The sequence below is a fragment of the Hyaena hyaena genome, unplaced genomic scaffold (assembly GCF_003009895.1).
Source record: "Hyaena hyaena isolate Hyena2069 unplaced genomic scaffold, ASM300989v1 scaffold_90, whole genome shotgun sequence".
Taxonomy (NCBI): Eukaryota; Metazoa; Chordata; class Mammalia; order Carnivora; family Hyaenidae; genus Hyaena; species Hyaena hyaena.
In genome coordinates this window covers 1,415,665-1,559,843 of record NW_024080722.1, presented here as the reverse complement: position 1 = coordinate 1,559,843, position 144,179 = coordinate 1,415,665, and the positions used below count along the sequence as shown (strand labels likewise).

The 144,179-nt window shown below is 40.8% G+C and overlaps 2 protein-coding genes across 10 annotated transcripts in view; both read right to left on the bottom strand.

Moving 5' to 3' along the window:
• CDK5RAP2 (CDK5 regulatory subunit associated protein 2) overlaps nucleotides 1-8,422 on the bottom strand; it is a 168,210-nt gene extending 159,788 nt beyond the window's left edge. For 3 of the 9 annotated variants that reach the window (XM_039234620.1, XM_039234621.1, XM_039234622.1), the window contains exon 1: nucleotides 8,241-8,419. In XM_039234620.1, coding sequence (XP_039090551.1) covers nucleotides 8,241-8,299 — 59 coding nt within the window. In that variant the 5' untranslated portion in view covers nucleotides 8,300-8,419. Of the gene's footprint in view, nucleotides 1-8,240 lie in introns of all 9 variants that reach the window. The other 6 variants (XM_039234625.1, XM_039234626.1, XM_039234627.1 and 3 more) reach the window with 4 other exon arrangements.
• A 21,431-nt stretch (nucleotides 8,423-29,853) lies between these two features.
• MEGF9 (multiple EGF like domains 9) lies at nucleotides 29,854-113,538 on the bottom strand. Its single transcript, XM_039234652.1, has 6 exons — nucleotides 112,805-113,538; nucleotides 70,404-70,605; nucleotides 45,491-45,630; nucleotides 35,449-35,592; nucleotides 34,641-34,910; nucleotides 29,854-32,838 (listed from the first exon to the last, which is right to left on the bottom strand). The coding sequence occupies exons 1-6, from the start codon at nucleotides 113,394-113,396 to the stop codon at nucleotides 32,387-32,389; spliced, it is 1,800 nt and encodes a 599-aa protein (XP_039090583.1). The 5' UTR covers nucleotides 113,397-113,538; the 3' UTR covers nucleotides 29,854-32,386.
• Nucleotides 113,539-144,179: the final 30,641 nt, after the last annotated feature.

Genomic DNA, 144,179 nt, shown 5'->3' with positions numbered 1-144,179 from the left:
AGGCTGAAGGTTGAAACCAAAACTATGCAAGCGAAAGCAGAGGGCTTAGGTACAATCTTATCATGGTATGGATGGCGGAGACTAAGGCGCAGAACGGGGAAGGAACCTCTTTGCTCAAAATCACAAGTAAAGCAGAGACCAAAATCCAGAATTCTTAGTGTTCGTGTCACCGCTAACCTGTGCCCGGGCCGCCCAAGGCTCCCACATGAACATGGCACCCAGTCAGTGCCGGCCTCCTCACGTGCCAGGTAACCCACTTGCAGGGGTACCCACAGCAAACGAGCACCCCCTTGGGACAGGCAGCCTCCTGCTGAAGCCTCACATGGCCCTTCTACAGCAAGTAGCAGTTTTTTTTTTTTAATGTTTTATTTTATTTTTAGGAGAGAGAGAGAGAGAGAGACGGCGTGAGCAGGGGAGGGTCAGAGAGAGGGAGTCACAGACTGAAAGAGGCTCCAGGCTCTGAGCTGGCAGTCAGCACAGAGCCCGACGCGGGGCTCGAACCCACAAACCGTGAGATCATGACCCAAGCGAAAGTTGGACGCTTAACCGACTAAGCCACCCAGGCGCCCCAGCAAGTAGCAGTTTTAAGTGCTGCCACTTTTTCAAATGAGGAAAACAGAAACTCAGAAAAGTCAGTCAGCTGAGAGACCCAAGCTGGCCTGATTTCAAAGCCCGTGCTCTTAACCCCGACACCGCCCTGGCGCCCCTTACGCCTTCCTCAAGGGGGACATGGCGCGTTCCAAATGAACGCAGGCAGAGGATTTCCGGTGATGGGCACAGGGCACGGTCACCAGGGCTGCTTTTCATGGGCTCTCCGTTGCAAATGAAGAGACGCTCTCCCCTGCTTCAGCACCTCACCCTCCCATCCGGCTCCACCACCACCCAAGAGGCACAGTCAGTCCCTTTCTGTGCCGTGAGCGGCAGCGGCCACCATCCATTCACACCGCAAGACCCAACGAGGCCTAGAGGGCTAAGCGTCTCATGGATAAAGTGCTGGGAGAGCTGAGAATAGAACCGGGCATGACATTCAGAAAATAATTACACCAGGTGCACCTCTGTCTGTCTCTTAACAACTCACTTCTCCCTGTTCTATGTATCCTTAATTAGAGAAGAAATATATAATTACAGAAAATACAGACAAAAGAAGACACCCAGATGGCCAACAGGCCCACAAAAAGATGCTCCTCGTCACTCACCGTGGGGGGAGGTGCAAATCAAAACCGCAGTGTGGTATCACCTCCCACCCGTCAGAATGGCTACAATCAAAGAGAAAAGCAGTAAGAGTTGGCGAGGATGTGGAGGAATAGGAACCCTCATGCACCGCTGGTGGGAACGCAAACTGGTACGGACACCGTGAAAAGCAGTATGGAGGCTCCTCAAACAATTAAAACTAGAGGGGGCGCCTGGGTGGCTCAGTCGGTTAAGTGTCAGGCTTCAGCTCAGGTCATGATCTCACGGTTGGTGAGTTTGAGCCCTGAGTTGGGCGTGGTGCTGGCAGCTCAGAACCTGGCGCCTGCTTGGGATTCTGTGTCTCCCTTGCTCTCTGCCCCTCCCCCACTCAGGCTCTGTCTCCTCTCTCTCTCTCAAAAATAAACATTAAAAAAAAAATTTAAATTAAAGCTAGAATTGCTATATGATCCAGTAATTCCATTACTGGGCATGTACCCAAAGAAAATGGAAACACTAATTTGAAAAGATGCACCCCGTGTTTACTGCAGAATTGTTTACAATAGCCAAGATACGGCAGCAGCCCAAGTGCCCATCAAAAGATGGATAAAGAAGATAAGGTCTATAAATACAATGGAAAATTACTCCGCCGTATAAAAGGATGAGATCTTGGCACTGTAAGGTATTAAGAACAAATAATACCTAGAGGGTATTATGCTAGGTGAAGTAAGGCAAAGAAAGACAGACACCATACCATTTCACTTATATGTAGACTCTAAAAAACAAAACAAACAAAAAAGTAGAAACAGATTCATAAACACAGAGAACAATCTGGTGGTTGCCAGAGAAAGGGTAGGAGGAAGGGGCATATGGGTGAAGGGAGTGGAAGGAAAAAAAAAATACAGACAAGGCTAAAGTTCTGGACTAGTCCTCTAAGCAGCCCCCTCCTAAGAGGTCACCACCCCCCATCTTAGCCCCGTCCCCCCCGAGAGGTAACTACTGTTGCCAGCAAGACCCGTTTCCTTCCAGGCCTTTTTCTATGTATTTGCAAACATAAGGACATAGTTTTATTTTGTGGCTTAAAAACAAAACAAATGCACTCAAGCTGTATATCTTACTCTGCACCATCTTTTCTTTCCTTAATGTGTCCTGAAGATGTTCTCCTGACTGTAAAGATAGATCTACCTTCATGCTTTTAACTCCCACAAAGCATTGCACAGCCGTGTTTTTCAAACTTCACTGACCATGACCCATGGACGGAAGTATTATTACCCTTAATTCTTGAAGTGCTTTCCATTCTGTACTGTTCTGTTCTGGGTTTTTTTGGGGTTTTTTTTGTTTTTGTTTTTTTAATTCTGGTTACAACCTACTAAATTGAATTTCATGAGCTGCCAATGGGTCACACTTTGATATACACTTTGGAAAGGATGTGTATTTACCGGATCCCCTGATGGTAATTCAATTTATTTCCAACTTGTTTCTTTTACAAACAATGCTTTATGAATATCCTCGTACAGGTCTCCCTGTGCACATGCATGAGAATTTCTCTAAGGTAAAAAGGAGTGGAAATTCTGGGTCAAAATATATTCACATATTTTGAATGGCCAAAGGATTTGAAGACACAGTGGACCCTTGAACAACATGAGAGGCACTGCACAGGTCCCCCTAAACGTGGATTTTTTTCAATAAATACGGAATAAGTATCATAAGTGTATTTTCTCCTCATCGTGGTTTTAATAACATTTTCTTTTCTTTAACTTACTTTACTGTAACAATACAGTATATAATACATATAATACACAAAATGCGTGTCAATCGGCTGTATATGTTATGACTAAGACTTCCAGTTAACAATAGGCCATTAGTAGTTAATTTTGGGGAGGAATCAAAAGTTACAAGTGTGTTATCCACTGCGTGGGACATTGTACCCCTAACCCCCGTGTTGTTCAAGGGTGAACTGTATACAAGGGGCTAAAGAACACGTAAGAAAAGATGTCCAGCATCATTAGTCATTAGGGAAATGCAAACGAATACCACAATGAGATACCGTGTCACGCCCCCAAGGATGGCCACCATCAAATCAGACAATGACACATGTTGACAAGGTTGTGAAGACAGATGAACCGTCATACACTGCCAGTGGGAGTATTAAAAGGGACAGCCACTTTGGAATAGTGTTGGGCAGTCCCTCAAAATGTCAAACATACACAGAGTTAACATATGACCCAAAAATTCTACCTCCAGATATATACCCAAGAGAAATGACAACACAGGCTCACATAAAATCTTGCACACAAATGTTAATAGCAACAGTATTCATAATAGCCAAAAAAGCAGAAACCACCAACAACCAATGAATGAATGAGCAAAACGTGGTCCGTGCATACAATGGAGTATGGCTCGGCCATAAAAAGGAACACGGTCCTAGTGCACGCGACAACATGGGTGAACCCCGCAAATGACCACATATTGTAAGATTCCATTTATATGAAACGTGCAGAATAGGCAAATCGATGGACAAAAAGTAGACTGTGGTTGCCTGGGGCTAAGAGGAGTATTAGCTAGTGTTATGAGTTAAATGTTTGTGTCCCTCCCCAAATTGAAACCCTACCCCCACCCCAAATGATGGTATGAGGAGGGGGGGTCTTTGGGAGGTATAATTAAGACTAGATGAGGGCAGGGGCGCCTGGGTGGCTTAGTCGTTTAAGCGTCCGACTTTCGCTTAGGTCATGATCTCGAGGTTCGTGGGTTCGAGCCCCGCGTCGGGCTCTGTGCTGACTGCCAGCTCAGAGCCTGGAGCCTGTTTCAGAGTCTGTCACTCCCTCTTTCTCTGACCCTCCCCTGCTCACGCTGTCTCTCTCTCTCTCCTAGAAATAAATTTAAAAAAGAATTTAAAAAAAAGACTAGATGAGGGCAGGAGTGGGGGCGACCCCATGAATGGGATCCGTGCCCTCACAAGGGTTCCAGAAGATCCTCTTCCTCTCTCTGCTCTCCACCACGTGAGGAGACAGAGAGAAGCCAGCGGTCTGGAACCAGCAACCCAACCATGCTGGCGCTTGGACCCTGGGACTTTCCAGTCTCAGAAACTGGAGGAATAAATTCTGTTGTCCATACATCAGCCAGTCTATGGCATTACTGTTACAGCCCAAGATAAGATCGGGAGTGACTGCTAACGGACACAGGGTTTCTTTTTCAGATGATGAAAGTATTCTGTCTGAAATGAGATTATGGAGATGACTGCACAACTCTGTAAATATACTAAAAATCACTGAACGGAGTATTTTAAATGGCTGAACTTTACAGCATACAAACTATATTTCAATACAGTGGTTTTTAAAAAAACACACACGGGCACATTTTTGACACCAAACTGTTCCAGAAAGACCGTACGAGCGGACACACCGTGTGTGCGCTTTTTCACAGCTACTACAAAGGAGCGTTTCACTACTAAATATGGAGCCTGGGTTCACGTGGTATTTGTCTTTTTAGAGACTGAACAAAACTGACTCATTCAACAGATCTCCTATGCGTCACACATGGTTCTGGGTCTGAAGACACACGCTCCCTGCCCCGACCAACCTTCTACCGGTGACTGGGAACATGTTCCTCAAACTGGGGACACGAGCCAAGGCCAGACTTGGATCAAGCCTTCCAACCTTCACCAGAAGTTCATGCCACCCTCTTCCTTCTCAACCTCTTTCTGCAAAAGTCCATGAAGACATTCTTTGCCTGACGAAGTGCAACTGTGCACAGACTTACAGGAAAGCGTTTCCTCTCGGTCGGCCCCTAACCAGACAGCACGCGCTTAATGGCCATGCACTGACGGAGCCCACAGTTGAACCAGCCTGGGCCCAGGCCTCAGGAAGCTCACCGTTAGAGAGAGGAAGAACCCTTGGCATAATAACAAAGGGACAAATCCAGGGTGATGGGCACTGAGGATTCTTGTCCAGGAAACAGTGCGATGCCGTACCAGTCAAACAAAAACAGTTAACATTTACTGCACTTCCGGTGGGTCTGACACATAACGCACACAATCTAGCTTCATCCACATGGTCACCCAAAAAACAGATATTACCACTGAAGGGAAACTGAGGCTCAGAAGGGTTACGTGAACTGCGAAAGCTACTCCGCTAGTAACTTGGGGAAGCAGGATTCAAAACTAGTCATCCCAGGCACAAAGCCCAGTTTCCTTCGACCTGGGCAGGACTTCATAAAGGGCCGTAGCTTGGGCGGGGTGCCCGGGCCCGGGATCGGAGCCTGCCTCCCACGGGGCTGGAGGGCTCTGGGGCACCCACAGGTGATCAGGTTTGGAGAGAATGACACACCCTGACCTGATTCGACAGAAGTCTGAGCACAAACTGGACTTCGGTTTTGTCTCTAAAACTGGGGCTTGGAAATTACCAAGCGGAAGGGTACTCAGATTAGAATAAAAAGAGAGGATTCTATTCCAGGGATTTTTCTCTTGCACCATGACTGTCTAAGGGAGACCCTCTCTCTCTCTCAGGACACTTCTGCCACTCAGGGCCAGTTCAAGTGCCAGCAGCTCCCTAAAGTCCTCCCAGAGTACCCTCAGAACTGGTTCAGAGAACTAACCAGAAGGCAGGACAGACACTGAGAGCCAGGCTCTGGAGTCAGTAAGCCTGGATTTAAATGGTCTCGATCATGTACTTTTTTTGTGGGACCCCAGACCACCCACGTCACCTCTCTGAGCCTCAGTGTGCCCACCGTGAAAAGAGGATAAAACTTCCACCTCCCACTTGCGCGCCTGACACCAGGTGAGGAAGTGGAGTCACAGAGATGAACAAAACCCAGCCCCGGCTCTCAGACAGGCCAGAGTCTAGTCAGCGGGACAGACAAGCCACAGTCGCCATCCAGCGCGGCCACCAGCCACAGGGACCTGCTGCACAACTTGAAATGCGGTTAATCCAAACCAAGAAGTGCTCTAAGTGTAACCTGCATGCCGGATTTCAAAGACTTTGTAAAATAAAAAAAGAATGTAAAATATCCCATTAGTAATTTTTTATTGTTTGCGAGTTAGAATAGTAATACATGGACATATTGGGTTAAATAAAATCTAGTGTCAAAATTAATTTCACTTGTTCCTCTTTTACTTTTTCATTGCGGCTGCTGGTAAAGTTTAAGTTATATACGTGACTCACGATATGTTTCTACGGAGCAGGGTCAGTCAATAAAACTCAGTGAGGCCAATGAGGGCTGGGATGCTGTCAGCGATGGGGGGGGTGCAGGTGGGGGTGGGGGCGTGGCACTGAAATCTCACTGTAAAATAAGAGGCATTGCTAAGGCAAAGGGGAGCAGGAAAGGCACCCCTGGCGGCAGGAAGAGTGAGTTCACGGGCCCAACAGTAAGAAAGAACAAGTCCAGAGTTGGCAGCCAAGTGTTTGGGGAGGAGACAGGGAGGGACAGAAAGGACAAAGGAGGTAGTGAGGTAAATGGGGCCAGGCTTACGGGGAGATGATTTGTTCCTTGCTGAGTTACTACTCTGTGTCAGACACTGGCCCAAACCCTTTCAGGGTCACCCATTTCACAGATGATGAAAACGGAGGCTCACCAAGGGTGAGTGACTTGCCCAAGATCACAGCGCTGTTGTTAAACACAGAATTGGGACTGAAACCCACCAAGGTCTGGGTGAACTCACGCTGAGATAAGAAGAGCTGAGAAAAGTAATGGACTTTCAGTGGCGAAGAGAAGCAGTAAACATACAAAGCAGCAGACTGACCATCAGATTCACGTTTTTAAAAGGCTCTCAAACCGTAGTGGCAAGGACAATCCAGGTGAGAGGTCTTCCCCAAGTCAGACTGGGACAGTGGTCATAAGATGAAGAGAGAGAGACTTGATGAACTAGCACAGGATCCAATCAGGCAGAAGCTGCCAAGGCCTCGCTCTGCGCCTGATACATTGCAGGTTCTCACACGGAGCAACCGTCCGTCCAGGCTGACCCAAGACAGGCCCGGTTTATGGCTGCTGTCTAGGCACAAATCCTAATTGTGCCCTTTTCACTCTTAAAACTGTCCCGGGTTGCACACTCAGTAACAAGGGCACCCTTTCAGTGAGGGTCTGTTGACTAAAACCAGCAGCCCATCCCTAGCAGGGCTGGATGAACACTGCAGATTCTGAGTCGGGGCTCCCCTCCACATCCTTCCCCCACGCTCCACCAGGCGACACAGAAAACCAAACAGCCCCAGCCCTGGAACAGTCTCAGGCTCTGTCAGGCCTTCCTACCAAAAGGAAAGCCACCAGGCCCCACCAGCAATGTGGGCTCCAACAGCCTCTCGGGACAGGTCCATTGGGAGGCCACCCTCAGCCATTATTCCTCAATCTGTAGTGATGATGATGATGATGATGGCGTAAGGATAACACAGGATCATTTTTTTAAGCACTGATTATGTGCCAAGCCCTGGGAAGGCATCTTCCCTTCTAATCCTCCTCCCATCTCTGTTGGGTAGGTATTACTACTAGTCCCATTTTACAGACGGGAAAACAGGTTAAATCATTTTACTAAAGCCACACAACTAGTTAGTTTCAAGGGTCGGATCGAAATCCAATTCTGTCCAACTCCAGCCAACGTTCTTAACCACTGCGCTTCACTGCCTCGGTCGTGGAGGCCGCTGTGTGATCCGGTGAGCAAAGTCTGGACAAACCAACTACCTCCCCATAATGCAAGCAAACCCCCAAATCAGAATGAACCCCAAGTGCGCCCAAGGTCGCTGTCCCTCAACCTGCCCCTACTGAAGGTACACTCCAACAGGTCCCCCTCGTCCCCCTCTTTCAGAAAACCCCTCACCTGACCCTCACACCCGCTTCAAAGTCTGTCTCGAAATACCTGAGGCAGGTGTGATGCGGGTCAGGACCCCTGCCCCCCACGCCCGACCCCACACTCAGAATCAGCTGCTCCGTGCTCGAGACACCTCCCTCAGGACCCCACCCCACACACCGCCCCTGTCCCGAAGCCCTCAAACATCCTCAAGGGCAAACCCCGAGTCCCCATCAGGGTGCACCCCCATCAGCGGGAACCCCGGCCGCGTCACGGCGCCCCTGCAAAGCCCGGGCCGCACCTGCAGCCGCTGAGCGTCCCGGGGAGGGTGACGTCTTCTTCCAACACCGAGTCCATCATGGACACAGAGGAGGTGGTGGCGTCGGTGTCCGGAGCGGCTGCGCCAACTGGTTTCCCCCGCTACAGCGACCCGCAGGCTCCCCGGGTCCCCGCCCCCTCCACTCCGGCTCTCGTTGGGACTCTGGCGGCGCCGCTGGAATTCAAACCGCAGCCGCCGCCATCTTTCCCGGCGCTTCTTCCTACGGAAACGAGGCGGGGTCATCGAGGCGCGCGCGGTGAAGCCGAACAGCAGGGCCCGGAGGCAGGGCAGGGAAGCGCCGGCGGGCGCCATCTTGGCTAAGGGCAAGAGCTTGCGCGCGTGTCCAGCCAGACTAAGGAAAGAAAGGCAGGCCGCCATTTTTTGTGAGGGCACTCAGGCCGAGGCCGGGGCATGCGCCATGTTTATTGAGGGCGAAGCCGGGCCTTGGTACGTTAATTTAAGCGGGAGATGGGAACCCAACCCGTCACCGACCCTCAGAGTTCCTGACCCACTGTGTGCTTCTGTAGAATAATGACCCCTAACCTTAGGGGTCTGTGTATCCGAAAGGCTTCCGCCTTGAGCTGAAATTCAGATAAACCAGGGATGCGTCACGTGAGAAGAATCCTTCCTGCGGAATCCCACCTCAAGCAGTAATTTGCACACTTAGTTTGAACCAAATAAGCTCGTCCTTTTGAGCCAGTGGCCTGAAACACTCCTCCAATGTCTCACCAGGGATCCTTTATTACTTTTAGGGCTCAAACGCACCTGAGATCAGTAAACTGAGGCCCAGAAAGAGGAAATGAATCTCCCAAAGTCTTGCACGGTAAGTCTGTGGACAGGAGCCTTAGCCACGCTCCTGCTACTAGATCAGGGCTCTCCACGACCCTGGCTGCCTTTGCTGATGCACAGCGCAAGCACCAAACAGATAATTTTGGCAGAGCTGGGCCGGTTAAGTCAACCTTTCTGTCCGCATCTCAGTTATTGCTGCCTTCCTCTCCAGGCGGTCAGAAGAATCCTGGATGAAAATAACTTGAAAAGATGGATGAGTAGGTAGATGGTGACTTTGCCTGTAATCATGTACAAGTCCTCCTTCGGCCTCTGTTTCCTTCCGCCTCAGTGTAAGCGTACTTTCCAAAAGAGGCCTTCTCTAATCTCCTAACGTTAATCAAGCCCTTTCTTGTATTCTTAGCAACCCATATTTTTCTTTTGTGGCACTTAATCACATTTTGCAATTATATATTTCTGTGGGTTTTTTTTTTTAAAAAGTCTTCCTTTTGGGGCGCTTGGGTGGCTCAGTCGGTTAAGTGTCTAACTCTTAGTTTCAGCTCAGGTCATGATCTCAGGGTTAGTGAGTTCAAGCCCCGTATCCAGCTATGAGGCTGCGCGCTGACAGCACAGAACCTGCTTGGGATTCTGTCTCCCTCCCTCTCTCTGCCCCTCCCCCACTTGCTCTCTATCTCTTTCTCAAAAATAAATGTTTAAAAAAATAACAAACTTAAAAAAAAATCTTCCTTTTGTTCTATACTGGAAATTCCACGAGGGCAGATATCGTGTCCTGAATTGTTCGCTGCTATATCCCCAGTACTGTGCCTGCCCCCCCCAAAGGTGTTTTAAAATAGATGTTGAATGAATGATCCAATCAATCTGGAGAAAGGGGCTAATACCTATCCTGCAAGGTTGTTGCGAGGCTGTGAGGACGATCTGAGATACTCTAGTAGCTCAATCGATGGTAAACCCGGAAATCCCTCATCCCAATTCTGTAAATCCCTCGTCCCACTCCTTTATTACCTTCCGTGAAGACTACAAAACCCATGGTCCTTTCCCTGTCCCTCTTCTTTGACCCCCCTCTGCACCCACCCCTGAATCAGCGACCCCTGAAACAACAGCTTAAAAGAGAGAGTGGGCACGAGCTAGCCTGCCCCGACCCAGAGAAGGGTCAGGCCTTGATGCCTGGAACGGCGCTAAGTTCAACCAAAGAGATGGGTGTATCCGAAAGCAGGGCAGCTGGAGGTGTCAGGATGCCTGCCCTGGTCCCGCCACTGACTCTCCGTGACCTTTGCAGACCACTCTTCCGGCCCTTGTTGTTACTACATCTCTGAAAGAAGATTGGACCGCATGGATGTCTCAGGACCTCACTGCTCTTCATGTTTATTTCGAAGCTACAGCCACACCACCCGTTCTGTTCGTTCTGTGCCCCGTGAGGGAGGCTGAGTTACTAATCATCACCTCCCAAATGAAGGAACTAACTTTCCATCCAGCAGATGCCAAGCGCTTGAGGAAAGAAACGAGAAAGAGGACTTACACGTTTTGAGCGTCTGTTACGGATTCCTTGTGTCCAGCATATCACAGACACCACCTCGCTGACAGCCCACGGCAGAGTCGTCTGGAATAGGTGCAACCTTTATCACCATTTTACCCACAGATGAGAAGACTGAGACCTCTTTAAAAATAACTCACTCCCAGTCTCACTGCTGGTCAATTGCAGAGCTGGGACAGGAGCCCAGGTCCCTCTAAATTCCAGTGCCCTGATTATTTCCGGCAGCCCATCTTTCCTGCATGTTTTTCTCCGCTTTGAAATTTAGGAGTGGGGTACCTGGGTGGCTCAGTCGGTTAAGCGCCCGACTTCGGCTCAGGTCATGATCTCGCGGTTCATGGGTTCGAGCCCCGCATCAGGCTCTGTGCTGACAGCCCCTTCAGAGCCTGGAGCCTGTTTCAGAGTCTGTGTCTCCCTCTCCCTCTGACCCTTCCCTGCTCACGCGGTCTCTCTCTCTCTCAGAAATACATAAAACATTAAAAAAAATTTTTTTTAAGGAATTTAGGAGTAAGAGGTGAGGTCTACATCCAGAAAACAGTATTGCAGTGATGTGTCCACCAGACTCTACTCCTTGGGCCACTGCTTCCTTGGGCCACTGGCCACGAGGTATATCAAGTGTGGACAGTGTGGTTGCAGGGCTGGAAGTCAGGGCACCTGGATTCTGACTCTGGAAAGTCCTCCAAGTTTTCCCATGACTGGGGTCCCTTCCCCTTGCTCCTTCTTGGTTTTCCCATGTATAAAACGGGGCAGACGGTGCTGGGCTCACATGGTTGCATTATCTAATTGGATACATTGGAAACTATAAAGAAGAAAGAGCCTGTGAGGAGCTCTCCTCACGATGAATACATTCCCCTGTCCAGCAAATGACTGTGTTCCTGGATGGTGTGCTAAACCCTCTAGTGAACCTGGAAACTGAAAATAGAATCAATTGACAACGGATAGCCTATTTGGGAAGTTGTTTTTCCCATTTTCATGGTCATGGACGAAACCCTTTGCCCCGTCTCTGTCTCATCCTGGCCTTTCTTTCTGCCAAGCCTGGAGATGACATCACTACCACCAGCTGTTTGTGCTATCCGACTCCATCTCCTTGACAACAGCCACCCAGCCACAAAGCTGGCATTATTATTCTTTGGGCAAGGTCACGGCGAATGGCTGGGAGGAAGTCGCTTTCAGCCAGATGTTTCTCATTAGGGTAGAACCCTCCTGAAGTAGCAGTTCAAGCATCTCATCGAGACACATGAGCTGCCATTACAGCAAGAATAACTTTGTAGCATCAATACATACACATTGCTGCTTTGCGCTATTTCATTTTATCTTCACCCCACTGTGAAGCAGGTTGGAGTGAGTGCCCTACTCTACAGATGAGGAAGCTAAGGCTCGGGGAAGGAAAGAGACTTGCCAAAGACATTCTTTTCTTTCTCTTTCTTTCTTCCTTTCTTCCTTCCTGTCTTTCCCTCTCTTTTTCTCTCTTTCTCTCTCTCTCTTTCTTCCCTCCCTCCCTCCCCCTTTCTTCCTTCCTCCCCTCCTTCCTTCCATTTTTCTTAGTTTTTCCTTAGAAATAATTTCAGACTTAGAAAAAAGTTTCAAAACTAGTACAAAGAATTCCCCGGGTAGCCTTCACCCAGCTTTCTACTACATCAACCTTACATACCCATAGCATAATTGTCAAAAATAAGAAATTACATTGATACAACACTATTTACTACAGACCTTATTTAAATTCAATCCGTTTTCCCATGAATGCCCTTCTTCTGGCCCAGGAGCCAATCCAGGATTCCATACTGCATTTGCTTATTACGCCTCCAGTCTGTGATAGTTCCTCTGTCTTTGGATTTTATGACATTGACACTTGCAGAAAGTTCTTGTCAGTTACTTGATAGAACGTTCCTCAGTTTGGGTTCATGTGGTGTTTCCTCATGATTAAATTGAGAGGTTATGCACTTTTGTTAAAAATAACCCCAAAAGGGATGTTGTACCTTTCTCAGGGTATCAGGGAACAGACTTTGATGTGTCTCAGTGATCGGTGATGTTAACTCTGATCCTTGCTAAGGTGGTATCTGTCAAGATTCTCCATGATAAAATTATTTTTCTTCTTCTTCTTCTTTTTGTAGTTAATAAGAATCTCGTGAGGGGATATTTGAGACTATGCAAATATCCTGTGTTTCATCAAACTTTCACCCACTAATTTTAGCATCCATTAATAATTTCTTCCTAAAATAATTATGACAGTGGTGGTTTACTATTTTCATCTTTCTTTGTGTATTTTTTAATTTTTTAAATTTTATTTTAGAGAAAGAGAGAGTGTGTGAGTGAGGGAGAGGGGCAGATGGAGAGAAAGAGAGAGAGAGAGAAAGTTCCAAGCAGGCTCCATGCTGAGGCAGGGGCTTAATCCCACGACCCTGGAATCATGATCCAAGCCGAATCTTGACTCAGACGCTCAACCAAGTGAGTCACCAAGTGGCCCCCCCTTCTATATATTTTAAAGTATTTTACTTTTAAGTATTTTCTCCTCCTTCCCCAATGTGGGGCTCAAACTTGCAACCCTGAGATCAGGGGTCTCATGATCCACCGACCAAGGCAGCCAGGTGCCCCTCCTTCTGTATTTTTAAATTGGAATTCTACTGTAAGAAAGAGCTTTCTCTTCTCCCTCCTTCATCTAGTTGTTTATTTAAACCCATACAGACGTGTGGGTGTTTGCTCTATTTGATGGGTTATAATCCATCACTATCATCATTTCTTTACCCAAGCCGCCCTTCTGATACATAGGCATGCCAAGTTTCAGACACGGGTCTGACTGGTCCCAAGGCCAGCAGTATTTCTGGCATGTCACCCTGGCCCCTTGCTCTCAGGATCTCTTCCCAGTCGGCCCTCCCCATCAGCAGTCCATGACCAATCCTAGTTGGTACCCAGTGTCTTCTCCGTAGTATGCTAGGTTACTAAGCTAGGACGGATGCCATCTGGGCCCAACTCACCCCATGCTGTGCACGTAGTAGGTGCTCACTGCCAGTTTGTCAAATTAACTTCAAGTCCTGACTTTTTCTCAAGATGGAAAGAGGAATGAGAAACACTCCATAGCAAGGGAACAACCTGTAAAGAAGATAACACCCTCCCACAGTATATGGCCACACACCTGCCAGTCCAACTCAGTGCATCAGGCTGCAACATCAAGGGCCCCTTGGGCTCTGACAGTCCATGAATGACTGATATTAGCTACCATGTATTGATGAGCTCTTTCTACGTGCCAGACACTGCATCAGTAACCTTATATTCAGTCCTTACATTAACCTCATGAAACAGGGACCGATGACGCTCCAGTTTTACCGTTGACAAAACTGAGGCTCAGAGAGAAGAGAGATTTGCCTGACCACGCAGCAGTGAGGTGGGGGAGATGGAAGTTTAGCCCAGATGAACCCAAGACTGCATTCGAAAGCCCATGCTCCTAATCACAAAACATCAATGCCTCTCACTGAATTACTGGTAGCCCTGCCACCAAAGCTCATTAAAAGGTATGGAAGTAATTAAAAATCAAAGTAAAACATCCTCAGTACTTTGCCTTTACGCGAAAACTAACAGTGAGATTCTGGGGCACCATGGGGGGCGGTGCTTCACAAGCAAGGCCCCTTCCCTGCAAGAGAAAATACAAACTCGCGCCGCCACGCGTGCACTGGCTCCTCGCTTTGGAAGGCCAGTGGAAATAAAATAAAATCACTGTTTAATGCAACACTGTTTACAAATCCCACGTCACACTCTCCATCCCTCGATGCCGTCTCACAATTCAGAGGCAAGTTTGCTATCATTCAGGGATAAGGAAACAGGCGCAAGATGTGAACCAGTTTTCACAAAGTCACACAACAGAGAAAGGAACTTGGACCTCAATCTCCCAACCCCCAAAAGCCAATGCTTCTGAGCTCTTTGGAAACTTACAAACGCCACGGATACACCTCACATCTAAACCTTCCGGCCTAAACTGATCATTCTCAGTAACACACATCCCCCTGTGTCTAAACCCAGAGGCTGGCTATTAGAGTCAAAGGCTATGGGAAAATTATCCAGCACTGTTCCCAGCTGCGCATCTGAATATGTAAAACAGCGATAGCTGTAGGCAAAAAACAGACAATTGAATTAATCAATTGTCTGGACATTTTGCAGCTTAAAAGATGCACTTAATGGGCACCGGCGTGGCTCAGTCAGTTAAGCTTCTGACTCTGGATTTCTGCTCAGGTCATGATCTCACGGTTTGTGAGTTCGAGCCCGTGTTGGGCTCTGTCTGCAATGATGGTGTGAAGCCTGCTTTGGATTCTCTCTCTGCCCCTCCCCTGCTTGTTTTCTCTCTCTTTCTTTCAATAAATAAAATAAACTTTTTTAAATAAATAAATAAAAGATGCACTTAATGTCTTAATTGTAACTTGCAAGAGGTGCTGACAAACTGTGGCCTCTCCCTTAAATGCAGTGACTTTCTATTGAGAGAGCAGGTCAGGACCAGGGAAGGAAGGCCACAGCACCTACTTCCTCAAAGGGATGGATGTAAGGCCCTTGGCCATTGCAAATGCCTTCTCTCCTATCCGGCAGGCCACCAGGTACACAGCATAGGTTGTGCCCTGCTTGAGGACACCCAGCCAAAGGACCAGTGGTGGTTGAACTCTAACCCCTGCTCTGTTTGCCAAGCTGTGGGTTCTGTTCCCCAAGATGAACTCATTCCAAAGAAGGGGCATCTTTTTCTGGCTTGCCCAAATGAACTCATTGTCCACATGGGTGGGTATTGAACACTGGAAATATGGTTATGTGAACGAGGAACTGAATTTTTATTTACTTAAAAAAAATTACTAATGTTTATTATTTATTTTTGAAAGAGAGAGAGAGAGAAAGAAATGGAGAGTGGGCAGGGGAGGGGCAGAGAGAGAGAGGGAGACACAGAATCTGAAGCAGGCTCTAGGCTCCAAGCTGTCACCACAAAGCCCGACATGGGGCTTGAACTCATGAACTGTGAGATCGTGACCTGAGCTGAAGTCAGACTCTCAAGTTGACTGAGCCACCCAGGAACCCTGAGGATCTGCATTTTTAAAAATTTTATCTTACTTAAGTTTAAACAGCCACAGTAGCTGCTGGCTACTATATCCACATAGATAATAAAACATTTCCAGTGTCCCCAAAAATTCTCTCGTGATGCAGTCAATCTCCCTTCCACCTCAGGAAAAACCACAGATCTACTTTTCTGTCATTAAAGACTGGTCTTTTCTAGACTTTCATATACCTAGAACCCTACAGTATGTACTCTGGCTTTTCTTGATAGCAGAGACTTTTAATTCTGTATCCTGGGGTCTATCATAGCACCCAGCAGATAATAGGTGAGAGAATGAATAAATCTTAATTGGAATTAATGATCTTATCCCCAAAACTTTTCTCCCCGCCTGATAGAATACAAGAGCAAGAAGGGCACTCACAGAGAACATTTAACTAAATCCCTTGGATGTACCAATGGATAAACTAAGCCCCAGATGGGGTCAGTGGCCTGCCCCCGTTCACCCTGTAAATTTATAACAGAGCCTGGATTACAAACTAAACATGCAGCCTCCAAAGCTTGTACCCTCCTCGTTGGGCAGTGCTCACCTCCCACCCATTCTGGTGGGCCAACATGGCAACTCATAAATCCCTGGGGGACCACAGGGAGGCCAAGAATGGGCCCCGCTGCCTGCTTCAGCCTCCTGTGAATGCCACCCCGGCCCCAAGACTCCCTACTGAAAACACGGAAACAGCAGCAATTTCAAGTTAGAAAAAGTATTTTGTTTCATTCCAAATAAACCTAAAACCTAGGCGTGACCTTACTCCAATATGGGGTTGGTATTCAGAAAACTCAGAAACAAGGCACCTGGTCCCTGATCCAGTTCCCCACTCATCAGAGAAAGAGTGGCACTCACTGGTTTTTGTGGGGGAAGAAGGGATAAGGTTTGTATTGAAGATCTCTTAGACTAAAGGGAGGGAGGGAGAATCTATCGTTCATCGTACACATAGCATGTGCACGGAGGCTTCACACATATGGTTTACTTCAATGTCAGTGCAACCCGAAGGTCAGTATCATTCCTTTCACAGAGAAGGACAGAAGGACTAAGAGCCATTATTAACTTCCCCCAACGTCCTACGGTTGTGAAGTCTGCCCTGGAACCCATATCGCTCTGCTTACTGCTGCTACCCGTTGTTTTTTAGAATTCCGCTAACTGGATTTTTCTGTTGATGTTCCAGTATGCATCCTTTAATTAGGTAGCAATAGCTAAGTAATAGATGTTGTTGGTTGCTGAGAAGCTCAGCGAAATTTGGGCGTCAATCGCTAATGTAGCCTTTGGCCTAGGTTTGCTGGCATACTTCCACTTCTCTCTGAAACCCTTAATGGATACTTCAACACCTTAATTTAATAGTGCGATGATCTCTGTCTTTTCAGACAAAAAAAGGTGAGGTACATATTATAAGGAAATAAAGTTAATTCTTTACCCAGGCCCCATACCTGTTAACATTGCTACCTTTTCATTTTAATTAACGAAATTCAAAATATAACTATCATCAAATTCTGATTCTTGCTCCGGAGTATAAAGACCCTCTCCATTTCAGACAATTCCCTTGGAGATTAATGGTCCGTTGGAGCCTATACAATTTGCTTAATTACCCCAAAATTATTATCTCAACTAAAACAGAATCTTAATAGACAACATTAATGTCTTTATCCTTGTCTGGAAGAATCTCATCTCTTGGCAAAAAGAGCTTCTTCAAAGGAAACTGGATAATCCCCTAGCATGGTGATTAAAGATAACAATGGCTCATTTAGAAAATGTTTGGAGGAAATTAAAAAGCTGAGCGATAGCCTGTTGGCTCTGCAAGCTACTAAAAATAAAGGCAGGAAGGGGAGGGCACCCAAAGCATCCATATATCAGATGGAGTTTGCTTCCTACACAGTCAGCACATGCCCAAATGTTTGAGACTCTGCAATCCAGTCTGTGGGCGAGATCTCTGCCCTGAAGGAATGAGCTTGATCAGCACCATCCCACAGAAGCGTACCTTGTGCTGTTTATTTCCAGGGTCACCCTCCAAAAAACCCAAAAAACATTCCTCCTTGAAAGTGCCTTGGTGCTGCCCCATATAACAGTCAGTTTGGGTTTGGGTTCAGAATTACATTCATCCGAAACCTACAAACCGAAGAATACTCCTGTGTCTCCACCATGTTTACCAGGGTAAAAACTGTAATACAGCTGATTCAGTCATTCATTTACTGTTTTTATTGAGCTTCTGGGGGGACCAGGGCCTGTGCCTGGCAGTGGGATTAAATAGATGATGACAGTCCAGCCACTGAGTTGAACTGATACCTTGATAGCAGAAAAGTATCATCACCATCTTCCTCTTCATCATCTTTATCACAGATCAGTGAGGGACTTGGTCAAATGCTTTTTCCGTATCTGTTGGGATGATCATCATATAATTTTCTTTCAGTCTGTGTGAATTACACTGATTGACTTTCAAATATTGTACCAAGCCTTGCTTGCATTCATGGGATAAATCCCAGTCATGAAGTTCTATCTTTTTAATATACTGTTGTATTTACTTTGCTTAAATTTTCTTAGAAATATTTATGTCTGTGCTCATGAGGGACCTTGGTCTGTAGTTTTCTTGTGATATCTTTGTCTGCTTTTGGTATCAGGGTAATGCTAGTCTCATAGAGCGACTTGGGTTGTCTCGTTTTTAATTTTTCTGGAAGAGTTTGTGTAGAATTAGTATTCTTTCTCTTTAAATGTTTCATAGAATTTAGCAGTGACGCTCTATGAACCTGGAAGTCTTTTGTTTGGTTTGGTTTGATTTGGTTTGGTAGGAGGTTGGTAGTACAAATTCTATTCCTTTAATAGATATAGGGCTATTAAAATATAGAGCTATTATCTATTGCTTTGTGAGAGATCTTTGATAGTCTGTGTCTATCAAGGAATCTGTATGTTTCACCTAAACCATCAAATTTAGAGATGCAAATTTGGAGAGCAAGATGGAGTCACTTTTCAAGGAGGGGCCCATGTCAAGCAGTGATGCAAGCAGCCAAGGGTATTGTTGCTAAGACCAGATATCTCCGAGAACAGCATCAGCTGATGACACACTCAACTGGTAACTAGCAGAAGCAGAGGAGGTCTGCAAAGGCCCAAGGCTCATCAAATCCCCTTAAAAAGGGGGGATTTTTGGGGAGACTGGGTGGCTTAGTCGGTTAAGCGTCCGACTTTCACTTAGGTCATGATCTCGCGGTTCGTGGGTTTGAGCCCCGTGTCGGGCTCTGTGCTGACTGCCAGCTCGGAGCCTGGAGCCAATTTCAGAGTCTGTATCTCCCTCTCTCTCTGACCCTCCCCTGCTCATGCTGTCTCTCTCTCTCTCTCTCCTAGAAATAAATAAAAAATATTTAAAAAAAAAAAAGGGGGGGAGGATTTTTGCAGCAAACTGTCAAGACTCCTCAGACATTGACCCTTCTATGTCTGACCACTTCAAAAAGTGGCTGCCACTGACGCTTCTGCCCAACTGATCCCCCAGAAAGAACTGAGATTCTTCCCTACTCGAACATTATATGCAGTAAGTGCCAAGAGCAGATGCTGACGGGACCAGAGGCCTTATTTCAAATGAACACCCATAGACTGACTTTTGCATTTGGTTTGTTCAGCTTCCTACCCCCTTTTGTATCTTGTTTGTTGTGTGATGTGTAAGAAGCCAAGTTAAACACAGGCTGAAATGTCACTGAGTTTGGAATCCTGAACCTCCTTTATAATTATGTTCATCTTGCTTTACGACTGAATAAAGCAGACGCCGAGGAAAAGACACAACTTATGTGTGTACCTTCAGAGCACACTTACAACAGTAAACTTCCCTTATTATCCTTTTAATGTCCGTAGGATCTGTAGTGATATCTCCTCTCTCATTCCTGATACTCATTTTGTGTGTGTCTTCTTCCTCTCTTTTTACAATTTTCCTGACCATTCTGGTAGAAAGTTCATCAATCTCATTGAATTTCTTGAAGAACGAACTTTTAGTTCTATAGATTTTCTCTATTGTTTCCTTTCATATTTATTTTTGCCCTTATCTTTATTATATCTTATCTTCTGCTTCTTTGGGGTTTATTTTGCTCTTCCTTTTCTAGTCTTTTTTAAGGATAGAAACTTGGACTATTGATTTGAAGTCTTTTTTCTTTTCTAATATAAACATTCAGTGCTCCTAATTTCCCTCCAAGCACTGCTTCAGTTGCATCCCGCAAATTTGAAATGTCGTGTTTTCATTTTAATGCAGTTTAAAATACTTTCTTTTCTCACTTTTTTCTTTGACCTATGAGTTATTTAGAAGTATGTTAGTTTTGGGGCCCATGGGTGGCTCAGTCGGTCAAGCATCTTAGGGTTGTGGGTACAAGCCCCACATTGGGCTCTGCACTGGGCATGAAATCTGCTTAAAACAAGAGAGAGAGAGAGAGAGAGAGAGAGATGTTAGTTTTAAAAGACTGCAGAATTTTCCAGCTATATTTCTGTTACTAATTTCTAATTTAATTTCATTGAGGTCAAAGAACATATTTTGTATTATTTGATTTTTGTCTGTTTTTTATTTGTAAGGCATATTGGAGGACACCTGGCTGGCTCAGTTGATGGAGTATGTGACTTGATCTCAGGGTTGTGGGTTCAAGCCCCATATTGGATGTGGAGCCCACTTAAAAAATTTTTTTAATTAAAAAAATCTTTTTAAAAATTTGTTAAGACTTATTTTATGGCTCAGTGTATGGTGCATCTTGGTAAATGTTCCATGTGCAGTTGAAAAGAATATATATTGTGCTATGTTGAGTGAGTCTGTGTCAATTAAGGTCAAGTTGGTGATAGTGTTGTTCAAGTGTTCTATATCCTTACTAGTTTTCTGAGTACTTGTTCTAGGCATTGATAGAGTGGTTGCAATCTCCAATGATAAGTGTGATTTTGACTATTTCTCCCTTCAGTACTATCAGCTTTTGCTTCGTATATTCTGAAGCTCTGTTATTAAGTGCCTATAAATGAAGCTCTGTCATTTAGGAAGACCTGATGATTTGTTCTTTTACCATTAAGAAATAAAATGTTGTAGGGGCGCCTGGGTGGCTCAGTCCTTTAAGCGGCCGACTTTGGCTCAGGTCATGATCTCTCAGTCCATGGGTTCGAGCTCTGCCTCAGGCTCTGTGCTGACAGCTCAGAGCCTGGAGCTTGTTTCAGATTCTTTGTCTCCCTTTCTCTCTGCCCCTCCCCTGCTCACGCTGTCTCTCTCTGTCTCAAAAATTAAAAAAACAAATAAATGTTTAAAAAAATTTTTAAAAAAGAAATAAAATGTTGATTTGCTTTTTTTTAAAAAATCACTTTGTTTGTCCTGACCATTGGGATATTTATACACTTCCAGACCTCTAACACTTGCTTTTGTTTTGTTTAAGCTTTTCAACTAAAAAAAGTTCACAAATTTCTCCTACCCCTTCACCTCTTAAAACCACCAGACTGTTCTCTGTTTCTGTGAGTTTGGTTATTTTTATTTTTTTAGACTCCACATATAAACGAGATCATAGGATGCTTGTCTTTCTTTGTCTGACTTATTTCACTTAACACAACACCCTTGAGGTCCATCCGTGTTGTGGCAAATGGCGAGATTTCACTTTTTATAGCTTAATAATATTCCATTGCATATATATGCCACAATTTTTTTGTCCATTCATCCATCAATGGATACTTAGGTTGTTTCCATACCTTGGCTGTTGTAAATAATGCTATAATGAACATGAGAGTGCAGATAACTTTCTGAGTTAGTGTTTTCATTTTCTTCAGGTAAATACTCAGAAGTGGAGTTGCTGGATCATATGGTAATTCTACTTTTAATTTTTTTCAGGAAACTCTGTACTGTTTTCCATAGTGGCTGCACCAATTTACCTTCTCACCAATGGTATACAAGGGTTCCCCTATTTCCACATCCCTGTCAACACTTGTTATTTCTTGTCTTTTTGATACTAGCCATTCTGACAGGTGTGAGGTGACACCTCATTGTGGTTTTGGTTTGCATTTCCCTGCTGATTAATGATGTTGAGCATCTTTTCATGTATCTGATGGCTTTTTGGAAAATGGCTATTCAGATCTTCTGCCCATTTTTTAATGATCTTTTTTTGTTGTTGTTCTTGGTATATTTTGGATTTTAGTACCTTACATATATATATATATGATTTGCAATTATTTTCTCCCATTCAGTAGGTTGCCCTTTCCTTTTAGTTGGTGGCTTCCTTTGCTGTGCAGAAACTTTTTTAGTTTGGTGTAGTCCCACTTATTTTTGCTCTTGTTGTCTTTGCTTTTAAAGGCAGATTCAAAAAGTCATCATCAAGACCTTACTGCCTATGTTTTCTTCTAGTATTATGTTTTCAGGTCTTACATTCAAGTCTTTAAATCATTTTGAGCCTACTTATGTATGTGGTATAAGATAATGGTCCAATTTCATTCTTTTGCATATGGCTATCCAGCTTTCTCAATACCGTTTATTGAAGAGACAGTCTCTTTCTTACCTCCTTTATTGCTGTAAAATGTATGTGTGGGTTTATTTGGGACTTTATAAGTCTGTTCTAGTGGTCTATGTGTCTGTTTTTATGTAAATACCATAACATTTTATTATTGTAGCTTTGTAATATAGTTCTAAATTGAGAAGCATGATGGCCCCAGCTTTTTCTTCTTTTCAAGATTGCTTTGGCTATTTGAGGTCTTTGTGATTTCATACAAATTTTGGGATTATTTGTTCTATATCCATGAAAAATACCATTGAAATTTCCATCAGGATGATATTGAATCTGTACATTGCTTCGAGTAATATGGACATGTTAATAATACTAATTTTTCCAATCCATGAATATGAAATATTTTTTCATTTATTTGTGTCTTCAGTTTTTTTTCATGAATGTCTTATAGTTTTCAATGTACAGGTCTTTCACCTCATTGATTAAATTTATTCCTGAGTATTTTATTCTTTTTGATGCAATTGTAAATGGGCTTGTTTTCTTAATTTCTCTCATAGTTCATTATTAGTGGAAAGAAATGCAACAGATTTCTGTGTATTGAGTTTGTATCCTGTAACTTTACCAAATATGTTTATTCATTCTAACAGTTTTTTTTTTAATGGAGTCTTTAGGGTTTTCTATATATAATATTGTGCCATCTGCAAATAGTGACTATTTTATTTCTCCCTTTCCAATTTGGATGTCTTCTATTTATTTTTCTTACATTATTGCTCTGGCCAGGATTTCCAATAACCTGTTAAATAATAGTGGAGAGTGGACATCCTAGTCTTATTCCTGATCTTGGGGAAAAAGTTTTCCACTTTTCACTATTGAGTATGATATTAAATGTGGATCTGTCATATACAGCCCTAATTATGTTGAGGTAGCTTCCGTCTATACCCACTTTGTTGAGTTTTTATTATAAATGGATGTTGAATTTTGTCAAATGATTGCTTCGCATCAATTGAGATGATCATATGACTTTTAATTTTTTTTATTTTTTAAGTAATCTCTACAACCAACGTGGGACTCAGACTCATGACCTCAAGATCAAGAGTTGTATGCTTTAGGGGCGCCTGGTTGGCTTAGTCGGTTAACCGTCCGACTTTCTCTTAGGTCATGATCTCGCGGTTCGTGGGTTCGAGCCCCGCGTCGGGCTCTGTGCTGACTGCCAGCTCAGAGCCTGGAGCCTTTTTCAGAGTCTGTATCTCCCTCTCTCTCTGACCCTCCCCTGCTCACGCTCTCTCTCTCTCTCCTAGAAATAAATAAAAATATTAAAAAAAAAAAAGAGTTGTATGCTTTACTGACTGAGCAAACCAGGCATTCCATTGACCATATGAGTTTTATACTTCATTTCATTTATATAGTCTATCCCATTGATTTGCAATCGTTGGAACCATCCTTGCATCCCTGAAATAAATCCCACTCAGTCATGGTGTATGATTCTTTCAATGTATTGTTGAATTCAGTTTGCTAATATTTTGTTGAGGATATTTGTATCTATCTTCATCAGGGATATTGGCCTGTAATTTTCTTTTCTTGTGGTATCCTTGTCTGGTTTTGATATCAAGGTAATGCTGACCTCATAACATGTGTTTGGAAGAGCTCCCCCCTCTACTATTTTTTGGAAGAGTTTGAGAAGGATTGGTATTAATTGTTATTTGAACGTTTGGCCAGGATTCACCTGGACTTCTGTTTGTTGGGAAGTTTTCAATTACTGATTCAATCTCTTTGCTAGTAATTGGGCTATTCAGATTTCCTATTTCATCATGATTCTGTCTTGGTAGATTGTATGTTTCTAGGAATTTGCCTGTTTCTGCTAGGTTGTACAAATTTGTTGTTCATAGTAATCTCTTAGAATCTTTTGTATTTCTGTGGTATCAGTTGTAACACTTTTATTTTTTTAGTACAGCTATCACAAGTTACAGTATTTCCTTCCAAACATTTTCTGTATTATTTTTTTCAACATAGTTGAAATCATGCTATACCCACCAGTATATATACTGAAAACTTTCACTGTGAAATGTCTCATGGATACCAGAATATGTGTGTATGCTTGTGTGGGTATATGCACACAGTGTTAAAAAAAAGAATACATTATGGGGAGCATGGGTGGCTCAGTTGGTTAAGCGTCCGACTTTGGCTCAGGTCATGATCTCACGGTTCGTGAGTTCAAGCCCTGCACTGGGCTCTGTGCTGACAGCTCAGAGCCTGGAGCCTGGAGCCTGCTTCAAATTCTGTGTCTTCCTGTCTCTTTGCCCCTGCCCTACTTACACCCTCTCTTTTCTCTCCAAAAAAATATTTTTTTTAAGAATTAAAAAAAAATAATTCAATAAAAATCCCATGTACACACATGCTTCTTAAACATTACTAGTACCTTTGAGGTCATCTCTGCATCCCTCCTCTCTTCCAAAGTTATCTTTACTTTTGTATTAATCATTCTGTTTTTCTTTATAGCTTTTTCATATTTTTATGTACATTTTTTAAAACAACATATTCTATTTCCCATTTTTGACCATTATATAAAAGAAATTACATTGTATATTTTCTCTATGGCTCCCTTTTTTTGCTTGATATTACATTTTGGAGATTCATCCATATTGATGTAGCTATAATTCATTCGTTTTTGACTACTGCATAAAATTCTGTTCAAAGTATTTGGATACACCACAATCCAAATCCAATCCATTCTTCCACTGAGAGACAGCTGGGGTATTTCCAATTATTTTGCTATAACAAATGATGCTGCAGTGAAGAATTTGAAATGTGTGTTGTGGTGCACATATGTAAGAGTTTCTCTTAACTGTAAACCAGAGGTGGAATTGCATGCACATCTGCAAAATACTCTGTTTTTCTTCACTAAACCTTAATTCTGTCTTTAATCATTCTTCCCTTCATTTTAATGATTGTATTTTATCTCAAGGAGTGTATGTACTAAGCCATATCTCCATTGTTGAACATCTAGAGTTTGTCCTCATTTTTTTAACTTTATACACAGCTCTGGGGGAAAAATTTTTTTGCACAGAATTCTCTGCTTTTTAGGTCATTTCCTTATGAGGAATTCCCAGAAGTGGATTTCTTAAATTAAGGCTGTATTGATTTCCATTCAGTGGAAAGGTTTTTACTGCTGAAATACACAAAATAATTGTCATCCAAGTAGTCGTTAATCCTTTTGGGACCATAGATCCTTTGGAGACTATGATTAAGGATATGGACCTGTCCTCCAGAAAACACATGTGCGTCCGCGCGCGCACACACACACACACACACAAATTATTTGTATTCACAAAAAAAGCAGAATGCAATTTCAAGAATTTCTCAGACTCTCTGAAGCCCATATGCTGATACCTCTATTAAATAAGATATACTGTGTTACGTACCACATATTTCTTATAATACTTCACCAAATAAGTTCACATACCAACTGCAGTATCTGTCAATTACCTTTTGTTTCAAACCACAATCTACTGAGCACCCACAATGTGCCAGCACCTATGCCAGATACTAGAAATAGAAGAATAAATGCTCCTGACTTCAAGGATTATAGAGCCTAATGGGGAAGACATAAAATAACACATATTTCAAAAAAAAAAATATGTGCAATAAGAGAGATATTCATTAGGCAAAACAGAGATAAAAATTAAGGATTAATGAACTGTCTTTTCCCAAGGGGTTGCAAAGAATGAATAAACATTCTCAAGGATGTTAGAAGAAATAGTGCCAGCAAAGGGAGAAAGACATCATATAACCTGGCATCTATAGGAAGTTATATATGAGTCAAATGTAGTTGGGTTCGAATGGCTAATGAATGTAAGGAAGGGTTAAGACTCTTCCTTATTTGAGAGCGAGATTAAGAAAACAGTATTGACAGGGGCGCCTGGGAGGCTCAGTCAGTTAAGCATCTGACTTTGACTGAGGTCATGATCATTTGTCAGGCTCCATGCTAACAGCTCAGAGCCTGGAGCCTGCTTCAGGCTCTCTCTTTGCTCTCTCTTTGCTCTCTCTTTGCTCCTTCCCCATTCATGCCCTGTCTCTCTCTGTCTCTCAAAAATAAACATTAAAAAAAAAAAAAAAGAAAAGAGTATTGGTATATAAGGCAGTTGGTATGACAACAGAAAGGAAACTACAAAAGATTTCCTCCCAAACACTTCCTTTATTACCCCAAACCTGCTCTTACTTAATACAAAGGAAAACATTTGCCTGTTTTTTTGTGCAACTGTCTGAAAGCTCAGTGCTCAACATACAAGGTTTAAAACCTACATATTAATACAAATAAGCAACACCTTTAACATTGTGGTATGGCTTTCATTTTGTAAGTGGAACTATTAGAAAGCCTGTACAAGAAGTACTACAATAATCTTTTCATAAAATTGCCTTGAAAAGCTTATTTCTATGTAAAAGAGTATCTTTTTAACATTCACTTTAAAAATCACTTTTCAGCCTGTTAGTTAACACTTCTAATATAATCATCTCATGAAAAACATTTTGTTTTTTTGAATCCAACTGAACTTTAGAAATGCAACTAGACATAATTGTTACTTGGAAGTTACTGGTTTAACTATAACAGAACATATGGAATTTCTGTAAAACATATGCATCTTATACTCCTATGGAAAATGAACATACCCAATTTTAATAAATTAATAAATATCTTTGATAGGCTTTCATCCAAAGTATGAATACAGTACTATGAAAGTAATATTTTTGGCAATATTTCCACTTGGTGTGATAAGATTGTACACATATTTCCTTTCTTTTGAAATTTTAACCTTAGTTATATTTCTGCCATGCTTATTCTGTTCCCTTAAAATAATACCCAAATTGTATACATTATAGAACTACATGTATAGAATCACATGTATAAATATATAAGGTGGGATTATAGAGCAATACAACTTGTTTCTTTTATGACTAGAAAAGAAAGGGAAAATAGGGTTTTAAAATTTAAATAGTAACCAACTGAAGGTGAATAAACCAACTGAAGCTTATAAACCTCTCAGCACAGGGGCTCCTGGGTGGCTCAATCTGTTAAGCATCCAACTCTGGATTTCAGCTCAGGTCATGATCTCCCAGTTTGTGAGTTCGAGCCCTGCATCAGGCTCTGCACTGGCAGCATGGAGCCTGCTTGGGATTCTGTCTCCCTCTCTCCCTCAAAAGTAAATAAACTTTAAAAATTAAAAAAAAATAATAAAGCTCTCAGCACAAAGAAATGCCTGACTTTCTTTTTTCTTCAAAGTGCCCCCTAGGGTCTCTAGATAGCATCCCATTAAATACCACTGACCTTTGTCAAAATACAGGATCTTCAAGGGGTCCTCAAAATAATAAAGAGATGTACTCTCATTGCTGGTTGTCTAAAACACATATAGAACATGGTTCCATTCAGATTTAAAGTGAAGAAATGAAAATTTTTATATGTATCAAAAATAAATTTAAAAGGAGCAAGTTTTTTCTTTAAAATTTTCATGGAAATCCCAATGAATCTCATAAGGTGCAAAAGTACAAATAAGAATATATGTTGATATATGCTTTTTCCCCTGTCAGGTTGTTTTGCTTTGTTCCAAGAGGGGGAATCTCATGAAATTTTTGTTCCTAAGTGGAAAGCATTACTTAAAGGAACTTAAAACAAAAAGCATAGTAAATCAATAAGGGTTCCAAGATTTTCATGAAGTGGTTTGAAAAACAGACGCTCTGTGACATATATCAAAAGACTGCCAACAACACTGACCACACGCAAAGAAAGTAAAATAACAAATCTACAATAGGTACAAATTATATACATTTATTTTTTAATAATTTTAAATAACACTCTTGTATAAATTCTTTCATATATTCAAATCATACACAAATTTAGAAATGCATCATGAAGCCTAGTACAGCATCTGTAGGAGACACGCTTTTAGAATTTGTGTTAGAATTTTAGTGACATACATAGGAGTTTAATGTTTCAGGAACATCCCCTAATCGCCCGGGCTAAGATGTAACCTATGGCAGAGTGCAGGTGCCTAGCACTAAAACTCGGCTCTGTCAATCACTGGGCTTTGGGCTCAGTTGGCTCCGACACCCTGAGCCCCCGTGCTCGCCACTGTCACAACTCTTGCCTGGGTATCAGTAACAAGTAACTGGGGTTCCCAACTGCCTTTGAAAAAGCATCATTCGACCGCTGCCATTTTAACCATGCATAGCCTTCGGTCCATTTGACGTGATCTCGAGTCTCTGGATGAATAGGTGTGTTCTTCCTGCTTTTTCCCTCGGCATGGTTACTGGCTTGGGGTTAAAGAGGAAAACTGTGCTAACCTTCCATCACTCCCCTGCACACACCAAACTCATGTCAGTTCCCAAACCCCATGCCGTCAAGATCATAACGGACCAAAGCTCTTCATGGATGAGGCCAGAAATGCGTTCCTTGCTCTAACAGGTTAGGCGGGGTTGCTTTGTACTTCTCTGAACTTTTTATCAGAGAGCTTTCTTTCCTTGAGATGCATAGATTCAACTCCTACCCACGTACGTCAAAGCATAAGAAGCATAAGGGAATGTTCGTTACAAGTGGTGTTATGCTTACCCTAGGACCATGGTGAGTGATCGAATAACTCCGTCCCAACTGAGGCTCTTAGGAAGACATTCTATTGCTTTAGCTCTCTGCCTTCAAAACAGCGCGAGAAGGGCTAAATTTCCAGAAGGCACTCTCTGACCAAAATGAACTAGTGGGGTAGTGAGTATTGCTTCAATGATCCGTTTTCTGGGGAATGTTAGGGTGAGAGAGTACCCATATAATCTGACCTCTCCCCCCAAATCTCTCTCCTCCCACGTCACATCTGCTCTGTTCTCTCTTAAAATGCAGGTTATCCCTAAGAGTGGTAACCCAGTAAATCCAGAGGACCTTAGTATAAATAAGCGTTAGTTTTTATTACCGTTTTTCTCTGTAACTGGAGAAATTCCATTCATCAGAGACGTCTGGGAGCTAGCCAGTGCAGGGAGGGAGGGGAAAATAAGGGAGGGCAGACGTATTTAACAACACTACCTAGGGCTTCTGTCAGAAATACCTCAGGGCTGGAGCGCCTGGGTGGCTTAGTCGGTTAAGTGTCCGACTTTCGCTTAGGTCATGATCTCACGTTCGGGGGTCCGAGCCCCGCGTCGGGCTCTGTGCTGACTGCCAGCTCAGAGCCTGGAGCCTGCTTCGGTCTGTGACTCCCTCTCTCTCTGACCCTCCCCTGCTCACGCTGTCTCTCTCTCTCCCTCTCTCCTAGAAATAAATAAAACATTTAAAAAAAAAAAAAAAAGAAATACCTCAGGGCTTATGAAAATGAATGAATGGAGATAAAATGATCACTTAATAGCAGTATCTGTCATTTATCAGTTAGGTCCACACTAGTCTTAATAAAAAATAAACACATTTCTAACCCTTATTCAAAAGGTCTTCCGATATTATCTTTCTAGAAGACTGACGGGATCCTGGTGTGAAGCGCCATGGCTCAGGGAGACCCTGCCTTCAGAGGAACGAATATTTTGCAATTCATTCCATAGTAGTTTCCTAGTCTGATTTTGCTGGTAGATCCCTTCACGACTGATTTGTATTCTTGAGCAAAATTATTTCCACCAGCAAAAAGCAAGCGACACTAAAGAACATCATTTCAAACAAGTTTTAAGACCTCACTGTTGTTGTTTTTTGTTTTTTGTTTTTTTTTACATTGGGAAAAATTAAGAACCTGACCTAGGAACTGTTACTGATTACTCAGAGGTTAACGTTCCTTGTGATTCAATGCTTACAATGCCTTTTTAAGATATCCTGCAAGCAATCTCTTTATGGCCAGAATCTGGACTATTCCGCTTTGGCTCTTAGACCCCGACAAACACTCACAGTTACTTCTGTGTAACCAGTGCTTATCTCTCACCATGCTCAACTCCTCAGCTTGAGGGGTGGCAGTCAGGGAGAGAGGCCCCCTCCCTCGGAGCTGCGCAGTGCTCAGTCTGTACATGTGTAGGTGGAGGCTGCTGGGGAAAACATGTTTCCCACTCAGCTCGTCAGGATTAGTTCTCTTTAAGGAAGCACAAAAACCGGTAGTTTTGTTTTCTTGTCACCAATCCTGGCTTCAGACAGTAATCTTCCAGTGTCCTTCCCACAAAACCCTTTCCAGCTGTATGGCCCTGGACTGTCCCTTGTACTTACGAAGTTAGAAACATTCACAGACAAGACGCTCCCTCCCGACCTCTCTGTCCGTGGCTAGCAGTTTCTACACTGGCCTAGAGTTGGAAGAATATGTGCTTCAGAGTTAGGAGGCCTGATTCCAAGCCTAATAATGACATATTGTACAGCCTTGAATGAGACAGTTAACCTCATCTATAAAATGGGGACAATAATTACTTCCTTAGGCGGCTATGGTAAGGAACAGAGGACACGTGTGGAAATGTGCTTTGTGAACTGCAAAGGGCTCTAGAAATACCCATTGATGTTTTAAATATAATGTAACGTAATGTATCCTCTCCTCTCAAGAGCCATGGCCAAATACTCAGAGCACCTCAGGTTACAGAAATGGATCATCTGTGTGTCCATCATCCAGAACACCATGTGTAAATCCTGAGAAAGCCGAGGGGTCTCTTACAGAGGGATGAATAAATTCCAGGCTTTTCTCTAGGGAAGGCAGGCAAGGTTGTCAACTTGGATTTTCTAGGTCTAATCTAACAAATCTTTACTTCTTTTCTCACCACTTGACAGTTTGCTGTTCCTCCTAATAAATATCTATATTTGACTTCTGGCTGCTTTTCCTGGCTTGCTTAACCCACAGCCTGTCAATACCTTACAGTGCAACAGTAGGTGCCTCCAGCGAAACCCTGTGTCTAAAAGCCAGGACTGACTGTACCCAGCCAGCTACGGAACCACCCTCACACAGCAGAGCGAGAGCCCTGCAGGAAGATGGCAGATACCTCACGGGTGATAAGCTATGTTCAAATGTGGAAGGTATTTTTTTTTTGAGCGGGGAGGAAGAGTATAACAAATATTTCACATGCATGGAAAACAGGGGATCCCAAGTGACATGATGGCTTTTCTTTTGGAACTAAAATATTTCTAATGCCTTTGGAAGACTGTCTTTTCCATTTAAAAACATTTTTCTTGTGAGGATCTGTTCTACATTGATCTATGTAAAATATATAGACCGGCTAATATCTAATCATCTGAGTACTTTAGAGAGTACAGCCTGTGTCCCAGCTTAACAATCACGGACTTAAAAATCTATTGCTTGAATGTCTAGTAAGTCAAAGGACATGTAACTCTACTTTGAGACTGAGAAAGGGAAAGAAAGTTTGGAAACATTCAACCTCTTATAAATTTCAACAGTGTCCAAAGAGGGACTAAAAATGACTGACGTTCACCAGAGTCCCAGCTCCAGCAGTACTGCCACCTATGTTACACTATTTTAACCAATCCCCGTATGTTCTTTTTACAATGCCATTAACTGCTGTACAAATAGTTTCTAGATGATAAAATATGACACGATTTTTTTTTTTTTTACAAATAGATACAAATAACAATGTTGACCAGATATGCTACATTCACTATATACACCTTATTTCTCTGGAGGCAGGAACAGTCCTTATTTTCGGACAATTCATCATTTACACTGAGACCCTATGGAGAACCATCAGCTTCCTGCTCCCAGAGGTCACCTTCCTGTGTCTACCATTAGAAGTTTATCCTGTGCTTGGATCCTACCATTGAGCAAGAATTTGGGAAGGAAAAATCAAGACTTTCTAATGACCCTCTTGAGACTTTTCTGCTCCTATTCTGGAAACAATCGAGATTGTTTATTGGGATACAGCCCAGACAGTAAGCTTTCCTGCGGTGCTGTCTTTTAGCACAGTAAAAGGAATATCATCCCTGACCCTCCTTTTAAAAAAGGTGTTTCAGGAATGGAGATGAGGTCTTCCTGGAGTCCGTCCCCTCCACTTCCATCATCGTGTTTCCGCTGGTTTGGTGAGCACTGCCCCAGGAGTCTATTTGGGGGTCAAAGTAGATGTGGGCTGCATTGTGGGGTTCAGCCTTTCTATACTCCCCTGTCTCTGGGTACAAAAATATACTTTACTACAAGTCCTTATTGACAGTGACTGCTTCAGATCGTCACGGGGAAGCCATGAGTGATAGGCTAAGTGCATTACACATTGGTACCTGAAACTTTCAGGTGCATACACGCCTCTGCGTTCTCAGCAAACTGCTCAGGCCGCGTCTGGCCCGGTCGATGCTGCCTTAGGAAGCAATGTGGTCTAATGATCCCGGATGACAGTTCCGGCTCCTCAGGCTTTGTAGTTATGGATGGGCGTCGTCAGGGTCAGTTGCCCATTGGGAGCCACTTCGTTGCCATCATCTTCTAACAACCCTGACACATCTGCATTGGGAATGCTGTCGTGGTAGCTGCTGAAACTGATATTGTCTTCTTTCAGCTCGATGGTCCAAAAAGGGGCATTGAGCTTCCGGGTTTGGTACTCCCGGTGCATATAGACGGCCCCCACAAATCCCATGAGCAGCACCACCACGATGATGATCACTGTCAAAATGATGATGTTAAACTGGGTCCATGAAACATCAGCTAAAGCTGACGTGCTGTTCTCAGCAGAGCTTACGGAAAAGATAGTCTGCAGGGTTGTGGGGGTAAGTGTACTATTTATAACAGGGGTGGGCACTGATGTGGTCAAAGAGGCATTGGAAACCAAAATGGTAGAACCTTCAGGTGTTGGAACAATAACTTCTGAAAATAAAAACAGAGAATGAAATGTAAAAGACAAAATTATCTAGTTTTGAGAAACAATAAAAGAAATACACATGGGAGTGGAAGTTGATGTGGGATGTGGACATGATAGTCTGCTTTAAGATAATGCAAGTTAAAAATAATTTTTAAAGAAATATAGCGAAAAGAATCAAGGTCTAGAAAGCTAGATTATGACATCCGTGGCTGTTCTCCAAAATGTATCATAAGAAAATCTTGGGGAAAATCCTAATGTTGAAGTTTCCTATCCTTCCTGACTCTTGGGTAGATTCATACAAATTCCTGCAAAGGCAGTAAATATCTCAGTACTGAGTCCTAGATCACTGGCTAAAAGTGACAGGAATAAAAAGACAATCATTTGAACTAAAATAAGTTCAACATGCCTGGTGGCACTTCATAAGGGCGAGATTCTCCTCAAAGGAAGCAAAAACAGAGTAAGAAAAATTGTATCTCTGGTTACTTCTGAAAGACAAAATTTAAATGTCCAAAGTTGATGTCAGCCAAGAGAAAAAAACATACAAACAAAAAAAAAACACAAAAAAAGTCTTCTTTTAATTGTGTGTGTGGTAACTGTCCGGTCACGGAGACTGTGGCCATCTTAGAATTAGAGTGCTAATGCGGCACTCGGTGTGGCACAGGCTTTGGAATCAGGTAGAACTGTGTGGCTACAGATAAGTAAGTGAATCTTTTTAACACCGAGGCTCCTCGTCTGTAAAATGGGAATGATAATAGCTACTTTGCAGAGTTTCTGGGGAGCGTTACGTGAGCTAGTTACCACATGTAATGCTCCCAGGGCTTGGTGCATCATAGACAGCTGATAAAATGACTGTTACCATCATTATAATTCATCACCACAGCCAGACACAGGAATCTATCCCGAGACGAGACATGTTTTACTTTACCTAGTGGCTACAAAGAAAAACCACCACGGTGCTGCCAGCTAAGTGTGGACAAAGCGTGCCTGAGAACGGGAAGGAGACCCTAGTAACAGGATCTCCAGGCTAGCGACCGCGTTCAGCCTCTTAGCCCTGATCACAACACAATAAGGTTATTAAGAAAATGGCAGAGGTGACAACACTTGCCACGGACCAACTGTCCTTCGGTCCAGTATTCAGCATCTGCCAGATTATCAGAGACTGGTTTCTAGAAGGGTATGGTAAAATCACTCTGTGACCTAATAAAGCCTGAATATGCCTAACTCATCCTGAATTTCCAATCATTGATTTTTGTCTAAACCTTTACTGACCTTTCCTGCAGGAAACTTTTTTTTTTTTTTTTGCCATATGAACAACTTTTTTCTTTTAAAAATCAAAAGGAATATAATTACTATTTCCTCCATCACACCTGGGAAAACTCAGGCCCTAAATTAGGACAGATGCTATGGTGGACTCTCTGTTTCTCAGCTGGAACGTCTAACCAGATTACAGATCCCTGCTTCCAAAGACCTTTGATGGTCGCTGGAAGTGACGAGAATATAGAAGCAAAGGATAAAAGACATGAGAGGACTTTTAAATTATTAACATATAAATGAAAATAGATGAAGAGAAAATGTGGGAACCCTGCAATGACTTTGTCGCGAGGCTCCGATTTCTGGAGTTGGCTTTGGAGCATCAGGAGAGCAGCAGGAATAGAAGGAGATCCCTTCAGGCAAATACCTATGAAAATCTATTTCCAGAAAATTCCTCTCGTGTGACTGGAAGATTTTATAAAGCTAAAGATAGCTGTCCTGAAATTTTCACTGCTAGGCTTAGATATTATATTTACCACCTTAGGTGAAGTTTTACCTTTCTTGATGCAATTTCCCTCGAGGTCTTGGACATAGCCTTCCAGGCAGTTCTCACACCAAAACCCAGTGGTGTTATGTAGGCAGTTGATGCATTCACCACTCTCGGGCTTGCAAATCTTTGGAGTTTTGATTGGGTCCACGTGGCCATGACATTGGCACTTGGTACAGATGCTGTCGGAATTGTAATAGCCATTTTCACATGTGTTGCAATTCTGGCCCGTGTAACCGTCTTTGCACTGGACACACGTAGGCTCCAAGTCATCCAGTTCTGAGAGAGAGAGGACGTCAACATAATTTAGTACCGTCTTGAGCTACAATTATGAATGCAAAGCAACTCCTGGTCTGCAAAAAGGTTTATGAACCCTCCCTACTGTCTGCTCTCAAACTTAAAGAGACTAAAGATCTACACCTTATTTCTTAAGTCTTAATTGTCCAGCTTATTGTGAAAACAATGCAGCCCTCCAGAGATTCTATTCAGGTAGAGAACAAAAGAAAGATGCTTACATTAGGGATATGAGCCATTATAATAACTAGACACTCTCATAACTTCTGCATTCCTTCTTTAGTCACGACAGATGGAATAAAATATGATCTTAACAAAAACTTCATCTCTCCCTCAAGTCTCATTTCACATATGTATTTGGATTTGGTTGCAAATGCCTAGAAAGAAAAACCTTTGCTATTTTTAAAACTCCCTTTCCCCTACAGCACCCTACAGAACTTCACTCATCAGTGCGCTTTACATCAATTGATAACTGACTGGCTGATTTTTCCTCTCAAAATGAAGATTTAGAGAAAGGCCTTACTTATGATACAGCTGCCTGTAGATGTCACTGCTGAACAAGGACAGCGAAGACATTCTTTTGTGGCATCAGGACTCTGATAAAATCCTTCTTTGCATTCTTCACAGTGATCCCCTTTGCTATTTTCCTGGCAGTTTAGACAAGCACCTAAGAGAAGCAAATTATTTTAGGAAGTTAAAGATTCACTCTGAAAGCACAATAACTTTAAATAAATCATACCTGCAACCAAGAGACCTTAAGAGTTAACCAGGAGAAGTTAGCCAATAGGAATTAATAGAGTTCAGTTTCCATCCCATCTTATTTCTACACTCATTTCTACAGACTTCCAGGTCTGTAAATTCTGTGCCCCCTACTTGATTGTGAACTCTAGGGAAAGGCTGGGTACATGAGTAGCAATAAGTCTGTGTTGATTGCTGACAACATATAGAAAGCAGATGAACGATTTTTTCAGAAAAAAATAAAACAGCCTAAAAATCTATTCAAAAATGAATGACCTGTACAATTTTCATAGTTAGGATACTGTAATTAGATAAATGAACTAGAACTATATGTATGAACATGCATGAACTTCAGAAACAAGGTTGGTTGAAAAAAGCAAACTGCAGGGGTGCCTGGGTGGCCCAGTCGGTTAAGCATCCGACTTCAGCTCGGGTCATGATCTCATCACTCATGGGTTCTAGCCCCGCATTGGGCTATGTGCTGACAGCTCAGGGCCTGGAGCCTCTTTCAGATTGTGTGTCTCCCTCTCTCCCTGCCCCTCCCCAGCTCGTGCTCTGTCTCTCTCTGTCTCAAAAATAAATAAACATTTAAAAAAATATTTTTTAAAAAGAAAAAAGCAAGCTGCAGAATGATAGAGAACAGATGGAGAGTACTTACTTATCTTGTAAAATTAAAAAAAAACTGTACTAAGCAATACTAAGCAAATGAATACAGAATACAGTAAGCAAATGGATATATACATATAATGGGTAATAAAAATCAGGTGTGGACTGAGAGAGTACAGTTGAATTTTATGCTTTGCTTGTCCTTGGGGAGGGAAGGAGGAAAATGAGTCTAGGGGAAAAAAACACAGAGGACTCCCAACTTTATTTGAAATTTTCTATTTCAAATATACAACTGTATATATATTAAGCAAAATACCAAAAGGTTAATATTTATTAATTCTAGGTGTAGGTACATGGGTATTGTCATATTATTTTCCACACATTTTTATATTCTAAAAATTCAAGATCAAAGGAAAAACAATGAATTAGTAGGGACACCTGGCTGCCTCAGTTGGTAGAGCATGTGATTCTTGATCTCAGGGTTGTGAGTTTGAGCCCCATGTTGGGTGTAGGGATCACCATAAATATATACATACATACATACATACTTAAGAATTTTTTTTACTGTTTATTTATTTATGAGAGAGACAGGGCACAAGGCGGGAGGGGTAGAGAGAGAGAGGGAGACAGAATCCAAAGCAGGCTGCAGGCTCTGAGCTCTCAGCACAGAGCCTGATGTGGGGCTCAAACTCACAAACCACAAGATCATGACCTTAGCCAAAGTCAGACGCTTAACCAACAGAGCCACCCAGGTGCCCTATAAATAAATACTTTAAAAAATACACAATTCATTAGTAGAGAAAATGAAAAAGAAGGAGGAAAGCCAAGTTATGTGTTTTGTAGTACTGTTCCTTTGCTACCCTGTTAGTGAACATATTCTATAGGCACTGAAGGAGCATAATATCTGAAAACAGAAAATGGAAAAGTGTGGTGTTATTTACACCTCCTTTTTTTTAAGTTTGTTTATGTTTTATTTATTTATAGAGAGCATGAGAGAGCGGGGTAGGGGTAGAGAGAGAAAGAAAGAATCCCAAGCAGGCTCCGCATTGTCAGCACAGAGCCCAACACGGGGCTCCAACTCATGAACCAGGAGATCATGATGAAATCAAGAGTCAGATGCTTAACCAACTGAGCCACTCAGGCGCCCCCATGTCCCTTCTTCAGGAGGCTGGGGAGACGCACGGGGCCTCTCTGCTATTACAGGAGTGAGAACATGTGACAGAAACCTGGGAAGACAATGAAGTTTTACCTGATAAGCTAAACACAGTTAAGTGCTCAGGCTATCCATGAACAGTTACATTTGATTTCTTTTCCTTACAAGTGAAATATTTATGACAAAGGGGAGAGAGACTGAGGTTGTGAAATAAAATGATCTGACACTAGGGCAAGGTTTGGAAAACCAAAATAGTGACAATGTTATTAACCCACATGGCACATCTCGATTCTTAAGTGATTACAGCAGAATTCCCCCAAACTTCAATGACTGATGGGAAAAGATAGCTTCAATAATTTATTATCTTAACACTGAACTTTGAACTAAATCAAATGTGCACAGAAATGTCAGTTTTAATCATAGAATTTCTTTTAAGATTTTATTTGTAAGCAATCTACTTATTCAACATGGAGCTTGAACCCACAGCCCCAAGATCAAAAGTCACACGCTCTACTGACTGGGCCAGCCAGATGTCCCTAATCATATAATTTTTTAAGGCCTGTTAGTGTTAATGACACTTCTCACACATATAACAAAGGAGCAGTATATCCTCATACAGTGATAAACACTTTGGTACTGATTTCTTTCTAGACCTTATATCCTGATCCCTCATTAGCTATGTATCTTTGTGACAATTAAAAAAGCTGGAAAAAAATACATACCAAGAAACTGCAGATTTGGGCCCTACAAATAAGTTAATCTTAAATGTCAAAGTGTTCTGCAGGTTGGAGAAGTCAAACCTGCATCCTGTGTAAACTCTGGCCATCTGCTCTCCCCCTAATAAAAATGTGCATGGAAATAATTTTTAAGAAAGCAAGTTCTGATAAAGTCCTGAACTTTAAAAATACCTCAAAAAAGTTAATAATTCTGTAACAGAATATGGATGCTTGGGGCAAGATGTGTTTCGATAATATGCCATTTGCATGTGACTAATGGAGCAAGAAAAGGTCACAGTGTTATTCTTTTTTTTTTAATTTTTTAACATTTATTTATTTTTGAGAGACAGAGGGAGACAGAGTGCAAGTGGGGGAGGGACAGAGAGAGAGGGAGACACAGAATCAGAAGCAGGCTCCAGGCTCTGAGCTGTCAGCACAGAGCCCAACTTGGGGCTCAAACCCATGAACTGTGAGATCACACCCTGAGCCAGTCGGATGCTCAACTGACTGAGCTACCCAGGCGCCCCCACAGTGCTATTCTTATTTAAAAATGGCAAATATATATGCTGCTAATACTTTGCTTCTACAACGGTATTGGGCCAACATGCTTAGTGCTTTGGGGCCTTTTACCATTTTAGAGAGGATCTCAAGCCTTTGTGTTTATCACAATATAATTGCATTCTCTTAAGCCATTTATATTAGAATATAGATGTCTTTATAAAATTATAACAATTAAAACATTTTTAGAGAAGAATTTATTTCTATTTGTTTTATGCCATACCTGGCAATGAGAAGTCAGTGAGGAAAAAAATAACCCTATGTGGCAAATAAGGTTGTTGTCTCAAATGAAAAGATGAAAACAAGTATAATAACATGCCTCATTACACTGCTTCGAAAATAGCATGCACCTGGAACAGAGCTACAGAGAAAGAAAAGTAATAAATTACAGACAGACAGACAGACACAGACACAGCAGAATGCTATCAAGAGCTGTGAGGGCAAGGGCAATAGTCCTTTGGGTGTTTCTCTCCTCCGATTTTCACATGTCTCTGGTATATATGTATCCCTTTTATTTTTACTGTCTTGATGTTTTTCTTTTTTTAAAAAAAAAGTTTCTGTATTTGTCTTGAGAGAGAGAGCACACATGCGCACTAGTTGGGGAGCACTAGAGACAGGGAGAGAATCCAAGCAGTCTCGGCGCCGTCAGTGCAGAGCCCAATGCGGGACTCGATCTTATGAACCATGAGATCATGCCTGGGCTGAAATCAAGAGTCAATGCTTAACTGCCCGAGCCACCCAGGAGCCCCTTGTCCTTTTGTTTTTTTCTGATAACAAGATTAATACATTATAAACTGTATCACATGTATATTATAAAAATATTTCAAGAACTTAAGCAAGTTTAAAACATCCCATGAGAAACTTGGAAGACATTCTTTTGTAATAACCGTAAAGATCATAACCTTTCAAATCCATATCCAGGAGGAACAGATAGTATGAATTTGCTTTTCTAACAGCTTATAACTCCTCTCTGGGAGGCAACAGAACATAAGAAAACTGGCACAGTATTTAATGTCAGATCTGAATTCCATTCCCAGTTGAACCTCTTCCCAGTTGTGTCACCTTCAGTAAAGAGCTTCTCTGAACCTCACTTTTCTGTAAAATGGGATAATTCTTGGGCTAATGACTTCATGTAATGGGAATATTTCAAAGGGCAAAAAACTACTCCATAAGACAAATGCTTTTTCTTTATGCTTCAATTTCCTCATCTATTAATTAAGAAATCTGTACTAGATGAAATCTAAGTTCCCTTTAAAATCTAAAAGTTGAGGATCTTTCTTTTATGATAAATGATATATAAAAAAATAAGCTGAAGTTTAACTTCATTATACTCTGCCTGGAACCTCCCAAAATATAACAATTCTGCCTTGAAATTCACATTCTCTTTGCTGAAAGATGGCCAAAGGAGTGCATTATCGTGGAAGGAAGGGAGGGAGGGAGGGAGGGAGGGAGGGAGGGAGGGAGGGAGGTAGGAAGGAAGGAAGGAAGGAAGGAAGGAAGGAAGGAAGGAAGGAAGGAAGGAAAGTTTCCTGAAGATGATCTCATGCTCGCTGGCTAGCCAGCAAACAAATCTAGTAGGGTAACCAAGAAAACAACCAGTCAAAGAAAAGAATGTGGGGCTCCTTTTCAACCAAATTCAGTGACAATGCTTTGAAAACATAAATCACCACCTGTAAAAAGCCTTGTCCTTATTTATTTTGACATCTCATAGTTTATATATATATTTATATATAAAGTTTATATATATATATATAAAGTTTATATATATATATAAACCTGTCAGAAATACAGCCATGTGCTTCATTGTGAGCTGAAATGCCCGATCCTCTCTATAGACAGAAGGCCAACTTCCACCTGTCCAAAAGAAAGAAGGTCAAGCCTAAGTGAGCAAGGGAGACTGACAGAAGATAAGGCCAGAGAGAAAGGCAGAGGCCCAAAAATGTAAAGTCATGGTAACCCTAGAAAGAAGTTTGAATTTGATTCCAGGAGGGAAGCCATTCCAGGATTTAAGCAGAGGAATGGCATGATCTGGTCTCACATTTTAAAAAGGTCATTCTGGTTGTTATGTGGTTGGGGTGAGGATCTGGGGTGAGAGGGCAAGAGAGGAGGCAGAGAGATAAGATGAGATCAGAGGATGTCACAGTAGTTCAGAGAGGTGACAGGGGCTTGCACAAGGATGACAATAACCAAGGTCATAGACAGTGGTCAGATCCACGGTGTATTTTGAATGTTGGGCTGATAGAACTTGCTGATGGATTTGACATTTGCTTTAAGGAGAAGGCAGGAACCAAATATGACTCTCAAGCTTCTGGAGTGAGCAACCAGCTAATGGTGTCAGTCGCCAAAATGGAGAACACTAGGGTAAGGCATGCTTGGCTTCCAGGACAGAAGAAAGAGTTGTTTGGACATCTCAGGGTCCTGAGGCCAATTAAGGCTTTCAAATGAAGATGTCAAGGGCGCTGTTGGATCTGTGAGTGTGAACGTGAAGGGGGAAATGTAAATCTGGTAGTCAGCGGGGATGTAGATGGCATTTAAATTAAATATAGGGGACTGAACGAGACCAGTTACAGAGACTGAACGAGACCAGTTACAGAGAGTACAAATGGAGGAGACAAACGCATCAAGGATTAAGCCCTAAGGCACTCCAGTGCTTTCCTTGAACAGAGGAGGATCCAGCAGAGCTGACTGAGAAGGAAAAAGCAAAGTAGGAAAGTGTGATATCCTAAAGGGAGGACAATTATCAAGGAGTGATGGAGTGCTCAACTCAGGCTGAGGTCAAATAGTTCACCATGGGACACTATGAGTCCATGAAAGTACCTTGAATTCTTAAAAGGTGCACTATTGGAATATAAAGTGCTAGTTTAAAAAATAATAGTCCTTCACTTCCATTTTAATGTAAAGATATGCTCAATAAAGAAAATCCAGAAAATACAGGAGAGTACAAAGAAGAAAAAAATCATAAGAAATCTGTCATTAGGATTTTGAATACTTTTGGGGCACCAGGGTGGCTCAGTTGGTTGAGCGTCTGACTTCAACTCAGGTCATAATCTCATGGTCCGTGGGTTTGAGCCCCGCGTCAGTCAGGTTCTGTGCCAACAGCTCAGAGCCTGGAGCCTGCTTTGGATCCTGTGTCTCCTCAATCTCTGCCCCTCCCCAGCTCATGCTCTGTTTCTCTGTCTCTTTCTCTCAAAACTAAATAAACATTAAAGAAATTTTTTAAAAAAGATTTTGAATACTTTTCCTCAAAATCTTTTTTTATGTATAGAAGTTTAACTTTTGCTTTTTAAACAGTCTAAATATGTGGCCATGTCATTTCATGCTCTGCTCTTATCAGTCTCTCATGTTGTTATACACCATTCTTTTTTAAAAAAATTTTTTTAATGTTTATTTTTGAAAGAGAGACAGAGAGTGTGTGGGGGAAGGGCAGAGAGAGAAGGAGACACAGGATATGAAGCAGGCTCTAGGCTCTGAGCTGTCTAGGCTCAAACCCCCAAACCATGGGATCATGACCTGAGCTGAAGTCAGACACTTAACCGGCTGAGCCACCCAGGTGCCCCTGTACTATTCTTTAAAACATTTTAATGACAACTTCATAGTTGCCTTTTATTGATTGCTTACAATGGGCCAGGCACTGTATTAAAGCCTCTAGAAATATATTGCACCAAATCATCACAACAACCCATAGACCTTTACTGTTATTATCCTGCATTTCTAGGAGAAAAAACAGCTAAGTAATTTGGCCAAGGTAAAGTCAAGATTGCATTTGCTGTGCTCTTAACCATGTATTGCTCAGAAGACATAATTTGCTTCATCCCTTGTTGATAGAAATGAGGTTGTCTAATTCTTTAGAATTATAACTACCACTTTAGTAAGTATCTTTGAACACATTTTTTTTTTATTAATTTAGAATTATTTCTTCAGAATAGACTTCTGGAAACAGAATTACTGGATTAGGGAAGTATTTTTAAGACTCTGACACATTGTGAAACTGTTTTCCCAAATGTCTTTCCCCAATATATTTCATCACTAAAAGGTTACTTTAAAATCTGCTTCATCTAAAACACAAGGTGTAGAAAAAGACTGCGGAGGGGAAAAGTAAGGTCTGTGAAAACATAGTAAGTGGCCACCAGAGGGCAGCCATGTCACAGCTCTGTTGAACCAAAATATCCTTTGAGACAAAAGGAAAGACTAGGTTAAGCTTGCAGTTTTAAATCAAGTATTTGCATCACTTCACGTTGAATTCCACTTTTGTTATATTTATAGACAGAGAAGCCATTTATTTCTCTTATTACTAACTGATTTTAGAAATCGCAATCATGGAATGGATTTCTTTTGCCTTAAATTATCTTGAGCAAGGACAGGTTGGGATTTACTTGACATTAAAGACAGCTATCTCATCGCTGCAAGGAAAACCAGAAGTGAGACCAGCAGTGTAGATTGCTTTCTTACCATACAAGACCTGGGCATGCTCAGTAGCAGGAAGCATTCCTGTTGTTAACCGGAATTGAAATGTTTCTTTCCCCTGTGTGTTTTTCCATTCATTTGTTCATTTACCCAACAAACATTTACTGAGCACTTACTACATGCCAAGCTCCATGCTAGAGACTGTGTACAATGATGGACAGAACTAGTATTGCCCCTACCCTCATGGAACTTACAATGGAGTAAGTAAGCCATATATGACTCATAAACACAAATAAACAAATATTTATAGACTATGATGAGTACTGAGACAAAAAACACAAGTGCACAGTTGGAACTGTCATTCAGCCTGGAGTGTCAGGAACTGCTTTCTGATGTAGTAAACTTTGATGGAAGGCCTGAAGGAAAAATATGATTTAATGAGGCAAAGGGGCCTGCAGTGGGAGAAAGACCATTCTAAGCAGAGAAAAGTCACGTATGAAAACTTTGGGAAAAGGGAACATAGATTGTTTTAGGAATAGAAGCCAGTATGACTGGATCACAGACAGCAGAGAAAAAGAACAGCACAAGAGAGAACCGGTAAGTAGCCAGGGACCAGATCATGGAACAGGAAAAAAGTAACACTATTTCCTCTAAATGAGTTTGTTTCACCATGGACCAGAGGTCTACAATTAAGAATAAACTTTCAATACAGGTTTTTCCAGAGTACTTTCAGTTTCAAATAGTCTGATAGCCCACTTTCATAAAAGCACTTCTACTTGTCTGACTGGTCTGTCCTGATTTTTCTGTTGGGGAGAAAAAGGTTTCCGAGGAAGTATTTCTAATCCTCACATTTAGAAAAACTGACCATTGGAAGAGTTAATTGTCTTTAGAGGTTTTTTTTTTTTTCTTCCTTAAATAGTTTATTGTCAGGTTGGTTTCCATATAACACCCAGTGCTCATCCCCACAAGTGCTCTCCTCCATGCCCATCACCCCCCTCCCCCTCTCTCCCACCCCCATCAGCCCTCAGTTTGTTCTCAGCATTCGAGTCTTTAGAGTTTAATAGTTGGCCTCAGTGTGGTTTTCTTTGCTTTCTACCGCCTGGGGTTTGCTGCGATTTCTGAATCCTGGGCTGACGTCTTTTACCAGTTTGGAAAATTCTTGGCTATTATCTCTTTAAATTTTGCTTCTGCCCCAATCTCTCTCCTTTCTTTCTGAATCTCCAATTACATTTTTGCTAGTCTTTGTGGCTATGTCCCACAAGTCTTTCTGCTCTGTTCTTTCCATTGCATTTTTTTCTCTGTGCTTCAGTTGGATATTATTAACCGAGCGGTATTCAACTCTACAAACCTTGTCTTCACTGTGAATAATCTTTTGTTGAACCCATGCGATGAGTTATTCATTTCAGATGTTGTATTTTTCAGTTCTAGATTGACCTTTTAATTTTTTAAATAGATACCAATTCTCTTGAAATTTGCCTCATTTTACCTATTTTCTGGGTTTTCCTCTATTTTCTTAAGCAATAACTTTTGTTATTTTAAAGGCATTCTCTGCTAACTCTAACATCTGGACCATCTGTGGGTCTGCTTCCATTGTTTATTTTTTCTCTTTATTTTTGGTCACATTTTCCCTCCTCAGCATCGTCAAATAGCCTTGATTTTACACCGATACAGTGTATAGAAGAGCCACAGATGACTCCCATTTTCTGTTAGGCAGATATAATGAGGGAATCTCCTCGATCCAATTAGAAATTGAGACAGGTTGAAGATGGACTGCAGTCGTAGTGTAAGCCAGCTCACCTACGGTTCATCACTGTTTGGTCATGGCCTAAGGCTGTTGACGTAGAGCCTAGCAGGCCTGAAGCCCCTCACACCTGAGAGACCCACAACAGATTCAGTACCACTCGGGTCTCCCTCCACGCACTTCAGAATCCGGCAATGTCCTGAGAGAGAGAGATGTTTGTATCTGGTAGCAGGGCCTCTTTTCCTAAAGGGATTTTGTCTCCATAGCACCATAAGACTGAGAGACTTCTTCATACCCTTTGGGTCAGCCTCTCGTCTCCTGAACAACCAGCAAATGTCCTGTGAGAAAACTGGCCTAGTCTTTATGGCTCCTCTAGTTTCCCATCCATCATATGAGTCGCAAACAACTGCCAAAAACTCTTCTTGCGCCTCTTTCCTCAAGAATTCCTCCTCCTTAGCCTACGACCAGAATCAGCAAATGTCCCCTGGGAATAAAATGGCTGATGATCATCCGCTTACTTAGGAAGAGTTCTACCCTTTCTGGACTTGTAGTTCATATAGTCTTCTTTGCTTCCCAACCAATATGATTTGTGAAATTTATGAAGAGAACAATGGACCAATTACATAACCAAGTTAAGGAAAGTGTGTACCTGTGAGGGCATCACAACTGGCAGACCGATTATTACATCGGCAGGGCAAGCAGCCACTCTTACTAAAGTCATAATATCCATCTTGGCATCGATCACATGTAGAGCCGGTGACGCCCACTTTGCACTGGCACCTCCCAGAACTGCAAGTAAAAGCAAAGACAATGAACAAAAGTAAATCAATTTGAAAGTTTTGTTGCCTAACATCCCAACACAGATGATCTTCATGTAGAAGTATTTCAACTAGATTCTAATTACTAGAATTATTGTATTTGTTTTTGTTTTAATTGGAAGTTGAGCAACTTCATGACTATATAAATTCAATTAGCATATTAACACTAATCATTTCTGACAATTTAATCCTCTGCACTTAGGCTAAAATAACGATAAAGGAGTCATGGGAACATACATCCCAAATGCTTATAAATCTTTGCTTAGTAAGCACTGGGGCGTAGAACAGTACCACTGCTACCTCTCATTCCTGGATCATTCTAAAGTCCCATTAGCATCTTCCCTTCCCAATATGGAGAAGAGAAGAAGCACCATTTGGTCTTCATCCAGCCTAGCTTCTGAATATGAAGACTAAGTTCTTAATGAATATGTCAGTCAGTATCCATTTAGATGCTAGAAATAATATAAGTTTCTACTTTAGGTTCAGGCTATCTTAAAATCATATTTCTGGTAACTAAATTGGAATCACAGTTAAGTAAATATGATGATAATGGAGACCTCCATTGCTTTCTGGATTAAATTCATATAAAAAATTCTAGATTGCCAACCCCCCAAAAAAGAAGAGTAGAATCTAAAGTAAGAAAAATAGGGGTGCCTGGCTGGCTCAACTGGTAGAGCATGTGACTCTTGATCTCAGGTTTATAGTTTGAGCCCCTCAAACTTGGGTATAGAAGTTACTTAAAAATAAGATCTTTGAAAATAAATAAGAAAAGTAAGAAAAATACCTTATTTCACAATGTGACTCTTCTTTACATTCTTATTCTGAACTTGAAATTTTTAGACTTTACCTGAGTATATTTTGGCACCAGTCACAATGGATGGGAGGCAATTTAAGATAAAACTGCTTTTCAATATAATATTTTTAGAGATTCAGCTCCTAACACTGAGCCCCCTGAGGGTTATTATTTTTAGTTCAAGAGCCCAGGCTAAAATTGTGAATACTTGCACAGCTCTTAGACATATCAGTTAAAGTAATCCCGTAATAAATCCCATATTCCCATTTCTATAATAAAACCAGAAGTTCCACATTTGAGAGTCCTGGAATTCTCAGCTGAACTTTGCAGAATGCAGGTAAAGCAACTTCCAACCATGTGAATTCTACTTGTAGTAGACAAACCTAAGGATTTTTTTTTTTTTTGAGATATGCCTCTCTCTTTCATCAGCATCCCCTGGGCTAAATAATGAAGCTTTCATCCTCCATCCCTAGAAAAACTCTCTTGAGCAGCTAGAGTCAAAGTTTACTTCTGTCTCCTACTTACAGTTCTCTGCACTGTCCCAGGCTATGCCAAAAAGGAGCAGAAAAGTAGAAAAACAGTTCTACATGGAACATTTTTAGGGCTTTACTCAAACAAAACCAGTCCAGAAGGGAAAGGAAGCCAGGCTTATGTAAATAATATATACTTTACATATTTTAAAGTCTTGTATCCTGAAAAGTCACCCATCAAACTCTGTATTCCTCTCTCAAAGCTGTCTAGTATTAGGTTATGCAATTGCTTGGCTAGCAAGTAATTTTACAGAAAATGTAAAATGGAGGCATCTGAAAGCAGGAGTCCTGCTGCTGAAGATGATGATAAAATAATGAGCATCGTTTGTTGATGGCAGATATCAGTAAACATATGTATGTTCTCTAATCCTCAAAATAACCCTACTAGGTGGAAGTCATAATCCTCATTTTATTACTGAGGGAAATCAGGAGAGGGGGGCAAAGTTATTGTCCACACCTATTAAGTCAGGCTGATTTGTACAAAGCCAGACTCTTCTTACTATACCATGCCACCTACCACTCCCTAAGCCTAAATCTAAATTTGTACAAGAAATTTGCCTGCCAAATAACTTGATACCTACTTGGGTATCAAGCTTCATTCTGTAGATTCCAAGCACCACAATTCATCATTTATGTAGGTTCTTACCCCAGTGAGCTGTTTCTGTCTTGCCCAGAATAAACTGTGGTCTTTTTTCTTACTGCCAGTAAATTTCAGGTCTTCCTTAACAAAAGCTAAGAGTTCTCACTGCTTGAAGAGAAATGGCAGCCTAACTAAGTCCAAGGTTCCCAGAGAGGCAAGCCCAAATATTTTTATGCTTAAAGCTTAAATGAAATGTATACTGATCATAGTGCAGAAGACAAGCCTTGATTTTAGACAAGCAAGAGAAATGTACATTACAGGGGCACTGGGTGGCTCAGTCAGTTAAGCATCCGACTTCAGCTCAGGTCATGATCTCATGGTCCGTGGGCTTGAGACCGGCATCAGGCTCTGTGCTGACAGCTCAGAGCCTGGAACCTACTTCAGATTCTGTGTCTCCCTCTCTCTCTTCTCTCCTGCTTGTGTTCTCTCTGTCTACCCAAAAATAAATAAACATTTTAAAAACAGAAAAAAAAGAAATGTACATTACCAAGCAATGTCTCTTAAGTAACTTCACAAAAAAAAGAAAACAAAAGAAAAAATCCCACACACATACGCTTAACAGTCTCACACAAGAATATCCCAAGGTACTTAAAGATCTATCAAAGTCAATCTGTAATCATCAAATATGAAGTGCAGGAATATCTTCTTACTCAACAAGAAGGAACTAGTCAATTTAAATCTCTCTCTACTGCAGAAAATTATGAAGGATATAATGTGCTTTTCAAAGAATCGCTAACAACAATTTATTAGCCAATTTCTAAGGCTTTTAGAATGTTAATCAAAATATGTTTGTTCCTCATTTCTCTACGTGCATTAGATTATTCAGTATATGGAAGAATAAACAGTTACTTTTAATGACAGTGTTTGCCAAACTCACCAACCTACAAGAAAATGATATTATCTTGGAATACCTAATCACTTTGTAATATCTCATAATCCTAACATAGCCAGTACTCTCAAAATAGTTGCTATTCCCATAAGTGGACTTTCCCATCATAATTCTGCTCTGCGCACTCAAAAGATCGATTTAAGCAGGTAGCTTTCTCCCTGGAGAATGTGCTCCTTAGTTGCTGATTAAAAACAAAAAATCCATGAGTGACTTTATGGATCCCGATAAAGTGGTTGCCTAGTATAGATACCATGCTTCACTTTTCCTGGGTAGATTTTAAAACAATGGGAAAGGAGATGTTTTTTCTCTCTCTCTTTTTAAATATAGAAGGGAGTGGGAAAGTTTGGTCATGAGATTACACTAGTAGTGCTTTCCATGTTACTCATGGCCCATCGCCAATTTCTGCATGTATAAGAATTAAATCACTCGGCAAATATAAAGCTCTCCCTGTGTGACTTCTTTTACAGAATAAAGCCTTTACAACACCCCCTTTCATGGTCTCCCTCTGTTAGAGACTGTTGAATGCTTTTTGAAGCAAAGGTCAATGATATAAATGCAATGAAATCAAAGACAGGGGGAAAAAAAAAGTCCTGTTAACAGACCACTTATGTGTATCCATAGATTTGAAATGAAAGGACCAAAGACTCATAGCTTCATATCTGGAAAATAAGGGCACAGAATTAGATTTTGAACAGAAGTCAGAAATCTACACTACTGAGATCAACTAACAAAGAATTTAAGATAGAATTTGTTCATCTGGCGTCTTTTACAACCATGAGTTAGTCACTAGTAGAGTACTAATACAGGATGGAGAATTATATCAGAAAGAAGAATATAGAGCTATTGGTAAAAGAAGCACAAGCACTGTGGAACCAAGCTGTACTACATAATAACTAAGTATATTCTATACATTTCCTAAATTATCCCAAGTAGAACTCTCAGATTTTCTTATGGCTGTCAAGTGCTTAGTAATAGAATTTATCACACTCATAAGCATAAACAACTATTACAAGACTTGAACACTGAAAAATGACCTCTTAAGGGGTGCTTCACTGGCTCAGTCAGAAGAGCATGCAATTCTTGATCTTGGGATCATGACTTTGAGCTCCACATTGGGTGTAGATTACTTAATTAAATAAAACTTTAAAAAATTATCTAGATGAGTAGATGGAAAGCCTCCAGAATTTCCATTGTTTTATAACAGCATTGACTAGCACGGGGCAGTTGGAACCTAAGAAGGGAAGTATCAGGACCTATGGAAAATTCATAGCCTGGGGACACCGAGAGCTTGGTTCATATTCTAGCTGTGCTGGTCTCTAGCTGGGACCAGGTGCATCTTCTGCCTTAGACTCAGTACTCTCATTTGTAAAATAGAGACAATTATACCAAACTTTGTAGGGTTACCGTGGGAATGAAAGATGGCATGTCCGGGGCACTCAGCACAGTATCTGGCATGTAACCAGTACTCTAGAATGAAACTAGGAAGATAAGGACGGGAATCCTGGGTCTTGATTTCTTCCTGAGAATTCTAAGGAAAATGGGCTGGAGTGTCTACATAAGGCTAAGTTATTTACTTATAAAATTCTGTTAACAAACCTGGAAAAACTGCCAGAATTTATGGGGTAACTGTTAGTATGGAGCAAAAAGGTGGCAAGAGGAAAAGAGAGGACATTGTGAAACAAAGCCTGGGAGAAATGGTTTGGGGAAAGAAAATTCTTTATATTGAGAAGGGAAAGGATCTGCAAAATCCTACATAAGGTGGGGCCAAAACCAGTGAGACCTGGCGAGTTTTTGTACACACCAGCTAACTGGTTTAATGTTTTTTCTAGTTGTCAAATGTCTTGGCATATTTTGTGCTGTCAAAAATATTGTCTATGTTCTTCCTAAGAGACATAAAATGTCAATTATATGTACATGGCATATCTTTAGATAACGTGATCGATTTGGACGCAAGCAGTCACAGAATAACTAAGAAAATACAGTTCTAATCGGAGAAAATTAATTTATTTGTGGTTTTCCACAAGGCTTGTTTTTCCTCCTTCCTTCCCCCTTAGCTCACATGTTGGCACTCTGGCATGAAAAGAACAAGAGACAGAAAAAAATAGATGATCAGAGGTATCAATTTTCCTCTATCTTTTCTTTAATAGCTCAAAACAATTTAGTACATGTAGAAGGAGACTGAAACTACTAGTTAAAACATAGTATGAAAGGAACAGAACATTGCTGACTATAAAGTCACTCAGTGTATTAAAAATAATATTAAAAAGAAGCTAGAGAAAGTTTTTCTAACTAGAAAAAGGCTTTACATGGGAAAACAAAGAAGATGAAAAGTTATTAGCATTTCTGAACTTCATGTTTGTGTCATGGTTTTGTAAAGGTAATAAAAAATTAGTTTCTCCTTTTGGTTATGAAAGAAACCCAATAATTGGGTATTTTGGCAAAAAACCATGTGCATTTAGTGTTCCTCTGTCTTTCCACAATCATGGAAAAGAACATTATGCAATGAGCAAAGCTCCTTTGCTGGAGAAAAAAAGATAGCTTTATTGTTGAAAACATTGAGCTATTATACTAAACATTCCTTGTATTTTTGAGGGCAAATAGTCTAAAATATTCTTAGAGGAAATTCATATTCAGACAGAAATTCTTAACACTCAAAAAGGGTATTGCTTAAGTGCAAAAATATTTTCTGATAGCTGATCTTAGCAAAATCAAATTTAAAAGCTTATTTGAAAAGTCAGAAGTAAAACTTAACGGCAAAAAAATAAAAAGTGTCATATTTCCAGAGCCATAACTTGGAAGGCTTAACTTAATTCAACTAGGAAAGTTCTTTCTCATTTCCTTCGCTTTTTTAAATGGAATAAATACAGCCCATAAGAATACTCAAGCCCACACAATTGCTCCATTATTTGAAAGAGATTTCTGAATTTTAAAAGTCATTTTGAAAAGAGAAAAATCATGAGGTTACAGTATCATCTTGAAAAGAAGATGCTTCTCAAATACATTAAGATTGTATTCTTTTGTAACCATTGTAAAAGATTTGCTCAATGAAAGGGTAATTTTTTTGAAAAAAAAATTTTTAATTTAAATTCCAGTCAGTTAACATACAGTATAATACTAGATTCAAGTATACAATATAGTGATTTAACACTTCCATACATCACCCTGTGCTCATCACTACATAAACCCATCACCTATTTAACCCACCCACCCCACTCACCTCCTCTCTGGTAACCATCAGTTTGTTCTCTGTAGTTAAGAGTCTGTTTCTTGGTTCGTTCTCTCTCTCTCTTCTCTCTCTCTCTCTCCCTCTCTCTCTCCTTCCCCGCTTTGTTCATTTGTTTTGTTTCTTAAATTCCACATATGAGCAAAATCGTATGGTATTTGTCTTTCTCTGACTGCCTTATTTCACTTAGCATTAATCTCTCTAGTTTCATCCATGTCATTCAAAATGGCAAAATTTCATTCTTTTTATGACTGACTAATATTCCATTGTATATATACACCACATCTTCCTTATCCATTAATCAATCAGTGGACATGAGGGCTCTTTCCATAATTTGGCTGCAGTAGATAATGCTGCTCTAAACATGGGGGTGCATGTATCATTTTGAATTAGTATTTTTGTATTGTCTGGGTAAATACTTAAGCAATTATTGGATCACAGGGTTGTTCTATTTTAACTTTTTGAGGGAACTCCATACGGTTCTCCAGAGCGGCTGTCCCAGTTTGCATTCCCACCAACAGTATAAAAGGTTTTCCTTTCTCCTTATCCTTGCCAACATCTGCTGTTTCTTGTGTTGTTGATTTTAGCCATTCTGACAGGTGTGAGGTGATATCTTACTGTAGTTTTGATTTGTGTTTCCCTGATGATGAGCGATGTTTGAGCATCTCTTCATGTGTCTGCTGGCCATCTTATGTCTTCTTTGAAAAAATGTCTATCTGTGTCTTCTGCCCATTTTTAATTGGATTATTTGTTTTTTGGGTGTGGTGTTTTATAAGTTCTTTACGTATTTTGGACACTAACCTGAAAAGGTAATTATCAATATTTGACTTGTGTACATGCTATGTTCCAAAAATTAACTTGTAGTACCTAGAATTTAGGACTCACAGAAATGACAGCATAAGTGGTGGCTGAGTTTCCAGATGAGCAAAACAAAAGCCTCTTTACCTCAAAAATATTGATATTGACAGTGCTAAGGACCAAGTCCTTTAAACCCAAGTCCTAAGCTTTTGAGTTCTAAACCCTATAGGGGATGAAGGAGTCAGAGGCAATATTAACATTGACAATATTAACATTCACACTGTGGGATTATAGATGAAGTGCACACCACAATATTTATATATGCATTAGTTATTTTTGTTCTTACAATAATTCTATGACATTCATGAGTTGCAATTTTGCCACTTTCTAACTGCTTGATTATTGAGCAAGTTTTTACATCTGAAAAATAAGAATAATAGTCCCTGTTTCAAAAGATTATGAAAAGAAGTTAAAATTACATATTTAAGCGCCGTCCAAATATTAGTAGCTCAATACATGGTCAAATATTAATATTCAACCTCCCAAATCAATAGAGTTTCAATGGCATGAACTGACTCAATTTTCAAGGTCACACACCCAGAGGGCAATCAGAATTAGAACTCGGGTTTTCTGCCTACTAATACCTGGTTTTTTCTCTCTTCTTTATGTTATAGATTACCTCTGTGTATTTAATGAAAGCAAGACAGAAGGATTTAATGTGCTCATATTAATAGACTTGCAACATTCCTAGAAAAAGTTTTTTTTATGTTAATCTTCTCCTGGTTCAACTGTCAGTTGTTTAAATAACTTCTCCCATGAATGGGATTTTATTTTATTTTATTTTATTTTATTATTTTTTTAATTTCTGAAACAGAGAGACAGCATGAGCAGAGGAAGGTAAGAGAGAGAGAAAACACAGAGAGAAAACTCCAGGCTCTGAGATAGCTGTCAGCACAGAGCCTGATACAGGGCTCAAACCCACGAACTGTGAGATCATCACCTGAGCCGAAGTCAGACGCTTAACCTACTGAGCTACCCAGGCGCCCCTAAATGGGATTTTAAAGTGACTGCCAAGGAAATGAGACGTGGCTTCTGATCTGTGTCAGTCCAGTCTCTGACTTGGGAGCACGAGTTTCCTACCCATAGCTAGCACTGTTCACAAATGCCCCTATGCTGGCCAGTTTCCTTGCAAAGCTCCTCACCCCTAACAGCTTTACTGATATAACCTTGCAGTGCTTTTTTAACCTTCATTTTTAAATTGTGAAATATATCATTCATTCAGAGGCAGAGAAATTGAAAGGCAATAGAATTTAAAGGAGAACAATAAACTTAACAATTTCATATCCACGAGACAAGACATTTGAAGCTCCTTGTGGGGTCCCCCTTCAGCTTAATTTCCTTTTCTTGACCAGAAGCAGCAAAGTTTTTTAGCCAGTTCAGCTCTGTTAGAGTTTTATCATTTCTATATGTTTTACTAAGTAATATATCTCAGGCACCTGGGTGGCTCAGTCAGTTAATTGTCCAACTTCGGCTCAGGTCATGATCTCACTGCTCGTGAGTTTGAGCCTCGCATCAGGCTCTGTGCTGACAGCTCACAGCTCAGCGCCTGGAGCCTGCTTCAGATTCTGTCTCCATCTCTCTGTCTCTTCCCCACTCGCTTTCTGTCTCTTTCTCTCTCAAATATAAATAAAACATTTTTTAAAAGTTTTAATAAGTAAATAAAATATCAGATTATTTTGCCTGCTCTTAAACTTTATATAATAAACCTCATGTATTCTTTGATTTACTTTGTCCCATACAGTATTATGGTTTATCGATTTATCAATGTACATTTGTATAGCTGTAGCCACTCTTTTTTCACTGCTGTCTTGTGTTTCATCATATGAATATAATCCTATTGTATTCATTCTTCTAGACGTTTGGGTTGTTTTCATTAGGTATAGATAATACCTGTCTTCTCAGTATCTGCATATATATTTTGCTTTTTAAAATGTTTTTATAGTTTTTATTTATTTTTGAGACAGAGAGAGACAGAGCATGAGCGGGGGAGGGGCAGAGAGAGAGGGAGATACAGAATCTGAAACAGGCTCCAGGCTCTGAGCTGTTAGCACAGAGCCCGACACAGGGCTCGAACCCACTAACTGCAAGATCGTGACCTGAGCTGAAGTCGGACGCTCAACCAACTGAGTCACCCAGGCACTCCTATATTTTGCTTTTATCTAGTACTCCCCTAGCCCCTTCTCCTGACTTCCATCACTTCAGCCATGCTCAACTTGCTGCTGTTTGGATGTGCTGTGCGTGCTCCTGCCATCAGACACCCTGCACTCACTGTCCTTTCTATTAGCAACAGCCTTCACCCAGGGGATCCATGTGACATACTCCCTTACTCCTTTTCGTTATTTACTCACATGTTATATTCTCAACAAGGCCTTGGCCAGCCACAGCATCTAAAATTATAATATCTCTTACTATATAATATAATCTATATTTCATTTCATTGCTCATTAAATCTCTCCCCATCTAGAATGTCAGCTCTATGAAATCAGAGGGTTTTATCTGGTTTTCTTTTTTCTCCACCATTATACAGCCAGGGCCTAGCATAACACCTGGCAAATGATAGACACTCAAAACTTTTTCATTTAATGATCATGTAATCTAGCTCCAAAATCTATGTATGCTTCCTTCATTAATCCATGATGCCTTCTGAGTACAATATTTGTCTTCAATTTAGTCCATTTAATATTTTCCAAGTATCTAATCCTCATACTTTATGTTCCATTTGTTTGTTTGCTTGTTTATAGATTGAGAGCATGAGTGGGGAAGGGGCAGAGGGAGAGAGAAAGAATCTTAAGCAGGCTCCATCAGAGCCTGATGCGGAGCTCGATCCTACAACCCTGGGATCGGGACCTGAGCCGAAATCAAGAGTCAGACTCTCAACTGACTAAGCCACCTAGGTGCCCCACTTTATGTTACATTTAAATAAACCTCTCAGAATCCTTGAAATAGGATATTTATTTTAGGTGAGCAAAATGAGACATTTAATGACTGGTACACGATGGGCCAGTCAACACTGTAAGACACTGATCTAGATCCCTTGGATTTGTCCTTTAAAGGACAAAGAAAAGCAGAAAGGAAAAAAAATAATTTACTAGCCCTCAGAGAAAAGTCTATTTTGCTTAACCCCAATATTCTATTACAACCCTCCTAAAAAAAAAAAGTCTCTTTAGCTTATATAATCCTCATATAAACAAAGAACAGAGACTGGAATGCCTCAAACAGCCTACTCATTATTAGTTCTGGTTCTTTTCTGGATAGAAGTTGACCTTAGGTTTTTGGGGGCAACATTGTCCACTAGATCAGTGGTTCTGATTGCTAGGCCCTAGCTCAGAATTTCAGATTGAATAGGTCTGGGGTTGGGCCCAAGAATTTGTACTTCTAACCAATTCCCAGGTTATGCTGAATAGTGTCCTGAGGACCACACCTGAAAAAACACTAGTAGACTAACTAGAAAAATATCATCATACTTGTGTCACTTTACATTTTCTATTCCTAGTCCCAACTGGTAAAGCTGCTTGATTTTCATCTCTGAGTTTAGTGCTTAACTCTTAATTTGGTGTTAGTTCTGACCCAAGAAGAGAGTACTTAAGGCAATCAACTCCAGTGAATTGTCATTAAGTCCCATTCACTACCGGTTCCTTTGACCTTAGTTCCCTATAGTCTCAATGGCAGAATTACAACTGTTGTCCCTAATTTCTCAATGCCTGGCTCCTGGTCCCAATGGTCCTGCGTTCCTGCTTCTGACCCCAATGACTAGGTTCACAACACTTGCTTCCAAATCTCCCATATATCAAATGCCTGCCATTTAAGCCCCAGCAAGTCAAGTAGACTCACTTTGATATTTATAATGTCCTAATTCCTGCCTTTCAAATGATTCCCTGTGGATGTTCTCAATACTTCATGTTGCCTTCTTCTATATGATATTTTTTTTCTTCTATACGATATTTAATTTCATTGTAGCCCAGCTCTGACTTCTAGACTTATGTCTCCATTGGCCACCCCTTTGGTTGATGAATCATGTACACCCATACCTGGACCTAAACTTACACTGAGACTCACAATGTCATATCTAATCTTCCCCATTCCATTTTAGGGTACAGTGGGGACAGTCTTGGAGTCAGATTAGACATGGGCTCAAATCTAAGCTCTACCATTTATTAATTGGTAACTAAGTAACTCAGTTTCTAAGAGCAAGACATCTAAGTTGTTCTATGAAGTTAGAGAGCTTATATGTGTAAAGCATCAAAAATAGAGATTTAACAGGGTTTATCAAATGTTAGTTTCCTTCTGCTCCTCCCGCTGCCTCTCCTGGATTATGCAGCTTCCTTAGGTGAACAGTTTAGTTGAAAAAAATAATATATTTTTCTGCAAAAACTTTACTTTCAAATATCTATGATATCTTTTACTGGGCATTTTATTCAACCATAGAACTCTTTTAAAAAAACCAATTCAGGATCAGCAAAAGTAAAACTTAATTAAGGAAATAGTCATATTGAATGTGTTAGGAATTGGTAGAAGAGGGGGAAGCGATTCTGTTATTGACAATATAAGCCATATTTTCATTACTGCTTTTGGCAGTGTGAGAAGAGTGTCTGTGTCCTTCCTGATAGTATTTAGAATAGAACTTCTTAAATCTGATGACATCTCAGATCTCTCTGAGAATCTAGTAAATATTATAGACCTTCTCCACAGAAAAAAGGACATATCCACCATTACATTTCATGTGCTTTTCTCCCTTAGGTTAAGAACTTGTGGCCTTGAGCATAGGGGCATATACTAGCCCAGAACTGAATGCCACGGGAGTTTAAGGTAACAGAAAGAATGCAGGATAAGGTGTCAGAAGACCTGGAGTAAACTGCTCTTGCTTGGGCCTATCATGTAACATTTCAATTATTACTTCTCATGTGTACTTTGGTAGAAAATCATCCTTACCTTACCTACAGGGTTGTTAATAGAATCAAATGACTAAATGTACAAGATAAGAGAATACTAATAATTGTAACTGACTTTATAGATATTAGTTATTAACATTACCTGGAAATCTACTGGATTTATAAACACAGGAGCAAGACTGAAATACCCAAATTGTTGAAACACACTGAATATATCATGCTAGAGAATTCATTTAATATATAAAGAACCACAATAATGAAACTGATATTTTTTAAACTAGTCCTGTACACTTTGAATATTAAAATAATCACAGCTAAATCAGTTGTGTCCCTTTTCATAGGAACTCTGGAGAAACTTCAAGTCAAGATCTCTCTCTGGGGTTGATAAATTTAGATATTTTGAGTGGAGCTCAAATCCAAGGAGAAAAAAGATGAAGAGTCCCATATTTCTCTCTACCCTCTAGGAAACATATTTCTTGCTATTAAAAAAAAAAATCTGAGATAGAACAAGTCATGCTGATTTAATTTTCTTTCAGGGGACACAGGGAAGACAAAGCCTTCTCTGTGGGAACAAGCATCCTTCTATTGCAGCCTAAGTCTACTAAGATAAGGTTTAGAAGCTCTTTTAAAACTTTAGAGAAAAAAAACAATATTAAAACAGGCTGTGAATTTGATTGTATATTCTAACCACAATGTCATGCATCTAAAATGGCATATCTTCATGCCAGCAAAATTATTTTATTTCCTTACCCTGATTCTTCTTCTATACCCAAGGCTAAGAATTATCAGTAGGACGAACTACACTGTCATCATAAAACTCTAATACCATCCATATTCCCTTGACTGACTGCCCTAACAATTCTGTTAACTTTCTATTTCTAAACAATATTGGATTTAAGGAAAAGTGTAAAGATAGTACAGGCAGTTCTTGTATACTAGTCACCCAAGTTTCCCTAAGGTTAACTTCTTACATAACTATGGTATATTCATCAAAGCTGAAAACTAACATTGCGATAGTGCTAGTAAACATAGACTTTATCAGATCTCCCTAATTTTTACACTAATGTCTTTTTTCTGTTCCAGGATCCAATCCCCGATATCACTTTATGTTTACTGATCATGTCTCCTCGGCCTCCTCCAATCTAAGTTTCTTGGTCTTTCCTTGTCTTTTATAACCTTGAAGTCTTTGAAGAGTACTGGTTAGTTGTTTCATAAAATGTTCCTCAATTTGGGTTTGTCTGGTGTCTTGTCATAATTAGACTGAGACTATGGGTTTTAGAGAAGACTATCGCAGAGGTAACATGATGTTCTCACTGCATCATAGCTGGAGGTACATGACACTACCACATGACTTATTACTGATGATGTTGTCTTGATCACGCAAATGATAAGTTTTCATGCTAGCAATCTGTCTGTGTGGTAGCTTAACTTATGATGGTGATCAGGCTTACTTAGAAAATAAGCAGAGAGCCAGCCACTCAGTTAATAAACCCTGGAGCCTATTAAAGGCAGTACAGTCAGACAGGTATTGGTTTGAGCCTGTTTCTGGCACTTAGTGTGTTGGAGCAAATTACTCAAGTGTCAGTTTCTTTACCTATAAAATGAGACTAACACCACTTCAGTCAGTTGTTATTTTATCCTTACAAGTTAGTACACATAAAGCATTTAGCCTGGCACATAGCAAACATTCAGTAAACATCATTGCTGTTCATTCTGGGGTTGGTGGTGAGAGTAATAACATTAATATTATTTGCCAACTTGTGTGGTATTTTCATCTGAGAGAGGAGTCAAACTTTGTATCAGAAAAACACTATATGTTTATAAGATTTTTAAACTTTTTAAGTATAGTAAAAGGTCCTATCCAAGAGATGCTTAACTAGAGATTAATCTGTGATTTCTTTCTTATTTAGCAAGAGGTACTTACAGTTGCTTTGCCACTTGGGCAGGTGTAGAAAATAGTCATGAAGCAAATTCTCCTGACTGGGTGAAGAATCACTTGCTTTTAGTTGTGTGAGTACAGAGTGAGCAGGCACCACTGCCCTGAGAGAAAGGTTTGGCAAGACCTGTTTTATTGGGGAGGGAGGGAGGGTGTTTTGAGGTTTGTAGGTGAAAGAGTCTACAAAATGTCCTCAACTGGTACTCTCTGAGCTGGCTTGCACACTGGAATAGGGCTGCACGGATAGACTGAAGGAGCTGATTGTTAAGATCCATGACTCTGGAGCCATAGTTGAGAGCATCCTGAAAGAACTTGGCACTGAGGAGTGGGCTCATCCTCCCTCAAAGACTTGTTGCTGCCTCTGCAAGGATCTAGGCCAGTTAAAGCATCACTGTAGCGGTGAGCGAGCACAGTCCGTCTCAGGTTGTTCAGGGCCAGGCTTAAACGCACTCGTCCCACACAGGAGTGAAAAACAGTAATGTCACTGACCTGTTCAGAATCCCATTCCCTTGACACTTAGTACTGGAGAAAGGCTGACCCCTAGAGATACTGGAAAATGAGAAATTAATTGTTGGAGAATGGGTTGCCTCCAAAGGAAAACGGGCTGCTACTGAGGCATATGAGTGTCAGAGTAATTAACTGGAAAAATAAGAGGTAATGCCTGTATTTGCACCTTGTTTGTGGAAAAGTTTGTCAATTATATAATCATTCAACTTACCTAATTTGTTATATTCGCTACCCCTACAGGGCTCTCTATAAAGACTTATAGTTTTTTAAAACTCTCAAAAAGGAAAGGGCCTTTGGGTTTATTTTTAGCACCAGAGAAAGAACATGGGTGTGGGGACCCTGCTGACACTCAGCAGCAAGGCTTCAGGGGGGATAAAACTCCCACGGGACACAGTGGGCAGCCACATCTGCTGAAGCGTGTAGGAAAGCAGATTCGATCCCTGTGGCCTGCAACAAAGGGAGAATGGGAACTTGGGGAGAGAGTACGGGCCTAAGAAGGAACCCTGGGACTGAACAGTCCCTTAAAATCAGCATAGAAATACAAACAACCTTTAGATTTCTGTGTAGAAGTCACAAATTTGGTAGAGTATTAGGCACCAAAACCGTGCTATCATGGGGGCATATCACCATTTTTGCTATTGTCCACAATTTATTCTCTCTGTTTTTTTTTTTTTAAAGTTCTTTATTTTTTTATTTCTAGGAGAGAGAGAGAGAGACAGCGTGAGCAGGGGAGGGTCAGAGAGAGAGGGAGTCACAGACTGAAACAGGCTCCAGGCTCTGAGCTGGCAGTCAGCACAGAGCCCGACGCGGGGCTCGAACCCACGAACCGCGAGATCATGACCTAAGCAAAAGTCGGACGCTTAACCGACTAAGCCACCCAGGCGCCCCTATTCTCTCTGTTTTATTTATTCTCTCGATTCATTTATTCTCTCTGTTCTTACTATTATTATCCTGATTTGGGCCCTCACTAGTTTTCATTCTGCCTCTAATCTCCCCTGACTTATATCCATCCATCCTACCACTGCATGGACACAGTGTTGACCTTTCTTCTGCATAAAGACTACTTCATGAATAAAATTCAAATCATTTGTCTGGCCCTTGAGGCCCTCTGTGACCTGACCCCAGCAGGACCTGCCAGATTTATCTCCTCTGCCCCCACTTCTTTCACACCTTACATCCTGTGTAAGCACATCTTTGAGTCATTAATCTTGATCTTTCCTATTCTGTAACATCCTTTCCCACCTTGTCTACTTCGTTATGCCTAATCCTTTTGTCTTCAAAACTGAGGTCAAAAGCTCTCTTCAGTGAAATCATCTCTGATTTTTTCAGCTATAAATGAGATCTCCCAGATTTCTTAATCCCCTTAACAATTTATCTTTTCAGTTTGTAATGTCAATTTTTACTTCATATTATAAGTATTTATATATTATTTTGTTGGTGTCCTTACTAAACTGGGAGCTCCTCTGGAGTAAGACTCACTGCCTGATTAATCTTTTATTTCCCACAAGGTCTATTAAAGTATCTTGCACATGATTTGTCAAATAAACACCTTGATGCCAAATACTGCATTTGTATGAACTTGATTACTTGTACTATTAGCACATATACATCTACATACTTGTGGGAGTCTTTCAGAAGAAGCAAAATAAATTACCATTTAATATTATCAATAACAAAACTTTAAAAAATCCCAAACTGGCCTAAAAGTGGGCTAATAAAATAAACAAGTAGGAGAGTCTGCAACATGGTTTAGGGAAAGTACCATGTTTGATCAACAGCCACTATATCAATTCAGTATGACATGTTTATGTTAATATTCTCAAAGGGCACCAATAGCTGTAAGAAAGATGTGGGTTTTTTTTTTCCATTTATTTGACTACAGTTGTTCTTCTAGTTAATAATTAGAAGATCAGGAGGGCAGAGCATGTCCTGTATTGAATGGAGGATATAAGATAGAAGTGTCCTGAAAAACACATAGAGCTATCTAAACCATAATAGACCTCCTACATTATTTACACTTAAACTCAAAGCACTCAGTGCCTTTTTCTGACTAAGCCCCTGTATGGGTATGGCCATGTATTAACATTTAAATTTTCGTCTAACTTGTTTTAGCATGAACTTAACATGATACTTGGTATAATGTGCCTAAAATATCTTCTACGACATAAACCATTGGCACTGTGCAAACATCTATTGAAGCAAATTAATTACAATAGGATTCAGGCTGAGATCGGTTACCTCCTTTTGACTAAGATGGTTACCTTTTAAAATTCTACTGTCAAAAAAAAATATAGAAGTGAACTTAAAAAAGATAATTTAAACTAGAGATTGGTACAACTGTAATAATAAGTAATAATAATAATAATAATTGCAAGAATAATAAAAAATTTTTTAATAAAATTAAAGCTATGAGGCAATGGGGCACCAAGATAGCTCAGTCGGTTAGACATCTGACTTTGGCTCAGGTCATGATCTCACTGCTCATGGGCTCGAGCTCCGCATCAGGCTCTGTGCTGTCAGCTCAAAGCCTAGAGCGTGCTTCAGATTCTATGTGTGTGTGTCTCTCTCTCTGATCCTCCCCCACTCGCACTCTGTCTCTCTCTCAAAAATGAATAAATGTTAATAGAAATTTTTTTTAATAAAAAAGAAAAAAATAAAGCTATTAGGCATAGTTCTGTTTTCTTAAGGTATAGCATAAGAATATGCTATGAGATTTCTTGAGTTTGGTACACAATATATATGCAACTCTCTACACCAGACATTTCTATCTGAATATACCACAATTACTTCAAAATGAACATGTTTGAAACCTAACATCATCATCTCCCTCTATCTTGTTTATATGCCTGTATTCTTTATCTAGTTAATGGAATCTCTTCACTCATGCGCCCAAGCCAGAAAGAAACATGGGAGTCATCTCTCTCTTTCCCTTTACTCTGTACATATAAACAACCACCTAGCCCTGTACATTTTACTGTCCATTACCTTTTACATGGTTCCCACCTCTCCAGCACCATTGCCAATGCCATGTCAGTGTCTTACATCAAGCCTTTAACTCTCTTGCTTGGCTTGTTACAATATCCTTCTTGCTGGTTTCCTTGCCTCAGCTCGCTCTCTCTATTCACCAAACTTCTGACACAGTGATGTTTTTTTTCTCTTTGAAAGTTTATTGTTGTCAAAAAGGAAAAAACAACAACACTATACTTTTTACATTTTACATTCACCTCTCAGAACACTTAATGGTACCGGTTAATGATGTTATATAAAAAGCCCACCAGCTGCTTGAAATGGCTACAAAGTTTTACCATGTTCTGGTATTAACAGTGGTTTGAACTCTTCGGAAAAACTGGTATAACATTAAGTACCAAGATTTCAGATTCCCAGATTAGAAACAATATTTTTAAGTTCGGAGGAAATTTAGTAAAAATTCAAGGCTACAGGAAATGTTAATAGAAAAACAAAAACAAAAATATTGTCTAAAAAATAGGATTTCCCCACTCCCCTGATGGCAGAGTAATTTTCTTTAAAAGCAAATCCAGTGTCACATCTTATAGTGTCCTTCAATGGATAAAATTTACATATTAGGCCCTTTATGGTCTGGCCCTATTTATTTTATTCTTCATTCATTCATTCTATTCATTCATTTATAAATCTACCATGTGCCAGGCACTGTTCTGGTGTTAGAGATACAACAGTAAACAGTCAGGAGTCTCATCTCTTATCATTTCCCACTCTCCTTCAGCCCTTCCTCTTCACTGCTAACAAGTGTTGTTGCCTTCAAGAAATAGTGAGCCACCTACTCATTTTTCAAGTCTCAACTTAAATGCAGCTTCATCTCTTAAGACTTCCCTGAATCTCCTGTACATTTTATAAATACTCATATTTTGTTTGCATTTCTATCTTTCCACTGAGATTAAGTTCTGTGAGCACAGGAATAATGTTTTTGGACACGTAATTGGCAGACGCAATGCCTTTATTAAATGAAATGAGTGAAGAAAATGATACAGTTTTCCTCAATTGTTAATTTTTTCTATTAATAAATAACTTTTTCTTGATCTCCCAGAATTATCGGAAAAGTAATAAAGAGTTTACACAAGCAGCTGTTATTCCCAATTATTACACAAGAGATGATTTTCAGAGCCCCATGTGAATTTGAGCCTCTGAAGCTTGCCATCTTTTTATTTGACATTTATTCCAGCACAAGTCTACTTCATGATAAAATTTTCCCCTCTGTCCCAGGGCATATTCCCATAATTAAAATTCAAAATAATAAATATTTAAATATTTTAATATTGTATATACTCATGTACAGCAGCAACCACAGATTTTATGTAAAAGGGTATTAACCACTACAGAATTTCTCTGTTATCTTACAGAGACAGTCTACAGTGCTGTACCTTGTATACTAGCCTGCTGTGAATGCATTAAAAAAAAAATCTCAAACCAGTATGTAATTGCCTACATATAAAGCCAGCCCTGACAATATTTTAAGGGCCGTATTAAGAGATTCAGGCTCTCACTAGGCAAACTGATTGTTGAGATAAAATGCTATCTGATTTCTCCATTCACTTATTAGACATATGTCCAAATATAAATCAGGAAAACATTAGAAATGCACTGCAGGAGCAAAAAATGAAAACCTAAGATATTGTAGACCAACTCTCTCCCAATTATACAGGTTGGAACACCAACGGTGCTGTGAGGGGTGGCCATCTGTCAGTACATAAAGGACTTTGTGTTTGCACATAAAGATGTTGCTCAACCCACATCTGGCTCCTGTGGCCAAGTTCTACCCTCACTGGGGCAACTCCCACTAAAAAGACAGAGGCATAAAGAATGTGGAGATGAATTTTTTAAAAGCCAGCTGTTTGTTCTATGGGCATTAGATGTACGAGAGAATCAGGATAAAACTGGGTCCACTTTTCTACCTGTATTTATTTTTAGAAAGAGAATAGGGAGGTGGAAACAGAAAAGAATTTGAGTTGGTGTTAGGAGATCAGGTTTCTCATCTCACTGTATAATCTTAGGAAATTCACTTGAATTTGCATGGCGTTTTTTTCTCCCAATAGGTCTTCTCAGCCCTCTGCCTTCCCAAAGCATAACTTGGAAGCAGATGTTCCCACCTCGTCTGGAAAGCCTCTCTCCTTATTACTTCAGTTTATTCATTTCCTAGTCTAAACTCTTCTACTTAGAAATTCAGCATGTATTATAAGCTGTTTGGTATTTGCTTCTAGTAGTTTTGTGCCCTTCAGTCTAGCATCGATTATAGGCTTCTAGACAAGAGCAAAAGCAATACTGTTTTACTCCAAAATTTTCTCCCTTTGTGAGTCACTGATTCTATAATCTAATATAAAATGTATGTAGTTATATGATATATTCCAAACTCCAGATCCAAGTTACAAATATCTCAATCCCAACACTTTTACTTACCGATTAAGTGAGGCAAAGTACCTAACTTCCAATTTTTTTTCCTGAACAAGTGAGAATTATAGTAACAGTGCTTGCTGTGGGAACTAAATCAACTGTTACATGCAAAGGGCCTAGGATAGTGCCTAGCATGTGTTCAATTAATTTCAACTAGTATTATTATTCTAAACTATAGACTGATTTTAAGAGGCTTGTTTATGAAAATGTAAGAAAATAATTTAAACTTTTTTTCTGTTAGAATGAAAATTTCTTCTTTAGCTTACCAACAAAAACAAATATTCCAACACAGGTTGGAACCTCCTCTTTTGTGACTCACCAATTCTATTCCACATGTTTTAAAAAGAAAAAATAGATTCAACTCCTAGGGAGTTATTGAGCTGAATCTATGTGCCAGAGTCACAATGTGAGTGGACACACACTCACACACATACACACACACAATTTAAGGTTCACAAAAATCCTTCATGTCATATACATTAATCCTATTTTACAGATGGAAACATTGAAGCTCATAGAGATCAAATATCTTCATCAAGGTCATACAGTAAGTAGCTAAACCAAGAATAGAAACAAAGTCACTAATTTCATATTCCACTTCCTTTCTACTACACACATACTACTTGCCTACAATTTCCTTTTTCCTTAACTCATATATAATTTATAACAGAGCAGAACACAGAGGTTTTTTCCTCATAGTTCACCCATACATTCTTGCCAAAGTACACAGTCCTGCAACTTCCCATTTCTGTTCCTCTGGTCTTATGTCAATTCAACTTCCTTTCTGGTAGTAAGAATGTCACACATGGTTGGATTTAGGGCTCCTGAGCCTTCCTTCTAAAGACTTCCTCTAAGTACATGTTTTTAAATGACTTTAGTGATGCACCGCTTGTTCTGACAAATCGCCTGATATTTTGAAATAACACTTAAAATTTCTAAATTAAATATTACTCCATAGTAACCCATAGAAAAGGATTATATATTTATCTCGAAAAATTTAATACATCTATCATTGGGGCCACAGGCAATCAAGGGATAGGGCAAGTAAAACAAATAAAGATTGGTGGGAGCACAGAAGAAGGCTTATTGGAAAAGAAGTCAAGAAGCTGAAAGGCCAAAGCCTCGTTGGGGTCATCTGTAGATACTGAAATCGTCCAGAATTTTGACAGCTGGAGTGGTAGAGAGGCAACGGTGAGCATGTGTGAGAAATAAGGGGTAGCCCTGGAAGAGGGAAGTGCAACAAGGAGGTAGAACAGCAAGTCTGTTCCTATGAGCTTTGGAGGCGGGATTCTGAGAAAGGAAACAGGAGAGCACTCTGGGAGTGGCAATGAGAAGCAAGGAAGATAACTACTCCAACTCCAGGTCCAGAGATAAGAAGAGTGAGAGAAAGAAACAGACATCACATTTAAGGGCTACGGGGGAAGCAAGTTCCTTCCAGATGTCATTTAGAAGATGATGGTAAAGGATGTGAGAAATCACCATACTTTGTATGCAGATAATATAAAATTACACATTGCTCATTACAAAAAAGACCAACTCAGGATAGTAGAACACAGTGGTTATATATGAAAAATAGTCCATGGAGATCAATTAATAATAATAATAAAACATATATATCTTCCACCTCCTGTTTAGCATCAATCATCCATTATTGAAAACCATATATTCTACATGAAACGCTAACAAAGAACCTATTTTCCAATATTTCAAATGAAAATAATTAAAATTCATTACATATCAACCCAAAACTACTAACCAACTTCCTAAAGTGAAACTAAAACACAGTAAAGCACCTTTGTATAAGTAACAAATTCCCATGTTAGGATGTAAAATGCTCACATCACTCCCTGATCAAAAGCAACTCCCATGGTTAACAGTTGCCTTATATGCAGTAACATATCTATCGCATGTCCCCTTTGTTGACCTGTGGTGTACTTTACAAACCGTTGACGTGTGATTCTGATGTTCTAACAATTATGTCTGGAATTTAACACAAGACTTGCCATGTGTTACTTTGTTTAAAATGTTGTATATGGCATTACTGAGATTCTGGGATATAAATACAAATTTTTTCTTATATAACCATCAGCCAAAACACACTGAATCGAGAGAAAAGAACATTCTAGGATATTTGAGTGTTAAATACCAAGAGGCTTTCTAACTGAGAAAGACAATTGTGTAATTGTGAAGTCATTCTGCTTCACAGAATAAGCACTTGCGTATTACATTTGTTCAATTGGATTGAATGGTAGCTTTAGTATATAAACTTATGCAAGTTAACAATACTCCCCGAACATCAAAATTTTCACATTCAAAGTGGGAGAATAACAGTGTTCTCTTCAGGAGAGTTTTTGAAAAGTAAATGAGATAATGCAGATAAAGCAGGCAGCACAGTGCCCTGTACAGTACATGCTCAATAAATGGTTTTTAGTACTATCTTTATTGTCTGTCTAGAAAGTGTAGATTTTAAAACTTTACACATGCATTTTTTGTTTGTTTGTTTGTTTCATCCTCAAGACAAAACAACTATATACAGGAGAGAAACAGGCATGAATTGTTACCATCACTTCACAAATGGAAAGACAACTCCTTTTTTTTTTTAAAAAAAAAAAAAAAAAAAAAAAAGAAAGGTTTTTTTTAAGACTTTCCCAAAGCTCCATGGTTACACAGCAATATCTATGAGGACTGGAACCCTAAACCAGGGCTTGGCAAACTTTTTCTTAAAGAGCCAGACAGTAAATATTTTAGCCTTGCAAGCCACATGGTCTCTTTTGTGACTAGTCACTGCAGCACAAAACCAGTCACAGGTAATGTGTAAACAAATGAGTGCACCTGTGTTCAATGACACTTTTTTACAAAAACAGGCAGTGGACTGGATTTGGTTCATGGCTGTAGTTTACAGACCCCTTGCCCTGGATCTTGGAGTTATTAGGCCGATGCACTTTTCCACTACTCTCTAGTTACGACCTATTTTCAGAATAGTGTTTAGCCGATGTAACTTAAGGACATTAACTGTGAGGGGAAAATAAAACATAAATAATTTTTAAAAGATCAATGAAAACAGTAAGATATTACAGGAATTTTAGAATTACTGTTCTTCCCTCCTCTCCAGCTTTTAAAACTTTCTCCCACACTCCCCCCCTTATTTCTTTCTCCTCTACTAAGGCAGTCTGGCCTAGAAGTAAACACTGTTTTATCTCTCCAAAGTACTCACGAAAAAATGTGTTTGCAGAATCTTATTCTAAAGGGAGAAGTAGACATGCCATTAGATATGAGAATGAACAAACTTGTCCAAACCTCATCTTTTAAAATGGTAAGAAAGGTGAACCTTTTGAACATGATGTGCAAGCATGCTTTTAGTGGGGCAAAGGGAGCAATGATAAGCAACTACTGTATTCTCAGCTTCAAACAACAGAATGATGATCAGTTTTCTCATTATAGAAGCAGCACAGCTTGGTGGTAAGGACATGGAGTTTGGGACTGGAATCCTAACTGGGAATGCTTCTTCTGCCCCTTAGTATCCTTGTGATTTAATAACCTATGTAAAAAGAGTTGTAAGGATTAAAACAAATAACTATTTTAAAATACTAAAGATCATAAGCATTGATTATTGTTGGATTTGAAGCTATAAACTGCTTAATCAAATTCATATATATATATATATTTAATTTTTTTTAATGGTTACTTACTTTTGGGAGAGTATGTGAGTGGGGGAGAAGCAGAGAGGAAGACACAGAATTGGAAGCAGGCTCCATGTTCTGAGCTGTCAGCACAGAGCCTGACACAGGGCTCAAACTCACAAACCACAAGATCATGACCTGAGCCGAAGTCGGACGCTTAACCTAGTGACCCACCCAGGCACCCCCATTTTTTTAAGTAGGCTCCACGCCCAGTATGGAGCCCAACATGGGGCCTGAACTCAAAACCCTGAGATCAAAACCTGAGATGAGATCAAGAGGCAGACACCTAACCAACTGAGCCACCCAGGCGTCCCCACATCTATATTTTTAGTAGGAGTACAATATGATACAATATTGTATATTAGGACAATCTGATTTATAAAGCATCCTAGGTAGCTACTACTAAGTATAAAGAAACTCTTCTGCTAAGGTGCTAAAAGTTCTTTAAAAAAATGCTCTCTCGTTTAAGCCAACATTATTCCTTTGAAATTAAAACAAACCAGAATGTACTGTGTGATGTGTGCTAGGCATTTTACATACATCTACTTATTTAACCTTCACAACAACCTTGAAAATGAACTGAGGCTCAGAGAAATAAAATAACTTGCTGAAAGTACAAAGCTCCTAAGTGGCAACAGGTCTTGGATCTACATCCAAGTCACATAGATTTTAAAGCTCATATTCTTTTCATTACATTAACACTGTCTCTTCAGCATTTTGACTTGGGGTCCACAAAAAGCTAAGTGCCTCATACAAAATCAAAGAATAATTACATTCAATGTCATAGAAGGCAAATCCTCAGATTATGGGACACTGTTCTACTATATTAAGTCACCTCCAAATCACATACTATTTTGAAGGTAATTTCCAGACAATTCTTGCTTAATTAAGTTTTGGTTCCCCAAAACGTGCTGGTGAAACCAGTCTTTTCCTTACTAGTTAGAGAAATTAGGGTATTACCAACAGTAAGCCTTAGATGTGCAAAGAAATAGTTCCAGAATTTTGATAAGAGAAAAAATAAAGAGTAAATTTCCTGACACTCCAATGGCATGTGAATTAACATAACAAGAACATTTCCACTGGAAATGCCAGGAAGTTATCACTTCCAGAAAGGAGATTGCCTTCTCAATAATTTTTTCCATGAAATTTAGAGAAATTGGTGGGCCAGGTGCTTTTGAAGAACTAAATCAGTAAATTAGAGGCTTTTTAATTCTGATATTAAATATAACATACAAAGTGAAGGAATAAAAGTGTATTAAATATTTTATAAATCTATGCCCCCCTCCCTCTTTATTTAAACCAGTCTCTCCTTGAGAGCAAGAGCGTTTTCTTTTTCTTGATAAAAAAAACGTCACCTCCACCCTCTGCTGCTTACCTGTTGCAGAGTATGCTGCGGGCTCCGTGTGGACTACAGTCACACGGCAGACAGAGCCCAGATGTGTGATTCAGGTAAAAGCCCTCCCTGCAGATGTCACAGCGGAGCCCTTGATAATGAGGCTGACACTCACACTGCCCGGTGGTCTGGTTGCAGCGATTCACATCCAGACTTCCCACCACAGAGCAGTTACATACATATTCTGTAAAGGACAGAAGGAAAGAGACGTTATTCACTACGATTTAATGCTTTCTTAATAAAATAAAACTCAGTTTTATTTTTCCTAATAAATGTTCAGTTTTGCAAGGATGGATAAAATTAATTCTAGTTCAAATTCACTTTCTATCCCATTTAGTTTATTTAAAATGGGAAATATATGCAGTAGAGTATGTAAAACTATACTTCATTCATAATTCTAAAGCTAACATTCTCAATGTCCTTCCCAGTACTTTTCATCTTCTAGCCCTTTTACACTTCTACCTTTTTACCTTTTACAGTGTGTGTAGTGGAGAGGGGTGGCTCCTGTAAACCACTAAGTTTTCCTGGACAGGAAACTTCCAGAGGCAGGACCTATGCTTACCTACATGGCACTGAGAGCACATGTTAGAAATGACAACATGTTAAATAATAAAGAGCCCCATTGTATAGCAGCAAAAGCCTAAGGCTCAAATGATTAACTGCAGAAACTTACACAGGTCAGACAAAATTGTGCTACAGCTGGAATCATAAACTAATGCGTTCTTCCCAGGAAGGAATTAACAGAGAATTGAACCCTTAAGGTAAGGAAAAGGATGAACAATAAATCCTAGACGAGAAAGTTTACACAGTCGTCCTGATCAGTGGGCTAAAACCGATCACAGTTTGAAACTCTTTCCTAAGTTACAAGACTTAGAAAATAAACTTTCCTTTAGCTACATTTCAGAGTTCATTGGATGAAAATATTTAGAAGTCCTTGGTTTTAGCCTTTAAATGTAGATATATTTAAAGGTCAGCTCAGATTTGGGTTTTGCTATTGTTTATATTCATTTAATCAAGGAAGTATTTTCACCATGGTTTGACACAGTATCAACACAGGACTTTGTAAACATGTTAGAAACAACTAAAGTCAACTGCAGATAAAACAAAACCTTGTACACAGCTTAGGAATAGCCTCAACTCCAAAACAGCTATAAACCTAGGTTTAACAAGCCTCCCAAAAGTCTATGGTACAAATTATACCTCTGATTAGGTAAGGCACTATATGAAATGGCATTATATTGACAAATATTGAGCTTGGAGAAAATTGACAATTTAAAAAAAAATGTTTATTTGTTTTGAGAGAGAGTATGTGCACGAGCAGGGAAGGGGCAGCAGAGAGTGAGGGAGAGAGAGAATCCCAAGCAGGCCCTGTGCTGTCAGCACAGAGACTGGCATGGACTCACAAACTGAGGTCACAACCAAAGCCAAAATCAGATGCTTAGCCAACTGAGCTACCCAGGAGCCCCAGTTTTTTTATGTTTTTCTAAAGGTTTACTTAGTGTTGAGAGAAAGACAGAGTGTGAGTAGGTGAGTGGCAGAGAGAGAGAGAGAGAGGGAGAGAAAGAGAGAGAGAGACGCAGAGTCTGAAGTAGACTCAGGGCTCAAACTCAAAAACCATGAGATCATGACTGAGCTAAAGTTGAACGCTTAACTGACTGAGCCACTCAGGTGCCCCTGATGATTTTTAAAAAGTTACTAAATAATTGCAAATCCAAGGTCTCAAACAGAATGCTATAAAGGAGTTTGCTCCTCTAGTCTAGAAGACATTTCTTTTAAAGAGAGAGAAAGTGGGGGGGGGGGGGGGGTGCTGAGAGAGGGGGAAAGAGAATCTCAAGCAGGCTCTACACTTATGGAGCCCCACATGGGGCTTGATCCCACAACCCTGTGATCATGACCTGAGTTGCAATCAAGAGTCAGATGCTTAATCAACTTAAGCCACCCAGGAGCCCCAGAAATTAAAATTCTTAATGCCATCACAGGCAGCTTATCCACAAAAGTCAAAGCAAAGGATTCTACAGAGAAATTCCCACTTGGCCAAATCCATACCAACTCTGTACCTCCCACACTTTTTCTGTTCCTAACTTTTGGGGTCACCTTATCTCCCTGCTCTTTCCATCTCTTCTAATTTGTAAATAGATCAAATGAATAAATATACATATATTGGTAAGTGATTTATTTTATGAATAATTCAAAGGTGGTAAATTATTTACAAATCCCAAAGAATTCAAGATTTCTTCAGCCCTAAACTTAGAAAAGGTATCAGCTTCCCATCTCAGTCAACTTTCTTATTTTTACTAGGATATGCTAGCATAACATTTCTCTGACAGAGTTACTTTGTTTTCACATTATTTCTAGTTTTTGGTGTGTGTGTTTGGTTTTTGTAAATAAGGAAGCCACATTTAGCGGTCTGAAAACCTGCCAACAACTTCATGGTAAGACCTTCACTCCACCAAAAATAACCAGAACACTTAAAATAACATTTTCTTCCAGATGTGGCACAATTTCAACATACATCCAATTCCTCCTGCTAGATCAATTTCATCTCAAGTTAAACTGGACCAAATTGTGCTGGTGTGGACAGATCCAGCTCAGGAAAAATGAACAGGTTAAATAAAAACTCTAAGACTGAGAATTTTATTCTATTATTTCCTTACTAATATACTTCCATCTGAAACCTGAATCAGTGTTCCCATTCACTGGGGTAAGATTAGTAGTATTTTTTCATAGGAACACAATGAATCGAAAACCTTTGAGGAAAAAACTGGTTGTTTGTTTTTCAGTAAAGTTGTAGTTGATAAGCTTCAGTACTAACCAAGTTAATTGGCTACTTATTACTTATATGGAGCCAAGTCAATCTCTTCAATAGTCTCTGAACATAATTCTTTTTAGTCTCAACTTTGGACCTTGGTTCATTCTGTCCCCATTTAAATGCTCTCTCCCCTCCTCATATTCAAACCTACCCCCTATTTTAAGAATCAGCTGAAACTTACTCCACCTTAAACTCTAATTCTATTACCCCTAGTGTGAATCTATAACAACATCTACTACCTACAGCTCTTGTATGCCAGTAATTTGAAGAGGCAGTCAAGTGTAGCAGTTATGAACACAGACTATAGAGGCAGAGAGCTACAGGTTTACAGCTCTCTCACTTACTAACTTTATGATCTCAGACAAGTTAACTAACCTCTTATGCCTCCCTTTTCTTATCTGTAAACAGGGCATAATATAGTGCCTATAACACTTAGTCCCAACACCTAAGCTAGAGGAGTTTGGAGTGCTGCAATAAGTAATCCAAGGGCTAGAAGAAAGAGAAGCAGATAGAGTAACATATGGAGAATTCAGATGTCAGATTCATAGGCCACAGCTTTGTTATACCCTGTGGAAAAGAAAGCCCAGAATTGGGTTTATTACTATAGCAGTTTTTGACAATGTTTAAGAAATAGAATTAGTGTCCTGACATTCAGAAATCCAAGTTGTGGGTTATCTAGGGAGAAAATAAGAGGGAATCCTATGTCTTCTGGCTTCATTACCAAGATGGGTGCCTACAAATACAATGATGAAAACAGAAGGGTTGAGGATATGGTTTTAGAGAGGATGAAAAAGAGCATTTATTGATTCTACACACCTTGTGTTAGTCATCCTAACAGTAGCAGCACACAAGGCAAATATCTCAGCAAGAGAGACTGCACTCAGGCCAGGAAGGGGGTTGACTTATGAAGACAAAATGCACTATCATGTTAACATTCCTCCCCAAATTAACCCAAGGAAAGGAAGTTGAAGAGAAGCACACCAAATACCAGGGAGCGTGTGCATCTTTTCTGTTTGGAGCTCAGAATCTAAGGCCTTATCCCAGGGATCGGGCTCAAATGAAAGGACCCAAGTTAAATGAATAGTATGAGCAATAGCAATAAATGCAAAGCACTATGAATATCCAATAAATTGTGTCAGGATACCCTGTTAGCATGTACATAGAGTAAAACCTCAGACCCTTCACAGTTCTCGGCATTTATATGGAACCAGACAGGAGTTAGTGCAGAAACAATGGGATTTAGTAGGAGACAGCCAGTATAAAAAAGAAGAAAGGAATCTCCATGGATAGAAGCAGTGGGAAGGACTTATAGCCAAAAACAGGAGATGAAGTGGTGACTTTTTAATGAGGTAGAATCTTAGACAGCAGAGCAGCACAAAGGAGTCAGTGATAGGACTGATGTTAAGTCACTAGTATGAATGTTAATGTGAATGAAATAATATGAAGATGATACAAAAGCTAATTATAGACAAGTCTGGATGAAATGCCAAAATCTCATTTGATTGCCTAAGAGTAAACATGAAGTAAATTCTCCATCATTTGAGCTGTGGGTTTCCCTTCAATGCCCTGTGACTCTTGGGAAAGCTCTATGGAGAAATAATTAGAAAAAAGTAACATAAATGTTAGCAGAGAGATGGCAGTCTTTGGCCAATAGTTTTTCTTTTTGTTTGGCTTCTGAAGAGCAATGAAATATTTTGACGGGCAGTGATTTGAACCCTAAAGAAGAATAAGGAACTAAAATCTGGTGCCACACTACTTGAAACTATAAATATAAAGGCCATTCAGAGAAGAGACAGTAGCTTGGCATTTTTCTCTGAGAACCTGAACTCATGGCATGATTTTGTAGTAAAAGTATCCAAAGTAATCATTGCATTTAAATCACACACTGCCCTTTTTCAAACATTCCTTACCAAGGCCCAAGAGATGGGGATGCTTAGCAATGCAAAAGCCATATGGAGTAACTTTGTTTAGAAGTCCCATAAACTCTCTCACCCCCTCTTGTGCACAGACACCTGTCCAGGTGAGAGATCATCTCCCAGAATATACAAAAGACCTTTTCTCATGCACCTTGTAGTCTTCTTTCTGCATCCAGCTTTTAACCACCTCATGTCGCTGCTCAGTAAAGAGTCCATCATAACTTCTGGAGAATTTTAATTGTGTTTTGGTATCTGCAACTACTTTGATGATAGATTTTAGAAAAATATTAATTGTGATACTATGTACCAATTAGTGTGTCCTCTGTCTCTGTCTCTTTTTGAAGTCCTTTCTGAGTGGTGCAATTAACTATGATGTCTGGAGACTCAAGCAATTTGGTACAATGGTGTGTTAGCTTTTTCCAGATAAAAAAGAACTATAAAAGCAGTAAATGAAAGATTTGAATAAGAAAATGAAAACATTGTGTCCCCAGTCAATTCATGATGTAAACATCATAGAATAAAGAAATGTTCATTGATAACAGCACTGTTCCCGAACTAAACTGATTACAAAACAAGTATTGCATTTATGCATAGATACTGGAAAATACTTGTAAATGTAACTAACACAGCACTCACAGGAATCTGGTTCAGGAATATAGCTTGAAATTCTATCTGTAGCCTCTTGCAGAATTGTGGGAATGCCTTTGCAAAACTCAATTTCCAATACCTTTTCATTCCTTCAAAAATTATTTCACTCTTGCTTTCAATACCTTAGGTATTGAAAAACTAAAAAATTATCTATTAAGAATATTTAAAAACTGCTCTAGGCTCTTCCAAAATTTTTCATTCTTCCCCATATTCTGAAGACATATAAAATGTACTATAATATTTATTTGATGCATCTTCTGTTCAAAGTCAAAGTAGCAAAAGCTAGAAGACATGTATTTAAAATGTATCAAGGCTCAGTACTTAATCTTGTTACAAAATTTAAAACATTAATAGAAGTGAATATCACATGAGTAAATTTTATTGGATATACATTTTAAGATAAACAAAAACTCTTTTTAATTTTTTAATGTTTTGTTCATGTCTGAGAGAGAGAGAGAGAGAGATAGTGTGAGCAGGGGAGGGTCAGAGAGAGAGGGAGACACAGAATCCAAAACAGCCTCCAGGCTCTGAGCTGGCTGTCAGCACAGAGCCCGATGCAGGGCTCAAACCCACGAACCGTGAGATCATGACCTGAGCCAAAGTTGGATGCTTAACCAAATGAGCCAACCAGGCACCCCTAAAAACTTGTTTTCCCCAAGGAATGAGGTTTTACTAGACTACATTCTTAAATAAGAAGGAAGTGTGCCACAAGCAACTGATTCAGCTGGATGGCGGCACTAAAGTCACACGAAACCCACTAATACTTGAAGTCTTTTTCAAAGCTAATGTTACAATTAAGATAGTAAGAAGTGACTAATGCTTCAGTTGATTCCTGCACAAAATGCTGTGGAACATTTTAGGATTTAAAATGTTATAAGGGTTGCCTGAGTGGCTCAGTTGGGTAAGCATCCGACTCTTGGTCTTGACTCAGGTACTGATCTCCTAGTTCATGAGATGGAGCCCTGTGACCAGCTCTGCAGAGCCTGCTCAGGGTTCTCTTTCTCCCCCTCTCTCTGCCCCTCCCCTGCTAGAGCATGCGCTTTCTCTCTAAACAAACAAAGAAACAAACTTTAAAATGTTATTTAACTAAAAGAAGTAGAATCTTTTTTTTCCCCCTCTGCCCCAACTTAAGTCTTTGGTTATAATTGCTCCTGTGTACAATGAAGCAGAAGAGAAAAAAATAAAAGATAAAGATATATAGGATTCTCATCCCTTTTTCATATACAATTATTTCTTTTCCTTTAAGATTCATCATTAAAAACCTTACTCTATTTAAACAAATGCCAGGGAAATGCATGTAAGTGTAACAACACTGAATCTACCTAGTCTACCCAACATAGAACCTCACTTTTTTCCACAAACCTAGGATAGTACGACAAAAATAACATGTCTCCTGATTTCCAAATTGAAGGGAAAAAAAGGAAAAGTAATTGTCAGAATCAAGCAGGAATACTTAACTCAAACCTCTGCTTATACATCAAAATAATTGTCTTGACTACAGGCCTGACTTCCTAAGTGTCTGGTGTCTTTATTTGAAAATGTACTTTTTATTCAGCTCATATCCATCTTTGTAGGTTTAGAGTAAAGGAATCTTGGAAAGGCCTCATTCTAGAGAAAAGGAATTATCAACATAGAATTTTTATTTTTATAAAAGGTCTTACCCTAGCATAGCCTGATACTCAAATTACATTTATCATTTATGTTATGCCAGGGTAGGGTCACAAATCTTTGCAAAACTGGGAAATTCAATATTAAAGTTGATGAGTTTCTTGCCTTAAACCAGACTTCGCAGAAATGTGGAAAGTTTGAAAGTCACTACTTTTAAAGAAAAGCTTTAAGCTTTACCTTTTAAAATAAATATATCTAAAAAAAATAAATAAAATAAAATAAAATAAAATAAATATATCTATTAAAATCCCCAGTCACAATTCACTGTCGCAAAACATTCCTTCTACTTTATGGCAGACACATAAAAAAAAAAAAAAAGGGTAATAACGAGAGAGGTTTTGTAGAAAATTCTCTGTCTCACGCTTAAGAACCATGTTGTTAGTGCTTGTCCCTGGCTCACTGCCAGTTTTCCACAATTCAAAGACAATTCATCTAATTAATGAAACAAAATGACAAGTTCTGGGAAAGGTTGTAACAACCAGCTTTTACTACTAATTATAACCAGGTTGTTGTGACCGGTTATTGAGCCTGCATTGCATGTACATCCAATATGACACTGAAAACTTCACAGGCTCACATCCTTTACCATCCTCACAATCCTGTGTGGTAGGTGCCCTGAAAGAGGAACTTCACAGAAATGAATCACACAGCTAATCAGTGCTGGAAGACAGATTGTAACCCCAACTGAGTAACTCCAAAATCCAAGTCTTTTCACCATGAGAAACTACTGACCATAAAAACAAGTAAAAAGGAGCACCTGGCTGGCTCAAGTCATGATCTCAAGGCTGGGGAGACTGAGCCCCACATTGGGCTCAGTGCTGACAGCACAGACCCTCCTTGGGATTCTCTCTCTCCCCTCTCTCTGCCCCTCCCCTGCACTCTACACCACTCTCTCAAAATAAACAAACTTAAAAAAAATTTAAAAGCAAGTAAAAAAAAAAAAACACTTAGAAAGACCCAGGATATCTTAAAACCAGAATTTGTGGCTAATTAACCAGCTCTGTGAATTTCAGTAAGTCTAACTGCTTGGAGTTTCATGTCTCAGTCTATAAAATGTAGATAATTCTTGCCATCTGTCTATATGAAATATTTAGGGATAAAGCTAACATAATATATGCATGATATTTATGCTAAAAACTATCAGACATTAAAGAAAAAAGATTTTTAAAAAAGACCTAAATAAATAGACATAGCATAACAATCAGATCTATAGATTCAGTGAACCCCAATCAAAATTCCAGCAGAATATTTTGGTAGGTATTCACAAGCTGACTCTAAAATAAATAGTAAAAAGCAAAGAAACTTGAATAGTCAAAGAATAAAGTTGAAAGACTCAGGAACTGATTTCAAGACTTACTTTAAAGCTATAGTAATCAAGACAATGTGTTATTGGTGAAAGAATAGACACAAAGGTCAATGGAACAAAATAGCCCAGTAATAGAGCCTCATAAATACCATCAACCAATTTTTGACAAGGTGCAAAAGAAACTCAATGGGGAAAGGATAGTTTATTTAATAAATGGTGTTGGAACACTGATGTATCCATATACAAAAGACTGAACTTTGACCTAAACTCACACCTTGTTCAAAAATTAAAATAGATCACAGCCCCAAATGTAAAATGTAAACCTATAACACCTCTAGAAGAAAACCTAGGAGAAAATGTGATTGATTTTTGATTGGGCAAAGAACTTTTAGAATCAACGCCAAAAGCAAAATCTATAAAAAGAACATTTATAAATTGGACTTTATTAAAATTTAAAACATTCGCTCTTTATAAAACTACTAAGAGAATGAAAACAGCCGTCAACTGGGAGAATATCTGCAAACCACATTTCTGTCAAAGGACTTGTATCAAGAATATATAGGGGCTGGCTTAGCCAGTACAGCTTACAAGTCTTGATCTCAGAGTTGTAGGTCTGAGTTCCATGTTGCATGTAGAGATTATTTAAAAATAAAATCTGTAGGGGCACCTGGGTGGCTCACTTGGTTGACTGTCCAACTCTTGGTTTCAGCTCAGGTCATGATCTCATGGTTCATCAATTTGAGCCCCACTCCAAGCTTTCCACTAACAGTGCAAGGCCTGCTTGGGATCCTCTCTCTCCCTCTCTCTTTGCCACTCACCTACACATGTTGTCTCTGTCTCTCTCAAATAAATAAACTTTAAAAAAATAAAATAGGGGCACCTGCGTGGCTCAGTCAGTTAAGCATCCACTTCAGCTCGTGATTCTTGACTTTGAGCCTCATATCAGGCTCTGTGCTAACAGCTCAGAGCCAGGAGCCTGCTTCAGATTCTGCATCTCCATCTCTCTCTGCCCTTCCCCAGCCTCTCTCTCTCTCTCTCTCTCAAAAACAAATAAACATTAAAAATAATGATAATGATAAAATAAAATCTTTAAATAAAAAAAGAATATACAAAGAACTCTTCAAAACTTAACAGTAAGAAAATGACACAACTTAAAAATGGGGAAAAGGTCTGAAAAGATACTTCAACAAAGAAGTTGTAGATATCACAAATAAGGAGTTGAAAAAATGCTCAACATCTTTTATTAGGAAAATGCAAATTGAAACCATAATGACATAATACTACACACTTAATAGAAGGGCTAAATTTAAAAACACTGGCAGTGCCCAGGGCTGATAATGGTGTTGAGCCACCAGAACTCTTACATGTTAATAATAGGAATGCTTGGAAAACAATCCAGCAGTTTCTTATACATTTAAATTTATGTCTACCATATGACCAAGCAATTCTAATTCTAAAATCCTAGGTATTTACCCAAGAGAAATGAACACTTATGTTCCAGGCAAGTATAAGTGACTGTTTACAGTAGTTTTATTCATAATCACTAAAAACTGAAATTAACCTAAATGTATGGAGGTTCCTCAAAAAGTTAAAAATAGAACTACCCTATGATCCAGCAATCACACTATTAGGTATTTACTGAAAGGATACAAAAATACTAATTTGAAGGGATACAGGCACCCCAATGTTTATAGCAGCATTATCAACAACAGCCAAATTATGGAAACAGCCTAAGTATTCACTGACTGATGAATGGAATATTATTTAGCCATAAAAAAGCATGAAATCGTACCATTTGCAATGACATGGATAGAACTAGAGTATATTATGCTAAGCAAATTAAGTCAGTCAGAAAAAGACAAACACCATATGCTTTCACTCATATGTGGAATTTAAAAACAAAACAAATGACCATAGGAGGAAAAAGAGAGAGAGGCAAACCAAGAAACAAACTCTTAACTATAGAGAACAAACTGATGTTTACCAGAAGGGAAGCTGGTGGGAGGATGGGTTAAATGGGTGATGGGTATGAAGGAAGGCACTTGTTACAATGAGCACTGGATGTAAGTGTTGAATCACTAAATTCTACACCTGTAACAGAAAGAAAGAAAGAAAGAAAGAAAGAAAGAAAGAAAGAAAGAAAGAAAGAAAGAGAGAGAGAGAGAGAGAGAGAGAGAAAGGAAGGAAGGAAGGAAGGAAGGAGGAAAGGAAAGAAGGAAGGAAAAAGGAAAGAAAGAAAAGAACCTAAATATCAACTGGTAAATTGTTAAATAAACTATGGTCCTTTCTATATGATAGACTAATACATTTTTGACGTCAGAATCTTTTTCTGATTTATTAACTTGATCTGTCTATTCTTGTATGAGTACAGTAAAAAAAGTTTTAATAACTGCAGCTTTATAACGTGTTTCACTAAGGGATTGTTCTTCCTTCATATTTTCTTTTAGTTGATAATTATTTATGTTTCTGTTTGAACTCTACTGCCACATTTCTTCCAAAAAAGATCTTATGTGGTTTTTCCATTAATTCCATTTATTCTAAAAGTTACCATATCAAGAATAGGTAGCCTTACAATATTCAATTTTTCTATCTGGCAGCACAGGTATGCCTCTCCATGTATCCAATCTTCTTCTATATCCCTCAGCCAAATTTCATAATTTAAAAATATATGTATGTGAGTTTCATACATCTCTTGGTGAGATTATCCTAAACTTTTTATCATTAAGGGTAGTGGCACCAGTAGTGGCTAGTGTAATTTTTTCCCATTATCTCTTCTAATTAGTACTAGCTAGAAATATTTATTAACTTCATTTTTTGGAGATGTATACATAGTCATTTTAATGAACTCTCATTATTTCTAATGGTTTTTCCCTTGATTCTTTTGAGTAAGACTTCTATTCAAGTTAAATGGAGTGAGGTCTTCCACTGAAGGTCATATCTTACCTGGCTATCAGTAGATATTACTCTGAGTTTCCTCAACCACAATAGTTTGTTGGTAAAACAGAGCAAAGCATTTCACACATGGCTTATCTTAATCCCTAGGTCAGCCTTATTATTAATTACAATAAAAGTAATTACCACTATTACCTACAATGTCTCAGCCCCTGTCAGTCATACATTTTACTTGAACGAACACTTAGCTTCACAACAACCTTGCAAGGGCTGTTTATAAATAGGGAAACTAGAACTTAAAGGAGCCGAGTAGCTGCCAGAGGCCACAGAGTTACTGTGAGCGGTGAGAGAGCATTCAAACCCGCTTTCGGTTGCTCCAATGCTCTTCCTCATCTGACTTCACCACAGAGCTTTCTTCCTTTAAAAAAGTGAAGGAGAGAAGGGGATAAAGAAGAAAGTAGAAAGTTCACATACTACTGTTAAATGCAGTTGGATTTAGGGTGGGTTTTTTTCCCCCCCAGTCTGTTTTCTTTGTAAGCAGGTGACATCAAGTCAAATGATTACCAAACATTAGGGTGGGGGAAACAGCTGCTCAAGATACAAAAATAATTCTCAGCAGGAGTCTTAGAACACCTTGCCTTTGCTTTTGGTCACTGAGTCTTAATTTATTGTTCAGAGCCAAAAACACACTCATGATTTAAAATTCAGGTCCTGTTGGGGTGCCTGGGTGGCTCAGTCAGTTGAGTGTCCGACCTTGGCTCAGGTCATGACCTCACAATTCGTGGTTTGAGCCCCGCCTCAGGCTCTGTGCTGACAGTTCAGAGCCTGGAGCCTGCTTTGTTCTGTCTCCCTCTCTCTCTGTCCCTCCCCAACTCATGCTCTGTCTCTCAAGAATGAATAAACGTTAAAAAAAAATTTTTTTTAATAAAACAAAATTCAGGACCTCTTTCTTTTATTTATATATATTCCCTTAGCTAAAATAAAACCCCTAGGGGCACCTGGGTGGCTCAGTTGGTTAAGCATCTAACTCCTGATTTTGGCTCAGGTCATGATCTCACAGTTCATGGGATTGAGCCCTGTGTCAGGCTCTGCACTGATATTGCCAAGCCTGCTTGTGACTCTCTCTCTCTCCTTCCCTCTCTGCCCCTCCCCCCTCAAAATAAATACGTATTTTTTTAAATAATAAAATTTTTAAATAAAATAATACTGCTAATTAGTATATCCATTATCTCTCTAAATTTTGGATGCAGACTGGTGAACTACAAAACCGCTACCTGAACACAGGCATAAAAAATTTTTTGTGTGCCACCATTTTCCTATTTGCTTGCACTTTTCAAGGCTTTTTTAAAAAACCAGTTTTGGGGGTGTCTGGGTGCCTGAGTCAGTTAAGCATCCAACTCTCGGTTTCAGCTCAGGTCATGATCTCACAGTTTGTTGGATGGAGGCCCATGTTGGACTCCATGCTGACTGCAAAGAGCCTACTTGGGATTCTCTCTCCCTCTCTCTCTTCCCCTTTCCCATTCTCTCTCTCTCTCTCTCAAAATAAATAAGTAAATATGAAAGAAAATAATTTTACCATTTAGTAAAGGTTACTGCTTACCTTTTGGAAGGACATTTTATTCTTTCTGGCTATTATCAAATTTATAATGTACTGAAAGAAATGACCAAATACAGCCTATATGGCTTAAAAGAATAACTACTCTATGAAACTCTGAATTGATATAAACCTTTTAATTTACAAAATGTTCACAATTTCCTTCAGTTTGAGGGGAGGTGAAGAAGGAGGAGGAACAAATACAGAAAATGAATTTGAGCAATGTAAAGTCTGGCTCCAGGCTACAGTAGAAAGTGAGCAGTCTATGATGCCAAGGGGCCTCAGTTCAAATACTGAAACCATTGTTTACTATCTTAAATCTCATGTCCCTAGGGAGCTGGGTGGCTCAAGAGTCTGACTCTTGATATCTGCTCAGGTCAGGATCTCAAGATTCCAGAGTTTGAGCCCCACATCCGGCTCTGTGCTAACAGCAGGGAGCCTGTTCAGGTTTCTCTCTCTCCTGCTCTCTCTACCCCTCCCCAGCTCAAGCTCGCACTTGTGCTCTTTCTCTCAAAATAAATAAATAAACTTAAATTAAAAAAAAAATCTATGCTCTCCCTGTAAAGATATTTTAAACATTTAATATTTTTATTTTATTTTATTTTTTTAAAGATATCATTTATATTTTTGAGGGGAGGGAGGGGTAGAGGTAGAGGGAGACAGAGGCTCTTAAGCAGGCTCCACACCCAGCACAGAGCCTCATGCATGGCTCTATCTCATAAACCATAAGATCATGACCTGAGCCAAAAACAAGAGCCAGATGATTAACCAACTAAGCCACCCAGGCTCTTCTGTAAAGTTTTTTTTTTTTTTATAAAACTGGGATAATGATACCTAACTCATGAGGATGCTCTAAGAATTACAGGAGACAAGGCAAAGTAAACACCTAGGACAGGGCTTTCTCTTTCCCCACCCTACATTTTAATTGTAAGCAATCTTTTTAGCAAAGTACCATCTTTAAATGTTCCTACAGACTGTAAGAATTGTGATCTAACAGAGATCATCAGAGATCTCTGAATGCACTCAAATTACTCTAACTAATGTCCTTAATGCCTTGATTCTGTAGCAATAGAACAGAAAGGCTAAGAAAAAGAGGAGAGCTTCATTCTCAACTGTTGCCGATTGCTTGTGAAGTTGGTATTAGCTTTGCCTTAGTGTGTCTATTTACAGAGCACAGCTGAGCAACTTAAAGGCTAGGACTATTTGCTCACTGTAATACCTGGAAAATTAGTTTGGAGAAAAGGAGCACAAAGAGAGCAAGAGGAAAGGTCACCTTGAACATACTATCCTAAGGTACCCAGTGACTTAACCTAGGAATTGTTCCTAATTTTCTTTTTTTTTTAATTTATTTATTTTGATAGAGAGAGAAAGTGGGAGCATGTGTGCATGTGTGCATGCAAGATCAGGGGAGGGGCAGAGAGGAGTTGGAGAGAGAATCCCAGGCAGGCTCCATGCTGTTGGTGCACAGCCCAGCGTGGGGCTTGAACTCACAAACTGTGAGATCATGACCTGAGCCGAAATTAAGAGTTGGACGCTCAACCAACTAAGCCACTCAGGCACCCCATTATTTCTAATTTTCAATAAAAGAAGGTTGGTCTCACATATTATAGTTTAATATTCATCCCAGCCAATTTATAAACATATTATTAAATGGATGGCTTATAGATTATTAGAAATAAATATGTATTTGATTATAAAATTATACCATGCCATCTTGGGAAAATACATGGGGTACATGGGGATGAGTAAGTAAAGGGAAAATAACTTCCTATGGTTGCAACAAAGGCTGACAGGAAGGAATAGGAGGAGAAAATACATATTAGAAAGACATACTTGGGGACTTTATCCTTCGTGGAACAATATTCCAAATCAGTACCACCTGATTCTGCTTTCAGAATCACCTGTGGAGCATAGTGAAACACTAATTTCTGGGTCCCATCCTACACCTACTGAACAGAAATCTCTGGGGGGGGGGTCTCAGAAATATGCATTTTTTTCAAGCTTCAAAAGTGATTCTGATGTACCTAAAAAGTTTGCTATAAGCAAAAGGGAAATATGGAAACTTCTTGAATAGAGTACTGATGTGGCCAGTAATAGGCTTCATAAGTAAAAACAACAACAAAAACACAGATAACAACAACAATAACAAAAGTAATGATCTTTACTACTATTTATTGCTTATTTATCTACCTACTTATTACCTGCCAGGCACTGATTTATATACTTTACATGTCTGAACATTTAAAACTTTTAAGGCACCTATCTATAAGGTAAGACAGGTAATACAGGGGATAAAAGAAGGAAATAGAGGAAAAGAGAAAGGAAGGAATTTCCCCAAAGTCAGAGAGCCATAGATGTCCAGCTGAGATTAGTTTACCTTTAGTAGCAATGAGAAGGGAGGACCAGAGGGGAGGAGACCCGGAAGTGACAGATTTACAGATAAACAGCTGTAGCGGTCTAACAGGAGATTCTAAATCGGGGCAGTGTTGCTAGTAAAGATTGCTTCTGCAAACATATAGAGACCGCCCTATATATTATACAGTTAAATTAAATCTGTTTACTTTTTAAATAAATAAATACTCTAAGGCATAAAATCTACCTGTCTTCAGCGCTAAAAGTTTAACAGAGTTGGAGTTAAGAGCCAAGTGAAATAGCTGAGACTTGAGTTATTCCAAAGGATACTTAAAAGAAGTGCTTTTTTCTTCTGGAACTGGAAGTGGGCTATCTTACTTTGTGTGCCCTCTCTAATCCTCTTACTCCTCAAAACATGTTGACAAATTCTTCCCACTCTCCTGCCACTCTTCACTGTTATCAAACACTTATACAGCATAAACATTGTTCTACATTGCAAGCTGGGAAGTTCTTTGCTTTATCATCATGACTAAGCATTTGGGTAACACTTTGAATTCAAAAATAAGGGCACGAGAGAGGAGAAACCCCCTTTCCAACTCCACTGCTCGTTCCTGCTCTTGTACAAGCTACTAGAACCTAATCACATCTCTCTTTACACACACACACACACACTCTCTCTCTCTCTCTCTCTCATAGGATGCTCAAGTAGAAATGGCCAGAAGTCACAATACTAAAATAGATTAGGAGGCCTCTTTTTTTTTTTTATGGGAATTTTGGAACACCAAGATGTTAATTTTGCAAACAGAACAAAACACAACCCTCAAACCTCCCCTAATTGCCAAGGTACTAATGGAAGTTAACAATCTCAGAAATTCTCAGGTACCAGTGGTTAATAATAAATCAAAATAGAAATAATTTGGCTCCCTCCTCCACTCCTAAAGTAACAGTCCTGGAGAAGCAAACAATATTAGCTAAAATATCTCAGGGAAACAGAGGTTAAGTGAAATGTACCTCCACCGTAGTAGAATTTACCTATTCTTCCTCATCCCCGTCTGATTTCAAGTATCCCATTCACTACCTTCTGTACCTTTAAAAGCTATCACCACACTGCTGGCAGGATTGTAAAATGGTGCAATCACCATGGGAATCAGTACAGAGTTTCCTATAGAAATGAAGCTAGTATATGATCCAACAACCCCACTTCTGGGGTTTCAATCCAAAAGGATTGAAAGTGGGGCCTTGAAGAGACATTTGCACACCTCTGTTTAAAGCATTATTCGTAATAGCCAAGATGGGGAAGCAACCCAAAGGCCCACTGATGGATGAATGGATAAAAAAAATGAGGGAGACACATACAATGGAATATTATTCAGTCTTACAAAGCAAGGACATCCTGTCAAGGGCTACATCATGGATGAACCTCCGAGTCATTATGTTAAGTGAAATCAGCCAGTCACAAAAAGACAAATACTACATGATTCCATGTATATGAGGCATCTAAAGTAGTCAAAACTAGAAAAGCAGAAAGTAGAAAGGTGCTTACCAAGGAGTAGGAAGTAGAAAGGAGAAACGAGGGAGTTCTTTTTAATTGATAAAGAGTTTCAAATTTAGTTTCAAATTTGCAAAATGAAGAAGTTCTGGAGCTCTGTTTCACAACAATGTAAATATACTCTACACTACAGAACTGTACTTAAAGATGGTTACAATGTTAAATTTTATGTGTTCTTTAACCATAATTTAAAAGTTAGGTGGGGTAGAAGCTAAAAGAACTGGGACTTAGGAATCTGATTGTCTGGTCTACTCTTTCTTACAGATAACTGGAGCTAAGAGTAGTAAACTTAATTTCCCACATAAACTCTGAAAGCAGACAGACCCGACTACAAACACTGGCTCCACCACTTGGGTGTGAGTAAGTAACAAATGTTGAGATTACATGAAATAATGTAGCACAGGGCCTGACACACAGTTCTTCCCTTTCAGCAATAGGGTTCTAAAGTCAGAACCCCATCTGGGTTGACAATAATAAGTGGATTGACTGTTTGAAAAGAGATAGGTGAATTTTTATAAAATATTTTCATTAAATATATATATGTAATATAGATCAATTCCTAAGAAATACTGAAATCAAGCTATCTACTGAAGTAATTTTGCTTTACTTTTTAATGTTTTCCTTCCCAAAAATCTATCTAATTTAAGGAGAGAATGATTACAGATTAAACCTAAAAGGGGCTACTGCTGGAATAACCAAATCTTTCACACACTCCTGACAGAGACATAAACTTGTACGAGGTCTTCACAGAACCATGCGACAGTGCCTACAGAGATGATGATGTGCTACAGCCTAGTCGTGCGGAGCAGCTCAGCATGTGCCCGTGAATCTGCATCACTTGGGAGCTTGTGAGAAACACGGATGCTCAGGTCCACCTCAGACCCAGTCAGAGTTTACAGTTTAACAAGACACTCCATGATTCCTTTCACACTGAGGAGGCCTGCCCTAGAGAAGTTCTCCCACATTTGAGGAAAGAGACATCATAACATGATTTGAAATAGGAAAGAAATACATTATTTGAAGTGACTACCAATAAGAAAATGAATACATTGCAGTATATTGATATAGTGGAAAACTACACGGCAACTCGGGTGATCTAGAGTTATGTGAACCAACAAAGATAAATCTCAAAAAAATGCTGAGTGAGAAAAGCATGATAAGATGCCATTATGCAAAATTTAAAACATTGAAACACTGTGTGTGTGTGTGTGTGTGTGTGTGTAAACTTTCTTAAATGCATAGGACCACATTCAGAATAGTGGTTACATCTGAGTACAGAGAGAGGAAAATGGGATAAAGGATGGACACTTGAGGCTTTAGTCATATCTAGCATTTTATTCCAAAATGAAAAAAAAAACCTAATTGAGTGTAGGAGAAAACTCCGATATTATAAAGTTGAGAGGTAGGTATTCAGGGGATGTTCACTATACTACTTTCTATACTTTTCTGGAAGCTTGATGTATTTCATAATTTTTATAAGACATAGTTTCTCCCTATTAATTAACATTTCTCATTAATAAATATTATCTTACTCAACCTTGTACTATAGCTATCTATTTGTCCTATCTCGTTCTAGAAGAACAGGTTTTACATCTGACTTATCCCTGAAGCATCCTCACCCTTCCCCAACACACACGCGCACACACACACACAAACACACACACACACACACACACACACACAGCTCTTGGGCTTCAGAATCCAGGTTAGGAGATGTAGAGGTCAGATGTAAGTGGAGTGATGGTTACCTAAGGCAATAAAATGGATACACAGAATCTTTGCTTGGAGTAAATCTATGGCCTGGAAACAGGCCTAAATGTAAAGTCCAAGAAATGAAAGAGAGAAAACAAGTAGCACAGGACTGTAAGCAGGGCTGTATCAGGTGCATTGAAAGGGTAAAAAACAAAACAAAATGTACATCCAAGAGCATGAATTTATTCATTCACTCAGCAAATATATATTGACTTACTATGTGCCAGACATTGTATCAGGTGCTGGGGATACAACAGTAAATAAAATAGACGCAAATTCATGCCCTCATGAACCCTATATCTTAGAGGTGGGTAGACAGACAAACAAGCTAAACACTACTAGTATGTTAAAAGCTAGTTAAATGGTAAAGCGAAAAAGCAATGTGGGGAAGAGAAACATGGCAGAGGTGGGGGAGAGGAGGAAGAACTGTAGGAATATGTGTTGGGAGAAATGCAATTTTAGGTAGAATGGACAAAGGAAGCATATGGTAAATATATATGCACAAGTTTTCCTTTCACATGTTCTTTATACATGCTTCTGGGAAAAGTTAGGAGGTTTAAAAGGTTCAGAGTAATGGTCTGTGAGTAACTGAGTGAATAAATAAATGAATGAATGAACACGACTAAAAGACGGTAAGAAAAAATATCAAGAACATGAAAACAGAGAACCCTAATTTTTCTCTGAGGTTGCTAGAGAGAATATTTTTGGCAAGGCACAGGACGATTAAATCAATCATTCAACAAATTAATATTGTACCAGAAATGAGGAATAGAATTTCTAGATGCCAGAGATACAACAAAGTAGAGGAAAGCTATGGTCTCTGACCTCATAGCAGAGAGAAAAACAAAGGAGCAATAAAGTGTGATAAGTACTAAAATAGAAATATGCACACAATTTTATAAGAAAACATGGTATGTATGTTTGCACAGGGAAAAACACCTAATGACTTTCCAGAGGAAGAAATCTTGACAGAGCATAGTACCACAGAAACCTGAGAAAAATTCACTGTGTCAGGGTATAGAATAAGAGGCAGGAGTTGTGACAGGTGACAAGTGATGACAGGCTTTCACAAGGGCATTTGGGTAGCCATGGATGAATTTTACACAAGATAGAATGACATGATTAGATCTATATTCTAGAGACATAACTTGGGTTGCAGTGTAAAGAATGGATTGGAAAAGAATGAAGGCAAAGAGACCTGTTAGTAGCTGCTAAAGTAATCCAGTTGGTAGATAAAGTTAGCCAGAAAGATAAATGCCAAGAGCATATGCATGCTATTATGACCACAGGAAATTTGTCATTACCTGGGCCTGATGGTATGCTCATGTCCTAAAAACCTACTTTTCTCTTGTAGCAAAAACAAATCATATTTGCCAATGAATTATCAATGTCTCTTACCCAGAAGGTAGGGGAAGTCACAGAAAATCAAAGACCCTAATAAAACAGGCCCATAAAAATGTTCTCAGAGTTGCACTTTATAACCACCTAAAATCATTATGCTCTTCCCTAAGACAGCACCTTCATTGCCCATTATGTCAATATCTGATAACAATTTTCATTCTTTCCCTTCTCCAAACAATTTTTCTACCCATTTTAACAGCGTCTGAGACCTTGAGATTCCTGCCTGGCTGTGTAAGAGACAAGTACAGCTTTTCAGCTGAATAAACAAAGACAGACAATGAGGGCAATGTGGCAAATGAGTCTGCCCACTCAGATATTTTCCAAAGTAGGAGTTCATGCGGGGCTCCCTCAGTTGGAAAGCCCGGGGGAATAAACATTCCAGATACATAACTGAACCAATATCAAAGCCGTGTTTCATCAGTACATTCATTTCTGCCAATTTTTGAGTGGACATTATACAAAACTTTGGGGGGAAATTATGAGGTCCAAGGGCTTAAAAATTAAATAAGGAGAATAAAAAAGGTAGGTACTCTGGGGTATTTTGTTGACACCATTAGATTTGACACGTGAACACAATTTTACTCACCCAGGGAGGCCAGGAAAGCAATGAGCTTTCATCAGTGCCCATTTTAATGTATGTTAAAAGATTTGTGGCTGTTGTCAAAGATGGCACCACTCAAAATGAAAATTATTTGTACGTTAGGGCATACTAAAAGACTAATGTTTTGTATCAACTATATATCACATGTAGAATGTTTGACTTAGGTGATGCAATGTTTGACGCAGCTTCTCTATCCTTTTTTCTCATTCAAAATAAGCAGTACATTCCTAACCAGGTCTCCTCAGACACCCAGGGTGCTAGTGAATGGTAGTACAGACTATTCAGTGACCAAGCAACCAATATCCTGGAATTTGAAAAGAACTTTTTATAATGAAAAGTTCTGCTATCAATAGGCCATTTGCCTGAGCTGTTTTCATAGTTGCAACCGACCCCCTGCTGGAGACCAAATTTCCCCTCCATTACCCTGAAGTCACTCCCCTAGCTGAGAACTAGGGTACAACAGGGGAGGAGGGAAGTATTTTAAAATCCGAAGACAACAAAAGAGAGAAGAAATTAGGTAATCAAAGAGAAGAATGTCCTTGCTATAGAAATAATGTGGGTCATAGGCATTTATAAAGAAATATAAATAGCAAGTTTCTTGAACTCAATAAATGTTTATGGAATAAACATGGTTCAAATGACAGATTTCAGCACAAGGTATTTGCAATTTATATGACCATTAACAAATCATTTCTTTGAGTCAGTTCACTCATATGTAAAAACTGGACAATAATCTGTACCCAATTCTACCCAAACAATTCAAGGAGTCCTGATATTGTTAGTTTTCATCCTCAGTTGGGCTATATGAAGTATTTAGCAACATCAGAAACGACAACAAAAAATGTTACCAAATTTCATTACTTCTCCCCAAAAAATGATCAAGTCTCTAGACCTAAAAAAAAAAAAAAATGGATCTCTCTTCAATCATAAAGAAAGGACTTTGCCAACTATATTTGATGATATTAGGAAATTGTTCAGTTTGTTGTTGCTTAGGTATGATAACAGCATTGTGGCTATTTAAGAAAAATAAGAGAACTCTTGTATTTTAGAAATACAAGCTGAAATATTAGTGAATGAAATTCACTAATTCACGTCTGGATTTTATTGTAAAATAAAACAGGAGCAAAGTAAGTGGATGTGGGCATGGAGTAGACAGGCTGGGTCCAGATGGTTGTCCAGGTGGTGACAGATAGGTATGAGAGAGATCATTTCACTACTTCATTACCTTTTGTGTATTTTTGAATTGTTCCATAATAAAAAAGAAGCTTTTACATGTCTTTATGCTACTTTTACAGGCATATTTTTGTAGGCTTTTGTTTATGACAGCAAGGCCACTCAGTGACCTCCTGAACAAGAGATCAGGCTTCAAGTATGGATGCTAGGCAAAATTTCTTCACTCAGATCAATCTGAATAAGGTAGGTTGATTTAAATGTATTTTAATAAAAGTTCCTGAATGTTGGGAAAATAGATGAGTTGCTATTCCAAAGATGATTTTAACAACTATCAGAAGTCTTTATTGTAGTCCTTCTCTGTGCTTTCACTGCTTTACGTGCTTAAGCAACACTATCTCATAAAAGTACTCACGACTCCGTGAAGAGGGCTTCTATTAATGTTGGGGCTGGGATTTAAATTCAGACATTATGAGTGTAAAGCCTGCACTTTTAACCACTACCAACTGGATCCTTCAAGGCTCAGCAATATTGGTTTGGGTAGCATTGGAAAGAATTAAGAGAAGGGAAGAAAACAACTTCAGGCTCAAAAATATATATGCATTGCCTTGTCAGGAAGCAGTATATATGGTGGGGAGAAAATGGAACAAATTTGGGAGTTAAGTAGGTTGAATATTGAATTGTAACTATTTACTGTTCATTATTGCATGACCTTGACTAAGTTAAACACTTCTCTTAGTAGAGCTTTAATATTCTCACCATAACACCGCCACCAAAATGGTACTTACGTGAGGTAAAGGAGTGTTAAGTAACCTTACGGTGGTAAACATTTTGCAATATATATGTATATCAAATCATAACATTGTACACCTTAAACTCACACAATGTTGTATGTCAATTATAGCTCGATAAAGTTGGGGGGAAAATACCTCTCTTACCTTCGGTTTCTTCATCCATACTTTGAAGGTATGAGGGTAAGGTGGGAAGTGAAAATGTAAGTAAAGGAGCCTAATACAGAAGTACCCTAAAGCACTTGCATACAAGCCTGTCCCTCTACCAGACTGTGGATGCCGAAATCACTCACCGGTCCACCCTCAGCTCCCAGCACAGTGCCTGGCATACAGGAGGCACTCGGATTTGTTCAACCTAACACCCACTCCCTTAAAAGGTCCAACACCAATTGCTGACTTTAATTTTAGGCTCTGATTTTAGTCATCTAAATCTGTGTGTTACATCAACAAGCAAAATGTTTTCTTAATAAGAGAGGATAGAAAAACTAATTCGTGTCCCCTCCTATTATTACATTATCTTACCATGTAATCCCTTTAATACAAAATTAATGCCGGAAAACATTTAGAGAGACAGTTGGTGGCCTCTAATTATCTTTGCTGGAATCACTCTTTTAGGAGGACACTGCAGTTTCCAGGCTGATCCAAAACACAAGCCTTACTGTGTCACTTCCTGGCTTCTATTTTTTCGTTACCTTCTGAATAAATTTCTGAGCATAAAATATAAAGATCTTTTTTATCTGATGGCTGCCAACCATTCCAGCCTCAAACTCACCAGTTCTCTCCTCCATCCCCACATACCCTAGCCTTCTGTAATAGAGCCACTCAGGACTGTGGTTTCCAGAACAGGTCTTGCATGTGCTTTCTTGCCTCTGTGCTTTTTCATGCACAGCTTCCTCTTCTGACAGGGTCCTCCTCCTCCTCCACCTTACTAATTCCTATGTCAGCGCAGAGAAAACTTCCTCCAGAAAGGCTTCTCAGACAACATGCTCTGTCCCCACCCCATCAAAAGTCCTGGTGAAGAGGTCCTCTTTGCTCCTATCGTATTCATGGACCGATGTGATGGAACTCATCCCTCTGCGGTCTGATTTTCCACATCCTCCACCAAGGTCTCGAGCACAGAAGCCAGGTGTTATGTCTCTCTAGCACCTGTCTAGCCTGGCACTAGGTGCACAGCAGGTAATTAACAATGATCTGGTAAATGAACAAAAGAATCTTATTTTGTTAACATGAGAAGCCCAATGTAAACTTATTGACGAAAGCCAACCCTCTTCCCTGTTACTTCAGGAAAAATGAATGCAGAGTCTTAAGCTGAGCCATCCTAGTGAAACACAGTTGAAGGCCAGTTGAGCATCATGAGTCAAGAAAAAAAAAGTCAGGTGAAAAGAGGATCTGAAATCCTTTCTTAGTTTAAAAAAAAGGGGGGGGAGAAGGGGAGAAAAGGAGGAGGAAGGAGAAAGAGAAAAGGGAAAACAAGAGGAAGGTACCACTGCAGATTGGTTAAGCAATAAGGAAATAGAAAGTAAAAGCATCCTGACACTGTGGCTTTAGTCCCTGATGACTACTTAATCGCTAATTTTAAGTGTATCTCTAAATAAGGGACCTATTATATGATTTTATCAACTAAAATGCTCTTAGCAAGAGAAATCCTTCCAATAAACTGTTAAAAGCCTCAAGTGGTTTTTTTTTTAAGTTTATTTACTTATTTTGAGAGAGAGAAAGAGAGAGAGAAAGAGAGTAAGCATGAGTGAGGGGAGAGGCAGAGAGACATGGAAAGAGAGAATCCCAAGCAGGCTTCACACTGTCACGCCAACGAATGGAGTTGGCTCCATCTAACTCACAAACGGTGAGATCATGATCTGAGCCAAAAACAAGAGTCAAACACGTAACCGAATGAGCCACCCAGGCACCCCAAAAGGCTTATTATTAACAAAAAGATAATATACTAAGCAAAATAATTCTCTAAAACACATTTAAGAAAACATACTTTTCTCCCCCAAATGTGTGGAGACCATTTGGAATTTCTTAACAGAAGTTTTGTGCACAAGTTAAACAATGATTCATACACAGAAAAGTAATTTACTAAGTGGCAAACTTTTGTAGCAACTCAGTATCATTTGATATTGTCTCTATATCTGAAAAACTTTCACACTGGCTGAAATGGCTCTTAGCAAATTTTTGGATATATGCCATTTGCCCTTAAACGATATCCTACCTAATATATAAAATTACTTACCTGACTCATAACAGATATCTAACTTTTCTCTGTTGGAAACCAGTCCACTGAACAGATCAATTTGGCTAATAAAAAATAATAATAATAAAAGTGAAATTTAAATGGACAGTCCGTATGTGAGGATATGCTATGGTCTTCGAGGTAGAGTGCACAATTTTCTACTAAAAACCCAAAGAATCAAGAGGAAAACCAATGAGGGTGGTAAACAGATCTATGGTATGGAGAGAAAAACAATGACTATAAATCAGAAAAGAGTGAAGGTGGCAGAGGAAAAATAAGATGAATTAAAAATTAAAACAGTGGTTGGAAGAACACAGTAGAGCACATTAAACTCAATCTCCTTTTAGATTCTTATTTTGCCCAATAGAAAGAGCATGAAAAATAAGACAGATTTGGGTTTAAGTCCCAACTAACCAGTACTTCCCAGCTATGTGCCTACTGGGCAAACAACCTCATTTCAGTTACAGGTTCTCTGTTAAGCAGGGTAATACTACTAATTCAGAAGCGAAAGGATTAGAGGTAGTGAAGAATTAAACAGATTGAAAGTAGTGGAAGTAAATAGGTATTCAAAGTATAATAATAATAAGAGTTAACATTTAGAAGGCCTACTTATTCAGGCATTCTAAGTATTTCACATATGTTATCACTTAATCTTTAGAAGAACTCTCCTCAGTAGGTGCTGTTCTTATGCCCATTTTACAGATGAGGGAATTGAGGCACACAGCCCATGGTCACACAGTAAGTGGTAGGGAAAATGATTCAAATCTAGGCAGTCTGGCTCCAGATTACAGTTGCCGCTAATAAAAATAATACTTAATTTAGCTTGAACACAAGTTCTCTTTCAGCTTGACCTAATTGTCCTTTTTTTACCCTCCAAAAAGCTAATGCCTAAAAGCCACAAAACTCTGGTCTGGAGTACATCTCTGCCACTCCACTGCCCTTGTACAAATCATTTCACAATTACAGGCCTTCATCCCCTCATTTCTTCCAAGTGAAATGCTACCTGCAGTAGGTTATTATACTTTTTAATACAAGATACAAGACAGTACGCCCGACAGCCCTTTCTTCCCAGAATAGATGCAACCTCAGAATATAGCTGGTTTTACAAAAGGGGATAAGAAAAGGTTTCATGTCAAGCAGGTATGGTACTTTAGGCCCTTTTTGTGGCTAGTGACTATTGTGGTAGGTCTGGGAAAGAATCCCAAATTGCCCTTTTCAGGTTATGCTTCTAAATAGGATGAAGAGGTAACCAGAGATGAACAAGGTGGTTTCTGGCCTCACATTGTATGTGGTCTAGTTGGAAATTAAGACAGAATGCTTTGAGTCTGCCACTCACATCCAACTGGTCTTTCTGACAGTGTCATTCCCAGAAATAAATGATTTGCTATTTGGGAGTATTCGTTTATTGTGTAAATATTTGCTGAGGACCTGGGAATGCTAGGAATTAATATAGGTTCAGGAGATACAGTGGTAAGAAGGAAGGGAAGGGAAAGGAAGGGAAGGGAAGGGAAGGGAAGGAATGAAGGAAGGAATGAGAGAGAAAGACAGTGGAAAGAAAGAGAGAAAGAAAGAAAGAAAGAAAGAAAGAAAGAAAGAAAGAAAGAAAGAAAGAAAGAAAGAAAGAAAGAAAGAAAGAAAGAAAGAAAGGAGAGAGAGAGAGAGAGGGAGGGAGGGAGGGAGGGAGGGAGGGAGGGAGGAAGGAAGGGAGGAAGGAAGGAGAGAGAAAGACAAAGACAAAAAACTCTGCCTATGCAACCTACATCATAGTGGTGGTGGACAGGAGGCTTACACTTAAATTCAGTTCAGATATTTATGGAGTACCTACTATATGTTAATCACTATCCTAGATAGATATTAGAGACTACAGACATCAATAAGACAGCCTCTAAACTACTTGAGGACGAGGTATAGAGGAGTCATTTACATAAACAAGTATTTAAGTATTACTTAAAACTTAAAACAAGAATGTTTAAAAAGTAATCAAAAGTTATGATATATATATATACTATATATATATATATATATATATATATAGTAATATTAGAATGTAGAAGGTACAACAGTAGAGCAGGCCATATGGATGGTGTTTTTCAAGGACAAATAAATTTCTCAGGTGAAAGAAGGGGATGCGGTAGACAGCATTATGTTTTTGGCAGCCTAGTGTCATCACATAATTTCCCACTATTTTAGAATCTCTTCTTATTTGGGGAAAGAAGCCTGGCTCTCCCCCCACAAAGGTTCATAGTGCCAGATGATTGTTTTCCCTGCCCCCAACCCCTGCCTGCATCCAGGGCCTGAGCAAGTGTTTGAGGCTCCAACAATCATACCCACCCCTGGCTAGGAATTACCAACTAAAGATTCAAAGGAAGGAGCATGAGGTCCTTTCTCTGGTAGCAGATAAGAAGGTTACAGTATGACAAGTGGCCGCAGTACTTGCTATTGCAACATACCCAGTGCCAAGTGCTAGCATCAATGGTGCAAAGGACAGCATCCAACTCAGTGGTGGTGTCACTGGCATATTCGGTGGACCTCTCTGTGGCACTATTGAGCATCAGCTCTAGTTCCGTGCCTTGAATTTAGTTCCCCTAGAGATTCTGTGAAATCTTCAAACCTTTTAATAAACTCCACTTCTGATTAAATCAGCAAACATTGGTTTTAATTGCTTATAATTAAGACCTTTATTAAAACTGAACAGAAGGGGATTCCAGGCAGAGGGAAAAGTATAGGCAAAATAACAAGAGGTCAGTTAGTTAGCTTACTAATTATGAGAGGAGCCTGGGTGGCTCAGTTGGCTAAGCATCTGACTTTGGATCAGGTCATGATCTCATGATTCGTGAGTTAGAGCCCCATATCAGGCTCTGCACTGACAGTGCGGAGCCTACTTAGGATTCTCTCTCTGCCCCTCCCCTGCTCATGCACACACACTCTCTCTCTAACTAAACTTGAGAGAGAGAGAGAGAGAGAGAGAGAGAGAGAGAGAGGAGGCTCTAAAGCTAGACAGATCTGAATCTGAATCAAGGTTCTACGTTTTACTAGCTATGAGACCTTGCTCAGTGTATTTAAATTCTCAAAGCCTCAATTCCTGCATAGTAAAGTGTGGATAATAGTGCATATTTCTTATTAGGTTCTTTTGAGAATTAAACAAGGCCGTGATAATTCATTTAAAGCTCTTAGTATCTGACACAGAATACTACTTCCACAGATGATTGCTTTATTAATAATAATGATGATGATAATAATAAGCAGGGTATTTGGGAGGAAATACAAGCAATTTGATTCTGCTGGAGTTTAAAGCACAAGGAGGGGGTGGTAGGAAATGAGGACAAAGGCAGATTATGGAGAAGTTATAACATATTAAGAAACTTGAGCTATGGGCTGGGATCACTTATGGTGACTAAATAGGAGAATTATTTTGAAGTATAAATAGCATATGAAATTAACTAGGAGAATGATATAACCAGGTTTTGCACTGTGTATATATCCTCCACAGCTAGTTGTGTAGCTCAACCTGGCCACTGTACTCATACACTGTGGGACTTAATAATATACATTGCTACTATTGAGCCTTAATGTCCTACAAACTGAAGCTATTTCTTTCTAAGAAATATAAACTGTCCAAAACTGTGCATATCATTTGTCAATATGTCTTGCAATTGGATCAGAAGGGGCTGGGTCTATACTTGAAATCACAGCTTCCCCTTTGATCTGAGAGACAACTAACCTTTGGAGGAGGAGGGAAGTTTATAAAATGAAGAAGAGGAACACATCCTCAGGGGACTGGCAGAACTATGAACCATATTTGCAAGTCTGAGATTCTTTTCTGACTTTTATATAATCAAATATCACCTGCTACTTTTTACAACATATTGTTTTTGCACCAGCATCTTGATCTGGAGTCGATATTAACTTAAAGATGAAAGGCTTTATTGTCAAGTCAAGAACAATCAATACTACCATTTTGCAGTGTGTGGTATTTCTTGCCAAATGCTAATAAGCCTTACACTGTCTCTGTTAGCACTAATCCTGCTGGTGCTGATTAGACAGTCTTGCAGTTAAGTTACCATTCGGTTCTGCTTTACATTTATCACGGTTGTCGACCTGCTTGGTTTCATCTAATTTCCACCATTATTTCCTCTCCCCACCTTTACTCCACACTCATATCTACCTTAGAGAAACACTATTTGATCTGATTTTGATTTTCACAATAACTACTGAAGTCAAACCTGAGTCACTGTGCAGTTCGGAATGAGTGCTGAGGACAATGTATGGGCTTGCTGGGTGATTCTAGGGAAGGCGACAAAAACAGAACTCAAAATGTGTTCTGTACCCACTGAATGCTTTATTTCATTTCTGCTACTCCCATCTGCTTTGGCAATGTAGCATCGTTTAGAAAGAAAGAGCACAGACTTTTAAGTCAGACAGAGCTGGGTTTAAATTCTAGGTCATCACTCAAGAACCCTATTAGGTTGGCACTGTTATACTCATGTTACAGACAATGATATAGAAGCCCAGGGAGATTATGTGACTTGCACTGTGTCTGTGCATGTTGTATTTGGCATGCTCTCAGATATATCAATGCGCAACCAATATAAAATTGAGTGGTCATGTCTTCCTATAGGCCCCAGTCTTATTTTCACTTTACTGGGTCATTTGTGGCTAGGGCTCAATACCTACAAAAGATCCCAGAGGACTATACATCTGCCAGAACTGGACAATGGCTGTTTCAGAGATCCCTAGAGTCCCATCTTTGCATTTGCTTTTTGAAAACAGCTTCCATTCAGCCCAGTTCTGAGCAGTGCCATAATTGTTGTATCTGGCAACACAGCACAGGATAATTCTGGCTTGACACAGGCAGGAGTAGCCTTTTGTATTAGGCATATTGGTTCTACCTGTATCCTAGAACCACCTGTTAGGAAAGGTTGATCTGGGACAATGTGCAAGTCTTCTTGATTACCAGTATGTTGCTGCCAGTCTACAGACCGTGTCAGGGAAACTGGTAAATTTATCAATCTAGAATTGACAAAATCTCTCTGCTATTTTTTAAACATTGTGAATATGTAATAAAAACAGTATTAATAATAATAATAGCTACCTTTGAATGTTTACTATGTGCTGATTATTAAGCACTGCTAAATCAAGTTTTTTACATGCACTAATCCTCCCTCAATAACGTTATGGTTCACTAATGCTTTGATTTAGAAGTTATAGCCTTTTCTTCACAAAATTCAGAGACTAGAGATCAATTTCCTGGACACCAGAGCCTTTTTTTTTTTCTGGCATATTCTTTAGCACAGCACCTAGGCTGTTTTTGGCAATATCTGACTAGGCAGATGGGCACTTTGACTTCCCTCATCAGTGAACTGAAAATATCAAATGCCTGGCTTGGTTCCAGACTACTTTGGGCTTTTGGGGACCACTCAAACCCAAGAAAAATCATGCTTGTACTGGAAAAAACACATGAAAAAGAGTTGCCAGTTTGGTTTTGACAAGGAGTATCAAGTGTCAAGCATCATATGGAATCTGAGATCTCTATTCAAAATAGATTCACGTTCTTTTTGGTGATATGACAAATTATTTAAATGTGATGAATTATTTCTCACTTTGAATTATTTCTCTGTCATATACTTGACTTCAGAAGAGTACTAAACCCAACTTGCATGTCTGTTTTCATAACAAATAAGTGATCTCATTTGTGGGAAATGGAGCAATGCATGCAGAAATAAAATATTAAACTCAGTCAATGATATAAAGCTTTACAGTTATTTTTTTCTGTAACTATTAGGAAGCATCTACTACAGTAATTTAGCACTCAGAATTTGATCATTTAGATTATAAATAATATCATCAATACTACTACTTTCAACTTCATTTGAAAGATGTCCCACTTGAAAATGTAAAAATACTTGAAATACATTATTAATAGTTAAGAATAATATCAAAGCAATATATCTATATAGAGTTTTCTCAGTGGCAGAGGGTGTGATAAAGTAAATATAGATATAACAAATTCTATAGCTACCACTAAAATGTTAACTGTTATCTCTGGGTTCATTTTTTGTTTTACCCTTCTTTACATTTCTAAAATGAATATATATTATTTTTATAATCATAAAAATATTAAATGAATCCCTTCTAAACAGTTCAATCAAAAGTAACACTAAGATCTATAAAAGAACAGATTATTTATTTTATAAGTTTAATATGAGATAAAGATTATTATATTTTCTCAAGCCAGTATGGGAAGGAAAATGATACTGAAGCATCCCAAGCTTTGGAAAATGCCACTACAGTCCATTAATTATACAAATGTGTTAACTACAAAATAGTACAAAAATATATTTTGTGTAAAGAAGCCAACATGCAAATTCATCTGTTAATTTCTTTGTTGTGTTTAGACAAAAGCTACCTTGTTAGCAACACAGTCTAGGCTAATATGAACCATGTAATCAGGAAAGAATACCAGAAAACAGTTTGAATTTATAAAGCCGCTGCATTTGTGAAAAGCCCACAATAATCTGCGTGTGTGACTTCTCAAAAGCCTTGGAAGACTGGAAGTAAGAAACAGGCTTCATTTTATAATTAGAGAAACTAAGTCACAGAGCCATTTTTTTAAAATGTGCTCAGGGGCGCCTGGGTGGCTTAGTCGGTTAAGCGTCCGACTTTCACTTAGGTTATGATCTCGCGGTTCGTGGGTTCGAGCCCCGTGTCAGGCTCTGTGCTGACTGCCAGCTCAGAGCCTGGAGCCTGTTTCAGATTCTGAGTCTCCCTGTCTCTCTCTGACCCTCCCCTGCTCACGTTGTTTCTCTCTCTTAGAAAAAAAAAAAATTAAAAAAATAAATAAATTTAAAAAAATGTGCTCAGGAATCTACAAAGTGAATAGAAAGACAGATTGGAATTTCATTCTTCTGACTGCTTTTCTACTGAGTAGCTAAACCATTCAGCCCTGCCTCTGTGGACAAGTCGAAGCAAAAACTAACTTAAAAACTAAAACCAGTTCAACAGGATAGATTTGCAGGCAATGCACCAACAATTCAGTATAATAACACCCAACAGCTAGATTGCTTTGTGTTTTTGGTATACTTTATAACTATTCATTAACCCACACAACATCAATGGATCGTGGGGCTGTATTGTTAATACAGTTCATATAGAATGAATAAGTAAAAACATACTGTGGGATTAGAAGGACTGTAATCTACAGCAGAAAAAGTTCAATACCTTCCTCTAATCAAACTTCCATTTACAATAACAACAGGATAAATTGATTGAAATAGCAAACATCCCTTCTTTTACCATATTATTTCCATTAATGCTTCCCAAACTATTATTACATCCCTGTAAATGATAGATAGGATGAAGAGAAACTAAAAGCTACTCAGTTCATCCACTTTCCTTCAGAGACAACATCTAAACTTTCCCTAAAATATTTTTTAAGGATTATGCCTTTAAAAATCATTTACAAAATTAAAAGGAACTAGAGAATGTGATGTTCTCCTTACAATTAACAGTACTACTCTTAATCTCTTGGTTTTGCTCACATACCTCAAGTAAAAGCACTTGATTTTTTAAAATAAATAATAAAAATCTAGTAAGATTCCTGGTAATATGCCAGTTTCTACGAAGCATCTAAGACTGAAACAAAAGTTACAAAAATAAGTTATCTAATGAGTATAAAATTGACTAAGTAACATTCTCCAGCCAGGTTAAAAACACTCGTACTCCTTATTCTTCTTCCTATGACTAGGCAGAACACATTTCTTTTCCAACTGAATAAATTTTCCCTTCCCTCAGAGCTTAGCTATCTCCCTGGCAAGGAGATCCTATAGAACAGCTGTTATATTACCAGTATAAAAGCAATCCCATCTGATCTAGTTGCAAAACATATGGACAGATTGAAACCAAATTTGGGGGGCTCTATATCTTTAAAGGAAGAAATAATCAAAGCTCTTCTATTGGTAAAGGCTGTGAGCAATACCATGAATTCAAATTTTGCACAATTTAAACAAGACATATTTCACTAAACTACTTTAATTAATTTTAAGTTCTTGTTTCAAAGCCCCCAAACAGAATGATATGGATAAAGAACCAGTTCTGTTTTCAGCCTCTGCTAAGATCTCAGCTAAACCTACCCTAGATGTACCAAATCTTACATAGTCAATCCTATCCTATGATTAAGATTGGCAGACCTCACGAATAGTTTCCTTTCTTGGGTATTGTCTTCAGTATTCTTTTTTCTTCAGAACCACAACTCACTGAGACTAAGCAAATATCTCTGATACAGATCAAAACTGCTGAGTCAATGTCAGGAATTAAAAGTTAAAGTAGCCCTGGTAATATCACCTGACTTGATCACATAAGTAAAAGCTTACCAAGTTTATCACAGCTTCTTATTCACTTTTACATTTTATTCATTTTTATAACTATAAAATTAAAATTGGATACATTGAAAAAAAAGACCTGGAAATTTTAGAAAAACAAAGAGGTGATTCAAATGACCCATAATCCCATTACCTAGCTTTAGCCACTTCACATGTTAGTATATTTCTCTGTTCCACCTGTATTGCTACTAAACATAATGTAAGCATTTTAGTGCCATATAATAATAACTCAGAGATTACCATAATTTCTTTATCATAGAAGGTTAGAGTAGAAGAATGCCTGTTTGAAAAATCTTTACTGAAAGAACAAACCCAGTTTATAAACCAAATGAGAGCGGAGCTGTTTGCCGAGTGGGTGATGATGTAGGGGTGAGAGGTGAGGACTGGGAGGAGGGTCTAGAAGTAGACCCATTTGGCCTCCTCCGTCCCTATCCTGGCTCCCAAACACATTGAGGAACCGCAGGGCCCTGAACAATACGCTTTAAAAACAATACGCTTTAAAAACCATAAATCTAGTCTGCCTCTCTCATTTTACAGATGAAATTCCTTGCCCAAGATCCCAGAACTGGTGAGGGAACTTAGAAAGAACGCCGGGTCCCATGTCTTACAGACAAAATGCTCAGCTTTTCCAACTGAGCTATTCTTTCTACAAAAGTTATCAGATGTTCATTTGCCTACTGCTGTTCTTCTTTTATTAAGTAGACAGAACAAAGTTAGGTAACAAAAACTCAGCAATTAATGTAATTTGCTAGATCTCAAAGAACTCCTCTTGCCCTAAGTAAGTTCTCATGCTATTCCTGTGAGTGAAGGGTAAAAGAAAGAGAAAAATTCATTTTTTAAAATTTATTTTGAGGGAGAGAGAGAGATATGCAGGGGAGGAGCAGAGAGAGTGAGAGACAGAATCCCAAGCAGGCTCTACACTATCAGTGCAGAGCATGATGCGTGGTTCAATCTCATGAAATGTAAGATCATGAACTGAGCCGAAATCAAGAGTTGAATGCTTAACTGACTGAGCCACCCAGGCACCCCAAAAACTAATTTCTTTAAAAACATTTTTAAATGTTTATTTATTTTTGAGAGAGAGAGAGGGAGAGACAGAACACAAGTGGAGGAGGGGCACAGACAGAGGGAGACACAAAATCCAAAGCAGGCTCCAGGCTCTGAGCTGCCAGCACAGAGCCCGATGCAGGGCTCAAACTTGGGAACAGTGAGATCATGACCTGAGCCAAAGTCAGACGCTTAACTGAGTGAGCCACCCACGTTCCCCCCATCCCCATTTATTTCTAAACTAAGAGGCCATGAGATTACATTATTTTCCTCAAGAATATACTGCAAATATTGTGTTGCTACAAACAACTTCTTCATTCATTCAATCATTAAATATTTATTGCGAATCTATTTTGGGCTGGACACTGTGGACATAATTGTGAACAAAACAAACAGAAGTCCCTGACTTTATGGTCTTTATTAGCCAGATGTGTTTGAACAAGCTACTTTACCTTTCTGAATCTCAGTTTTGGCCATCCATAAAGTAAGGATAATAATATTTAACTATTGCATTGCTGAAGAATTAAATGGCCTGATGTATGTAAAAAAAAAAAAATCCTAATAGGTAACTAGGCATATAGTAACATGTGCTCAATTAATAATAGTTACCGTTCCAGCCAAAGTGTTAAATATTAGACTGGAAATGAGAAGTGAGTGTATTAAGTCTCTTTGCTACTAATAGACTGATTTGAGGCAATATACCTGAAATAATATATATTAAGATAATTCCAAACAGATTTCTATATTAGAAAAAAGGAAATAATATATCAGTCTGAAAAAAAAATTAAATTTACATGAGCCCTTCCAATCAAGTTCTATAGTTCACCTGTGAACTTCAATGTGAGGTTATCTCCATCACATTTATTTTCAATGACTAGTGGGCTCTTTCCTTAACAGTCCCAGAGGGTGCTTAGCAAAGAAAATATAAAGCAAGCAATCCTCATCTTCAAATTCCATTTTCCCATCCTGTAATTAAGGGTAGTAAAAGATTAACATTCAACAAGGTAAACCTAAAAGACAACAGTTTGAAATACAAAATATCAAATGTGAAACCATCCAAAAACCTGTAAAAGTTTGGTCAATTTTCACCAATAAAAGTATTAACGGAGGAAAGAAGTTAAGGCTTTATTCACTCACATAATACCCAGAAGCCAACAAAATATGAATGCCAAAGTCTTGGAGACTCTAAAAGCACCTTGTAACTGTAATGTACTGCACACTTGTTAATTATTAGAAGCAATCTGTTCACTATTAACTTTAATCAGATTTCTACAGAGGAAATTCTGTCATTCAAAAGATCAAACATTTGTTTCTCAACCAAACTAAACTTTTTATATTGGTATGAGGCCCAAATCCCCCTACCCAACAAAAACAACTCATATTATTTATAATAGAAAAATAAATTTGCAACTTATTCAAAGTACCTGATTTTTTTTTGAGGCAGATAACTTCTACTATGACAGTTTTTTCTGTATTGTTCCCCATGAGAAGAATTGGGGGTGAGGGGAATCTGGTCAATAAAAAAAGAGCCCAGAGTGAAAACAAACAAACTTTTCCCTCATTTTTTTCATAAAGAATTAATACCATGATACCATGTCCTGAATGTTGTATAAATTATGACACTTTCTTCTCAAATGGGCTTAATAATCTAAATGAAATAGGATAAAAACAAATCTTTACAGAAAAAGTCAAAATCACAGAGAAAGACAGACAAGTTTTGTTCAGAGTGCAAAGTGTTCAACCCTGTGCACCCTGTTACCGGGACATCTTCAAGGACATCTTTTGTTCCTCCAGAAAGACTTCTTGGAAGAATTGGGCTTTGAGGAGGCACTGAAGGAGGACAAAGTGGTAAATTGTTAAATAGAGAGGATAATTTGATTCCTTAAAGAACATGAAAGAATGGATGGGGCTAAGAATAAAAGACAAGAGTGAGAGGGACATATAGAGGAATTCAAAATGAAAAAAATGAGGACGGAGAACAGAGGAAAGTTTTTTTATATAATGAAAAAGTAATAGAAAAGATTTCTTTTGACAATAATACCTATCTTTGAAACAGTAACATTGCCAGAGGGATTATTTTGACACAAATTTATCAAGAGTACTTAAAAGAGATTTCTACAAGGATAATTATTTTGAATAAACCTTTACTGTGATTCAAATACATATATGTCCAAACATTATCTTTTTCATCACAATTTTTAAAAATCTCCCTTCAAAGTTACTAGTGTAGTCTGGGTAGCTGTTTCCGGTGAAAAACAGATAAACCAAAATGCATACTTGAAAAGAGACTAAGTGACCACAGTTGCCTGTAACCTAATCTCAACATTGGTAATAAAGATTTTTATATCACATCTACAGTAAATAAACAAAAATCAAGATCAAGGCAAAAAGCATGAATTAAAGCTATTTATAACTAAAAATATCATCCAACACTGTCTTTCGGCTAAACAAGATCTTGTATTTCTATTCTCTTCTGATCTATTAAGTGCCCTACAGCAGTAATCTCTCTACCCATAATTTACCCATCAGTAAAAACAGTACTGTGATACTTTTCTTCCACTCTTTTTATAAGGGTGCCAGGATGTCTGGAAGTTAATATATGCATGTTTAGAAACTCTAAGATGAAAAGTAAAACACACTTTAATTTTATGAGTCTTTTTTTAAAAATCAAGATAAAAAGACCTAGATTACTTCAATGTGTAAATTTTTCAACTAGCCAAAAGGCTTCCTGGCGTCATAATTCAGAAGACTTGAAACTAATGTTTTGGAGTTTAACTATGCTATTCCAGAACTGAATCAGACTAAGGAATTTCTACAGAGGGTAAGGCACTTAGACCAGGAATAAGATACAGTAAATTTGAGAAGTCCCTGGGCCTGGCCTTGGCCCTAAAAAGACTACAGATAAGCTTCTCTATCACAAACCATATTAAAATCTAATCAAAGAAAGAATGAGAACTACAATTTAAAACCACAGTTATAAAAAGTTGTAAATCAGAAAATTCAAAGAGGTGAATAGCATACGATGGAATGAAGGGAGCAGATGCCAGTAGAACAGTAGAAATTTTTTCGGATTAGTATCCAAGAACCAATAATTCTTAGCACAATGGCTTCCTTCTCTTCTCATCTATATAACTACTTCCTATGGATTCTGGAACCAGAATGACTAAGTTTTAATCTAGGTTCTGCCATAGCTGGGCCTCTGTGAGCCCCATTTCCTTATCTGTAAGATGAGAATAATAACAGTATCTAACTCAATTGTACCTAACTGTTGTGAGGATTAAGTAAATTAATATGTGCAAGGCACTCAGGCACTGTCTGGAATATAGTGAGCATTATATGTGTTTTTCAGTTACTGTTAACAGTGGTTCTTAAGCCCTCAGACCTGATCCCAAGTCCCAGAAGATCCAAAAACCAACATTTTTTCTGTAACTCATCTGGCAGCAATACCTGACCTGAACAAATGTAAGGCTATTTTTTACAATCTTTATTTATCCCACTCACTGTAAATATACATGCACTTTGCTGCAAATATCTTCATGTTTTTGATTTTAGGAGGCTGCCCTAGACTTCACCAAGATATATTTATTGACTTCCTAAAATTAAGAAAAAAAAATCTGAACTCTGAAACATATCTAGCCCCATAGGTTTTGGATAAAAGATAGTGGACCTACATTACCTTTGGAGCCTGAACGAGTTGTATGTCCCTAAAATGAATAGCATCTTCTTAAATAACCACAAGCAAATAATGCTCTGAACCTAACAGCAGAGAATTTTAAGATGAAGAGACCATTTCCTTGTACAGTTAGGAGGGCCCCACATCCCCAAAACGTTCCTTTCAAACAAAATCCATTCATGATCTTTTATTTACATGTCATACTGGTCAGAATTTTCAAGCTTTAAATTCTAAGGCTTGCTTAAATAAAGCCTATTCTCTTAACTTAGATCATCAATAAATGATTAAGCCTCTTTGAGGGGCATTGATGTGCCCTGAACCACACATACCAAACCATCACAGAACTTTAGAGCGAGAAGAGACCCTTGGGAACTAAACTATTTCTCCTTCCCTTCCAAACTATTTTATCATACATAAATTCACTCTCCCCATGAGGTAAGAATAACCTGCTCTAACTTGTCCTTAGACTCTGTCTATTGGAACACCCTGTAGGTGAATGTGAATAAACCGGGTGGGGCGCACTGACAGACCTGGGATCTGAAAGGATGGCTTGAATCTAGCACGATAAATCTACATGTTTACCAAATGTCTTAGTTCATACCTTAGATAATAATAGGAATTTCCATGTCCAGAATGAAGAAACACTCAACTAGTATGTGTGTGTGGGGTTTTTTTTGTTTGTTTTTTTGTTTTTTTTTTTGGAGGCTCAGCTATCTTAATGGACTCAATGAGTCAACAACATAATGTGGCTGCCGAAAAAGCTACTGTGATTAGGAACTAACTACATCAACGGCGGTATAGCATCCAGAAGTAAAGGGGTAACCGCCTTCTCTACTGCAAGCTAGTTAGAGCACATCCGAAGTACTGCTTTCAGCTTGAGGCTCCACACTTTGAGATGCAGAAAGACTGAAAAGTCCAGGAGAGGGGTGACCAAGACAGTGAGGGAATCTGAAACCATGTCACCTAAAGAACAGTTGAGGGAGCTGAAGTTATTTAGTGCAGACTCAGAGAGAACGTGATCACTAGCTCCACATCCCTGAAGAACTATCATGGCACAGAGAGCACTTGCTCCCCACAGCCCCAAAGGGCAGAACCAGAACCAGTCAGTGTTAACCACAGAGAGACATATTTCAGCTAACTCTTGGAAGTATTTCTTAAAATGTATGGGGCACGCAGGTGGCTCAGTCAGTTGAGCCTCCGACTCTTGATTTCAGCTCAGGTCATGATCCCAGGGTCGTGGGATGGAGCCCTGCATCAGGCTCTGCACTGAGCATGAAGCCTGCTTAGAATTCCCTCTCTCCACACCTCTGCCCCTCTTCCTCACTTGCACATGCTCTCTCTTTAAAATGATAAATAAATAAATAAATAAATAAATAAATAAAAATAAAAAGTTTTTAAAATGTAGAGCCATGCTAGGAGGTGGTGGCTTCTAAAATCCTATCTAGCCTTAAAGGTCCATAATTTTAAAAATCAAACATCTGTCATCACCTCAGTCTCTTATTGCTGATAACTACCATCGTCTGGCATCACCGCCTGTCGCTTAACCCTTCTTAAAATGTCCTACTCAGCCAACCAATCAGCCAAATGTTTTGCCAAGTCTGTGGGAGGAAAGTGCCTGTTTGCTGGGCAATTAGTTTCAGTTTGCAGATCAGTGTCCTATAAACAAAAGAGGGCCCTAACTGAGGGCCAGGCAAGAGCTGTCAGCTAGACCTCTATGAAAGAAATTCTTACTAAATCAAAGAGCAGCTAGGAGACCCATCTAATCACATAATATATTATCAACGGCATTCCGTCCTCACAGGAGCATGGAATACCCAGTATAACCATCTCCCCAAATGCCAGAGAATCCAACTTTGCAAGCCAAACGAGGTCTCTCAAAATCAGTGAGAACTTTTCTCTCGGTCAAAGAGACATGTGCACTGTTTGAAGCAGACTAGAACCCATGCTCAGATAAAAAAGGCCATACTTGATTGTATCAAATAAAGCCAAAACTACCTATCAGTAGGCCCGCAAAGTTCAGTTCAGCTGCTGAGAACTAGACACAAAAAAATGCAAAAAGTATGAACAATGTTAAATTTAAAACACAGAAGAAGAAAAACCACAGAAGAGCTACTGATGTTGGACAGGCTCCTAAAACTCTTGTCACCCAAAGACCACTGGAGACATAGGTGTACATAAGTCCCCGGAAGTGACTCAAGCCTTGAACAGTGCACATGACACATATTCATCAATCCAGCTTACTTCCCTTGAAATTGGATTCTTTGAAACTTCGGCCCAAATATTGGAGAATATGCACGTGATGGGCTTAACAAGGACACATTTTTCTCTGCACTTTTTAAAGTGAATCCCAGAAGCAACCTAAGTGTCCATCAGTAAGAGATTAGTTTAAAAAATATTATTCTTATGCCAAAAAATGTAACTGTTAAGATGAATAAGGTAAGACCTTAAGTATAGACATGGAGGGAAAAAAGCCCACAATACATAGTTAAGTGAATACAGCAAGTTACAAAACAATATGTAGAGTTATTTTGAGTTTTTTAAGACTATTTTTAAAAACCTTCTGTGTATGTATGCCCAGAGAAATGTCTGAAAAGAGATCAAACTGTTAACAGTAGTAACCTCTAGGGACTGACTGGAAGTAGGAAACAGTAAAGGAGTGACTTTCACTTTTCCCTGTGTAGACTTCTGATTATTTGTATTTTTTGGAACTAGAGGTTAACTTTGTGATTTAAAAATAACAATACAAAAATAATAAAGGTAAAATAACATCGATTACACAGACTTACTTAACATATACTCAGCATTCAAGATAAGTGATCTTTCAACTACTTAAATGTTACTGTGTGCTTCAAACTCTGGAACATCTAATTCAACCTTTTTCTATTTTATTTTACTACCACAACAACAAAAAATCACCATGTTACTATTAGGTCTCAACTGCTTTCTTTCTCTCTCTCTCTCTCTCTCTCTCTCACACACACACACACACACACACACACACACACAACTGTAGGCATAAGGCTAACACACAAGGTGCTTACTCTGCACCAGGAACTGTTCTAAGCCCCATAAATGTATTAAGTTAGTTAATCGTCACAACAATCCTATGAAGTAGGTACTATTATTATCTTCCTTTCCTAGTTGAAAAGAGGTTAAATGACCTGCCCAAGATTATACAGCTCTTAAGGGGCAGAGCTAGGATTCAAACCTATGAATGGACGCAAGTCCACACTCTCAACCGCTATGCTTCCTGTCTCTCAGCAATATGTCAATCTCTCTATACCAAAGCCAAAAAAGGGTACAGTCAAAATCCAGCCAGTTCATATACTCCTTTAAGCTAGAAGAGATGCAAACTTAGCTTTTTATGGTTGAATAATCTTCATTCCTCCGGATGTCAATGCCAAGCTCCAACCCAAGATTCAAGGCTGTATTAAGCCTCATAATCATGTGGGAAAATTCTCTACAAATTCATTTATAGTCCAAAGTCCATACCTGACTGTACAGTAAATCGCTGAGCCTAAGAATTAGGTCAGAGATCCATTAATGTAAGTACAGCTTGGGAAATAGTTTGGACAAATCCCCACCCCGACTCCGGCAAAGGAATTCAGAAACTCTTGTCTAATATCTTGACAAGGCAGGTCTTATTTGTTTAGTCCCAGCCCACTTTAGATTAAAAGGAGACAAGAACAGGAGTTGTCTCTAACTTTGCTTCAAGACTTCAACCAGCAGGAAAAAGAGCCTAATTTTTCTGCGGACCTTGGCATTTATCAGCATCCTCCAAACTGAACCTTCTAACTTAAGGGGGGAGGAGGGGGGAATGGGCATCCCTGCTTAAATTGTGTATTTGTCCAAACATATTGACCTTGTAATTGAGGAAGAAAAAATGGTGCAAGGAAGGGATTTAACCTAATTTATAGGCAAGCTCAACCTAGATACACACCTGTCCCAAATAACCTACTGAATCCAGTTATTTGCAGGGAAAACATGGATTACACTGCCTTTTTTTTTTTTTTTTTTTTTTGGCCTCTAGTGGTTTGTCCTACTGCTGTAAACAAAATCCTTAATATCGCTTCCACCTGTCACATGCACATCACACACACACACACACACACACACACACACACACACACACACGAGAGGAGAAATGAACAAGGAAACGGAAGCTTTGGAAGGAATCCCTTATACTCAGTTTTTGACCCATCGGTTGAAGGAGGTACCGTGCTGGCTTTCAAACTTCCCGAAATAACCCCGCGGAGAGGCAGGGTGAGCGAATCGAACCCAAAAGTTTGCGCCCATTCTGGGTCTCCGACAAAGGCCAGAAAGCCCCGTTTGGAAGCGAGATGCGATGCCGTCCACACCGCAGCCGCCCCCCTCCCTAGGAAGCACAGCCCAGGGGGGACAAAAGACTTTCCAAATTCGGGAGGGGGTGGCGGGCGAACTGGAGCTCGGTCCTTCCCCCGCCATGGGAGTCGAAATCTGGGGAAACTTTGGGGCGAGGGATGATCAATTCCGGGCACCAGCCCAACCCCCGAGGCCCCTGGGCTGGGATAAGGGTGGGCAGCCGCGGGGCTGGGTGCAGCCGGCGAGGGGCGCGGGGACTCACCTGGGGGAGGGGGAGTGGGGGCCTCGGTGGCAGGTGGGGTGGGCGGGACGCTGCTGACGCCGGGGAGCACGGGGGTCGGGGTCTGCGGGGTGGTGGGCGCCGGGATGGTGGTCGCTACAGGGGTGGTCGGCGCCGGGCCAGTGCTCGTCCAGAGGGTGGTCGGCGCGGGTCTGGGTGTCGCGTGAGGGGTGGTTGGCGTACGGTCCGCCGCCGGCGGGGCGGTCGGCGAGGGGCTGAGCGGAGCCTGGAAGGCGGTCGCGGTGGGTCCGGCGGTCGCCCGAGGAGGGGTGGTCTCCGGGGACGGGGCTGAGGAGGACGCAGCCAGAGGCTGGTGGACGGTAGCGCGCGGCGCTCGGGTCCGCGGGGCCTGGGCCGTGGGAGGCGTCGCCTTAGAGAAAGGGCGGCTGAGCTCGGCCCCTAGCCCCGGGCCCGGCGACGCGTCCACCTGCCCAGCGGCCCCGCCGCCACCGGTGACATTCCCCGCCGAGGTTGTTGAGGCGGCCGCGGCGGCGGCGGCGGCGGCGCAGCACAACAGGGCGACGGCGCCCAGGCTCAGCAGGCTCCTCATGGCGCGCTCGGCTCCTCCATTCATTCATTCAGTCATTCGGTCGGTCGGTCAGTCATCTTCTCCTCCCTGCGCTCGGACCAGGGAAGCCGCTGCAGCCGCCACCGCCACCGGGCGCACCATCGCCACCTCCCTCTGACAGGCGGCCGGCCCCGCGGGCGGGCCCCAGCGCGGAGGGAGCGACCCGGCCGAGCGCGGACAGCCCGCCCTCCCCGATTGGCAGTCTCGCCCGACCAATGGGCGCTCACGCTGACCCACGTGATTCACCCGCTTCCCGGCCTCTTTGTAGCTCCTCGGACCAATCAGAGGGCGGCTGGGGGAGGAGGCGGAGTTAAGGCGGGAGGAGGGTGGTACGAGCCCCACTCCAGCCCTTCGGGCTCGCGGCAGCCCCGGCTTTGTCTACCCAAGGAGCGGGGCGCGGGCCGCGGGCATCGGGCGCCGCGGAGCAGACAAAGGACGCGCCCCGCGCGGCAGACGCCGGGCCAAGTCGTCTGTTCCACTGGGCGACGAGCGCGACCCGGGGCGGGGAATCCGCTCTCGGGAGCTTCCCCGCCCTCTCGAACAATGGGGCGCCGGCGACGCACCCGGGCTCGGGTGGAGACTGGGCTGGAACCCCCGCAGTGGGCGAGGGCGACATCCGCGACAGTGTAGAGCTCAGCATTGCTTGTGCTGCCGGCGAAAGCCTGGCGAGGTCTGCGCTGCCATTCCCATTTCAGGGATGGGGAAACTGAGGCCCATGCTGAGGGCTCCACTGAACCAAGATCCACTCCCGGATCAGACACCTGCTGCGGGACAGGCGCGGTGCCAAGCAGGACGGGAGGGTGGGGTGCTCTGGAGACCCATCTGAAGCTGCAAGCTTCCTGCGTAGGGGAGACAGACTCACGTGCACACTTTACCCTAACCCCCACCCCCCGGGGAGAATGGGCTCCGACAGGAGTGAACCTCAGCGTCCTGTTTCCTGCTGAGTGGTTTCTGTGGCCTGAGCGCAGTTTTCTCACCTCTAAAATGGGCATGATAGACACGTAACACCCCCACACCTCCTGTCACAGAGATGAGAATTAAGTAATGTACTGAAAGGGCTTACTCCAATCCCTGGCCCCAGTAAACCCTCATTAATGTTAAGTACTTTCAGTGTGCTGTGTTCGGACAAGCCCCACGCCACAGCTCTGATGTGTGCCCTAGCCGCCTGCCTACTGCAGGGATTGGGGTGGGGCTGATAGCCGAGCTTGGCCCTGGGTGACACCAAACCCCCGTGTAAAGCTGGAATTCCGAGGCGCAGCCTCTCACCATCTGCCCAGGATCCAGAGCTTGCTCAGGCGACGCAGCTTCTGGGAGAGCCAGGCGGGGCGGGTTTGTCATCTGACAGAGAGCTTAATCCCAGCCCCAGCCAACCCATTTCTGGCCTCTCCTACGTGGTGCTTGCCTTTGTGCATGCCTTCCCATTAGTCACTGGCCTCCACCCAGAAAGGCAGGATGAGATTTGTATGTGAACTTGGGTATATGTTAATTTAAAAATACATTTATTTACCTGTGTGAGTAGTAAGTGGGGAGAGTAGCTTGTGCTTGTGTATGAGAGCATAAAAATATCTTTGCGAGTCTGTGAGTATAAGTATTACATGTATTTGTGTGAGCGCATGGGGGCTAGTGTCTATTTTTGTGTATTATGTGTTTCAAGTATCTGCACATGTGCTGATGCATGTTTTATGTACATTTTCTATTGGGTTTGTTTCTTTTTATTTGTGAGCACATGTGGGTGTGTGTCGGTAGGTCTGCCTATGTGTGTAAGAATGGGGGTAAAATTAGAGGGGGATGCGTAGGTGTTCTGGTTTCAGACCAATATTTAGCAAGTGCAGATCAGGACGCTGTTTTTACTTCTCTTGTGGAAGGAGGTAGACAGGTCAGCCCCTTCCCCATATTCTCTTGCTGATTCGTTCTGCTTTCCAAACCCCAACCAAAACATCATAGCCTCTAAGAGACTTCCTTGGATCTCTGAGTGGGAATTAAACTCTCCCTTCCCATTTTCCCACTGCCCTTTGTTTATTCATTGGTTAGAGCCCTAATCTATCAATCTAACTCCCCCCACCCCCCACCGCCTCTTCCTAAAAGGATTAAGGATGGCTTTCAGAAATATATACAACAGGATAAATTGAACTGCCCACCTGGCTTTTTTACTTCTCACAGGCATGCGTTAGCCATAATACTAGAGGTTGCAATTCATGCGTCTGTCTCTCCCATTAGGCTGTTCTCTGTGTTCTTAGTGCCTTGCAGGGGCACTATGCATGGACACTAATCTGTGCTGATAAATTTGTATTAAGTTGAAAAAAAATCCTGGGGTGCCTTGGAAAGAGCTTGTATCTTGAGAGTCAGACAGTTCTGGCTCATGACTACCAGCTCTGTGACCTTGGAAGAAACCTTTTACCTCTCTGGGCCTCAGTTTTCTCATCTATAGTGTGGCATCAATATGTTCTGTCTCAGTTGAGCTAAGGATTGAAGAGGATGTTTCCTCAGAGCATGGTATACAGAAGGCACTGTATAGTTCATTTTTCATTTACATGTGAGCTAACCTTGAGCCTTGTTGGCTGAAGGACTACAAAAAAAACCCTCTGTGTCACAACTTTCCCATTAGGTGACATGGCCTGACAGTTGCCTTACCAGCTCTCTGCAAGATATAGCTAGAAAATGCTGGGTTGGCCCTAAAGATGTGCTAGATCAGAGCTTCTCTGGCAGTAGGGGAGAAAAGCTGATACAGCTTCTTTGCCTGGGGAATCATAAAGACTAGAAGTCCTCACCAACATGCTCCAGGCCAGCACTTGGCCTCATACAGGGATGTGCCCAGGTATCTAAGATAGGGTAATTACCCTGTAATCTGTATCAAAAATATTGGATTATTCTGAAAGGTAATTTAAGTGTATTCATGTTGGTTCCTCCAACATTTAATTCTTTAAACTTTTTGCTCTGTCTTTATCTCTAAACCACAAGATAACTTTTCTTTTAATTACTTAGGAATAATATTTTGTGTTTAATCAGAAACACCTTAACCATCCAATGTCAGACAAAAGCGTTATTCAGTCTGTTCAGTTTAACCATATAAAGTCATTGTCAGGGTTGCTATGGAGAAAGCATAGTAAATGTTAATAATAGATCATTGAGCTCTTACTGTGTGCTAGATATTACACTGAAGGCTATGCAGGAAATATTTTGTTTAATCCTAAAAAAAAAAAAAAAAAAAAGAAAACCCAGGAAGAAGGCACTATTATTATCTTTATTTTACAGATTAGGAAACTAGGGCACAGAGAGGTTAAGCAACTTGCCCAAGGTCACTTAGTAAGTGACAGAGCTAGAAATCAAACTGAGGCTGGCTGGCTGAGTAGTTCCCTTAAGAATTATGTTGTAAAGGGAAAATGCTTATGATACAACGTTAAAAAGAAACAGGGAAAAATTATAGCTGTGACTCTGTGTGAAGCAGAATGTTGACCGGCACTCTTCCTGTTGCTCCAGGACTGTGGCTAAGACCCAAGGCTGTCAACCCACCATGACACGTGGGGCCACCAGACTTAATGAGGGGCCACAGAAGAGCAGAGGTCAGAGAGGACCTTGTCAGAGCAGATGAGCAGCCTGGACTTTGTCCTGCAGGCAGCAGATTCCTCTTTGTAGGCTCAGTACCTAGCATGTTGTCATATACACAGAAGTGGCTCGAGAATTGTTTGTTGAGCTCAGTGGAGTCTTATAAGGGACAGACACTGTTCTAGGAGTTTGGCATTCATAACATATTTATTCCCCAAAGGTAGGGCTGTCCCTGTACTTGAAAGAACAGGAAATTGAGGGGCGCCTGGGTGGCTTAGTCGGTTAAGCGTCCAACTTTCGCTTAGGTCACGATCTCGCGGTTCGTGGGTTCGAGCCCCGCATCAGGCTCTGTGCTGACTGCCAGCTCAGAGCCTGGAGCCTGTTTCAGTCTGTGACTCCCTCTCTCTCTGACCCTCCCCTGCTCACACTGTCTCTCTCTCTCTCCTAGAAATAAATAAAACATTAAAAAAAAAAAAAAAGAAAGAAAGAACAGGAAATTGAGCCTCTGAGACGTTAAGGGATTTGCCGAGGGTCTGCTCAGCTCCAAAGCCCCAGCTCTTCTTGAGATTCCACAATCCACGAATGTGGCCACTATGTGTTGCACATAGTAGGAGGTCAATGAATACATACTGGAAAAGAAAAAAGAAAAAAAAAGGACACATGCACACCAAATCTTACTCTCCCGAGACAGCAGAATTTAAGAAAAGAGAAGCTTTGGGAGTCTGAATAGAAGAGAAAGCATAATAATATAATAGAGGCAGCTCAGCAAAATAGCCTCATCTCCTAGATTCCAGTAAAACGGGAAAACTTTCCCCTTTCTGGTTTCATTGCAACAGTAATGCTGACACAGACGATTTCCAATCCTGCCGGAGCCTGGCCTCCTATCAGATGTGGCTGAATGCAAGATTTGGCATCATCTGCGGACAACGTTAGGATTATTGGGGCCACTATTACAAGCCTGTCCCAGCAAAGGACAGGAACATAGAGCTCACAGAGAGGGAAGTACAAATGGCTAAAAACCATGAAATGCTATACATTCAACGTAAGGATCAAAGATTTGCAAATGGAAACAATGAGTTACTTTTTTTTAAAGCCTGATTTGGCAAGAATGTTTAAAAATTGGTAATACTTGCTGATGAGGGAGTGCCTCGCTCTGTTGATAGGAATGTAAAGTGATAGAACTTTTCCAGGAAATCTTAAAAGTGTCTATACTCTTTGGCTAGTTATTTCCACTTTTAAGAATATATTCAAGGGTTATAAACAATTGGATGTAACTAAACATCTATGTACAAAAATGTTCATCAGAATGTTATTGATAATAGCGAAAATTAGAAAAATCTAAACAGGTTACAGTAAGAGGTAGGTTAAGTACTTTGTATCTGAGCTCCCTGTGTTGGGTCCACTATACATTTATAAAAATGATATTCATGAAGGAAATTCTTACAATATAAAGTAGTGAAAAAATAGGTTACCAGTACACATCTCTTAGAATGGCCAAAATCTGGACACCAACACCACCAAATACTGGTGAGGGTGTGGAGCAATGGGAACTCTCACTCATTGCTGGTGGGAATGCAAAATGGCCCAGCCACTTTGGAAGACAGTTTGGCGGTTTCTTATAAAACTATAAATATTCTTACATACAATCCAGCAGTTGTGCTCCCTGGTATTTACCCAAAGGAACTGAAAACATATGTCCAAACAAAAACCTGCCTACAGGTCTTTATAGCAGCTTTATTCATAATCGCCAAAACTTGGAAGAGCCACAATGTCCTTCAGTAGGTAAATGTACATCCAGATGACAGAATAGTATTCAGCGCTAGGAAACAATGAGTTATCAAGCCATGAAAAGATATGAAGGAAACTGAAATACATATCACTGAATGAAAGAAGCAAATGTGAGAGGATGACATACTGCATGATTCCAGCTATATGACATTCTAGAAAAGACACGACTGTGGGGACAGAATGATCTAATAATGATGGATACATGTCATTGTACATTTGTCCAAATGCATAAAATGTAATACCAAGAATGAGTCACAATGCAAATTATGGACTTAGGGTGACTATGATGTGTCAGTGTATTGTAACACTATGTAAACTATGTAACTATCATGTAAACTATGATGTGTCAGTTTGTTAATTGTAACAGATGTACCCCTCTGCTGGGGGGTTTTGGCAGTAGGAGGCTGTGGGTACATTGGGGCAGAGGGTATATGGGAAACTTCTGTATCGTCCTCTCAATTTTGCTGTGAACCTAAAACTGCTCTAAAATTAGTCTTATAAAAACTATGACTATTTATACTATGATCCCAATCATGTAAAAGAATATATGTATAAAATAAATGACCAAAAGGAAATACACCGATATAGAAATAATCTTTGTCTCTGAATGATTGCTTTGTTGGTATCTCAAGTTTTTCCTCTCGTACTTTTTTGCATTTTCCACATTTTTATTTACAACATGCACATGTCACTTCAGTCAAGAATAGCCAACAACAGAATTCACTCGGATCTGGGGATATGTCCACCAAGCACATCACGGATCTGCCTCCATGGAATAACTCAGGACAGTAAGAGAGAGAAAGTCCTAAGTCATAAACTCACATTAACTGCAAAGCGCCTTCTCCAAACAATGAAGCTCAATGTTGAAATCCTACTTCAAAGTCTTTCTAGAAGATGCTAAAAATAAGCTCAGAAAAGCATTTGCTGCAGTTCTTGGAGATCTGATGAAGGACGTCATTCAGAGTGGGCACCAAGTCAAACCCTCACTCGTCATCAGTGTTGGCTGTAGAGCAAAGAATGTGAACCATTTCAGGGAGGAATGGGGCCAAACCTTCATAAATAACTCTTTCCCTTAGATTGCTGCAATTGTAACAAAGGGGATTACTGACAGGTGGCATAGAGCTTTTGCAATCATTATCTTACTGGAGCTTTGCAATCCCTCTGGAGGGAAGACGGAGATAGTAGCACTAGTGATGACAATGACTAACATTTACCTAGTGCTTCTTATACACCGGGCACCAATGCTAACCACTTCATGTACATTATGCCTTTTTTGGTCTTATACTGTAATGTAGAAGAAGTGATCATCTCCACTTTCTAGGTCAGTAAACTGTCCCTTAAAGAAGTCAAATGGCGAAGCACCTGGGTGGCTCAGTCGGTTAAGCATTCGACTTCAGCTCAGGTCATGATCTCATGGTTTGTAAATTTGGGCCCCACATTGGGCTCTCTGCTGTCAGCATAGAGGCCGAGCTGGATCCTCTGTCCCCCTGTCTCTGCCCCTCCCCTCCCTCAAATAAATAAACATTAAAAACAAGGTCACATGGCTTGTCAAAAGTCACCAAGCCAATAAATGGAAGAACTAGGATTTATAGTGATTTATTCAATCTTCAAGTCTAGAGTGATTTTCAATGCTTACTGAACTTCCTCAACTTTGATTGCTTTTTATTGCTAGTATTAGGAAAGAAATTAGTATAGCAGTAGAGTTCTGGGTTCAATGCTGGTCTTTGTAGCTATATAACCTTGAACAAGTCACTTTAACTCTGTGTCTCATCTTCCTCCTCTGTAGAATGAAGATCATAATATCTATCTTATAGGGCTCAAGGTCAAACAAAACAATGTATAGGAAAGTGTTGAGCCAAAGCCTGGCCCAGAGTAAACACTCAAATAACACTGGAACATATCTGATTTTCCTAAACCTAGTCTTCTCACATAGCGGATCAAGTGCAGGAGAATACAATGTCCTTGGGGTTTAATGTTCAGAACTTCTAAACTCTCAGTGGAATCATACTCCCTGACCTATTTCTACCACCTCTCTCTTCTTGAAGACCTCCCTTCATTAGAGTGGGCACCTGTACTGGAGGGGGTACCTAGCCTCTAGGACTGGCAGAGGGGCAGGAGTGGGCACTTGACTTCACAGGCACCCATGAGAAGTCCTTGTTGAACTGTTCTGAAGTAGCTGTGTCAATTTCATGCTGGTTTCTGAAGGCTGTTTGATAAGGAAACCCAGTCCTGGAGGAGCACATGTTTCCCTGAAAAGGCCACAGAAAGAGCAAATGTCAGAGCAGGAAGGGGCTTATGAATCAGGCCCTCTAAACCTGTCCTTGTACAGACAATGGAGCAAGATCTAGAGAAGGAAAGGGCCTTGAAAGGTCCTTCACTGCACGTGGGTAATGGAGCTGGGGTCAGACCCACGCCCCCTGATCCTCAGGCCACCATCAGACCCACGTCATTCCTTACAGAGGGGCAGCTAAGGGCCAGCAAGGGACCTAGAGTTTGTTGGTTGGAAAGCCCATGGCCTTCCCACCCACAGCACTGCCCTTCTGACTTCTGGTCCAGGGTTTTTTTTTTTAATTTTTTATTTATTTATTTATTTCTAGGAGAGAGAGAGAGAGACAGCGTGAGCAGGGGAGGGTCAGAGAGAGAGGGAGTCACAGACTGAAACAGGCCCCAGGCTCTGAGCTGGCAGTCAGCGCAGAGCCCGACGCGGGGCTCGAACCCACGAACCGCGAGATCATGACCTAAGCGAAAGTCGGACGCTTAACCGACTAAGCCACCCAGGCGCCCCATGGTCCAGGGTTTTTTATGCCACCAGGGTCTCTCCGCAGGCACTTTGCTCCTGGAATCACAGAAAGAGCATCCCACTGCCAGCTTTATACCAGTGCTCAAGACAGTACATTAAACGATGACAATAATCGGGGTCCGCTCTCAAGCAGCAGTCAGGAACTCAGGAATGGCAAAATCTTCCAAATTAGGCCACATTGTTGTAAGGGAGCTAGAAACAACATCTTTGCCATTCCATCAGGCCTAAATTAGAACAGCTCTGAAGAGGGTCCTGGGAGATCAAGCCTGCTCCCGGGCCTGTGGCTCTGATTTCCTTTCTCAAACAATCACTGCACTTTTCTTACAATCGTCGGGTGTTTACTGGGTGTGTGTGATGCCTGAAGTGCAGCCCAGAATTTGGAATTGGATGTAATCCTTAGCCACATACTGGCAGTGCTACTTCTTTAGAAATAGGAACCTTGGAATCTCTGCCATCCAGTCCCATGTTAAGAGAATGAGTCTATGAACAGCCCAGCTGGGTTCCCAGGACAGTCAATTTCCCTACACTGTGAAATGATCTAGTGGGAAAAGTCCATGATCTAGGGGACCTGACCACAGTACTTCCAGTCTATGTTACCTAGGGTGCAAATCAACCTCTCTACACTTGGGTTTTGTCATTGTCAAGTGAGCATATGATGCTCGGGCTACCCATTGTGTTGCTAGAAGGATTTTGTCATGCATTCAGCAGAAATGTACTAAACACTGACCTACAGATACCTTAGTGAACAAGACAAACACACAGACACACACACACACACGGTACCCTGCACCGTGATGTTTACCATACCACTGGTGAGAGAGTCAGAGAGTCTTGCATAATAGCAAGATATGCACAGATAAATAATAGAAAGTCCAAAGGAGACCAAAAGGGTGCTTGGACCCAGAATTCCTGGGAGACACCCCCTCAGCTTGGTCAGGGGACCTCTCTCTGAGGATGTGACATTCAGCCTGAAATCTAAAGAAGGAAGTGGCTCTGCGGAAAGCAGAAGGAACAGCAAGTGCAGGTCTATGAGGTGGGGAAGGATCTGGAAGGAGACCAAAACAGTGAAGCCTACAGAGTGAAGGGGGCAGGGATGAGGTAGGAGGTAGCTATGCAGAGCTCTGTAGCCATGCTAGTACATGGGGTTTTCCTCTAAGAGCAACAGGAAGTCAAAGGTATGTGTGAAGGAGGGGAAGAAGGTGGATCGCAGGGCGGCAAGGGCCAGACCCCTGGAAGCAGTGAGAAGGCTGAGTCGCCCAGGGGTGAGAAGACAGTGGCCTGGGACTGGCCTAGAGGCACGTTCAGGATTGATTTTAGAGGCCAACTTGTCAAGTCTTGCTATTGGATTGGGTGTGGAGTGAGGGAAAGACAGAAATCAAGAATGATTTCTAGATTGGGGAAACAATGGGTCACTCCTACACTCACCAAACGTCAAGTCAGCAGAGAGATCTGTCTGACCCCGGGCTTGGTGTTGCAGTTAAAGATGGCCATGAAGATCTCAGCTTAGGGAGATGGACCAGAAAATGGGAAGTGTATGCATTTACATAAGTGCAGTACATGTTAGACAACCCCTAGCTCTGCTGAAGGAAAATGATCAAAGAAGTCTTCTGAAGGGAGGGAAATTTGAGCTGAGCCTGGGAGGAGGGACAGGAATGAGGAGAAGAAAGGTTCTGGGGTCACAGACCACAACAATAATAGTAGTCGTGGTAGGTGCTGGTATTTATGAAGCCCTAACAAAGTGCTAGGTACTATCACAACCACAAATTACCCCATTTGAGCGTCCGACTTTGGCTCAGGTCATGATCTCGCAGTTCATGTGTTCAAGCCCAGCATCAGGCTGTCTGCTGTTGGTGCAGAGCCCACTTTGGACCCTCAGTTCCCCATTCTCTCTCTACCCCTTCTCCTCTCTGTCTCTCTCTCTCTCTCAAAAGAAATTAAATAGCTCTATGAGTAGATACCCTCATTATCATCTCTGTTTTATGGAGGAGGAAACTGAGGCATAGTTAACCACTGCTGTAGAACTCACCGCCCCACAAACTGCCTCCCTGGGAGGGAACCGTACATGAGGGTTTGACAAGTGCTGAAAGTAGAGGGTGTAGAAAGGCAGAAGTCAAGGGAAGGTGAGATCAATGACCAGAAAGGATTTTGCAAACTATAAATCACTGTCCCCAGATTGCCATCACTGTTATTAAATAACCAGCCTCCCCTCTGAGAGAAACAAAGGTTTCTCAGCAGTGCCTCTGGAGTATTGGAAGTCAGTGGCTGCTTGGAGGGCCTGCCCAAATAGAAGGGGATGGGCTGACGTGACCTTGACCATGAGTTGGGAAGTGGCAAGTGTGGGCTCCAGTCCCCTAACTTACTACATGGCTTTGCATGAGTCACTTCTCCAGCCTGGTCTTCGCATCTGGAGGATGGAAGGAGGTAGGAGTTGGGATTCTAAGGACTTTTCCAGCCTTCACATTTGAACAATCGTTCCTGCTATTGGATCTCTGTTCCTCATAAGGACAACGGAGGAACATCTCTGTGTGTGGGGGGCCCTTTACCAAAGCAAAATGCCACGTTGGACAGGAAGGGCACCTTCCAGAAACCAGAACCCATGCTGCAAGGGAAGTCAATGGCTTGTGTCTCCCGAGTCCACATATGTCCAAGTCAAACACGCCTCGTTCCACCTGTCCCTGCCAGGACACTGGTTTCCAGGCCCTGAAAGCCCAGCCCATTCCTGTTCCTTTCAATCCCTCAGGAGGAGTCTGAGCAGCACAGGCAGTATTTCAGACACCACTTCTGAGGACACAGCCAGAAGATGCAGGTGCTGATTACATCCAATGGGGTCCTATTTGGAGTTTTCTGTGAATCACAGCCCTGAGGGCTTTCTCACATGTGTTGCTACAGGCTCGATCTTGTGCCATTGGTTTTGGATCCATTGCCCTGGAATAAAAAGTGTTCATTTGGGAGAGAGCATTGGACCCTTCTCCTCATAGTGATCTTTCTCCATGGTGAGAAAATACTCAGAGGCCTGCAAGACACCCTTTTCCATCCAAGTAATGCAATCCGAACCCTTTTTGCTGACACAGAACTTTGTAAACCGTAAAGCACTTTCATGCATTATTAATTCGCATATTATTCCTTTTGTACCTCTAACAATTCCTGAACTAGCTTGCATGGGGTTGGCTTGCCAGGTAAAATTCAAGATGCCAGTTAAATTTGAATTTTAGATAAACAGTGAATAATTCTGTAGGGTAAGTATGTCCCAAATACTTCATGGGACATACTTATGCTAAAAATATTATTCATTATTTATCTGAAATTTACATTTAACTAGGTATCCTTTCATTTACTAAATCTAGCAAACTTGAACATGGATCATGAGTCCCATTCTGCAGCACTGGGGCTCAGAGGAGTCAAAGGGTCTATCTAAACCCCTTGGGAGAAGGGACCATGTCTAATTCATTTTTAAAATTTTAGTATTTATTTATCTTTTAAACATGAAACATATATTCCCCTAAGCCAGTGTGTCAGTCCCTTTTGTGATGATCTAAAAGATTCATGCCTCATGAAAACCATACTCCTCTGAGAATCTATGTGTAGATAAGTATGTTCATGGTTGTATAGATAAGTGTGTTGCATAGAGCATTAAGAAGTTAATGATTCATTTTTAATCCCCAGTTACCAACCTGCAGTTAGCTCAGAGAAGATTCCTAGGGAAATGCTTACTCAGCTATTGGGCTTTCTGAGCCTCTCATTCCTCCAGGAGCCCCCCACAGGGTAAAAGAAAGAGGTGGTTCAGGACAGAGAATAGTCCCAGGAACTCAGAGCTAGGCTTCCCAGTTCTTCCTAGGTGGTTGTACTAAAGATTAATTCAGATGCGTTTCAGGAAAGCAGAGTGAAACTATAGAACATCATGAAATTAGCATAGGGCATCACAAAAATGCTCCTTTTCAGAACACTCATCTCCCACTCCTGTTTTAGGATCGCAGGGAGGCCTGCCTGGGGCTGCCACAGCCAGGGAGGTCATGCCATAAAAGCTACCAAAGGCACTGCCAAAGACAGAGGACAAAGTCCCTCTCCTGCCCTCTGGAATGAGCAGACTAGTCAGTGGTGGGGTGGGGGGTGGGGTGGGGTGGATGGGCAGCCTCCAGGTGACTTTGGACTAGCCTCAGCTGATCTCTCTCATGATGGACACCTCAGGCCCCGCCCACTGACAGATCACATACTGATGTCATCTGCCCAGCAAGAGCCCTGAATAAACACAGACACTCTGCGAAGGCTTGAGCAGCTGATGCTGGGGGTCAGGGGTCTTGGCTCCTTGCCAGGCTGTCAACTAAAAAAGGTGAACTGCTGAGGAGTTGGGGCCTGGGTGAGCCTGTTTCTCACATCTGAGGCTCAGTGGCAGAGCCCTAGAATGTTAGGGTTAGGAGAGAGGGCCTTGAAAGCTTCTAGGTCAAATCCAAACATTCTATTTTTTTCCAGAAAGAAACACTGAGGACCTAGTCGAGCTCATGCAGTAATAACTTGGTGGCAGAACCAGACCTGGAACTATTTCTTCTAGATGCTGCATTCCTGATTCAGATGGTCAGCTTTCAGTGCAGAGCGTGCAGCAGGTGGGGTGGACGTGATCAGTGAGCAGTGTGCTGGTGTTGTGGGTCACTGAGCTTTAACCCCGGCACGCCATCAGCATCTTAACTCAGCCTGTCACCTTCTCCTGCCTGAAGGCCTGTGGCTTAGAAATAACAGCTCTCAGGGCACCTGGATGGCTCAGTTGGTTAAGCATCCGACTTCAGCTCAGGTCATGATCTTGCAGCCCCATGTCGGGCTCTGTGCTGACAGCTCAGAGCCTAGAGCCAGCTTTGGATTCTGTGTCTCTCTCGCTCTGCCCCTTGCCCACTTACATACTCTTTCTCTCAAAAAGTAAATAAACATTAAAAAAAACAGCTCTCAGCCAACCCCCGGAATTGGAGATGAAATGGCCCACTGGGAGCATCTGGTCCAGTCTCCTTAGCAATGCAGGGTGCCCAGTGCCTGTGCTGGGAAAGAGTCCCAAGAGCCAGTGAGCTCCACCAGATTGCAGGTTGGTAAGCAGGCCCCAAGGAGGCAGAGGGTGGTGAGCAAGCCAGGAAGGGACGGGCAAGGGTTGGGGCTAGCCCAGGTAAACTAGCCCAGGTAAGCAGTGGAATTACTCCTTCATCTCCCTTCAGCTCTGTTCAAGAGTCCTCTTTATCCTGAACTAAGGTCTGCCCCGATGATCTTCTGCCCACTGGGTCCAGTCTGCTTCTTCTGCAGACCTGGGTAGGAGGCAGTCCAGATCACACCATAAGTGAAACTACTGAGTTAGGCGGGAACCCAGATCTGCACACAGGCCAGCCGGGGCTCTCTGCCCCACCAGGGGTATATGCATACCCCACTTAAGAGTTAAATGCTAGGGGTGCCTGGGTGGCTCAGTCGGTTAAGCACCTGACTTCAGCTCAGGTCATGATCTCACAGTTCATGAGTTTGAACCCCACACGGCTCTGTGCTGACAGCTTAGAGCCTGGAGCCTGCTTCAGATTCTGTCTCCCTCTCTCTGCCCCTTCCCTGCTCATGCTCTCTGTCTCTCTCTCTTAAAAATAAATAAACATTAAAAAAATTTTTTTAGGGGCACCTGGGTGGCTCAGTCGGTTAAGAGTCCGACTTCAGCTCAGGTCATGATCTCACGGTTCGTGGGTTCGAGCCCCACGTCGGGCTCTGTGCTGACAGCTAGCTCAGAGCCTGAAGATTGCTTCAAATTCTGTGTCTCCCTCTCTCCCTGACCCTCCCCTGCTCACGCTGCCTCTCTCTCTCTCTCTCAGAAATAAACAAAACATTAAAAAATTTTTGAAAAATTTTTTTTAAATGATGGAACTGAATGAGGAACAGCAAGGGAAGCACTGTTGGAGACTCTTGAAGGGAGCCCTTTGTGTGTGCCCACAGCTCCCTTCCCCGAGCAGAGAGCACCACAGGCTTCCGTGCTGCCTTCTCGGAGCTTACTTTCTGGGCAGGGAGTCAGTTATGGGTGCATCAGGCAATTTAGGAAATGGCATATGCTAGTAGTGGGATAGAAAATGACTCAGCGGCAGCACGACCTCTTGGCAAAGGTGCTCATCATGCTGAGGCCCGAATGAGGAGAAGGAGGCAAGCATAGCCATGCAAAGCCGTCTCTGGCACAGGGACGAGCTCGCCAGTTGAGGAAGTTGAGGAAGAGAGAACCAGCAGGGGTAGAGCACAGTGAATGGGGGGAGGAGGGGGGGAGGGAAGGATGAGAGGAGGGCATGTGGTCTGCACTACAACCTACTGCACTGTGTCCGGCTGAGGAATAGGTCATGGCACGATCCCACTTCCCAGAGAGCCCCGCCACGACAAAGCAGAAATCACAGCAACTTTGTGATGATGACTGTGAGGGCCGGGTGCTCACACGCACGTGGCTGGGATGGCGTCCCTGGGGCAAATCCTTGGAACCCGCTATTTAGTTCTCAAATTCAACAGGAGATGCCCATCCGGGGTCCCTGCCTAGGCCAGACACCTCCGGAGGGCTTGTCCACCACTCCCCCAGGGGCCTCTGCACTCCTGGGGGAGCCTCACAGAGAAGAGGCAACTAAAGGAGCCTGTGTTAAATTTTTCTTCAATGTTTTATTTATTTATTTTTGAGAGAGAGAGAGAGAGAAGGTGCAACCATGGGAGGGGCAGAGAGAGAGGGAGACCGAGTAATCCCAAGCAGGCTTCAGGCTCTGAGCTGTCAACACAGAGCCTGATGTGGGGCTTGGACCCACAAACCGAGAGATCATAACCTGAGCCAAAGTCGGACGATTAACCAACGGAGCCACCCAGACTCCCCAAGAACCCTGTTTTAAAAGTTTCTGTGGAAGGCTAGACTCTGAGCACTCCTTCCCTGGCTTTCAGAGTCTTCTCGGGACTCTTTCTTCTCCAGCCTGACCTGTTCTCAGGGTCAACGATGACAAAATAGTTCACTCCCAGGTATGAATGGCACTGCACCCTCTCCCAGGAGTCCTGTATTTTATCAAAAGTCAAAGGCCTAAATCAGAGGAATACACGAAAACATGTGTAATTTCAGGAATCTGCCATCCAGGTGGGCGTGGGAGGGAGCGGGGGTGGGGTTGGCAGGTGTCTGGCGGGGCCCGTCTGCAGCTGGGTCTTCTAGCTCCAGGGTCCCGCCAGTGCTCACGCTACCAGGCTCTGTTGCCTTGCTTACCTAGAACACGTATTCCATCCACCACAGGCACTTGGCCCTTGGGAATTCACAGGCGATTTGCAGAGCCCCTGGCTCTACACTACCGGCCGGTGTACAAATCCCTGTGGAGGTGGTTGAGGAAGCGTGCGGATGGCCCTGAATAAACGGACAGTCAGAGGACTGGGATATTAGCTGAGGATGTTCTCATGGAAAAGTCCAGCACCTTCCAGAAAATGCTGCGTGGCTCAGCAAATTGTCTTGTCATCTCGTTGGCACTGCTTCTGTATTTCTTTCCGGTTTCAGACCAGGAGAGAACACATTGGCAATCTCTAGGGTTTGGTGTTATCTTCTCTCAGGAATGATCTGACCTTCGGTAAACAAGGCCAGGAAAACCTATTCCCGCCCTTTGGTCCCTCAGTCTGCTTCTAGGAATTTGTCCTAAGGAAATACTTCCCAAAGATTGTTTTTAAAAGCTCGTCTTAATAAAGGTTGATAGTATTAAATATAATAGCAGAAGGTTGGAACTACACCAGCTCCAAATGACAGCTGGAAAGGCAAACCTTGGCCCATCCAGTTGAAGGAATATTATGACAAAGCTTACCAGTGACAAATATAAATCTCATCAAGACATGGAAAAGCTGTCCAGTGAAAATATTAGAAGTCGAAACTGCACAGGCCTATCAATTCCTTCCCCAGAGGCTTGTTCCTGAACACAGGAAGCACTCAGGGAAACCTCACAAACAATTTAAATGAAGCACATCTTTTCTGTGGGCATGCGTATGTTTGGATATGCAAATAATATCATCCTTGTGAAAATGGACTGCTAACTTAGAAACATTGCTCGACATAAAATTATTATTCATTTTCTTCAAAACATAGCCCATGGTTCTAATAGCTGCTGACTGCTCAATCCCGAGTTAGGTGACTGGGGCAGAAAAATGATGGCTGCCTGAGATTCAGAAGAATGGGGATCGAGTCTCGACTGGGCCTCTCCCTTTTCAGGTGATTCCAGGAGGTGGGATCCAGGGAGAACCACGCATGCTCAGCCCAGTGGACGAGAACATCACTTTCTCCGTTAGCTCTTGTCCTGGACCAGGGACTCCAGTGGCTCCTGTTTTCCTTCTAGAAAACTGCTCTGCTCCCCAACTCATAACATTAACTATATCAGACAGGATTCTTAGCTGCAAACAACAAAAATCTATGATGGATTTTTCCATAAGAACAATGATTTTTATTGGTATCACCATCATTAGCATCCCCGCCTTGGTGCCCAGGCACTGTGCCAGGCTTGGTGGGAAGCGTTTTATATGCCTTATCTCTTTTTATCCATAACTTTAAAAAGGAGGCAATTACTTCCTGGTAAAGACGAAGTGACTGAGGCTTAGAAAGGCTGAGAAAGGTGCTCCACGGCCACAGATTTAGTAAGCGGCGGAGATGGTTTTCAAAGCCAGAGCCAGCTGCAAAACTGGAGGTCCCAATCCCCAGGTCCTGTTGGCTCTACGAGGAAGCTTCTTTGAGACTTTAGCAAAAATCCAGCAAGCTGGTGATGGGGCCTCTATCCTTGATGGGCCCCTGCCAGCCTTAATATTTCAGTGCGATTTCCCGAGCCCTGGCTAGAATTGTTGACATTCACATTAGCAGAGCCACGAAGCCAGCTTTTCTAGAAGCTCCCGCGGACCGGCAAGGTGCAGAAAAGGCTCTCATGGCTTCAGGAAACATCTGCAAGTCCTCAAGGAGGCAGGACCTGCCCCTTTATGACCTTTCCTGGAGAGATAGTGAGCCGGTCCCCTCTGCAGGGATAGGACAGACATACTGCATTTACTTTCCAGGCTGGGTCCCTGCAACCATCAGGATCAGCCACTTGGGAGCAGAGCCCACCGTGGGTCTGAAATCAGAGTCCCCACTTGCCTTCTGGGCCTCACAGGGCAATGGCAAAAACAGGAACAAACAGCATTTGCAATTCAAGGTGACTGGTGTAGGAAAGAGGATGTGGAGGAAGGGAAGGTATGAACTTTGGAGTCGGAAAGCTCTGTTTCTTCACATCCGGGTTGTGTGATGCTGGGTAAATTTCCTAACCTTGCTAGGTTGTTTCTTCATCTGAAAGAGATGTCAGTAATCATGCTTCTATTGCATCATTCCCATAAGAATTAAAAGGAACACGCGTGTCGAGAGTTAAAACTGCTCAGCACATAGTGGGGCTCCCTAATTGAGAACTGCTCTGAATGTTAAGAGTGTTATCATTAAGATGCTAGTGAGGGCATCTATAAATGTCGCTGATAGGAAGAAAACAGAGGGGACATAGGAGCTGGGTTTTGACAGGTGAGTAGGAGTTTGTTTGGTGGCTGATGGACAGGAAGGGTTTTCTAGTTAGAGACAACAGCAAGGGCAGCATTGTGAAGGCACACGAAATGTTTGGGCAGCGTGAGTGGGCCAGTGAGGAATTCCCATCAAGCCAAAAGAGACTAGCCTGGGGCAAGATAAGCCTCTGCAATCCCCTTCCTACAGCCCTCAAATAAAGGACAATTAGTAACCTCTCTGGGTAAATACAGACACGGGCATTCTAGTAAGCTGTGTTCCCTGAAGCAAGGCAGCCTCCACGCCCCTGGCTGGCCGGTCCACAGGGAACAAATGAACCAGCTTCCGGCACCCCAGCCTCTGATTCACCTCCTCTGGAGTTGGCCAGGCTTGGGTCTGGCTCCTGCTGGGGCCACATCCCTTGCTGCATAACCTTGTAAAGCTACTTGTCTCTCTTGCTGCTCAGGTCTGTTATCTGAAACAATGGGGATAATTATGTATCACATGGAAGTCATTGTCTCGGCCCCTAGCACACAATGGGTGTGCTCAATAGTCCAGAGAAAGAGGCTGCTCTCATTCCTGAGCTCACGCAGTGAGGGCCGGACTGACGCTTCCTGGGGAAGCCTCACAATCTCAAACACCAAAGACAGAAAGTAAGACTTCTACTGGGGCGCCTGGGTGGCTTAGTCGGTTAAATGTCCGACTCCAGCTCGGGTCATGATCTGTGGTTCGTGGGTTCCAGCCCTGCATCAGGCTCTGTGCTGACAGCTCAGAGCTCTAAAGCAGCTGGAACCTGCTTCGATTCTGTGTCTCCCTCTCTCTGCCCCTCCCCCGCTCCCACACTGTCTCTCTCTCTCTCTCTCTCNCAGAGCTCTAACTCTAAAGCAGCTGGAACCGATTCTGTTTCTGTGTCTCCCTCTCTCTGCCCCTCCCCCGCTCTGACACTGTCTCTCTCTCTCTCTCTCTCAAAAATAAACAAAAATAAAAAAAAAAAAAAAAAAAGAAAACAAGTCTTCCACCAAAATGCTATGCTTTAGATCTTGCTCTGCACTTCGCTTTTTTCAATGAATAATAGATCATGTCAATAAAGGTCTTCCTCATTCTTTTTTCTATTGAGATAAAACTCACATACCATAATGTTCACCCTTTTATTTTTTTAAATCATGTTTATTTCTTTTGGAGGGAGAGTGGCAGAGCGTGAGTGGGGGAGGGGCAGAAAACGACGGAGACAGAATCTGAAGCAGGCTCCAGGCTCCAAACTGTCAGCACAGAGCCCCATGTGGGGCTCAAACTCATGAGCCGTGAGATCATGACCTGAGCTGAAGTCAGAGGTTTAACTGACTGAGCCACCCAGGCGCTCCAAGTTCATTCTTTTAAAATGTAAAATTCAGTGGGTTTGTATATTCACAAGGTTGTGCACCCATCACTGCTATCTAATTCCAGAATAATTTCATCATCCCCCAAAGAAACCTCGTACCTGTTAGCAATCCTTTCCCATTCCCTCCCAAACCCCTGGTAACTACTTATTTTCTGTCTCTGTGGATTTACCTATTCTAGACATTTCCTATAAACGGAATCATATTATACGAAGCCCCCTGTGTCTGACTTCTTTCACTTAGCATAACGTTTTCAAGGTTGATCCATATGATACCGTCTTGAACTTCATTGCTTTCTACAGTCGAATCCTATCTCACGGTATGCATAATCTACCACATTTTGCTTATTCATTAGTTGACAGACATCTCACGTTGTTTCTACTTTTTGGCTAAAATGAATAATCTTTGTTCTTTTTAATGGTCGCACAGCATTTTATTGATTGGTTGGCACTTCCTACTGAAGGCTAGTTCTGATCCTTCCCATTTTGGGCTGATGCAAAATGCTAAAGTAAAGAAATGTTGTCACAACCTCCTCCTAGTCCTCCATAAGAGGCAGTCAAAATTACCTCGTTTCCTGAGGAAATTATCCAACTGAAGCAAAAAGTTATGTTGACAAAGAGGTTAATTGCAGCAATTTTCACAGTAGCATAAAATTGGAACTACTTAAAGAGTCCACATAGAGGAGATGTTTAGATAAATTCTGTTATTCAACAAAATAATGTATAGTCAGTAAAAATGATAATTATGAAGGCAATGTAGCAACCAGGGAGTTGCTAATGATGATCTTCAATGAAAAACAACAACAAAATACAAAATGACGTCACTTGCATATTGGTTCTCACAATTAGATGTACAGATTCCTAGGGGCACCTGAGTGGCTCACTCAGTCAAGCGTCTGACTCTTGGTTTCAGCTCAGGTCATGATCTCACAGTTAGTGGGTTCAAGCCCCGCATCAGGCTCTATGCTGACAGCACGGAGCCTGCTTGAGATTCTCTGTCTCCCTCTCTCTCTATCCCTCCTCTATTCTTATTCCCTCTCTTAAAATAAATAAATAAACTTTAAAAAAATTAGATGTACAGAGTCCTAGCACATCACAACAGAACTGTCCTTGGCAACAACTTCCTCATATCCCAAATGGGGAAAGTGAAGCTCAGAGAGGGTGAGTGACTTGACCAAAGGAGGACTGGTCAGATCTGGGATTTGAACCAAGGTCTTCTTCAAGGATTGTATTCTTTTCAGGGTGCCACAATAAAAAACAAAACAAAACAAAACAAAAACGCTTCTGAAAACAACTTGACCCCTTGGCAGCTTAGTCAGTGTTGAGGTGTATACAAAGCAAGCCGTGTCTGGAGGTCCTTAAAGGACATAAAATAACTACACCGCACCCCCCCACACACACACCCAGTACAACCAGTGAACACAGTCACATTGATAGAGATAGGATACGAGAACTTCCTTCATTCATTGAAAAGCTATTTGTTGATTTCACTCAGATGTGAAATTTAAGAAACAAAACAGATGAACATATGGGAATGGGAAAAAAGAGAGAGGGAGGGAAACAAATCATAAGAGACTCTTAAATATAGAGAAAAACTGAGAGTTGCTGGATGGGTGGTGGGGGGGGATGGGCTCAATGGGTGATGGGCATTAAGGAGGGCACTTGTTGGGATGAGCATTGGGGGTCATATGTAAGTGATGAATCACTAAATTCTACTGAAACCAATATTACGCTGTATGTTAACTAACTAGAATTCAAATAAAAATTTGAAAAAGAAAAAAACTTATAAAAAAGAAAAGCTAGTTAAGCACCTGCTATAAGACATTTCTGATGCCGTAGAACCTGGCAATCAATAGAGATTTGAAAAAGATACGATTCTTGCTCTTCTGGTCTTATAGTATTTAAATTTGACTAATGGTTGCTGAACATCTACTATAGGCTATATGTCTGTGGTATTGCACTAATAGTATTAACTCTGCTTCTTGAGTCAGGGTGTGTTACGCACCACAAGAGGCACTATTTCTAATCTCATAAGCCTCTAAGATAGCTGTCAATCCCATTTTACAGATGAGAGAACTGAGAATCTGAGAGTGAGTGGATTTCCTAGGGTGACAAAGACAGGGGCAGAGCTGTTTTCAAGTGCAGGTCTCTCTGCTCTTAAAGCTAGGGCCCTGTTTCCTACAAGGCAGCCTCACCTTCCAACACACACTCATCACAAAGCCTGAATAAAACCCTAGGACTCAGTGAATCTGAACCTACCCAGACTTACTGAACTTACTAGGATGGGGTCTAAGAAGCTTCTGTTGTATTTGTTTGTTTGCTTTCAAATCAGTTGTCAGGTTGTCAGATAGATTTTGAAAATGGCTGTCAGAATCTTCTGGTTGTTGTTGTCGTTGTTGTTGTTGTTTTGATGGGGGCAGACATTAGCTGGGGAAGGACAGAGGAAGAGAGAGAGAATCCTAAGCAGGCTTCGCACTCAGCACGGAGCCCAACGTGGGACTCGATCCCAACAATCTTGGGATCAGGAGCTGAGCCCAAATCAAGAGTCAGACACTTAACCAACTGGGCCACGCTGGCGTCCCAGAATCTTCTGTTCTTAATAAGATCTCTATATACTTCATACCTATGCTAAAGTTTAGAAACCCCTGTCCTAACCTGTAAACTGGAATCCTATAGTTCAATCTTCTAAGGAAGGAATTAGCCCCGGCCTCGATCCTCAAATTCCACTAGGGGGCAGTATAGGACAATGTGTCCGAAGAAGCAGTCCATCCTTGCCGGGAATGGAATCCGCCATGACAGAGGGCCTGCCAGGTGCCAGGCACTGAGCTGGCATACGGTGGATGGTTCCCGTAAGTCTTCTGCTGTTTACAAACCAGGAAAGTTGCTTTGGAACAATGTGGCAGAAGGAAAAGCAAGATCATACTATTTTGCAGCCTTTCCCATCAAGGGCTGGAGTCTGTTTCTTCACCCCTTCAATTCCAGGCTGGCCTCAGGACTTGCTTTGACCAGAAGAACATGGTGGAAGTGACTTCTAGAATTCCAGATCCTAGACCTCAAGGCCTTGCTGCTTCTACCTTTGCCCTGTGGAAACCTTCTGCCATCGGGAACGGAAGCCCTGGGTGAGAAACTATGTAGAGAGGCCCAGCTCCCCAGCTAAGGCCCTAAATGTGTGGGTGATGCATCCCCACAGCCACCACCAGCAGAGCCCAGAAGGCCCAGTCCACCCACTGGATTATGAGAAATAATAAATCACTACTGTTTTAAGCCACTAAGTTTCAGAGCAGAATATCACATAGCAATAGATAGAAATAGCAACTTCTTTAGCAATTATTTACTCTGCACCAAATGTTATATTATCCTAGGTGTTGGGGACCTGCACCTTGTTGAACAAGATAGGAGAAGCCCCCAGCTTCATCTGGGAGAAGACAGACAATAGTTAAGTAATTGGATAGACATATAAAGATTACAGATTAGGGCTGTGAAAAAAATCAAAGCAAATAAGACGCTTGAAAGTGATTAGAGTTGGACATGGGGGTTTTGAGGCTAGAGTGGTGGTGGAAATTTCTAGAAAGGGGAAATGTGAGGATAGTCCTATGCGTACTGAAAAGAGCAGGACCAGGGGAGATCTGAGAGAAGGGTGTTCCAGGCAAATGGAGAAGTCCGTACAAACACTCAAAGCAGGAAGGTCGTTAGTATATTCACCACGCATCCCAGAGGCCAGTGGGATTTGTCAAACACAACATTTCTAGTTTAAGATAACATTGTGAAGTATTTATAATTCTTTAGATTTCAATTTGCCCATCACTCAGAACAGGGTTACGTCAGCCCCTCACATTCACAAAGTGCTAACTCGGATATAGTTCTAAAGTATTTGACCAAATAGGTCTAAACATTCTTCATTTTTCTGCATGTAGAATCAGCAAACTATTTCCAACTTCTCTGTAGTTTACTGTTTTCAGTGTTCTCTCACCGTGTTCAGAATGGGCTTTTAGGACCTAGACTACCTCTTCAAAGAATATTAAAGGTTTTAAAGCAGACAAAATAAATTATGGGGTCCGTATTAAAATGGTAAACTAATGCTGGGTCCTCTCTCTTTAGCAAGGACAGAGGGCGGAGTTGAGGAGCTTGCAAAACAATATATAAGAAGAGGCCCCTGGGGAGTCAGAAGTCTGCCTGGAATAGGTGTTTGCACCTGGCACAGGGAGGGGGAGCCGCAGCCCAGGGTTAAGGCTGATGGCGGGCACAGAAAGAGGCCTTTAAGGCTGAAAGAGAGGCCTTTAAGGTTGGCTCCTGTCTCATCAGGTCTGCCTTGGGACAACCACTTTTCCCATGAGAGACCACACGGGTCAGCCAGGGAGGAACGCAAACTGCCCCCTTGAGAAGAAAAATAAAATGGAGCCAGAGATTACACCCCAGAGAGACTGCCTCCTCCCACTGCTGCTGCTTACCAGGGAATTTAAAGACAAATCCCTGACAGGGGATTAATCCCTCCTAGAAAGGTGGGATTAAACCAGAGAGATCGAGAGTGATTCCAGAGGGTCCTGAGGTTCTGTGACCTGGGCCTTGCCCCCTCTTTGCACCTTAAATGCAGTGGGAGGGACAGAGACTAGAGCCTGGTCCTCAGCCCTTCCCCCAAAACATCACAGAGCGGCGACATGTCAAGGGAACGTGTCCTCACAGACCAAACTAATTAGCCGCCTGCGAAGCACAACCAGAGTAGAAGGAGAACAAATATCTACCAGGACAAACACCCACCATCTGAAGCGAAATGACCGGAATTAGACGGGCCAAGAACATGCACGGTAAATGCATTGAGGAAAATGAGGCATTTAAAAATATAAAGCAAGAACAGGAAGTCGTATTTTACAACTTTCATGATGTATAATTAATACACAATTTGCCGTACACATTTGAAGTAATCAATTGGATGAGGTTTTTTTTTTTAGTTTAGTTTTTTTTTTTTTTTTTTTTTTTTTGAGAGAGAGAGAGAGAGAGAGAGAGAGGGAGAGAGAGAATCCCAAGCAGGCTCTGCCCTGTCAATGCAGAGCCCAATGCAGGGCTCGAACCCACGACCCTGAGTTTATGGTTTATGACCTGAGCTGAAACCAAGAGCTGGACCTTAACTGACTGGGCCACCCAGGTGCCCCTGGATGGGTTTTGACAGAAGTATCCATCTGTGAAACCATCACCAAAATCAAGATAATGAAGATCTCCTCCCCCAGCAAAAGTTCCTCCTGCCCCTGGCAACCCACCCTTAACTCCATCTCCATCCCCAGACAACCGATGATCTGCTTTCTGTCACCAGTGGTCAGTTTTATATAGAGAACTTTGTGTACATAGAATTATACAGTTTTCATTCTCTTGTGTACGGCTGACTTCACCTGGGCATGATTATTCTGAAGTGCATCTATGTCAATATATGTGCTGATAGTTTTTCCTTTCTATTGCTGAGTAGCATCCCATTGTATGGATCTAGCTCAATTTGTTTATCCATTTACTAAGAGTAAAATTCACTGTTTAAGATACTCCTAAAACTTTTGCACACTCAGAGCCCAACTCTCCTAAATCACTTTTCAAGTCAAGATTGTCAGTGTCTGGGATTTTTCACATACCTTTCCTGTATGCTATCAAAAGCACTGATTATGCAACAATTTCTTTTTAAAAAATGTATAAAGAATTGAATGCCTGGAGAGCCTTGGGTGGCTTAGCCCATCAAGCCTGACTTCAGCTCAGGTCCTGATCTCGCCGTTCATGGGTTAGAGACCTGCATCAGGCTCCGTGCTGACAGCTCAGTGCCTGGAGCCTGCTTGGGATTCTGTCTCTCTCTGCCCCTCCCCTGCTCACGCTCTCTTTCTCTCTCTCTCCTCTCTCTCTCTCAAAAATAAATAACTGGTAAAAAGAATAGTTTAAAAGAGATGCTTCCCCTCACCTATTATTTGGTTGGTCCCTCTGGGTCTATATTCTCAGGTACATGGTATACTTTAATATTTTATTTATTTTTGAGAGAGAGAGAGAGACAGCATGAGCAAGGGGAGGGTCAGAGAGAGAGGGAGTCACAGAATCCGAAGCAGACTCCAGGCCCTGAGCTAGCTGTCAGCACAGAGCCTGATGCGGGGCTCGAACCCATGAACCGTGAGATCATGACCTGAGCTGAAGTCAGATGCTCAACCAACTGAGCCACCCAGGTGCCCCATGGTATACTTTCAATATGTAGTTTCAACTTCTCTGTTTAAAAGGAATGTTTTCTTGAATTACAGTTTTGAGTGTTGGTTCTGTCCCCTTGCTTTGGCTTTCTTCCTTAGGGACTCCTGCCACCTGTGTGTTTATTCTCCTTTGTGTGCCTTGGATATGTGTCACTTTCTCTTTTTTTTTTTTAATTTTTTAAAATGTTTTATTTATTTCTAGGAGAGAGAGAGAGAGAGAGAGAGAGAGAGAGAGACAGCGTGAGCAGGGGAGGGTCAGAGAGAGAGGGAGTCACAGACTGAAATAGGCTCCAGGCTCTGAGCTGGCAGTCAGCACAGAGCCCGACGCGGGGCTCGAACCCACGAACTGCGAGATCATGACCTAAGCGAAAGTCGGATGCTTAACTGACTAAGCCACCCAGGCGCCCCGTGTCACTTTCTCTTAAATTTTGTTTCTCCCATTCTTCATTTTCTTTTAACTTGTGTCTTTTTCTTTTTCACCATCTATTTCTCTTAAGGTATTATCGGCTGGGTTTAGTCCCTTACGCTGCTCCAGCCTTCATTTTTCTTAAAAAATTTCTAATCCTTCTCTGAATTCTTCATTCCATTTTTGAGTTCTTCTAATTCGGATTTATGCAGTTCTCTTATGCCTTGTTTCAGGTGCTTAGTATATTTTCATTTTTGAATATGTTATGGTTTGGGTCTCTTTTTAACCACATCTCCTTGGTGTGCTTCTGCTGTCTATAGGGATGTTATTCTGCTTCCCCTTGGTCCCTTTGCTGTTCATAATTTTATTATGCAATTTGGCCCTGGTGCTTTCCTATTTGTTTATTTGATTGTGAAAATGATCCTTGCTGACTTTTTGGATTAAGGTTATGTTCAGGAAAGATTTTCAACGTTCATAAAGCTCTCTCTTCTGCTGCTTGTGTTGTGTTTAAAAATAAAGTAGCTTGCTCTCTGGGATTTCCTACCTCTGTCCTTATCCTTTCTTGGGTCTGGTCCATCTCTTTCTTTCCTTGTCTCCAAATTCTGATAGTTTCCCACATGTTCCTACAAAACCTCTCAAGAGTAATACAATCTCTCTCTCTCTCTCATCTCTGTCTTGCTCAATTCCTATTTTAGTCTTAGGATTTTCCCCAGTGTGGGATCCGGTCCTAGAAGAAAGCAGGCTGTCTCATGAGCTTATAAGGGCTGCCCTGTTCCAGCCCTTTCAGGTGCTCTTCCAGTAGGCCCTTGCATGAAACTACTGTTGGGAGAGAACAAAACTTCTCCCAGCTGCAGCCAACATTTTTAGACTAGCTGCCCCTCTTCTGTGATCACCTGCTGCCTGTCTTGGGCTCTGCTGTTCTCACATCCACGGAGTACAACCCCTGCCCCCTACTTTTCCTCCTCTACAAATGCTGCTCTTGTGGAAGTTTTTGGTTTGTCTCACCTGCTTGTGTTTGGGGGCTCATGGGATTACCCTGTGACCTGCTTTTGTTTTAAGTATTGTCTGGGTTTTTGGTTTTGTTATTCAGGTGTTGTTTTTATGTGGAGATTTGGAGCTTGAAACACTATGCCTCTGCCACCAACAACCTGCTCTGTTTGTGTTGAATTTCAATTGTTTAATGATCTGTCTTCAAATTCCAACACTGTCTGATGGGCTCCTGTGTTGACTACAGAGACCCTAAGGAGTAATACAATCCAGGCAACCACACACATCCAAGAGCCAGCTAACAAAGCCTGGTAACTTACAGGGTATCTGGATCTAGAATCCTTAGCTTGGGAACTTTTTGTTTGCTTATTTTTGAGAGAAAGAGAGGGCGAGCGGGGGAGGTGCAGAGAGAGACAGGGACAGAGGATGTGAAGCAGGCTCTGTGCTGACAGCAGAAAGCTGAATGTGGGGCTCAAACTTATGAACCATGAGATCATGACCTGAGCCACAGCCAGACACTCAGATCTGAGCCACCTAGACGTCCCTTAGCTTGGGAACTTTAGGGAGAACTATTTCCTCTGGGAAACCTTGGCTTTCACCCCTAAGTAGAGCTCCCTTCTGTGTGATTCCTTCATTGCACCTCTTGGGTGTTGGGTGCCTACCACCCCAGAGCTCCAGGAAGCAGAGGCCACACCCATTTCTTCTTGGCATCCCGGGGGGCCCTAGGCTGGAGCCTTCACACATATCTCCTGCGAGAAGGAATTTAAACTAAATGATGCTTGCAGTTGTATTGCATAACTAAAAACATATATTATTCTTAAAAATAATTCATACTCATCACAGAAAACTTAGAAAATACCCCCCAAAAATCACATAGAAAGTATTTACCTATAATCGCATCCCCAAGAGAGAACCACTATTGCCCTTTTGTTGCATTTCATTTTGTTTTCAAGCACATTTAAACGATTTAGTTTGAGTAAAGTTGTATGCCATTTTAACCATTTTTTCATGCACATATCTGCATCTCCCCATATATTATTCTTCCTAGCATTATTTAATAGCTGTGCATTATTCTAGTGTGTGACAAAGGAAATTTCAGTACAAATTTAAAGGCACTTGTAAAACAACAAAGACAAGTTCACACAGACTGCCTGCTGATGTCTTGACATGACAGGCCCTATAATAACTGGAAACAAGAAGGCATCTCCCGTTTTAGAACACATTCAGGGTGTCTGTGTAAGTGCAAAATAGCTCTTAATATAATCCATGTACTCCACTCATTGCCGGATGCTATTCCCACACATTCCACTAGGTGGCAGAATAGATTAGATAATAGTGGTTTTCTCAATCTTCATTGGGCATCACCATCACCAGCCAGGCTCTAGCCTCAGTTTCTGAGTCATTAGCCTTGAGTGGGGCCCAATAATTTGTATTTCTAACCCCTCTCAGGTAATTCTGAAATGCTGGAAGAAAACACACTTTGAGAACTTTGAATTACTGGAAGTTGACGTAGATACACCCAAACAAAGCACATTCACCCACACATTCACGCATCCCCATGTTTAATGTATTCTGTACCTGTTTTATGGGCACAGAGAATAATAAGAGATTCCCTCTTCTCCATGGAGCACGTGGGTGGCTCATCTGGTTAAGTCTCTGACTCTTGATTTCAGCTCAGGTCATGATCTCATGGTTTGTGGTTTCGAGCCCAGAACAGTGCTCTGCACTGGCAGTGTGGAGCCTGCTTGGGATTCTCTCCCCGCTTCAATGCTCTTTTTGCACCTCCCCTTCTTGCTCCCTAATAAATAAATTTAGGAGTGCCTAGGTGGCTTTGTCGGTTAAGCGCCCGACTTTGGCTCAGGTCATGATCTCGCGGTTCGTGGGTTCGAGGCATCGGGCTCTGTGCTGACAGCTAGCTCAGAGTCTGGAGCCTGTTTCAGATTCTGTATCTCCTTCTCTCTCTGAACCTCCCCTGCTCACGCTGTCTCTCTCTCTCTCAGAAATAAATTTAAAAAAAAAACATTAAAAATATTTAAAAATAAATAAACTTAAAAAATAAAGATATCCTGTTCTCCAGACATAATCTTGTAGGGGGTAGGAGGGTGGGGGGCAGAAATGAGTAACACTCCATGTATTACTTCTACCTCTCCATTTTTTCTTCCTGACATGCAGCCTCCGAATGGTTTTGGTTTTTTTTCCTGATCCTGTCTCAAATAGATTTCAAGCTTTGTGCCCTTAAAGCTCGAATGACCAACTAGCTCAAGCGCTACTTGGCTAAATCTGCTGAAATACCAAGCTCAGGAATGTCTGCTCTCCCAAAACTCTCAAAGATTAAAAATGCCTCTGAACCCACTGAGGCTTCAGGTATAAAAGTACACCTGTCAACCCCTCTCTGACTCTTCAGGAGTAAAAATGAAACACTAGGAGGACTATGTTCTTGGTATCTGCACTTGGTTGCCTTCTGGATTCATTCCTCCTCATTTTAAATTTCAAACATAGTTCATTTTGGTAGAAAAACTTGATTCATGATTGCCCATATTTTCCTTTAAATACTATTGGTCACCTGTGGTACATCTGCATTAGGAAAATATTAAATTGAAAGCAGGGTTCCACTATATATGCAGTACTGTTGGTGAGCTCTGTTCCGCATTTCCGGGTCTTACTAGACCTACTTTAAGAGACCATGCATATTCATGAGAGAGCACATTAATTACTGATAGGTAAATAGTAACTGTGGATAGGTTTGCTTTCAACACATGCCTTGGGCTTAATTATTATTTCTAAATCAGTGATGCCTAGATCAGTGAAATTTTATTTGTGACTGTAAGTCATCTCAAACAATGTTTAAGTACCTGAAAATGTAATAAAAGTAAACGGCTGAAAAATGCACAGAACTAAAAAAAATACAAATAATCATACATATAATGTTTTCTGTCTTCACATAAAGAAATGTCAATTAAAGCAAGCTCGAGATGCCCTCTTTAGATTTACTAAATTGGCAAACACACTTAAAATAGTCAAACAATCTGTGCATTAAACTACCTGCCAAGATAACAAATGACTTTATAAAATTCTGCAAGCTATGTAGGTTACATCAATATAAAAGAAAATTATGGCAACACATCTGTGATGTTTTCCAGTTAACACAGGAATTACCAGATAAATACTGTTAAACTCCTGTCCACTAACCAGAGCTGATTCATATGGGCTGTATCATTTTGTTTTTTAACCGAATACCTCCTCAGTGATTTATAATGGCTTTGCAGTAATGTGTTTCAAACTTTAAGCACTGGAAAACGGATTCATCTCTAGGATGATACACGTTTCAAGCAGTATTGACTGCTACATTGATGGGTACAGAATAATAAATGTACGTTAATTAAAAAAAATTCAAAACTGATAATGTTGTGGTGAAACATGTATTTAATCCAGCCAGGTGACAACATATATCCCTTTAACCCACTTGGAAAGCCATGTGATAAATATGATGGCAAAAGCCATGAAGTGTTCCTTCCTAGACACAGAGGGTTTCTGGGGAGCCAGAAATGACATTTCTTGACTTTGTGACCGTACTCAAACAGGTATTCAGTTTCTAGCTGTTCAATAAGCTGGGTGCTTTACATGCCCTTCCGTGTTTGTGACAAAAAATGTTAAAGAATTCTCTTTTGCTTTTACCGAGTCTCATACTGGGAACTTACTCTTAAAAAAATACACACAAAGAAGTTCTTGTAGCATTATCTAAAAAGCAAAACTGGAAGCTACCTAATTATTCACCAAAACAGGAAAGGTTTTGCAAACTACGGTAATAAAAGAGTATTACAAAGTATTCTGGTAACTGAAAAGACTTGAAGCACATTTCTGACAGCACAATAAAAAACAATGATTTGCAACTGTATAAATCCCTACTTATGTGCGTAAGGATTAGAAAAGAATTATTATAAATTGTTATGATATAGGAGCTCTGGGTAATTTCCTCTATAAATCTGTATTATTGTTAGATTCTTTACCACAAACTGAGAACATGCAGTTCAGGTGCAAAGGACAGGACATCTCACTGGCAAGGACTGCCCACGTCTAATCACTCAATGATCATCAAACTTTCTGCCCGAATGTTCTCAGAACAATGCAGATGCTCACAGGATACAGCAGAACAGGAGAGTCTAAGGGGAAGAGCTGTGTGTCACTGATCTGTCA

What these genes read in the sequence shown, in the direction of transcription:
- MEGF9 (XM_039234652.1), bottom strand. Translation starts at nt 113,396, where the DNA reads ATGAATGGAGGAGCCGAGCGCGCCATGAGGAGCCTGCTGAGCCTGGGC. An exon ending in CCCCACTCCCCCTCCCCCAG is followed by an intron (nt 70,606 to 112,804) that starts GTGAGTCCCCGC and finishes TGTCCTTTACAG; the next exon opens with AATATGTATGTAACTGCTCT. An exon ending in GGGAAATTGCATCAAGAAAG is followed by an intron (nt 32,839 to 34,640) that starts GTAAAACTTCAC and finishes TTTTATTTTCAG; the next exon opens with AAGTTATTGTTCCAACACCT.